This window comes from Mesoplodon densirostris, chromosome 1, assembly GCF_025265405.1.
Source record: "Mesoplodon densirostris isolate mMesDen1 chromosome 1, mMesDen1 primary haplotype, whole genome shotgun sequence".
In the NCBI taxonomy this organism is placed as follows: domain Eukaryota; kingdom Metazoa; phylum Chordata; class Mammalia; order Artiodactyla; family Ziphiidae; genus Mesoplodon; species Mesoplodon densirostris.
Window position 1 is genome coordinate 28,934,695 of NC_082661.1, and position 143,251 is coordinate 29,077,945.

Below are 143,251 nucleotides of genomic sequence, written 5' to 3' on the forward strand. Positions count from 1 at the left end.
TCCTGGTCTGGGGGGAGGCAGGGTCAAGAGAAGGTAAACTTATATGGAGGCTTGGACGGGTGGAGTGAGGGAAGGAGACGGCAGAGAGAGAGAGAGAAGAGAATAGTTGATGCAAAGTCATTATAAAGCATGGCTTATGGTTTGTAAAACATCTCTGCATCTTCCACAAAGTCTGTTGAGGACATTGTCCATTCTGTAGTCCTGTGTCCCTTTCACAGGGAACAATGGGAGAGGCAGTATGGTGTAGAGGTTTGGAGCACAGTCTCTGGGGTTTGCAGACCTAGTTTTGAGCCAAGGTTCAGCCACTTACTGGTTATGGGCACTTGGGCAACCTCTCTGGTCCTCGATTTCTTCACATACAAATTGGGAAAATAATATCTAATTTGCATGATTGCTATGTAAATTAGATGATGTACCAAATGGTTAGCCTTTCGCCTGGCATCAGGCCTATAGACCTAAGAAGGGGAAGTTATTACTATTACTTATGTATCATAAGGAGTTCAGTTGCAGGAAAGGGATTTAATACTGGGAATGTGGGAGCTCTAGGCTGATTCTCAGGAATGACTGGCTCCCAGGACCATGAAGCTTAAGTGGCCACCAGACCAGGGAAGTGGGAGAGACAAGAGCTTGTGTTTCCCTGACTGAGGCTGTCATGAGCTCTGGGTGCTGGAAATGCAAACTGGTGTCTATACTAAAGGAGAAAGCAAAAAGGTTAAAAGGCCATCTCGCTGCACTCCTTCTTCCTAGGAACAAGGAAGGAAGGAAAAACTTGGTAATGAAAAGATTCTGAAAGGGAGGCAAAGCCAGGGTGAAATAGCCAACAAGGAGGAGACAGCCCGCACCACCATCACTGAACAGGTGCTAAGAGAGGAAGTGCCAGGTTGTCACACATAGGGAAGCTCAGAAACAAAGTGGTAAGAATCTTGGAAATTTCCCTCAGAGTAGGTGGTGAGTGACGTACTGAAAGTTCCCTGACAGCGATCCGGAGGACCTTCTGGGGTTTGCATCTGAGGTCTGGCAGAACCCTGCCCAGACACGTACAGACTCCCAGATGGTTTCCATAGAACTTAGTGGTCCTAGGTAAAGACCCTAAAGAAATCTGGGTACCCTGAGCTGTGTGGGGAATGAGTTTTCATTTCTTCTGGCATTTGGAGCTCTGCTTCTGGAAGGAAGAATGAAGAAGAGATGTGAGCAGTGAGCTTACAGATGGCGTTAAAGACTAAAGAGTGGGATTTGCTCTGGGAGTGCTGTGCAGGGGTGTTTGGAAAGTTTGGGGAAGAGACTTGCTCCTTGATTAAAAGAGCCATAAACCGTAAGTTGATAATAAGCTGTCAGGAAAAGCAAAGTTGAGATAAATCTGTAGAGATGGATGCCACTGGAACTCATGAAAGGAGGAAGGTTCTGTGGTCAGGAAGACCTGGCTTTGAATTTTGCCTTAGTCATTTATTAGCTGCATGGTTGAAGGTGATTACCATTTCAGAGCCTCAGGTTTTCATCTGTAGAATGGGGTGAGTAATATCTACCCCCCTCAGCTGTTGTGAGGATTAAATACAATGACAGAGACAAAGCCTCCGGCTGAAGCTCTGCCCTGTGCCTGTGAGTGGGAGCCCACTCCTTTCCCCTCCCCACTTCTTTCCCCTCGCCCCCCCCGCCCCCCGCCCCTGTCTTCCTTAGACTGGAGACTGGGACTCTTAGGGAGAAAAAGAGGAAAGAGAGGAGAGTGTGAGGATTGTTATTTCTGCTCCAGGATAGCTCTGTACAGTTACCAGAGTCTGAGACGTCAATCCTGACTTTTTTTTTTTTAATTAGTTTCTGCTTTATAACAAAGTGAATCAGTCATACATATACATCTGTTCCCACATCCCTTCCCTCATGCATCTCTGACTTTTTTTAAAAAAGCTTTTTCCCCTCATTACATAAGTTATGAATGTTAATTGAAGTAAACCTAGACAATTCAGATATGCAAAATAAAACATCATCTGTCATCCTATCACCCAGATTACTACTGTTAACATTTTGGTGTATAACCTTCCGGACTTTATTTTTACACATATAATCAATTTTTTAAACAAAATGGTATTATATAATACTGTCTTGGGAACTTTTTTTCACTTAACAATACACATTCAGGGACTTCCCTGGTGGTACAGTGGTTAAGAATCCACCTGCCAATGCAGAGCACATGGGTTCGATCCCTGGTCCGGGAAGATCCCACACGCCCCGGAGCAACTAAGCCCATGCGCCACAACTACTGAGTCTGCGCTCTAGAGCCCACGAGCCACAACTACTGAGCCCATGTGCCACAACTACTGAAGCCCACCCGCCTAGAGCCCGTGCTCCGCAACAAGAGAAGCCACCACAATGAGAAGCCTGCACATTGCAAGGAAGAGTAGCCCCCGCTCGCTGCAACTAGAGAAAAGCCCGTGCACAGTGAAGAAGACCCAACACAACCAAAAATAAATTAATTAAATAAATAAAAATTTTAAAAAACCCAATACATATTCATGACAATAACTATAGTTCTATAATCTATACCAATGTCGTTAATGGTTGCATAGTAGTCTACTATAAAGGATAATAAAGGATAGCTTTATTGAATAATCTGTTATTGATGGACACTTGCATGCTTTCTGTTTTTATAAACAATAATGTAAGGAACATCCCTGAACATGTATCCAAGAGAGGTATGGGAGAATACAAATGTGACTGCCTGGGAAGGTATCTAATGAGGTCAGATTGATAAGGCCTTGCATACAGCATGGAAGGAAGGAAGAGTGACCAGGGAGAGGGACACCAGATTGGCAACACACTGTGAGAAGCACCCGAAAGGTTAGAGCTTGAAAAGAGCAGAGGTTGATAATAACCCCTTTGTACATCTATCCTGTAGATAATCACAGAGGGAGGCATTGCCAGGTACTGACACAGGGGCTCATCAGGTATATTTTTTGAATGAGAACAGCAAGTTACAGAACAAAATGTTTGTCATTTGTGTATATAAAGGCATCATACCTCTTTGTTTTTCAAGGAAAATAAAAAGTTTAAGAAGGTAAAAACAAGATTCTCCCTGAATTTCTCCATATGTTGCAGGACTCAATATAAATAAGAATCTTGGTGCTGAAAAGTTTTAAAAATATATACCTTTCCTCTTTTATTGTGGTAAAAATATGTATAACATAATTCACTATTTAACCATTTTAAAGTGTACAATTCAGTGGCATTAATTATATTCACAATGTTATGCAGCCATCACCACTATCTATTTTTAAGATTTTCTCATCGTCCCAAACAGAAACTCTGTACCTGTTAAACAATAACTCCATATTCCCCTCTCTCATAAGCTCCTGGTAACCTCTAGTCTACTTTCTTCTGCCTCTATGAATTTGCCTATATTTCATATAAAAGAAATAATACAATATTTGTCTTTTTGTATTTGGCTTCTTTCACTGAGTGTGATGTTTTCGAGATTCATCCACATTGTAGCATATATCAGAACTTCATTCCTTTCTATGACCGAGTGATATTCCATTGTATGGATATACCACATTTTGTTTATCTCTTTGCCTGTTGATGGACAGGCATTTTCCCTCTTAAATTAGAAATCCATTTATTCAAATCAAACATTCTTTGTGAAAATACTAACTAGGAGCCTGTTTTCCATTATTTAAAATGGGAAAAATTGTAAGAGGTTATGGGTCAACTTGAATCTCTCAACAGACTTCCTAAAATGTAACTAAGTCCCAGTAAATGCCTATATAGAATTAACATAGTATTACATTAGGATGTAAAATGCTCAGAATATTGCTTCCTGGTTACCAAACAACAAACGAGGCTGTAATGAACAGTTGCTTTGTTAGCAATAATAAGGCCTCTCAGCGTCAGCCACACTCCAGACTCACGTTCTCTTTGTTGACACTTTTCAAAACATCATGTGATTCTGACACCCTACCAATTCTATTTGAAATGTAATTTGGGATTTTTCCCATCCATCATTATGTTTAGAATGCCATATCGAGCTTTGGGGATGCAAATACTGTATATATTTTCCCTATATAGGCAACAACTGAGAAACATTATTGTGAGATACACGTGTTCTATAAAGTTTGGGTACTAAAAGCCTAGAGATATTCTGCCAGGAAAATGTTAATGGGGAATGTGTTCTACAGGATATGCCAACATAGCTAAACAAAAAAACCAAAGTATATGTTCTTTATGTACATATATGTGTGTAAATGCATAGAAGAATATACACCAAGCTAATAGCAATAAAGAATGGGCAGAGACCTAAAGAGACATTTCTCCAAAGAAGACATACAGATGGCCAAGAGGCACATGGAAAGATGTTTAACATTGCTAATTATTAGAGAAATGCAAATCAAAACTACAATGAGATATCACCTCACCCCAGTCAGATAGGCCATCATCAAAAAATCTGCAAACAGTAAATGCAAGAGAGGGTGTGGAGAAAAGGGAACTCTCCTACACTGTTGGTGGGAATGTAAACTGGTACAGCCACTATGGAGAACAGTATGGAGGTTCCTTAAAAAACTAAAAAGAGAGCTACCATATGATCCAGCAATCCCGCTTTTGGGCATATATCCGGAGAAAAACATGGTTTGAAAGGATACATGCACCCCAATGTTCATTGCAGCAATGTTTACAATAGCCAAGACATGGAAGAAACCTAAATGTCCATCAACAGATGAATGGATAAAGAAGATGTGGTACATATATACAATGGAATATTACTCAGCTGTTGAAAAGAATGAAAATAATGCCATTTGCAGCAACATGGATGGACTTGGAGATTATCATAGTAAGTAAGTCAGTCAGAGAAAGACAAATATCATATGATATTGCTTATATTCGGAATCTAAAAAGAAAGATACAAATGAACTTATTTACAGAACAGAAACAGACTCACAGACTTAGAGAACGAACTTATGATTACCAGGAGGGAAGGGTGGTGGGAGGGGATAGATTGGGAGTTTGGGATTGACATGTACACACTGCTATATTTAAAATAAAATGTCTTTCTCAAAATAAGAATAAAAATAGGGCCTCCCTGGTGGCGCAAGTGGTTGAGAGTCCGCCTGCCGATGCAGGGGATACGGGTTCGTGCCCCGGTCTGGGAGGATCCCATATGCCGTGGAGCGGCTGGGCCCGTGAGCCATGGCCGCTGAGCCTGCGCGTCCGGAGCCTGTGCTCCGCAACGGGGGAGGCCACAACAGTGAGAGGCCCGCATACCGAAAAAAAAAAAAAAAGAATAAAAATAAAATAAAAATGAGAAATATACAAAATGATTATAAAAAACAGAATGGACTAGAATTAGAAGGACTGATCAATGATAGTTTTAGCTTTATCTGTAATATTTGCATTTTAATAAGTATGTATTACTTGTGTGATTAAAAATAAATGAATGAATGGATGGATGGATGAATTAATGAATTAATAAATAAGTAAATAAATTTTTAAAAATGTGTTTAATATCCAGAACAACCTTTGGGGTCGAAGGTCATGTATGATGTTAACCAAATACAGAGAAAAGAGCTGCTACCTATCCTTTTTCCTTCTTTCTAGAGTGTTGAGAAAAATGACTTCAAATCAGAAATAGTAGGAAAAAATTTTGATAAAAAGATCTAGGTCCAGAAAGGCGTCAAAATCACATGTGATCAGGAATCTGCTTTCGGTGATCTTTGGGGAATCATGGAGGATCAGAGAGGTGCTATGGGATGGAAATGGACAAGTACTACCAATATACTCAGCGAGAAGTAGACAGTGGATTTGGAAATTAAAGATTGTCAAGATTGATACTGATTCTTGGCAAAATTCTAGAAATGATTATTATATATGGGGTGCAGCAATGCCTAACAAGGAAAACAGGTCTACCTTTTGGCAAGCCAGCATGAGTTCTTTAAGAACACATGCCAAAGAGCAGAATATCATGCTTCTTTTGTTGATAAGGACACTGAATGAGGAGTTTAGGGAAATGCTGAAGATACTGTTTTTTTGCTTTCAACAGGGCACGAAGCAGTTTGTCATATTATCCTTGTGGATTCAATGAAGAAATGTGAGCTGATGATGACCCTGCTTGGAGGATTCATTACTGGTGACTCACTGTACCCAAAGAGGTGTGATGAGGGTAGGGTTTATATCTTCCCAGTAGGAGGTCTTTGAATCTGTGACTCAGCCCTGGTCATGTGATGTTTCTATCAGTGGCTCAAATGAAGATGTAGGCATCCAGCTCATCACACTTCCAGATCACACAAAGAGGAGCAAGATCACTAATAGACTGGATGACAGAATTGTGATTAGAAATGAGCTTGACAGGTTGGAACAAGGATCCTACATGAACAAATGACATTTGGAGGAGGGTGGATATGGAGTCCTACAGGCAGGTTAAAAAGATCAGAGGCACAAATATAGGGCTGGGAGCCCTGGTTTAGAAATGAATCACTTGAAAAAGACATAGTTTATGTGACAGCTATGAGTAGAGTGACCATAAAATATTACCTAAACTGGGAAAAATTTGAGAGTAAAAGAAATCGTCATTGGGACTTCCCTGGTGGCGCAATGGTTAAGACTTCACGCTCCCTAATGCAGGGGGCCTGGGTTCGATCCCTGGTCAGGGAACTAGATCCCACATGCATGCCACAGCTAAGAGTTCACATGCCACAACTAAGGAGCCCGAGTGCCACAACTAAGACTGGGTGCAACCAAATAAATAAATATTTTTTAAAAAGGAAGTGTTATTAACAACTGCAATGTATAATAATTCTACTTTTGAGGCATCATTGGAAGAACTGGGACTTTTTGTACTAGAAAAGAAAAAAAAAGAATACTAATAGCCAAATCGTTGTCGTATGAGAAGGGGACTAGATTTCTATGGCCTATTCTTCTTTAAAATTATTACTTAAAAAGTAATATCTTCTCATTGAAAAAAATTCAAATATAGACAACTCTTTTCTGTCAAATGGGGACAATACTAGTATCCACCTCAGACTGTTATGAGGATTAAATGAACAGTGCATGGTGTAAGAATTTATAAGATAAAATTAAATATATAGCTGTTTAAGGGGCTTCCCTGGTGGCGCAGTGGTTGAGAGTCTGCCTGCCAATGCAGGGGACACGGGTTCGTGCCCCGGTCCGGGAAGATCCCACATGCCGCGGAGTGGCTGGGCCCGTGAGCCATGGCCGCTGAGCCTGCGCGTCCAGAGCCTGTGCTCCGCAACGGGAGAGGCCACAACAGTGAGAGGCCCACGTACCACACACACACACACACACACACAAATATATATATATATATATATATATATATATAACTGTTTAAAATTTTAAAAAGTTCTCCCTTTTCCCATTACCTTCCATCCCCTATGTCAGTCATGTGCCTCAGAGGTAGCCATATTATTAATTTGTTGTGTGTATTCTAAATATTTGTTAATTAAAAAAATTTAAACTAATATGCTTACATGAAGCAAGTGTAGCAAAATCTTGATATTGGCTAGCTCTGAGTGATTAGAATATGGGAATTCATTGTAGTATTCTATTTTCATGTATCTTTGAAATTTCCATGAAAGATAGTTATTTATGTAACTCAAAAATTATACTAATGCAAAGTTATAGCTTTCCCCTATTAGCTCCCCATAGGCTACCATTTTAAAATTGTTTAGCTACATCTTCTGATATTTGCTTCCCGATTTCTATTAAAATATCATGTTTATCTTGCTTTTTTGACTTTTCATTTTTTAGATACTTTTATTGACAGTCTATTATGGAAGATGAGAACTGGGCTCTCTTATACCACCATCTATATTCATTTTATCTTTGTTCATTCTCTCAATATACTTACATCACAATTTGGAGTAAAATCAATATTTTGTGTTCATGCATATAAATGTGTAAATATTTCTTTCCTTTCTTTTTTATAAACAGCTGAGTCATGTTGTGACTTTCATTACATTTTATATCTTGCATAAGTTTTTGTTTTTTCTGGAGTTAATAATAGCCTCGGGGGCTTCCCTGGTGGCACAGTGGTTGAGAGTCTGCCTGTCAATGCAGGGGACACGGGTTCGAGCCCTGGTCTGGGAAGATCCCACGTGCCACGGAGCAACTGGGCCCGTGAGCCACAACTACTGAGTCTGCGCGTCTGGAGCTTGTGCTCCACAACAAGAGAGGCCGCGACAGTGAGAGGCCCGCGCATCACAATGAAGAGTGGCCTCCACTCGCCGCAACTAGAGAAAGCCCTCCCACAGAAACGAAGACCCAACACAGCCAAAAATAAATAAATAAATAAATAAATAAATGAATAAATAAAAATAGCCTCAGGTCGTCCCCCACTGCCCCCACCAGTTGTTTGCTGTTTTCTAGTTACTTATTCCTAATTCATGTCCAAATTCCCAGCAGAAATATAAAACATTTAATTTTTGTCAAGCATATTTTGTAATCTATTGATACCATATTTTTATTAGTGGCATCCTTTTTGGACCTACAGTTTTTCCATTCAGAGCCATCACTTACACAAATGTCCCTTTCAAGTAAATTTTTTAAAAAGGCACCCCTTCTAGACAGATGGATTGTAAAAAGGAGCTTCCTGGGATGACAAATTACAGAATAGTGCTATCTTTGTGAAGATCAATTAGTAAGAGTGTGTTCTTCCTCTAGGTTTGATGCAGCCCTTCATCACGAATGTGGCTTGGCAAGCAGAGTGCAAGATGGACTTTGGTTCTCATTTATGGCCCCCAAATGAGACATCTTTTGTCAGTGAACAATTTACACAACTGTATGTGGTATACCTGTTCTAGTTCCTATCTGTACTGGTTACTCCGTGGATATGTTGTACACCTATCATTACAGATTTTTCCTTCTCCATCATTTTGGGAATTCCCCTCAATCTTCTCCTATGTTAGATCTTTTGCTTACTGAGTCCCGAGTATTCTTCTTTCTTGGTTTAGTCATTCATTTTTGATGAAGGACATTATCCAGTAATTTTTAAAGGAAGAATGCTTGGGAAACTTTGAAAAATACTTTATTTTAATCTCACAGTTGATTGATATTTTGGCTGAGTATAGAATTCTAAACTTGAAATCATTTTTTTCCTAAGAATTTTGAATAGTTCCATTGTTGCTGTTGAGAAGTTTGCTGCCAATGTTATTTCCAAATTGTTGTATTTCCCCTCTTTCTCTCATTCTGGAAGCTTCTCTTTATCCTTTGGTGTTCTAAAATTTTATGATTATGTGTTTTGATGTGGGAATTTGTAAATCCTTTGTGCTGGGTATTTGATAGTCCATTTCAATCTAGAAATTCATGCCCTTCAATTTGGGAACATTTATGGAATTATTTTTAAAATAATTTTCTCACCTTCCTTTTCTTTTCTTTTTTTTCTGGTCACGTCACCCAGCTTGTGGGATCTTAGTTCCCTGACCAGGGATTGAACCTGAGCCCTTGGCAGTGGAAGCACAGAGTTCTAACTGCTGGACCACCTTCATTTTCCTTGTCCTCTTTTTCTGAGACTTCCATTAGTCAGATATTTATACTTTATACTGTATCTGTACTGTATACTGTATCTATCCTCTTACTTTTCTTATTTTTTTCTTTTTTAATTTTATCTCTGAGGCTATTATTCATTCTACTTTGTGGATATTTTCTCAACTTTACCTTGAAAATCTTCTATTAAATATTTTTACTTTTGATATCATATTTATATCAATACATATACACATATTCATATATGCACATATACATATGTATTAGTTTCTAGGAGTTTAAAAATTATTATTATTCTCTGAATGTACCTTAAAAATACACTATCTTTGCTTCATAGATATGAGTTTCTTTTCCTATCTGAGGCTATTAATTATAGGTTTTTTGGGGCGGGATTGTTTTTAGTTTTCTTCTCTTCCCTGAATTGGCTGTGGTTCTTTCACGTTTTTTTTTCTTGTGGTAGTTAATTCTGTCCTTTATTTTTCATGTTAGAAGCTTATTTTAAACCATTAGTATCCTTTCCAGTCCATCAACACACAAAAGTAAAGCAGTAAAAGACTGGAAACTCTGAGTGCATGTTTGGGATCTGTTGATTAGTAGATGTCACTGAAAAGTGGTAAGGTGGGGACCCAGACTTTTGTGGAAGACCTAACTGCCAGAATCTGGAGGTATTTTCTTTTGGGCTGGTCACTGTCTCCTTCCTGGACAGCTAAGCAATTGAATTTCTGAAAGTCAAGGTGGGGGTGATGGCGATCCCCAAATTTAACTAGTTCATTTTAATATAACAATGGTTTAAATTTTTTATTGTTGAAAATTTCAAACATATATAAAAATATGCTACTATAACAAATCCAACTCTAACAATGATCAATTAATAGCCAGTCTTATTTTATATAGTTCCCAACCACTCCAACCCCCAGATTATTTTACAGCAAATCACAGACATCATATCATATAATCTATAAATATTTAAGTTTACATTTCTAAAATAAAATCACTTTTTTAAATGATCGTAATATCACTAGCACAGCTAAAATATTTCATAATGTGCAATTAGTGTGGTATTTACATTTCCTTGGTTACCTCATAACTTGTCTTCCTGCTCCTCCTCTTCTTTTAAACTACTTACAGGATTCAATTATATTGCAGTTAGTTGATGTGTTTCTTAAGTCTCTTTTAGTCTATCCATTTTTCCCCTTTGCAATTTCTTCATTGAAGAAGCTGATTATTTGCATTAAAGTTTCTCACAATCTGTGGAAACTATACAAGCAAGAGCTTGGATCAGATTGCATCCTTGTGGTTTCTTTGGTTTTTTTTTTTTTTCCTTCGGTACGCGGACCTCTCACTGCTGTGGTCTCTCCCGTTGCGGAGCACAGGCTCCGGACGCGCAGGCTCAGCGGCCATGGCTCACGGGCCCAGCCGCTCCGCGGCATGTGAGAATCCTCCCGGACCGGGGCACGAACCCGCGTCCCCTGCATCGGCAGGCGGACTCTCAACCACTGCGCCACCAGGGAAGCCCCGGTTTCTTTGTTTATAGTATTTTCTGTAAAATGGTAGTTACATCTAAAGGCTTGATCAAATTCAGGTTTGATTTTTTTTGGAAATGCTACTTTTAAGGATTTTTCGTTTTGTTTTTTGTTTCTTTGTATTTTCATCAAGAGACACATAGTTGTCTGTCGTTAGTCTTTTCGTGAAGTTAACAGCCATTGATGATCATTGCCCAGATCTATTATTCCATTAGGTGTTGCAAAATGGTGATATTCTAATTCTATCCATTCCTTATTCATTTATTAGTTGGAAGACTTCTATAAAGAGAAATGACCCTTCACCCACTATTTGATTTTCCTGAGTACAGTTCTTATAAGAAAGGCAGTAGAAATGCTTGATTCTTTTTATTTATCAGTTTTCCAAATAATGAGTTAGTTCCCTCCCTCCTCTAAAGAAGATCAAAAAGGTTTTTCTTTTAAGTATAATTATGTACTAATGATTTAGATATATTTGATGAGTTTCAATCAGTTGCAGCTATTATTCTCATTGATGCTCAATTATCTCATCATTAGTCAGTGGGAGCTTCTAATTGGCACCTAGGTCCTTTTGACGTGACCCTTGTAGTCTTTAATAGATTCCTTGCTTTCTGTTATGACAAGATTTCCAGGATCATCTTGTACATTTCCTGTTTCAAACTTGACATCTTCCATTTCCCCAAAGAGTCCTGGTTCCTTTTAGTGCAAAGTGGTATTTAAAGACCACAATCTGGGATCTAGAGGTGCTTACTGCTACCGAGTTGGTCAGTTTCTTGTCCTTTTCAGGGCACAGAGCCAGGAAATGCATTTTTTAAAAGGTAGAATGCATCAAGAGCTACTACAAATACATCCAATTAAATCCAGGACTATAGGGATTTTGCATCTCTTCCTTGATCTTCCATCTGGTTTTGTTTGTTTCTCCCACACCAAAAAAACTCCAAGAATATAAATATCATTACTTATTTGCTTTATCAGTGTATGCCCCACTAGGCAATGTATATATAGTCAGCTACTAGGTTTTAAATTACTTGGAATAATTTCTCTCTATGTGGTTATGATACCAGCTCAATAGAGAGTTAGGTTCATTTGTTTTTATTTTGCTTTTGCTTCTTTGGGGATTGCTTATTTATTTACTTAATTTTGTTGTGACATTATGTAAAATATTTACATGGTTCTAAAGTCAAATCTGCAATATGAGATATCAGTGATGTCAACCTTCTACCCTGTCCTCTCCATTTTGTTTCCTCCCTTCTTCAATAGATGAACTTAAAAAAAACCTTTTTTGTTTATCTTTCCATTTTGTAAAATATAAGTTAAAAGTATATGCATTCATATTCCTCCTTTCTTAGATAAATGTTTTCCTATTATACACATTTTTATCCACCTCAATATTGGTCTTTTAATAAAACATATGTCTAGGAATATGTTACATGTTTATGTTGTGACTCAGCCTGCTCCCTGTTTTGCTTCTTACCTAAGGGCATGCACTTCTTAAAGCAGATACCCAAAGTCAAGGTATGGATGTACTTTAAAAGGGAAATGGACCTGGGTTTGAATTCTACTTGTTACTTGCTGTGTGACTTTGGGTAAATATGTTAATATGTCTTGGTCTCATTATCTTTATCTGTAAAATAGAAATAATAAAACCTTCTTAATAGGGTTATTGTGTATAATGCAGGAAGAACACTGAGCTCAGTGCCTAGTCCATACTAAAGGTTGGATAAATGTGAGTTGTTTTCAATCATGCTATTATTAGCTCTGAGTTTTCTTTCTTATTTTTGTCAACTTGATGATTCCAAGAATCTTACAATTACTGAATGTGATTTACCATCCCTTTAGTTTCAGAAGAAGCAGATACCACTTGGGCCACGTGAGTACTCAGAGCACTGAATGCTGTCAGGGCTGCTCAGATACTACTCTGCAGTTAGGGGCTGACTCCTTCGGACCCCAGCCTGGGCCCCTGAATCCTGGCCAGCCTCAGAGAGCTGTGTCCTGGCCTGCAAACCCTGACAGGGGCCACTATTTCTTGCTTCCCCAACTTCCCTTCTTGACTCAGCTCTTTCTTGTCCCAGGCTGCATCATCCCTGCAGAAGCTGCTTCCAGACCTCTGCTGATTCCTAAGGAAGCTTCTTTTCAAACTTAGAAAGAGCTCTCTCCCTCCATTCTCAGGGCCTTGGGCTCAGGCTAAGTGTTCCTTCCTCTTCCCTTCCACTGTCCTTGAGGCTTTATTATTGTGTGACATCATCACCATTCTGACTGTCACTATATTAGTACACTGTTACTGAGTTAACATGATTACACTGTAAGTTTGTCATTTCATTGCTTGGTTGCATGGTTTTTACAGTCATTTCAGCCCTACGGTGTCCCTGATTACAGGGTTACCGCATTACCACAATATTGCTCCATTTGTTAACCAGTAAATCGACCCATCATTTCCTGGTTGAAATTAGTAAATTATTGTATGGTTATCCTGTTTCTGGATTACACCATTACAGCCCTATCCTATCACTTATACCTGGTTACACATCTTTACTGCATTATATTATTGTAGAACCACTTTGTTTCAGTATTATACTATTACTTTGTCACAAAATTACATTGGCTCATCCAAACTAAAATACAAATTTGGAGGATAGGAGAGTGGGAGCAGGAAAGTATATCTCCCAATTCCACATCCCAAAGCCGATTCGCTCCCTATAATTCTGTCTATTGGACATCATGCCCACGTATGTTGCTCAGACGCGTACACTCAGCATACAAAGTCATGCTCATTGTTTCTAGTCCCAAGGTGGCCTCTCTTCTTACCTCTGCTGATAGCCCAATCAGCCACCCAGCTTCTTGGATGCAGTCATCTTTGCCGTATCTCTCTTCCTCACCTTCAGGTCCAATTGGCAGCCAGGTCCAGATATGCCATCTCGGTGAAGCTGTCACTAGACCTTCTTGGGCTGCTTGATGGAGCCCACTCAGTTCACCTCATCCCCCTCTGTCTCTCACGGGAAACTTCTCCATCACAAACCTTCCTTCCACAGGTCAATCTCTCTTCCTCATTTCTCATAACTGCACCAGCCTCCTAAAGTTCTCCTTGCCTTAACCTTTCCCTTCAACCACTCTGTCTGGCATCCAGAATTACCTTTGCAAACAAAACTTTGCATCTGGCCATCTTAAGAAGCAACCAGTGACCCCCTTCCTCATCAAGGGCAGGAGAAAGGCCAAACTTAGCCTGGCATTCATTGCCCTTCACAAACTGGTCTCCCTTTCCTTCATCCTTTTCATCCAATCAGTATCTTCGTCCTGTCAATTCAAACTTAGGTAAATATGTCAAAATCAGTTTTGGAAAGTTCTCTCTCCAACCGTTTCTCCTTCTCCTCCACTGGTCAGCCCCATGTTTTGCATGCGCCCAACTCGCTGCACAGAGCATGCTTCTTCCAGATCCTGGGCTTTGCTCTTCTAGCAAGTCCTTCCGGTCATTCTCTCTACCATTCTAACCTCCAGCTGTCTGCAGCCTCATCTGAACCCACCCAGCACAGCTGGTTTAAGTCAGTCTGCTGGGCTCACAGGTTGACTGAGTGTTCTCTGAGGGTTTCTTATCTTCCCAGCCACCCCAGCATGTCTTGGGCTGCCAGGAGAGATCTGACTCTGGGGATCTTGACCCCAGAGTCAGGCCAGGGATAGAGCCAAGACAAGATTAGGCCTTTATTCATTCATTTATTTATTCACCAAGTATTTTCTGGTATCCATTAAGTTCCAGACTCTAAGGATAAAGACACGGACTCCATTCTTGTGAAACTTAACATTTGGTGGAAAGAGAGACAATGCACAAGTAGGGTGACATGTTGATGAATGGGGAAGTTTGGGAGCTGTAAAAGCACCTCATGGGTTCAGGGAAGGCTTCCTGGAGGGAGTGACATTTAATCTGAAATCTCAAGGATGAATAGGAGTTAGTCAAATGAGTGGTGGGGGTGGCAAGGTAGAATTTTTCAGGCTTCGAGAAGAACAGCGTGTGCAGAGGCAGGAGGGGAAGGTCAGTGAGGCTGGAGCAGAGAGAGCAGGGGAAGCGTGCTGGAGGCAAGGCTGGGCTAGTGGCAGAGGTCGGGGCTTTGTGGCTTGTGAATCAGGAGTTTGGACTTAACCCCCTGCAGGCCCATGGGGGTCCATCAAAGAGTGTTAAACTGGGAGTTAGTGTGTATGTGTATGAGTGTGGTGGGGTACATCAGTATATTATTTGTATTTTAAAAGATAACATTAGCTACAAGAAAGTGCATAAATCAGGAGAGCAGGCAGAGTCGTTGATAGTGGTGAGGGGGAGCTAGAAGCAGGTGGCCCAGATTTGCTATGTTTCCGGGAGGTTGAACTGACAGGACTTGGATTCTGATTGGCTGAGTGGGATGAGGGAGAGGGAGGGGTCAAAGACGACTTGTGGGATTCTGACTTAAGTAGTTGAGTGGGAAATGGTGCCATTCCCTCAGATTAGGATCAACGGTTGGGACAATCATGCCTTGGACTCTGCACAAAGAGTCACCCAAGATGGTTGAGGGTAATGATGGGGGGCACTGGGAGTTATGGGGCCTAACAGTCAAGGGGCCAAAGAAGCCTTCCTAATTAAGAGAGCTGATGGCAAGGCCTTGACTAAATGCGGCTGAGGGTCTAAGACATGAGGTTGGGCCTAGGGCTGGGATCTGAGGGCACCTGGAAGCTGAGGGAGCAGGATGCCTGGAGACTTGGAAGTGGACGTAGAGTGGCCAAGTCCTAGGTGACTCTAGCCTTGGTTGGTGACAGACGGCTGGGCTGGGCTGGGCTGCCCTCTCCTCCTCTGATAATTAATCCCGCACGGGGGCCGCGGGCGATGACAGGGCTGTCTAGCGTGCACTTAAGCATTAAATGACCAATTTCTGTCAGACTAACTTCCCCAGCCTCCCCGTCCCCTCCTCTGCCGCCCACCCCCCGCCTGCACCCCCTCCCTCTGCTCCCTGCACTGAGTTTTTCAGCAACTGATGGCTCCTGGTTCATTTCTGTGGAATTAATTGGTCCCTGAATGAATTCTGTTGACAGGGCAATTTATCATGTGTTTGGGCTGACAGTGCGGGCGTCGGGGGGTAGGGGGGTGGAGAGATGAATGGGGGGGCTGAGATGAAGGGGAGGAGGGGGTCTGGGCTGGGGTGAGTATTGACCATAGATAGGGACCTGAGAATTGCCAGCCCAAGGGTTTGGGGTGCCACAGAGCACCCCCAATCATGGCTGCATGCTTTGATGCACATCCTTTATCCCACAAGTTTGAGAGAAAACACTAAATTGGAGAGGACCCTCCAAACTTTGTCTGACTTCTTCCTGATCCTTCAATCATCTCAAATAGGGTATCTTCATTGGGGGAATTCAGCACCACCCTACATTAACCTTCTGAAGGCTGGAATGGGGCCTGGGACTCTGGGAGAAAATAAGGGAGTGTGTGTGTGTGTGTGTGTGTGTGTGTGTGTGTGTGTGTATGCATGTATGTGTGCATGTTCGTGCACTCAAGGAGCAAAGGGACTGATTAGTCTGGGGGGGTAAGGGGGCTGGTCCCCAGGGAGTTGGGCGCTCAGCCGGCCTGGCTAACAGGGGCCTAAGGGACTGGCTAATTAGGGTACTGGAATGGTTTGGGCAGGCGGGGGTGTTGGGAGGAGGCAGGAAATGTAGTTGGCCCCAAATAGCTGCTTCCTTTGTCTCCCTCCCATAGTCCCCTACCCTGCACCCTCAATGGTCCCCACCATTCTCCTAGAGATCTCTGGGCAGACACTGGGAAGAGAGATAGCAAAAGGAAGTACTGACTCCCAGGTGGGAGAGATGGCAACAAATTAATAAATCCATGCCTCCTTTTCTAGCTTAAAAAGTCCTCCGTCCCCTTCCCCATCTGAATGTATCCACCCCCCTTCCACAGAGCTTTCTTGAACTTCTCTGGGCCACAGAGATTGCCAGGCCACCTACCATATACAACTGCAGAAGCTTAGAATGTCAAAGTGGGAAGGAGTCCTAGAGGCTGGTTTTACCCACCATCTGGTTTTACACACGAGGAAACTGAGGCATGGATAGAGGGAGGGGCTTGTTGAAGGTCACACAGTGATCTTGTGAGCCAACTTCTGGGTCCCTTCTGCTTTCGGCTTGGAGATGCCTCCATACACACATGCTTTTTGCTCTGTTTCTAGGTTGCATCTGGAGGCTGAGAATTCCTTAGGGAGAGGGTGGCTCTTCTACAGGCCTCTTCTACCAGGAAATTGAGGCTGAGCCTGGGCACTTGGGGATGGACAGTCACAAAGATCAGACCATGGGAACGAGCCCAAGGTGCCGCTGGGGTTCAATCAAGTAGGGAGGCCACATGGAGGAGCGAGATGGGAGAGGGGAGAGCAGTGTAATGTTGGGCCCTGAACCCTGAGTCCTGAGAGGTGGAGTCAGCCAGGGTAAGGGGAGCCCTGGATCAAGGCAAGGGTCTACCACCCATGTGTGCTCTCCCTGCTGCAGCCTGGCAAAGTGCTCCTTCTGCCCTCACAGACTACCTTCTAAATCTCCCAGAAGGATTCTTCCAAAACTCTTTACCCTCCACAAGGCAGGGCCCAGCCCTGCTCCCCCCTCTCTCAGCAGATAGCAACTGTGTCTCCTGCACTCTGAGCAACGATAGGAGCTCCTAACCCCTCATGATCTGCCTCTCCCCGCAGAATTCTCGGTTCCTCTCCACCCCTCACCCCTATGCCTCCACCCCATTCTTTCAGGCCTCTTTCCACAAGCCCCACAGTCCATCTCTGAACAACCCCTCTTCCCCCGTCCAGTTTCTACCCTCTGCTCAGCCCGCAGGCCCACGTACATAGCCTTAGCCTGAAAGGACCTTCCCTTGAGCTCACTGACTGCAGCATCTCCTGACCCTTCTTGTGTTCCCTTCCCTTCCAAACTTTTCTAAAGGATTGTTTACACTCTGCCTGCATCTACTTCCCCAGTTCTCAGCCACCCCTCCCCCTGCAGCTCTCCCTCCCCCTTCAGAAAGCACTAGCTTTCTGGTCACCAGGTGGCCCCTCTTCACCAAATCCAATGGTCTTTCCCTCAGTCAAGCAACAAAAAAAGCAAAATCTAGCTTATTCATCAAACAGTTATGCTTATCTGTGTCAAGGAGCTGGTTGTCTCTTTACTTCTTTTTTTAATTTAAACTTTTTTAAAGTCAAAACTACATTAAGAAAGTGTACTCACAGAAATCTCACCCTTACCTAGTCCCCATCCACACTGTTCCCTGTTCAGAGATAACCATTTTTTATTAGATTATTAATCTTTTCAATGTTTATGTATATATAAGCAAATGTGTTAAAATCCTTATTTTCCCTCTTTCTCACACAATGTGTCCACTGTTCTGTATTTTTCTTCTTTTACTTAAAATTCTAACCTTGTTGTGTCTCCAAGTCAGTGTCCTCCCTGAGCTAATCCTTAGCATGGACCCCATCATCTCTTGCCTGGACCATTGTAGTGGGCTCGTACAGGTCTCCCCATACTCACTGTCTCTTCTTGCATCCCACTCCTCACATTGCAGACAGAGAGCTCCTCCAGAAATGCTGGTCTATTACGTCACTCTCTCTTGCTCAAAAACTTTCCATGACTCTCCTTGCCTATAGAAAAAAATTCAGAGTTCTTAAGAGGGCATCCATGCCCCCCAGAACTCTTTAAGTCAGAATTTTGGGCTTACAATTGGTAGACACTCAACACATTTGCTTAAGTGAAAAAAAAGGAGAAGGTACTGGCTAATGACCCTGGAAGTCCCAAAGTGGCCTTGCTTTAGGCCTAGCTGGCTCCAGAGGCTCGAATGATACCGCCAGAGCTCTCCTTCTGTCTCCCTTTCAGCTCTGCGTGTCCCTGCTTGACTCTGAATGTGACTGCACTGAGCTCGCAGGCAGGGACTCTCCACATGGTGGGGAGCTGTCCCTAGGGGTCCAAAGCCCTATCGTTGCAGCTCACAGACCAAAGGAAGAAGAAGCCCTCTCTCTTCCAGTCCCCAGTAAAAAGCCTTCTAAGAGGACTCTTCATAACTTGAAATCTATATGCTTTGAACCGGGATATGGGGTCCCCATTGGCCAGACATAGGTCTCAGGCCCACATCTATGGTCAGGAGCTGATGGGGCATTCTGATTGACAGTCCCATAAGAACTACACAGGATGGGGGAGGGACAGTTTCAAGTGGAAGAGGGGTGCGGAGATCTTAAGGGAAGTGGGGGAGCCAGTCATGGGGCTGCTAGGGGGAAAAGGCACATCAAGAGCAAACGTCTTGGGCATCCCTGGTGGTGCAGTTGTTAAGAATCCGCCTGCCAATGCAGGGAACACGTGTTCGAGCCCTGGTCTGGGAATATCCCACATGCCGCAGAGCAACCAAGCCCGTGCACCACAACTACTGAGCCTGCACACCACAGCTACTGAAGCCCACACGCCTAGAGCCCATGCTGCGCAACAAGAGAAGCCACTGCAATGAGAAGCCCGCGCACCACGATGAAGAGTAACCCCTGCTCGTCACAAGTAGAGAAAGCCCCCGCACAGCAACGAAGACCCAATGCAGCCAAAAATAAATAAATAAAATAAATAAATTTATTAAAAAATAAAAATATTGAATGCTCTTTCTTTTTTTTTGCGGTACGCGGGCCTGTCACCGCCGTGGCCTCTCCCGTTGTGGAGCACAGACTCTGGACGCGCAGACTCAGCGGCCATGGCTCACGGGCCTAGCCGCTCCGTGGCATGTGGGATCTTCCCGGACCGGGGCACGAACCCGTGTCCCCTGCATCGGCAGGTGGACTCTCAACCATTGCGCCACCAGGGAAGCCCTCCAGCCACATTTTGTTTGGTATATTTCCATGCCTTCATGTCTTGGCTCCTGCTGTTCCCTCAACCCAGAACAGTTTCTAACAGTCATACTTAGTGAACCTCAGCTGGGAACTCTGTGGGAGTAGGGTTGGGGGACAGGGCTAGCAGAGTCAGAATTAGGTGAATTCTGAGGAACAACACAGCTGGAGAATAGGCCCTGTTTGTGTTTGGGGTGGGTAAGTGGGACTGCAGTTAGAACAGGCAACTGGTCAAAGATTGTAGAACATGTTTTGGGGGCCCTCAGGCTGATTCCAAGCAGAAATCAGCACCCCAGGAGTGACACAGCATGAAAATCAGGCAGTGGTGGTTACTGTTGACAGCGGATCCTCACTGTCCAATTTGGTATGAAGGAGACCAGAAATAGAACAGAAGGTAAGAAGTTCTGGTGGGAACCAGGTAAGAGGCCCTGGCTCCCAATCTGATGAATTGAGCAGGCCAGGGCTCCCATTCTGGGGGCACCTGGAGGCAAAACCAGGCAGTGGGGGCCAGACAGCCTGCTCTACGTGATGAGCGCAGCATTGACTGGGCCAACCCAGTGCCCTGATGACCTCCAGGAATTCACTCACTGCGCACCAGGCAATAATCAGGAGTTCTGCCATGCTGGATTTCCATGGGTTCTGAGCAGGCTCTCTGAAGTGGGGTGCACATCTTCCAGGGCGAGCAAGATTATTTATGCATGAGAAGAGAACACTGGAATTTCTATGTATTCCAATCTCATCCTTTTTCTATTTTATGTCTTATAAGATTCATAATATGTTAGTCTAGTAGCATATTTATGGAATTTGTAAACAAGTAAATATACCTATATTGCAAGTACACATTGACTTCTTTTTACTGATAGGGTGTACGATCAAAGAAGTTTGAAGACCACTCTTCTAAGAGACTGGTGATTAAAAGGAGTAGCACTGGGCAGGATGGAAGGTGGGACTGTCATTTGCTAAGATGGGAATAGGGAGGAGACACAAGTGGGGAGGGAGAAGGAAGGGGATGGACTTGATTAAGGGCTTGCTGATTTGTTGGGGGTCCCGCAGTGTCATGATGTGAGTAGGCTTGGGGAAAGACAGGCCTGTTGGAATCATGATGGAAAGGAGGTGCCTGGGAGACACTGCCCACAGCCAGTGGGAAAGGTCACTCCTAGGTCTGCCTCTAGGCTCTGCTTGCAGCTGCCCAGCCACCCCTGGCAGCTCAGAGCTTCAAGAGGCTTTCAAGTGGGAGGAGACAGAGATGGAAGCTGAGCTGGGAAGGTTTCCCAGGGGCAGAGAAGGAAAGTATCCAAGGGCGGAGAACAGGTGGAGGCCGTGGCCTTTGTGGGAGGGCTGGAACTGGGAGGTTGCTGAAGGGATGGAGAGCAACCCCCTTCCAAGTATCTCAGAAGCAGCCTGGACAATCACTCCATTTCTCCCCCAAACATGAACAGAGAGACCCAGGGACAGACACTCATCCTTCACTGGACACCCGGGCACAAGAACAGTAAGGGTGTCTGAGAAAACCAACAGTTCTCCCACTTCCCCACCCTCAGACTCACACAGGGACATGTAGACCCACGCAGACCAACAGAAATGGGAGCCAGCGACAGACCAACCGACCCACAATATAGGCACCTGTACGCCCTCAAGATACACCCGGACCGCACCAATCCTAGCAGCTGCTCGCCCAGGCCGGGACTCCGCCAGAATCAGGGGGTGCGCGAGGTCGCTTGAGCCCCCTGGTTCTTCCTTGGTCTCTGCGGGGCTGGACGCTGTCCCGGCCCGGAAATAAATGAGCAGCGAGGAAACTGGTGGCAAGCATCTGTGGTATCTGTGCGGCCTGGGGGATAAAAATTGAGGCGCGGAGGAAGGAGACAGGACAGCAGACAACCCCCCACCCATGCGGAGAGGGCCTCCGACGTCGCGTTCTGAGAGTCTGCACCCTAAGTTTGGGTGTGGTTGGAGAGGTAGGGAGACCAAATCACTCACTCGAAGGTAGTCTCAAGTTTTACAAAGCGAAAACTCCTCGCCCCGAGGGCGGGGTGGGGGGGCAGGCAGACTCGTCTGGGCTATTGCCGGCTTTCGGCTGCCGAGGAGAGGGTCCGCAAAGGGGTGGGAGGAGGGTCTCAGCAAAGGGGTGGCAGGGGGGTCGCAATGGAAGTGCCCTTGGGAGGATTATTGAGGGTTTATTTGAGATCGACCAGTGTGAGGGAAGGCCTGTCCCAGAGACAGGTAGAGACAAACCTGGAGCCATGGGGAGTGACATACAAAATTTTATTATTATTATTTATTATTATTATTTATTTGTCATGTGCAAAAAAAAAAAAAAAAAAAAGGAAAAGAATCAAAACGAACCGACGCGCTGAAAGCGGCCAAGGAGAACAGAGCCATCGGGGGATCTTTCGAGGGTTCGGCTGGGTCCTGGGTCTGGGTCCCCTGTCGCGCCAGCCCCACAGGGACTGGAATGGGACGGGCCTCGGAGTTTGAACCTCGGCTCCCTCGCTGCCCGGCACGGGCCACCGGAGCCTGGCTGGGCACCGGCAGTTCCCTTAACTATTCTCTTCTCTCGTTTTCCTTTTCAAATAAAAAGGCTCGAAGGGGAGAGAGATCTGGGCGAGGACTCCAAGCCTTTTCGGATTTGTTCAAGGATATTTATTTATTTATTTATTTATTTATTCACTTTTATTGACTTTGTTTCTGTTATTTCGAGTCGTCACGATCCACGGGTGAGGAGACATGCAGGGCGCATCGCCGCTACCGAGAGAGCAACTACGGGGCAGGGCGGCCCGGCCGCCGGCGCCCCAGGGCGCGCGGGGCACGGCCTCGAGGGGCGAGCCTGGGGGCTGGAGCTGCCACCTCTGATCTAGTCTCAGGGGGCAAGGCAGCCAGGGCAGGGCTTGGGAGAGAGGCTGAGGGAGGGAGAGAGACAACAGAGACGAAGACTGAGAGAGACAGAGTCAGGGGGAGAGAAGCAGAGAAGAGAGATGGAGAGGGGAGAGATGCAGAGGAGAGAGATGAGGAGGAGAGAGCGAAAACAGGGAATCACAGAGAAATAGCCAACAAAACAGAGGCGAGAGGAGTCCACAGGACCATGTTCGTCATTTTGCATAGAGATTTTTTTTCGTAATTTTTTGTAACAGAAAAAAAAGCCCCCCTCCCCCAGGACGTGCTGTGCTTTAGTGGGCGTGTAGCTGTGTCCCCCCCTCCCCCCCCCAGCGAGCGGCGACTCTCACAGTACAGACAGCGGGGCGTATTTACAGGCAGGACGGGTGGGCAACTGGGACTCTACCCGGCGGGGCGGGGCGGGGTGGACGGGGCGGGGTTATATACATAGGGGTTCGCCTTCACACGACACACACCGTCTTTCTAGGAAGCAGCAGCCTGTTGGGTTTTTGTTTTTGTTTTCCTCTTTTGCAAAAACCATCATATTAAATAAATGTAGACTTTTTGCGGCCCTGTTCATTTCCTGCCAGAGGAGGAGGCTGGAGGTGGGTGGGAGGGGGTGGAGTGGACAGCCCCCCACCTTCCACCCCGAGCAGCTCACACGCCAGCTCAGACCCTGCTCCCACCACCTGCAGATTGAGAGTCTGTGTCGGGGGAGTGGGGGGGGGGCATCAAGCAACCGCTCGGGGAAGACCAGTGCCGCGGCCTGCGGAAACTGGTCCTGAGGCAGGCACGGAAGAGCCTTCGGCGGGGCAGCGAGTTAGGGAGGAGAAATGCAGAGCGTCGTGGGCTGGGAAAAGGACGGGCAGGAGGGGGAAGTGCGAGGTCGGCAGATGGAAGAGACGCTGAGGTAGGGGCAAGGCGGGGCTGAGAGTCTGGTCACTAGTAGGAGATGCCTGGGCCCTGGGGAACTGGGCAGTTCAGGTGGAGTAGGGAAGAGCCAAGAGTCGGGCTCCGTGGGTGCGGGCTGCTGGGGCCTGCGTGCCTTGGGTCACAACCTTGGATACCTGACAACCCAGCCGCCCCACCCCCCACGCCCCCGTCCCTAGAGCCCGGCCCTCATGCCCCCATTCCATTCCACCTTCCGGGCAGGGCACAGGTGGGGGCAGTCCGGTTGGCGCCGGCGTGCGGACTTTTTCCCGAGGGCTTGGCAGGAGGCTCTTCCCCCTTCTGCAGAACATCGTTTTGTTCTTAATTTCCTTTGCCCAGCCAAGCCTCCCGGCGCCGGAGCGTCCGAGGCGGGCTGCTCCGGGGCTGGGCCGCGCTGCAGTCCGCGCTGATTGTGTGTCACAGAAACGTGTCCCCCGCGCAGCGGCGGGCCCGGCCAGAGTCCGGCGGTGTGGCTGGTCGGCTCCCGGGTCGGCTCGGGCGAGACGGGGATGAGCTGGGTCGGGCCCTCCTCTCGCGATGCCGCGCAGTCCAGGCAGGCGGGGAGGGGCGGCGGGCGGGATTGGGGGCGGCGGGCCCGGGCCTGAGGGTCCCGCCCGCGGCTCCACCCGTCCTGTCCGGCCTTCGACGGGGTGAAGTGAAGGGCTGTAGGGGTCCTGGGATGGGGTGGGTCTGGGGCGGTGGCCGGGAGGCTTCTTGTCGCGTCGATCCTCCCTCCCTCCGGGGTGGGCGGTCAGACGGGGACGATGTGGAGGCCAAAGCTGTCGGCCTGAAGCTTGATGTGGTCCCCGCGGTAACTAGTGGCGGTCATAGGCAGCGGCAGCAGCGGCAGGGGCGGAGCCCCGGGGGGCGGCACTATAATAATAAGGGGAACCTGGAAGTTAACACAGGAGAAGAATGGGCTGGGTGAGAGGACAAACAGGAGAACAAAAAAGGAAAGAAAAGCAAAGCAAAGACCTCCCCGGGGTGGGGTCTAGCAGGGTCCGGGCAGGGAGGCATTGGCTGGGCCGCGGGGCTGGTTGCCCCCAGAAGAGCTGCATTCACCGGGTGGGAGAGGCACCCGATCGGTGTCGGGGTGTTGGCCGCCGCCCGACTGCGGACCTTCAGGGGGCCCGAGGGTGGGGGCGGCGCAGAGCCTTCCAGCGACGGGGAAGGGAGCGGAGGGGAGAGTTAGGAAGGGGCGGGAGGCGCGGGCGTCCTCTAGGGACCTCGGGGCCTCAGTGCTGCGCTAACGAGCCTGCCCGGCTGGGCACCCAAAGGGCGGGTCGCGGGGAGTCGGACCCGCGTCCGGAAGCAGCACTGCCGAGCTGGCCGGCGGGCGGACGGAAGCGCGGAGCCGCCGGCCAGCCAGGTGGCGTACTCACTTAGTAAGGCGGGGTTGCTGAATCTCCAAGCCTCGTTGTAGGCCGTGTACTGGGGATGGCTGTACGGGTTGCCGGAGAACTCGCTCCCTGCGGGAGGGCGAGGGAGTGGGGATCAGACACGCGCAACGCCAGAGCGGACACGACGTGCCCGGCCAGCGGCCTCTCCCGTCTCCGAGGTTCAGGTGCAGCGGGCAGGGTAATGCCCACTGCGGGCGGACGGCAGGGTAGAGGCGGAACAATCCACCTGGTCCAAATGGGGGGAGCCCACGGGGTGTGTGTGTGTGCGTGTGCGCGCAAAAGCACCGACCCGCCTCGCACACCGGCGTGGAGGTAACTGCGGGGCGGTGCCCGCCTGGGGCTCCCCCCGCGGAGGCGCTCCGGACCACCCAGGAAGGGTTTGTTCCGGGTCCAGGAGCGCCTACGCCGCTGCGTTGGGAGCCAGGGACTCTTTAGTGGAAACTCTGGTTCTAGGAGCCACAGCCCCACAGGGTGGAAGCGGGGGAGGGTGGCGAAGACAGGCCCTCGGGACACTTTGTCCCAGAAAGTCCTGAGAATGGCATCTCAGCATGGTGTCAGTACAAGGGGTGGGGGCTCTGCTGGGAAACACCCCCTCCCTCCTTTCCCTCTAGAGATTTGATAGGTGGGCCACGCAGCAGGGGAAGGAGGCGGCGGGAGGCAGGTGGACTGCCCGCTGGTTCTCAAGCGGTGAGCGGAGGGCCCCGTGGGCTGGGAGCCGTCGGAAGCTGCTTCCCTCCCTTCGCGGGAGAAAGGCCAGGCCTCCGGGTTTCCCCCTCGCCCTTTCTCCTGTGTGATGACCCCAGACTGTTTACAGTGATCCCTAACCGCGGGTTAAGTAGAGGAGAAGGGGCCCCTCTCGGAGAGGGAGCTGGGGTGGGGGTGGGGGATGCAGCCACTGGAAAGCCTGTTTATTGACGAGGAGGGAAAGCATGCGTGCAGCAGGATAATGAGCTTCTGAGCTCAACTGTGACCAAGAGGAACTGAGCTATCTCCTTCCCCATCGCTAATGAAACAAGTGTAATTTCCTCATCAGCACTAGATTCTGTTTAACGACTCCCCCCTTGCCACCATGAGCTCTCTGAGGCTCCCCTCATCCCCATTCCCTTGCAGACTCCCCCCTCTCTCACCCCCGCCTCTCTAAGACCTCCTCCAGCCTCCACCTGCTCACTGCTGGAACCTTCCCTGAAGAACCTCCTGGCACCCAACGCTTCCATTCGCCCTACCCCAAATCTGGGCAGGGATACCCTCACCCACACCAGCAGCTCTCCTTACCCAGTTCCTCCACCTCCCTTCAGCCCCTATTCTACAACACCCAGCAACAATCTCCCTCTTGGCCAGCCCCCTACATCCACCTCTGCTTACCCAGGGCTGTCCCTGAATGAACGGTCCAGGAATGGGGCCAGTCACCCTACTCTATCCTCCCCCTCCATGAGAGCTGAGCTTCAGGGAAGGGGCACACAGAGGGCAGCCAGCAGGACAGGAAGCAGGCCCAGTGAGTCTCATCCTCTTTAAGGCAAGAGTTTTTTGGTGCTTCTGTGAATAGGAACTTCAACTCTCTTTGGCTTCAGGCCCAGCTCCCAATCTGGGGTGAGGGGTTGGGGAGAGCACAACCTCCAGCTGCCATCACCAGACCCCAAATATGGCCTCTGTCTCTCTGATCCACACAGCCCAAACCCAGCTCCTGTCAGATGGGGACAGGTCAGAGCCCCCAGGAGCAATGAGGGCCCAGGGCTCCTCTCAGGAGATGTGGAGGTGCTCCAGCTTGTCTCTCTCTGAAGCCAGTCTCTCTGGTTCCTGCCACAGTCTGTCTTCTGTTCCTCTTTCCTTAGGGAATAACTCCCTTCTCTCCCTGGGGTGGGGTCGGCTCTCGACACTGGTCTTCCCTGTGGGTTGGTGTGGACCAGGGTGGCTTTGTCTGAGTGACAGACATGCCCCTGGAAATGGTTCTTGGCTCCAAGTTTCCATGGAGACCAGGGCAGACTCTTCCAAGCAGTGTCAGCTGGCTGGGGGTGGGCTGAGTGTGGAGCTGAGGCTGCGTGCTCCCGGGCACAGACTGGGGTGGGTGGGCACTGCGGAGGGACCAGGACATACAGAAGGGTGCACACACTACTGCAAGCACTTCTGCAAGTTCCCTCCCTGGATTACTCATGAGGGAGGATGAGGGACCCCGGCTGCAGCCTCTAGGGCGAGAGAGGGATAGAACAGCAGTGGCTTGCAGGGGTGGAGATGTTGGGTCTCCCCCAGCCCCAGCCTCAGACTACAGACCACTCAGCAGCTCACCCACAGTTTAGCTACTCCCACCTAAATTAGGCAGCTGCAGCATTGTCACCTACCAGGCACCATTCCTGCCAGGGTGGAGGTGGGGTAGCTTCCCTGGCCAGTGGGGGGCACGTGAGGGGGGTAACCAGGCAGAGTGGTGCTCGCCATGTCACGACCTGGAAAAACACAAAGGGGAAGGGGTGAGGCCTGGAAGAGAGGGGCCTGCCTCTGCTCACACAAGGGTACTCCATGGAAAAGAAAGCGCTGAGTGCAGACATGTAGGGGCACACCTGAATGAGAAGGTCCAGGTGTGCCCTTACATGTATCTAAGCTTACCTAAATGTCCTATGATCAGCTGTGTGTATGCACCTCTGCTCTGTGTAGCTCTTCGTGTGTCCCTCTGTGTGTGTGTGTATGTGTGTTTGCCTTTGCTTGTGTCTCTTTGTAGCCCAAACCCAGATGGAGAAGGGAGGGAGATGACCTGGTTTTACTCCTCCTTCCCGGTGAGATATTCAGCTGTGGTCTATCCAGTAGCCAAATGGACCTCTATCATCTTGCTCACCTCTCCCCTCTTTAACACCCCATCTTTCCTTCAGGCTTGGAGGACACCCCACCAGCACCTGTACAGGAGCTGATGGGTATTCCTTGTCCTCTCCAAGTGAAGCTGCAGGTGCTGGGCCTGGCAGGTGTGAAGAGTGGGGGGCCAGCCAGTGGGCTATTTTGCTGTCAGTGTTCATGGCATTTAAATGATAGAAAACCATCCTTGAAGCAAACCAGGAGCTTTGAGCTAACAGTGCAAATGGATCAGATCAAGTTCCAGTAAGCAAAGTCTGCTCTCCCCACTAGCTGCTAGACTTCTGTCCCTGGAGGTGTCTATTAGCTAGAGTGTGGAGAGTGGGAGGAAGGGCTTTCCTAGTATCCTGGAGTGAAGGCAAAGCGAGCCAATCTTACGGAGATACCCATGGTCCACAGATATCTCTGGAACACAGCTGTACCTGAACGGCCCCCCTTCCTTGCCTGCCCCCTCCATGGCCATGAAGCGGTCACCGCCTTCTTTGCAATTTAGCATGCTCCAATCTCTAATGACAATAAATATGTCCTCTCCCATACTTCCATGCCCTAGAGACTACTTCATCCTCTCCTGGGTCCTGGGTCCCCTTTCTCCTCTCCATATTTCCCTTACACTCCTCTACAGCCAGTGCCACTCTCCCACTCTAGTGCCTCTGTCCAACCCTGGGAAGAGGTGTGGCTGGAGGAAGGCACAGAACTAGGCATCTCTGGCCCACTTTCTTTTCGTCAGTTGCCCTAGACCTCATCCTCCCGATGGCTATTCCAAAGCGTTTCTCTCTCTCCTTGCCACTCTCCCCTTAAAGTCGACCTCACCTCCAACTTTCCCGAAATGTGTGAGTTTCCTCACCACTACCTTAACACATCTGAGTGATTCATCCTTCCCTAAGTAGACAGAGATGCAGCTCAGGCTTTTGCATTCCCAGCTGCCTGTGAACCTTTTCATTAGCTGTCCCACTGTCACCTCAACCCTGACAGGAATAAAAGAGATCACCTTCCCCCCAGTCAGTTCTACTGACCTACCTGAAGACCATCAGACCAAAACCTCTGGCGTCGTTCTTGACATAGCACGCCCAGCTTTGCAGTCAGTTGCTGGGTGTTGTCAATTCTCCTTAGCAATACCTGTTACATCTGTCCCACCTTCATTTCCTCCACCACCTCCACAGCTCAGCGCCTAAGCACCTGCCCTTGGTCTGCCACAACAGTTTTTTTGCTTGTATTCCCTGCCTTCACATTCTTCTCCTTCAGTCTATCCCTCACAAGGCTGCTTGGCTAGCCCTCATGAAACGCTGCTTTCATCACATCACTTCCCTTGTAAGAGCCATCATGGATTCTCTGTAGTCTACAGTTTGGGTGTCTCTCTGGCAGTCTACACTCTGCCAGGCGTTCAAAGCCTCCCAGGTACTCTTCCCCACCCAGTTTTCTCAGCTCTGATTCTCACCCCTTCTGGTTTAGTGTGACTGTTTTCACTGGCTTGGATGCTGTGAAATCTCTGCTTTTGCCACCTCATTTTCTTCTTCTTGCTATAGTTTCCCTTTCCTTCCCTTATAAGCTCAAGGCTTAAAACCCCTACTATTCTACCCATCGGAGAAGTTTCTCTCTTCTAAACTTCTATAGTGTCTGTGCTCCATGGTTTACCACGTCACTACAGTTCATGAGACATCAGCCCTGTTGTTTTCCTCCTCAAACAGATCATAATCAAACGGAGGGCAGGCCCTGTCTTCTGCTCTGTCATACAGTTGAGAATATGGTAGATGCTTAATAAAAACTTATTGATTAATTCTCTATCACTCTATTGGACTTAATAGCCAATTCCAGGTGGGTTATATTGTTTTCTGTTTCATATACGTTGGTGTGCTTTGAAGAGGTAAAAGCTGGGCAAAATGTAAATGTTTGAATCTGCTTTTTTTCTACAAATAATTTGAACAATGGATCATGAATTTTTATAAGATGATGAAAGATTTATACAGGATGATGAAAGTGAGGGACTCATACGATGTGACTCAACTTTATCATACAATAGAATGATTTTCTCTCTACTTATTAATATAGCTAATATCTTACATTTTAAAACTCAAGAACAAACAACAGAGTAGAACTGTCAAACAGGAGATCATTTTGAACTCCCAGAGAGATAGCAGAGAGAATCTGTGTTTGCTCTGTGTGGGTTTTCTTTCATTGACTTCTATTGTCAACTAAATGTACAATCCTCCTGACCATCTCTCAGTGGAGAGGACTTCAAGTGGACAAGTCAGCAACATCTATCAATTCCTAGAGAGATTAATAATATGGCATTTCGTTGTCAAAAAAGACCTAAGACAGAGGAGAGTTAGTGAGGATGTAGAGGTTTTGAATAGAAAAATAGAGAAATCCAATTCTTGGTCTTATGATCCTAATGTCCACAAAGCAGTCAGGAAGAGAAGGACGCTTCTTTCTCAATAAACAGGAATTTAAATGCATCTGAATTCTGATTTTCAGCTGCATAGCTCCCTCAGCTTTTCACACACAAATTCCTTGTACTCTAAGGTTGTGTTGCACAATCCCTTACTTAGCTTCAGGAGAGAAGAGGAAATGTGGGATGACTAGAAAGGTGTTGCCAGCTACCTGGAGGCACCCCTATTGCAGTGTTTATTTCCACTGGATCTTTCTCTTGCACATGGTCCAACTTCCAGCATACAGAAACTTTGGCCTGCTGAAAGTCAGCCACAAAACTGTTAATTGAGAGACACATTTCCAAATTCTATTTTAAAAACTGAATCTGGGAAGTGCTATTCAAGCATTTTTTTTAAGTGTGAGAGAAGAGACCCATGACGAGGAAAAAGCATGCAAGCATACGGCTGTGATTCTGCTGCTGTGGATTCTGTAACATCATTACAGTATCACTGGATTCTGTAACATCAGTACAGCATCACTACCAAGAGGTGCCCGTTCAGGACCCCTGAGGCAATAAAGGTATAAGCCACTGCATACAAAGCACCCTCAATGGCTTCATTAGCACACAGGTGACACCTGAAGAACAGGAACAAATTGACCAAACTCTTGCCAGAGCCATATATTCTTCTGGAACACCACTGTCAATAATGGACAACACACACTGCAGGAAGTTTTCAAATTACTAAGACTGTCATACCATTTGCCCAGCAGCATTCTGCGAGCAAACTTCTTTCAGTGAGTGAATATGAATGGGTAATGGAATCTGTGCAAGGAAGAATCGACAGAGTACTGGGCCTTGCATTACTACCGATGGGTAGACAAAGGGGAGCGGAGACAGACTCTAAAACTGTATGACAGCACAGCCACCTCCTGCAAACAGGCAAAAGTGCAGAAAGAGGAGAAAAATAGCTTCAGAGCAGAATACATCAGTTTTAAAATATGTGTCATCGACAGACAATAGGAAGCAGTAAAGCATTTGCTTTGCTCACTGACAATGCCAGGAACATGAAAGCAGCACCAAGAATTACACGTGGATAAAACCCCACATACTACAAGAGGATGGGCATTTCATGTTGGATAATTGCTTCCTAGGATTACAGAGTTTTAAAGAGGGAAGAGTCTTCGAGATGATCGGTCTCACTTCCTTGTTTTAAAGTTGAGAAAATGGGGGCACAGAGGGGCTTCGTGACTTTCCTATGGCTACAGAGCTAGTAACTGACAGAGCCAAAGTGTGAAGCTAGGTCTGTACCACACTGCCTTTTAATGATAACATGAAGTCAGATACTCCCCAAAAGAGCCAAAGAAAAGGAAAAAGAAGTCATCTGACAAGCAAAATCTCATATTGTCACTGCTGACATTAGGAGGAGGCAAGAAAAACAGGACACAAAGAATAAAATATTGACACTGAAAGTCTGTAGTAAAACCCCATGGGGTGGAGTATCAATCTCTTTGGAGAGTTTTCTGAAAAACAAAGAGGCTCTTCAAGAAACAGGGGTAGTTGAGAATCTAAAGCACCCAGAAGTGTTAGAAGCACTGTATTTGATGAGGATGTCTTCTCAGTTCAACTGCAGAAGTCCCTGAAGATTCTAAAGCCAATTTCTACAGCAATCACTACATCTGAATCAGACAGTGCCCTTTTGTCAGACATTCCTTACCAAATGGGCCAGATCAAATCAACTGTTTTGGAGAATCTAAGTGCAGTTCCTCTTACAAGTACAGAGAAAAGCAAAGTGAAAGACTTTATTAAGAAAATTTCAGTCACCGGATAATTTATGCTATTTTGTCAGGTCTTAAGATCCAAGGGCAGAGTTGTGTTTCTACTTGCACCTAGACTAGCTAGCATTCACTGAGCACCTACTATCATGCTAGGCACTGTCCTAAATATTTTCTATATATTATCTCACTTAATCCCCATATCAACCTATGATGTTGATCTGTTTTAAATCCCCATTTTATGGATGAGAAACTGAAACTCAGAGGGCTTAAGTACTATATCCAAGATTTCACAGCCAGTAGATGACAGGACCTGGACTACAGAACAAGCCGTATACTTGGGAATGGATTCTAGAATGACATTCTCAAATAATGTAGACCCAGAAAATAGGTATTTGGCCCAGGAAAGTAACCTGGGATTATGCTAAGCAAATCCTTCCTATAACAGAACATCTTGTTGCTTCTTGTTTCTTGCATGTTTCAGGTTCTTCCATTTTCTATAGCAAGTGTTTTAAACTGGGGTTCACCAATCTTGTAGGATGTCATGGATGTGCTTCAGGGAGTCCATATAAAGCTACACATGTGATGTTACAGATACATATATGTAATATCTAGATGGCTTTTTTATCATGTTCTCAAAAGTATTCATGACTCAAAGATTAATAAGCAGTGTTTATAAAAGACCAAAGAACCTTTGTTTTTTGGTGTAAGAAAGACACTGATTTGTTTGAAACTATTAGAATTGGACCAATAAACCAGATCATACAAAGAACAGTAAAATAACATGTGAAGGAGTAGGGAGGCTTATCTCAAGTAAGGCAAGTGTCAGCAACCAGAAGACCAAGGAAATAATAAAAAGGAAGCTGCCAAAGCAGCAGAGATGCTTTAGTTCAGTGATGGCAAGATAACAGACTTATTAGACACAGATTTATACAGTAAAAGTTATATTCAATCAGTTTAGAGATGCTTTCCCTCAGTATCTTTCTCTGAAAATGAGCACTTTTGCTATCCACTTGACACTATGGAGGACCCTAAGGCCAAAAAACATAACTCTTGTTTTACTATCCTAACCTCAAGTTGTGTCTGCTTCTCATAAGGTCGTGAAAATGAAGACATTAGATCGCTTCAAGGTTGGCGGTCTGTGCCTGAATTTGACACAAGCATTTATAATACTTCCAAGAATACAGTTATTAAATTTGTAATTACTGCCTAAATATACTGTATATTTACATGTATTATACCAATTATGATCACTTTATGACCAATCCAAGTTATACAGAATACACCAAAGTAACAAACTTTAAATCTGTAAAAGATGCTTTAAAAGGAGAGGAGAAGAGCTTTCTACATATTTCATTTTATCCCTTATTTCCCGGGTTTCCAAATTCTCCAGAAGTTTTCTCCTGGGGGGCAGAGGTGCCTGTAGGAGGGTCCCCGGCCCCAGGCTCTGTCTTGGCCCCATAGCTCTGCATCCCAAGGCTGGCCTGCCCTGGGCTCCAGCAGACAGGGCTGTGCTTGCACTCCCAGCCGATCTCACTTCCCACCCACAGCTGGACCTTTAGTCCCCGGTGTGTCCTAGGCAGGGATGCTGCCCAGATCTATGTGGGCTCAGTAAGGTCTACACCTCGACAGCCAACCAACTGGACACAACCAGTCATGCTATTCCTACCCCTGCTCCCAGCACGCAGCCCTTCATGGGCCATGGTAGCCTGCTGGCCTAGGGCCCCACGAGAGGCGCTCCTTCTAACTCAGCTGGACCATGGATGGAGCTGCAGCCTCAGGATCGTGGGATAAGGATAGGGAGTGTTGGGGAGAATCACATTCTCAGGGCTGAAAGGGAATTTGACTATCCTCTAGTCTACTCCCTCATTTTACAGAGGAGGAAACAGGCTCGGAGAGAGAGGAAGACATCCCAGCCCTCTCCATGGTTCACTTCCCCAGGCTACCCTCTCTGGCTCCACTAGAAAGTGGCAGAGGAAGACTGGAGTTGGGCAGGTGCTGGCACTCTGGAGGCTGGGCCCAGGCTCACCGATGGGCTCAGAGCCCCTCGTGCTGGGTGGGCAGAGGTTAAGCCTGTTTGCACAGTCTCCCGATACTCCAGGTCTCCCAGTTCCTCTCCGGCTTTATTTTGTTCTCTGAGAGCACTGAATTGTCAGCTCTAATCCTTCCGAAAGCGCAGCGTTTTTCAGGCGCTCTGTGTAAGTGAAACCCTAATCCCAAGGAAAACGGCCACTTAAGCTGCCTGAGCATCAGGCTACTCTCCGAGCCTGCCACAGGATTTCCTCTGCCCTGCCCGCCAGCTCAGCGGCCCCCCGAGAAGGAGAGGGGAGCATTCCAGGCTGAAGGCGTGCAAAGCCCTCTCTGAAGTAACAATAGTGGCAGGGCTTGCCTCCCAAAGCTCAGGGTTGAAAAAGTGCTGGCTTGTTTGTCCTGAGCAGGGGAAGGAAGGATTCTGATCACCCTGAGGAGGGTGGGAGGTCTTCCTGTCACCTTGTGGATGGCTGGCTCTCGGGGGGAAACAGGCTTTTAGGTCTTACCTAGGTGACTCTGAGGCCACCAGGACATTTCTGAGCCCTTGGTCCCAATACATACCTGTAACATTCACTGGGACACCCCTCTTTAGGGTTTCTGGTCATCCAGAAAAGGTTGGGTTGGCTGACTTCACTTTTACTTAGCCAACCTTTTCTTTTTAGAAAGTGCCGAATAATGGAGTAAACAGGCTTAGTACTGGGGGATGCCCCCCTTTGGAGAACTCTCCTTTGGGACACCCCAAGCGTCTCTAAATATCTACAGCAGCAGAAAGTTTCCCTATAACCCAGCTATCCATGAAAACAGTGCCCAGTGTTTTCTAATAGGCAACACTTTTTTGTAGTTGACTACTACATGCATTTGAAATAAAGCTCGTTGATTTCTCAAAAATATTTTGATTCAAATTCAAACTGTCCTCTCTCCTTGATCTCTAAATGAATTAGTGAGACCATGCCATGGGGGGCCAAGTACAGTCCATTTGGCGTGCTCAGCCTTTGGGTCTCATGGACAGAGGGAGGAAATGAAGGAAGGAGTCAAGAGGTAAGGTCCTAGGTAATGGGCCAAAGCTGAGCTCAGCTTAGAAGACCATAGAACTACATCTTTGCTAAGATGCCCGGGTACCCTTCATACCTTCCTCCTGCTCCTCATGCCTCTCCTTCCCTCTGTAGCTCCATTAGCAGCCTCACATGCTTCTGCCCAAGGCACCCTGCTGGGGAGGGAAGCCCGTCACTGCTGGGATGGCTGGTGGGCACAGACATGGGTGTGGAACTGGGGCTGGAGATTGTGGTGACACAGCTTTTGTTCTATTCAAATTTGACCTGACTCTCCCAGTCCTAGAGTAAATTAATGTCTTTTCTTTGCAAGATCTTTTCCCTCTAGGGGTGGACTGGATAAAGAAGGAAGGGAAAGAGCCCTGATCCAGTGACTCCCTAGGCTGCAGACCCAGGGCACCCACATTATCTGTCAATGTCTCATTGCTATGGAAATGCCCCTGTAATTAAATCAGAGCTGAGGTCTGGGGGCTGGAGGTCCTTGGGGATGTGGCTGGAGGCCTCAGGGATGTTTGGAGGAGGCTAGCCTCTTCCCAGTGGGCCTTCTCAGCTGAGGAGAAACCCTCTGGCTTGGTTTGGCCTCCACAGCGACAGGCTCTCCGACTTGCCGTGTGTCTGAAGTTGCCCTAGCCCTCTCCTTTCAAGGTTGGCGAGGAACTCTGATGTCTGTGCCCTAAATTCCTCAGCTAATCAGGGGCTTTGAGCTGACAGACAAGGCTAGGAGACTCCCAGCCTCCTTCAGAAACATTTCTCAGCCTTTATTGCCTTCTCCTCCCCCAAGGGGCTGGCCAAGGGCTAAGCTGTTTGTTTTATGGAGGGAAATGCAGTGCATTGGAAGGGGGTTGTTAACTACAGGAAAGAGGCACTTCCTAGAGGTCCTCAGGACTCCTAGAGCAGGAGGAGGAGGGTTTCCCAGGGTCCACACCTCTGTCTGCTAAAAGGCCACTTCACTAACCATCCTAGATGTGGGTAAGGAGTCTAAACTTCTAAGAGTCTGCAACCCTTTCTCAGAAGCCAAGCCCATACTACTCTCTCTAGGCCCCAGGGGCCAGCCCCTGCTTTTCTTTGAACTTTGCCTTACTGGCCTCCTCCACCTCTGCTCAAATTTGCCGGCTTCCAGGAGACCCCCATCTTCTGCTCTCTCTCCCCACCGTGGGCACTCCCCTTAAGGGACGCATCCACATCTCCTCCCGGATCTTAGCTACAGATTCTGGCAGAGCTGCAGTCTCCGGGCATCAAGAGAAGTTTCTCCCAAGCTCTTGAATAAAACCACCTTCTCCCCACCAGGATGCGGAAGCTGACAAGCCTTTTTTTTTTCCCCCATGAGGGAGCAATGGACTGTCCCTGTTACAGTGCTCCAGTGTTCAGACATTTTTCCAAAGAAAAGGGAAGACTCTCTGCTGAGACTTAGCAGTCTGGGAACCTGGATAAGCAGGGGAGAGGCTCTACTTTCAGGGCTGCCTGGGGCTCCTCTCTTTCCATGCCTCCGAGTCCCAGAACAATGCGCTATAGGTGCCTTCTTTGCCCTTTAAGATCTCCATTATCTGACAATTTGCTGAGCAGTGGTGGGGAAGGGAATGTGGGATCAAGATCTGTGATTAACACAAAACATACTTCTTGGGCTTCCCTGGTGGCGCAGTGGTTGAGAGTCCGCCTGCCGATGCAGGGGACACAGGTTCAAGCCCCGGTCCGGGAGGATCCCACATGCCGCAGAGCGGATGGGCCCGTGAGCCATGGCCACTGAACCTGCGCATCCGGAGCCTGTGCTCCGCAACGGGAAAGGCCACAACAGTGAGAGGCCCGCGTACCACAAAACAAAAACAAAAACAAAAACAAACTTCTTTTTTATCTTTTTTAGAATGTTAAACATGCTTACGTTATAGTTGTTTTTGGATTGTTCTATTATCTCTAGTTCTTAGGGGTATTAACTGTCCTGTATATTGATTCTGCTAACTCTCCCTCATGATAGTTTGTATTCATATGAGGTGTGTAATTTTTTATAGTGAGCTCATCTTTAGTGATGGATTTTTTTTTTTTTTTTCTGTGGGAGTCCCATGTGCCCTGGATTGTAGAATGTCTCTGTAAGGAAGGTTTGCCCTTGTTCCTGCTGGGGTTTCCGAGTGGGTTACTATCCTAGACAAATTTTTATGTAAGTTCTTAGCTGGGGGTTCCTGTCACATCCTCATGGTATAAATTTGGACTCAGGGTCAGGCTTGGGGGTCTCCATTTCTCATGGAGACGTTATTTTCCCTCCCTTGCTTTCCTGAGCCCCTGGGATGAGTTTGTGTGCTTCCCATGCATAGATAGCGTTGTCCTGCTCTGTCTCTGGTTTTACTCAGGGGAATGCTGACTTCTAGTTTCCTGCTTCTTTGGGGCCCAAGGTCATCTTTTCTGTCTGGTGTGTTACAACCCCAGCCTCCCCCAATTAGGGTCTGCCTCCAGTGTGATGCCAGCAGCCTCTCACGTTGCTCTGGCTTTGGGTCTCCCTCTATTTCTTGCACCAGAGGGTGAGGTTTGGTTGTGTGGTAGCAATTCTCATTGTTATATTTATCCAGCTGTGTTTTGGTGAGTTTAGCCTGCCTTGTTTCTAGATATCAATCTCATTCCTCTATAACCCCTCCGGGACTAAAATGAGGATGGCAAGGACTACACTTGCACAAAGCTCTCCCAGTGCTCGGCAGTGAGCCTCACCAGAGGCCAGTGAAGCCTGCTCACTTGGTGCAGCAGCTCTGGGGCCTGGTGCATCCCTCGGCTTCTAGAGTGAGCATGGAGAACCACTGTACCATCTCTGACCTCCTCCAGCGTTCCATTTGGGCTCCAGGGCAGGGAACCCGCTCTCATGATCAGGGTGGATTTTCGCCAGGTGCAGGGACTCTCAGAATTCTCAGAAGCATCTCCAAGTGACTTTGGGACTACTGAAACTAGTATTCATCTTATTCTCCCAGATCAACATCACTGCCAAGGTCCCCTCTATGGCTGCAGAGCTGGCCAGGCACAGGAAGGGAGGAGTCAAGGTGAGGAGGTTAAGAGGAAGGGGGGCTCTTTTCTACCAGTGACAGGCGACTTGAAGGCACCAGCACACAGTTGGAGTCAGAGTCCTCACTGAAGAGGCCCTGACCCAGAGGCCTGTGGGACCACTGAGGGCTTGATGGCAGCCCACTGTGGGGTCCTTTGGAAGGGTAAGAAGGAGGTAGAAGGTACCAGCCACAGCCAGACAACCTGAGGAAGCCTGGGGCCAGAGTGCCCCCCACCCACTCTCTCATCTAGTTGGTCCCTTTTTCCTTATCACTTAGGAGAGACTCGGCTCCGTTCCAGACCAGCAGCCTAGAGCAGTGGGCTGGAGAGAAGAGATGCTGCTGAGCTAGAGCAGCCCAGCGGCGGAAGGGAAAGTGGGTGATAAATTTGAATAACCAGCTTGACTTGGCAGCTTGCTGAGTTGTGATGCAGTGAAATTAAAATCTCGGCAGAACTTGCAAACACTACTCAGAAAAATCAGTCTCTCTCCTTGGTTCCATGAGAGAAGGTGGGGAGGGGAGGCTTTTGGGACGAGCCCCGGCCTCTGGCAGCCACCCTTGCCTGCAAAGTGATCAGCTGTGTCCTGGCCCACTGGGCCCCACTCTCCCCTCTACACAATAGTCCAGGCTCCTCTCTCCTCTCAGTCCTAGCCTTGTGGAACAGCTGCATCAAGTGGCTGGTGAAGTTTGAAATCAGCCTCCAGTGCCAGGAGGTGGCAGGAATATCAATAAGGTCGGATCTTCAGGTTGGGCTAGGGCTTCCTGGGCTGGTTTCCTCAGGACTCATTCCCAAAGGTTTGCAGCCTCAGCTGCCTGTCCCTGGGGAAGAAGATAAGCTGGGGGTTTAGGATGTGGGGGATGAAGAGGGCTCCTTGAACATCTTGGCACACTCAAGCCAGGCTGTGGCCACAGGATGCCCTCCTGCTCTCTCACCTGTAGCACATACCTGGCCAGAATCACCTGCCGGAAAGTGCCTCCCCTTTTCCTCTTCCACCAAAGCCCTTCATACTCTCCAACCAAATAAGCTCTTAAAGAATCTTGGAGGGGGCTTCCCTGGTGGCGCAGTGGTTGAGAGTCCGCCTGCCGATGCAGGGGACACGGGTTCGTGCCCCGTTCCGGGAAGATCCCACAGGCCGCGGAGCGGCTGGGCCTGTGAGCCATGGCCGCTGAGCCTGCGCATCCGGAGCCTGTGCTCCACAACGGGAGAGGCCACAACTCTGAGAGGCCCGCGTACCACGCAAAAAAAAAAAAAAAAAAAAAAGAATCTTGGAGGGCAATTTTTACAAATACACCAAAAGCCCCTCCCATATCCCAGCTATTCTTGGAGCCCAGTTCTAGATGTCAACATCTTTCTAGAAAAGCTCACCTGAAATCCACCTCTCTGGTCTGCTCTCTACATCACTGCTCACCGCTACCTGCAAACTCCTGGCCCGAAGGCTAATGTGCTGGACCCATTCCTGAGACGATCCATGAAGCCTCTGGGCACTGCCCTGTTTCTCACCTTGCCAGTACCTCCAGCAAATTCTGTTCATCCCCATAATAAACACATCATGAATCATTCATCTTTAATAGATTATGCAAATTAGGAGGACGTAAAATCAACAAAGATCAATAACTGCAGCCATTTAATTGCCAGCAAAAACATTTTAAGAATGAGCATAATCTGTAGCCCTTTCTCGGGTAATGGCACCATTAATCCAAACATTGGATCTTGGCCTAAGTGTAGAAAAATCATTCCCTCCCCCCTCCCCCCACCCCTCCCCCACTTCTCCACACACTTCTCTCTTTTTGGTAATTTCCAGTTTCTGAGCAAGTTTCCCTGTCATTACCACTGGTGAACAGCTCCGAATGTTAATGGTTCTGCTTTTGTTACTCCTGGCTTGATTGAAATGTCGCATACAGATTGAGATGTTAGTGCTAACTTGCCACCTGGGAACGTCAAGCTGGGTCTGAAATGAACTTTTCTCACACTTGGATCCAGATGGATCAGCCGGAGATGTTCCCAGGCTGAGCTGGGACCATTCCAGGGCCATGGGGGGGAGGCGGGCGGGGGATGCTCAAGGTGGAGGCACTTTTCTGCACCAGCCTGAGTTCTCCTGCTGCAGGAACCCTACCCCAAAGATCCTTCTCTCCACCCCAGGAAGCCTCTGCCTTCTAGACTGTGGCCCTGGGCCCAGGGAAGCACAGCTGGGGTTAGAGAAAAGTCTCCTGGGCTCTGTTTTGCTGCTGCCTGGGGTGGGCCACTTTTGGGAGGTGACCACTGTAACTCTCAGCAGATCAGGAGAAACGTGGCCAGGCCTGGACCATCACTCTTTCTTGGGTCAGAATACCTACAGCTCAGAGAGCTTCCGAACTGGGCTATGGAGGGTTCTTGATGAGGGCCAGTTGATCATAGGCTGTATCCTGACCCAGCTTATGTTGTCACTCCCAAAAGCCCATCTAGGTCTCCGACACTTCCAGAACTCAACCTCTGATTGCCTAGCCAAAGAGCTCGACTCTGTCCAGGCTGGAAACAGCTGTACCAGGACACCCCTTAGGGAGAATCTGGGAAAGCTAACAACAGGGCTCTCCCAAGACCCCCAGGTGGAGGCCAGGTGGCCACTCGCAGCCCATCTCAGACCTGAGCCGTGCTCAGAACAGCTCCAAGTCAGAACCAGTGCGCTGTCCTCCAGTGAGGCCATGCCCGCTCCCTGTCTTTGGTGACGCTGGCTGCTGCCAGGTCCCCAGGCCGTCCCCACTCGCCTTGTCGGCAGGTAACGCCTCAGTGTCTCCCAATCGCCACCAAGACCCTTCTCAATCATTCTGTCTCCCAAGGAACAAACGGCACATTGGCTTTAGTGTCTCCAGAATAATTAGGTGAATTTTAATAACACCTCAATGTGTGTCTCTCCCACTTGGGCACTTTCCTGGCCTGGAAACCCTTCTGCAGTGCCAGCCGCCTTCCACAGCCCTCAGCTCTGTAGCCTGGAGCTTCATCAGCTGGGCTCTACGCTGTGCTGCACCTCAGCCTTCTTCCCCTCTAGCTGCCTCTGCTGCTCCTCCCTCATCCATGCCAGCACCTGGATTGGGTGCCCCCTCCTCCTGCATTTTGACTGAGGGACAGGCCGGACCCTGCCTGGCCTTGAAATCAAGCCTTGGTCTTAGTGATTTCTCTGGGAAGCTGCAGAAGGGCTGAAATAATTGAGCTTACCTATAACCACATAGCCAGATGCCACACTCTGAAGCCCAAAGCCACAGCTTTGGCACACCAGGCTGAACAGAGGAGAGGAAAGCAAGTCCCCCAGGAGCCTTGGGGACACAGGAGTGTGGAGACTCGACACTGGGCACTCATGCTCCACTCTTGCCAGCCCGGCCTATTTGCCCTCATTCTCCTGCACACATCCTAACAAGAGGCTCATAATTCCGGCCACCTTGGTGGAGGCAAGAAAAAAGGCAAAGGAAGAGGCAACAGGATGGGCAGAAAGAACCAGCCGTAGCCCATCCTGGCTTTGACCTTTCCAGGCTGGAGCGTACAGAGACCCTGACCACGGTTTTTTCTCCCACATCTGCACACATCTGTTCAGGAAGCACCCTGGTTTTTTGGAGACTCACTCTCTCTACAGAGATCATGGCAGGGAGCCCACTTGTCACGCTGGGCCCCAGATGGCATGGGCTGAGGCGCCCCCCACTGAAAGCAGTTTCCCACCCTCCTGGAAGCCCCCTTACCGGTCACAACGGGGTATGTCTGCGTGCCCGACACGTTGTTGCCCAGCTCGGGGTTGGTGGATGCAGATAGACTCGACTTGACTTCATCAAGCCCAGGGGTCAGGGCTGGGAGGGAGTACTCGTTCCCCTGGGAGAAGAGAGAAAAGAGACAGCTCACTATTGACGTACACATGCGGAGAGAGGGCTTGGTGTGCAGATGGGGAGGAGGAACGGGGAGCCCTCCCAGATGGGGTGGAAGGAGATGGCCAGGCAGAGGGCGGGGAGTGTGGGAGGGACGGGCTCGATGGATGATGGAGAGTTGTGTGTGGGTGGGGGCAGACCTGACTCTGGGAAGCTGAGGTGCAGCCTGTACATTCTCGGCGGGTATCCCAGCACCCTTTACATCTCTGTAGCATCTCTTGTCTAAGAAGCCCCAAAGGCGGGGTTTAGCAGTGGGAATCCCCCTGCTGAGAGGCAAGCGGTGTTTTAAGCTCCCCCAGGGGTAGGGAATCTGGGGGAGGAGGGGCGAACCCTGACATGATGGCAGAGGCAGTAGCTGGGGGAAGGGCCTAGTGGGGCCTCGAGCCTGGCACTGCTGGGCTGGCTGACCGGGTGCTGGAGCCCCTTTTTAAAAAACAAACAAAGACTGCCTCACGGGCCCCTCGCTCTCTGCCTGTGCACTGGGGTATGAAATTGGGGAGGGGGAGAGTCCACATGGCTAACAGAAGGGTGGGAGGGGGCCAGTCATTGACTCTGAAAGGGTGTCCTGCCTGAAACACTCGGGTAATTGCCTTTTTATTGCAGCCACCGCCAAGCCAGACCCCAGAGCTGGGCTGACCAGGAGCCCGCACGAAGCAGGAAAAGTTGCTCTGATTAATATTACGTTAAATTAAAACTGATTTTCTGCTCTTTCGGGTCCGTTTTTTTTCCCTTCCGCTTCCTGGCCCCCCCAGAGGGCCCTCTCCCCTCCCTGGCTGGACAGGATTGCCTCGTCATTTCCAATTCCTTCTCGTATTGATCTTCCTGTAGAAATCAGTTTTGTAATTAGCTGCAAATTAGGCCTTCTACTGGGGGTGAAGCTGCCCCCTGATTTATCACCAGAGTAATTCGCTGTGATCGGAGAGAAATTAAAATGAACTCAATTAGGCTTCGGATTTGCTTTATGGGCCCTGCTCCGAGTTTCAGGGGGAAAAATGACTGTGCTGGTGTTTAATAGTCTAATGAAAGTAAATAAAGGTTATTCATTGTAATACAGCCGGGGACTCGGGGAGGGTGCACCAAGCCGCCCGCCTCCGCCGGCTCCTCCTTTGTTGGTTTATGGCTCAGGGCACCTTAAAAAGACTTTTGATTTTTGTTTTATGAAGACAAACAGCTTACGGGATAAAAGGACGGGCGGGGAGAAAGGTGAATGGCTGGGAGCTGTTGGAGTCCTAGAGTGGAACTGCGCTGTGCAGTCTGTGCAGATGCGCTGGTGCGTGTGCGTGCGGGTGTGTGCCCGAGTGTGCACACATGGCAGGCTGTGCTGTGCTGAGGCTGTGGGCCTGGCCTGGGCTGTAGTGTGGGGGGGATGGGTGTGTGCTCATGCGTCGGAGTGTGTGCACAGGGGGCTGTCCTGGTGTGCGCGTGGAGGCGGGCGTGGAAGTGCGCTGAGCTGGTGGTCTGTGGGGCGTGCACACCTACTGGCTGATGGGCTGTGCTATGAGTCCTGTGGGCTGGGCGGTGGGTGGGCAGCAAGCAGGTGGGTGGCGGTGGTCTGTGAACACGTGCACACAGGTGAATGGGAGCAGTTAGGAGGTGTGTTTCTATGCTGTGTAATGTGCTGGTGTGTTGTGGGCTGCATCCCATGCTGTGTGTTCTGGGTTGCTCTTCATCTGTGGGAAGTATTGGGTCTGAGGGGTAGGCTGTCAGGAGACAGGCACAGCGGGCTCACCTCCTGACGCCCCAGGCTTACTCAGACTTTCTGTAGGACCCTAGGGGCATTTAGGCAAGGGACGTTCCTGAGTACTCTATGCCAGAAGCACAGAATGGCAGGGCTGGAAACGACCTGTCAGATCATCTGTCCAAGCCCTTCATTCTACAGACAGGGAAACAGGATAGAACTGAAACTGAAAGGGGATTAAGATTTACCTACGGCCATACTCATGCCCAGAACTCACCCTTTCTAACTACCATATACTATGACGATTTTCTTAGCTCTGCTATAACGTCCCTGTGTGAACGTGTTCACACGGCGCACCCAAAGGCAGCCCACACGATGCTGGGTGTGCGTGGGGCTGACCCACGTGTGCACGTCCTCCAGAGGCCTTGCTCTGTTCCGTCCCTTTCCACTTCTGCGAGCAGAAAGCTCCTTCCTCACCTGCTCTGATTTGATGTGCTCTGATGCCTGGAAGACGTCAGGGTAGGAAGGACGCTCAAAGACCCGATCCAAAGCTTCCAGCTGCTGCTGGGTGAAGGTGTCGGCTCGCAAGTGCTTCCGCAAACTGTCCACGCCACTCTGGGAATCTCCATTGGGGACTGAGCCCTCAGACACATCTGGAGGACACAGGGACACTCGGGGCATGAGCGCAGGTCAGCAGAGGCACACAGTGGGCAAAGGTGATGGACACCTGGCTCGGCCCCCAGGGCTTTGCACCCCTGCTGGGACCCCTTACTCCCAGTTTTCAGGCTGAAGGGGCTGGCCCAGGGGCTGGCCATGCCTCAGAGACCTGGGTGAGAGAGCCAGAGCCCCTGAATGCCCTGGGAAGAGAAAGGGAAGCTGTCACAACTCGAGGGCGTGGGAAGGACTAGGCAGAGGCGGTGGAGCCAGAGGGATTCCCAGGGGCCATCTCCCCAGGGCACGTCTCCCCTGAGCCCCTTCTGTCCCCCGGCCTGGATCGGCCTGGGGAAGGAGCTGGGTGTCTTGGGCCAGCATTACCAAGCCTGTGGAGAATTGAACTCGGCTCTGAGATGAATTTCAGTTCCACTGACTCCAAGGGTGGAAAATCATCAAATCTCCGAGGCTGAGTGTAACATGGAGACCGGGTGAAGTAATTAACTTCACCACCGAGGGAGGAGGGACTCAGGGCCCAGCTGAGGCACTCTGCTTGCGTTGGGCCAGGCCTGAGACTGGAGCAGACATCAGGTGGCACGTGAGTCATGAAATGCAACTTGGGCAGAGACTGAAGACTGGGTCCCTGTAGATGCTGCTGTGCCCAAGCCACCCTCCTCAGCTCGTCCCTGACCTGGACTCTGGCTAGGCTCCGCCAGAGGCCAGCTCCTTGGCCGCCTGGTTCCTCCTGCAGTCTCTACAGGAAGCTGAGACTCGCCCCATGTATGAAAAGCCACGGTGGTGCCACAAAGTGCCTGCTCCCTGGGGCTGCAGGCCAGTCCTGTCTGTGTACTGCTCTCCCCAGGCCTCCCACCACTCTGCTACCCTTCCTTCCCTGGACCTGCCCTCTATCCCAGTCCACTGGGGTTTTCAGAGTTCACAGCGGGCCAAGTACCTGCTGTGTCTACGCTCCCTGACCCCCCACCCTGCAACTTCCCGGGCCCAAAGCTGGGTCCTCCCAGCCACAGCTTGGCCACTCCTTGGCTTCCCTAGCCCAAGACCAGCTGGGGAGCCTTGGGCCTGGGGCCAGCCCATGCTGTAGGCCCCAGGGTGTTCCTGTGGGACTGTTATATATATCAGTTTATAGGTGATTATACAGTATGATATAATCAATATTGCATTATATACAGTAACACCGTACAGTATCGTTCAGGAGAGCATAGAAAATATTATGTATTGATTAACCTCAACCTGCGGCCATCCTCTCTTGCTGGCCTCCCAGATGGAGCAAGGGGGTCTGCTTTCCTAATGGGACTTCCTGTCTTCACTAGATCCTGGAGGGGGTGGGAGAGCAAAGAAAGGGGGTGTGTGTGTGTGCGTGTGTGTGTGTGTGTGTGCATGTGTGTGTGTGTGTGTGAGAGAGAGAGAGAGAGAGAATGGAGACCAGCATCATGTCTGAGGTGGACAGACAGACACAGGGACAGCCTTGATGATATTTCTATGTTCCCTATGTTCCTAAGGCCACAAAACTTGTGTTTTTTCTGTGTAAGCTTCTGGAATGATTTTCTGTCTTAGAGGCAGTGTATGCATCTCTCTATATGAGTTAGGGTGTGACATATTTATTTTTCCCTTTTGTGTATTTTCTATATATATGCAGTTCTACGCGAATAAACATCCAGATAAATAAGTGTCTAGGAATGTGTAAGTGACAGTCCAAGAACCTTTCTGAAAAGGTGCATGTGTACGTGTGTGACTGCATGGGGAGTGTGAGCCTACGTCCCCCCATGTTTCTTCTGTGCCTGCTTCTCTCTCAACGATGTGCCATCATCTTAATGCTACCCCTTGGAGCTATTTGCACGTTTTATTGTGTCTAACTCTCTCTTGCTGGAGTCCCCCTACCTTTTGGGGAGGCACTTCTGTCAGAGCAGAGGGAGACAGCAAGTGTCTTTGTGTGTGGTTACCACAGTGTCACCAGTGAGTCCTGGGAAGTAAAGTGCATTTGTCTGTGAACATGGGCTCACATGTTATGTGCAGGGGTGTGTGCATATATGTGGTGAAACTCATACTATGCCTCTGTGTAAATTTGTGTATATGCCTGTGTGTGGCTTGGCCCAGCCCGTGTGTGTGTGTGTGTGTGTGTGTGTGTGTGTGTGTGTGTGTGTGTGTGTGTGTAGGGGCTGAACTGAAGCTTTGTCCTCAGGTCACTGGCTGGAGGAGTCTCTTTTCCTTCATTTATTCAGGGGCCCTTCAGATCTTGACAAATCTGTCACTCTAAATTTGCGAGAGATTATGGTGCTCTCTCCCCAGCCCGCAGAGAGGTGATATATGATATCTGCTGCCCCTATTGATTGCCTGATCTGGTGGCAGAGGCCGGCGAAATGAACTTGAAATGAACATCATGCCTCAACTCATTGTGCGTATAATACACTACTTAATCCCACATTTTTCAGCCGCTATGGAATTCAATTGATCAATCATGTTCCACTGATAGTACTGTTTTAGGGGTTATTGCTGCTCCTCCACTCACTGACCTTTTTATTTATTTATTTATTTTTGGTATACTCAGGCCCTGGTGATAAAACAGGTTACAGAGGCAGCGATGGAAAGGGGGAGGGAGGAAGGAAAGGCAAACGGATGGCTGCTACTGGAAGAGGTGGCCGAGGGTCCGGGGAAAGGGAGGATGAGGAGAGGGAAGGGGGGTGGGGCAAGGAAGAGACAGAAGGTGCTAGAGGAGCAGAAAAGCAAACTAGTCTGATGCAAGCAGGAGAGAACCTCCAAGGGAGGCTGCAGGAGGCTTGAGGAAACTCCTCAAAGGAGAAGGAAGGTGATAGGGAGGTGGGAAAGGCAGCAGTCATGATGAATGGCGAAGGAGCACAAAGAAAGTTCTGGGGAACAGGGAGGACAGCCACAGGGGTAGGGAGACGGCAGTGGCATTACTGGTGGGGGACAGGGAGGCAGTGTCCCCCAAGTCAGCCAGAGGGCACACAGGCTCTCCCAGGCTCGCCCCAGAGGGGGTAGTGCCCTTCCCTCAGCTAGAGAAGGAAGGGAGGAGTGAAGGCAAGGAGGAAGGGCGGGAAGGGAGTGAGGGAAGGAGGCCGGGAGAAGCCTGGGTTCAGAGGCCCAAGGAGGAGAAGCTCAGGGAAGAAGGAAGCCCAGAGGCAGAGGCAGGGCAGAAAGAGAGAGAGGAAGAAAGGGAAGAAGCTTCCTACATCAGACGCCTCAGGAAGCACAGGCTGGGCTGAGGGCCCCTGCTACAGGAATAACCCAGCTGGTTCTGCTTTCCCGGAAGCCTGTGTATCCAGTGAGGAGGGTAGCCCGGGGCCTGGATGGGGGTGGGGTTGGAGGGTAGAGGCTGGAGGAGGAGAGAAGAGAGTAGAGGAAGAGCAGAAAAGAAAAAAGAACATGGAAGAAGAGCATTGAAAAGGAAGAGAAAACAAAGCTGTTGTCAGTACCACCCACTTGCAGGGACCTCCTCAGGATATGGAGAGAGAGGGCTGGGTGGGGCTTCCCAAGGTAGAGTCTCAGCGGTGGCAGCAAGGGAGAGGGATGGAGCTGGGCTATGAGACACTGCCAGGCCCAGGCACTGAAAGGCTCTCTGGCAGAGCTGGGCTAACACGGAGGAAGAGGCAGAAGCAACTCCTGATCTGGGCTGCAGAGTGAGCAGCAAGGAAAGTAATTAGATAGCACCCACCCCCTCGTGCCAAGGAGCTAGGCTGGGAGTTCCCTGTGGGCAGGAACCATGACCGGTGCATCTCTGTAGATCCAGTGCCAGGCATGGAGCTGGACACAGACTTGATACTCAACGGATGAATGAGTGAATGAATGAATGAATGAACGAGGCTCTCCTGGGTAGCATTCAAAGCCAGACCCCTGGCAGAAGGCCGCTGGACCAGCCACCAGGACACCCAGTTACTTGTCAGGCAAGTCCCACACATCCTTAGCTGTCAGAGGATATGGGAAGACCCACGACAGGCCCCTGGGTAGACTCATGCCCCTTCTTCACCTGCCCAACTGCTTGTTAGCTTCCAACAGCATTGACTCTGGTCCACAGAGACCCTTCCCACTCTCACCAACACCTTCCTGCCCACCTATGGTACGTCTACCCAAGGACAGAGCACACCGTGTTCCCAGTTAAGAGTGAAACTTAACCTTGGAGCTCCAGAACTGCTATCCAAGGCAGCTGGCAGAGGCTGCTTGAGAACTGGGCCCAGAGATGGCCCCTATGTTGGACACACCACACCACGGCCCTGGTCGCAAAGAGTAGGATAAAGTGGGTCTATCTGCTCATTTTTAGTTCCAGGGAAGGTCTTTCTTAAATGGCAGAGCAGGCCCTCAGCCTTCACCTTGATGGGAAAACCAGCCCCTCCTTTGTCAGGGCTCCAAGAGGAGGGCTGGAGTATGATGCCGCATGTCTTGGACTTTCTGGAGCAGTTCTGATTTCCAATATTCTTTCCCACTCTCAGGCCACATTTTCAGATTGAGGTTGGAAAATGTGGCTGCAAAGGTTTATTAAGACCTCCCAGAGCAAGGAAGATACCCTGTGCTTGTTGGTCCCATATGTGGAGGATTCAGTACTGTTCTGCTGTCCCCTGCCCAGCCACCATCCATTAGCAGCTCACAGTACTGTGAGCTTGTTACATGCCATTTAATCCTCCCAACAACCCTGTGAGGTAGGTGCTGTGATACCTATTTTAAAGATAAGGAAACTGAGGCAAAGAGAGGTTAAGTAGCTTATCCAAGGTCATGCAGCTGGTAAATGACAGTTGGGATTTGAATTCCGGTCTGTTTGACTCCAGAGCCTGCTCCCCACATCATTTCACTCTGCTGCCCGGGTGCCAAACCCAGGGGACCCAGTTGAGGGCCACTTGGCCCCATCCAGGACACTGCATCCCTCCCAGCATCCCCCCTTTTCTACTTTGCACCCTCCCTACACTGAGGCTACCGCCTATGGCCCCTGAGCTGGCCGAGCCCAGACTGCGGAGAATGATGAGGGGACACCTGGTCCAAACTCCTCATTTTAAGGTAATGAAAACTAGCAGGGTGGGTGGTGAGGTGGGGGAGGGGAGGTGACCAGTCCAAGGTCACACAACTGAGTAGTAGGACCCTCAGAACTGGAGCCCATTCCAGGTGCTTTGTCCACTATGGCATGAGCTGTAGCGTCTCTAAAGGAGAGTGAGCTACCATAAGTCCTTTTCGGAATGAAGCAGGATATAAATACATTAATTAAGTTAAACAAACTGCTGAGTTAAAACTTTGACGTAGATTATTCTTTCAAAGGGAACAAAGGTTCATATTGTCTTCTCCTCCAACCACTTCATACTTGCTTACAGTTAACAAAAGCTTTCATAGACCTTATGTTATTTGGGCTTCCTAACTACTCTCCAAGGTAGCTAGGGATTATAATCCCCTTTTTACTGGTGAGGAAACTGAGGCTCAGAGTAAATGAAGTGCAGCATAAATGAAGGTAAGTGGCTAGGTCAAGGGCATATCTACCAGGGAGCCTGGCACAGGGAAGATGCCCGTGGACAGTTGCGGCCTGAGCCCCAATGAGGAGCAGCAGCTGCCTGCCCAGCCCATGTGCAGAGCCTGGGATCCAGCAGTGGGGCCCTGATCTCCGTGCAAAAGAAGAGAATCGTAAAACCAAAGATCACCTTGACTGGAAAGAGAGCCACCCACAGGGTAACAGTGATTACTCCCTGATCATGAGCAAATTCTTTTCTTCTCATCTAAGTTTTTCTATATGATCCAGGCTTTGTACAAGAAACACATATCACTTCTAGAATCATTAATAAAAATGGCTTTTACTCCTCAACAAAAAGATGTGATTTCCTCATTCACTTAACCTTGCCACTCCCCATCCATCCCTGGGTCACCCTGGAGCAGACCCCTACCTCCCACCCCTCTGACTCCAGGCCCTCTTGCTGGCCAATCATGAATAGGGCTGTCCGGTGAGGTCTCAGCAGCTTGGGGAGGGGGACAGGCACTGAACACCACGTATTAGGGATGAGGGCTAGAGACAAGGGACAAAACAGAAGTGTTCTGTCTTCCTTGTGTGTTGACACTGTGCCTGAATCTCCAAAGCACTCCCTGCAAGGGACAAGAGAAATTCTCGTGTGCTGACCACAAGGTAGGTGGGGGTGATGGTAATAGAGAGGATGAAATAATGCCACTTCCTTGGTCAGAAAGCACCAAGGCTCACCAAAGTCAAAGTGGAATGAATAGGGCTGCCCACCAAACCCCAAGAAGTAGGAATTAGGCATTTGAGAGAAATTCTTTTAAAGTATAGCAAAGAACTATATTAACTTCAGTTTTCCAAGCCCAAATACACACATTTACCCATCTATGGGGAAACTGGCAATATTAGGGCTTCCACATACACTCATTAAATCCATTCACTTTTACGAGGTATTTACTATCATTCTTATCTTTCAGATGAGAGGCAAAATTATTTGTTGAACATCATCCAACTAGAAAGTAGCCAAAGGCTGGATTTGAACTCAGGAACGTCTGATTCCAAAGCCCTCTCCACTCTATCAAATTTGCCTTCCCTGTCAAAGATCATCATCACTGTCATGTACTGAGCACTAACTATGTACCAGGCAGGCTCCAGGTTCTTTATTACACATTATCTCTAATTCCCACATAACACTTGCAGAAGAGCTACCATTAATCCAATGTTACAAAAGAAGAAACAAGCTGAGGGAGAGTGAAAAACATGTGTGTGCTTCACACTGCTAACAAGGAGCAATCCCAGGGAAAGTCAGTCTCACTTCACCTGTAGACCAAAAATGACCTGAAAAAGTGATACAGGAAGAAAAGAGAAATGCGTGGAGGAAGTGGGGACAGTAGGTGATGGACCTCAGCCTCTAGGGGGCTTCGGAGAGCAGGAGGGGTCGGGGCGCTGATCCGGGTGGGAGCTCTTTGCTGCATCCCAGTCTGACCAGTGGCCTCTGCCCCCTCTCCCTGTCTTAGCTCCTCTAACGCCACCTTCCTCCTCTGAGGGGTTCACTCCCAGGCCGCCCCCAGTCTCCCCAGCTGCCAGTTGTTGCAGTTTCAAACTCAATTGTTCTCAGTGCTGAGGCAAATGGAGTCATTAATTACCTTCTATCGGCTGGGCTGAGTTCAGAATGCGATCAATATCCCCGCTTGTCATTCAGGGCAGCCTGCCTGTGCCGCTCCGGCCCCACCCCCACGGTGGCGCAGGACCCCGAGGTCTGGGCTGCCACGCTGGCCTCCCATCTGATTGAGAATGGGGAGAGAGGTCGGGGATGCTGAGGAACAGGGCTGCTTTCCGGACTGGGAGAAGATCGAGGATTAACAAAACGGGGAGGGGAGGGGGCAGAGGGGAGCGGGAAGGAGAAAGGAAAAGGAAGGAGCGTGAGCGGGTGAGGAGAGAAGGGCAGGAGACAGGAGGAGGAGGAGGGAGGAGGAAATGGGGGAGCCATGAGCTGGGAAGAAGCTGATGCAAACACTGTCTATCCAAGGAGGTGGGATGACATTCCCCATGGTCTCCTGTCCTTATACCGGACGATCCGTGGGACTGCCCTGGCCAGTCACCCCAAGCCACGCTCAAGAGGAGGGCATGAAGAAGTCCTTGGAAACCTGGCCCAAAGCTTTGGCTCTGAGCAAGACCAGCTTCTGCCCAGCCTTCCAGCCCTGGAGAACCTGCTAACCCTGATCAAGCCCTGCTTCTAAACACTCCATGAGTTCACGATAGGGTGGAAGGCAGGGGCGTGGCTACCTGCCTGCCTGACCTCAGTCTTACTGGGCCCATTTACACCCATGTGCCTCTGGGGACACTAACTACATTAGCGGCCCTAATGTAATACTGAACTAGGAGTATCATCTCCTGGGTTGAAATCCTAGTTTTGTCCCTCACTTGCTATGTGACCTTGGCCAAGTCCCTTGAGCTTTTCTGGACTGAGTTTCCTCAGATGAACACCAGAGGGTTGCTAGCTCCTACCTCAGCAGTATTCACTTCTCTTTTCTCTGTGTTCCAGCAGACATCTATCCAAACCGCTATTGTAGAAATAATAACTAAAATCGATCCAGCTCCTATTATGGTACCGGACACTATGCCTAACATAATCCACTGATTCAATCCTTACAATAACAGCAGCTAACATTAAGTGCTTACTATATATTGGGCACTCATCTAAGAATTTTACATATATTAACTCGTTTAATTTTCACCAGAACTTAAGCAGGAAGCTCCTATTATTATCCCCATTTATTTTGTAGGCGAAGAAATGGAAGTGAAGAGGTTCAGGAACTTTCCTGAGGTTACAGAGCTAACACGTGATGGAGCAGTCAGAAGCAAAACCAGGCAATATGCCTCAGGCAGTTGAGCTCATAATCTGGAGAAACCAAGGGCTGGACAGGCTATGTAACTCGCCCCGAAGTACTTATTCCAGCCAGTAAGTGGCAAAGCCAAGTTTAGAATCTATATGTATTGTAGTTATTATTATCATTATTTTTTTGGCCACACGGCGCGGCTTGTGAGAGCACAGGGTCCTAACCACTGGACTGCCAGGGAATTCCCATGTCGTTATTTTTTATTTATTTATATATTTTTTTGCGGTACACGGGCCTCTCACTGTTGTGGCCTCTCCCATTGCGGAGCACAGGCTCTGGAAGCGCAGGCTCAGTGGCCATGGCTCACGGGCCTAGCCGCTCCGCGGCATGTGGGATCTTCCCGGACCAGGGCACGAACCCATGTCCCCTGCATCGGCAGGCGGACTCTCAACCACTGCGCCACCAGGGAAGCCCCATGTTGTTATTTTTTAATGTTTGTTTTCTTCACTAAACTGTGACTATTTTAAAGGCAGGGACCCATCTTTTTCATTTGTGTAAACTTAGCCCAGGGCCTGACACATAGTAGGTGGTAAAAGATGTTGGCTGATTTGTTGCATAGAATTCCAAAAGCAAAGATTGATCCATTCTTTACTTGCCTTGCAGTTTACCTTTTAGAAGGAAAAAGAAGCAGTGTAGGACATTGCCACTCTGGGTTCGGTGTTATCACATTTTATAGCTAGAAAGTGTCATGGAGATAATTTAATCCGTTCCCTCTTAGAGATTTAAAAAGAAAAAAGAGGCTCAGAAAGGTTGAGTCATTTCCCCATGTCACACAGCTAGTCACCATTAGGATACAGAGGTTTCTCAGACTCGTGCCCTTTTCCGCTACTCCAGGCTGCTTAATTCTGACCGAGGAAGAAACAACTGATAAAAGGGAAGCGCTGGGGGTCTGGGGAGAAAGCACCCATGTCTAGAGGCGACAGTAGCAAAAGGAGGGGGCGTTGCACAGACTCTGACTTGAGAAAAGCAAACTGCTATGCATTGAGGGAAAGAATGGTTGTGCGATCCCACGGCAGGAGATGCTAGAAGGGAATATAATTCCATGAGGACAGGATGCTCTAAAAATGAAATTCTTCTGCTACAAGCTCAAATAATCAACCTGACAAAGTAAAGGGAGTGGGACTGGGAGTAGGGGAAGGGTGGAAAGAGAGGGCATTTAAGGGAAATCTTTGCTGTTGCACATGAATAAACTTTAAAATATGATGAGCCTAGATTTTAAAAGGACATGTACATGGAACAGTGGAAGAGTATGCAGCCATTAAAAAATCATGTTTTCAAAGAATATTTAATGATATGTGAAAATGGTCCTGTATAATGTTAAGTGAAAAAAGCGAGACCCAAGCTGTATATACAGTATCATTCCGATTTTGATAAAAATTATATATATATATATAATTATGTATACACAGAGAAAAAAAAGGCTGTAAAGAATATGCCAAAATTCTAAATCTCATCACCAAAATTCTCTTGGTGATGAGATTATGGGTGATTTTTTTAAAAATTTACTGTATCTTCCAAATACTTTTACAATGAGCATACATTACACTTATTATCAGACAAAAGTTATTTTTTTTTCCTCTTATAAGGGACACACACAACAGATGGAAGGAGGGGACCATAACCAGGGATGGATATGAGAGTAGCAGGAGCCTGTCAGGAAGACAAAAGCTCAGAACAAGCTGAAACAACAAAAAAGGGCCTTGGTAACTACGTCTGGAGAAAGAACAAAAAGGAAGGCAAGCTTAAGCTCAGTGCTCAGGAAAGGATGCAATACTGAGAGAGAAGGCAGAACTTCTCAGCCCCTGGCTTGACTTGGTCTTCTCCATCAAAGAAAAGAATCTTCAAAATGGGACCAGGAGGAGTTGCCCAGGTCAGGAGGAGGCCAGGCAGGTAACTCTTAACCATTTCAATTGAGTTGCCTCTCCCAGGCCCAGATAATTCGTATATCAGAACTCAGGTGAGGCGGGGTGGTGGTTGGGGGGAGGTAGATAGCATCCTAAAGTTTTTGTTGATAATCCTTGAGTGGTCACAATGAAAGGGCAACACAGTGACAAAACCAATGCCATCGTGAAAAGGGGAGAAAGGTAAGCTTATGCAAACAACAGTCTAATACATTTAATATTAGGGTCTGGAAATCTTTTAGAAGAAATTATCATGCAGTTAATTTGTGGGCATTAGAAAAGAAAATGGTAATACTGTGGAGTCTGCATGCACTCCCCAAGAATAAGTGGTAGCACATTAACTAGTTATCAGCGCTTATGTCAAATGCCATCCCTACAAAGACTTCCTCAATTGCCCTGATGGGAAGCAACTGCCCCCCCTTCTTTACATTTATCATAGCACTTTATACCTTGATCATAGATCTATCACATTCTGCTTGTGTAATGGTGTGCACATCTATCATCTCCCTACTAGATTAGAAGCTTCTTGAGGTCAAGGACCGTGTCCTTCCTATTTACCTTTGTAAATCAGTCCTGCTATGCTTTATCCATAGCAGACATTCAATTTTCTCATCAACTTATATTGGATTTTTAAAATTGATTAAGGAAACACTGTGGGTATAGTGAATGGTAACAGAGAATTTCACAGAGAGTCTTCCTAACTTTATGGACAAGATGAAGAACAGTGAAATGGCTGATGGCTGTTGGGCTCAATGGCCCCTAAAGCACCCAGGAGGGACGTCTCCACTTGTGGGCCATGTGGCTTTCCTTTATTTTAAAGGAAAATAACTCTTTAAAAAAACTACTTGGGGGACTTCCCTGGTGGTCTGATGGTAAAGAATCCACCTTCCAATGCAGGGGACATGGGTTCGATCCCTAGTCGGGGAACTAAGATCCCTCATGCTGCAGGGCAACTAAGCCCGCGGGTCCCAACTACTGAGCCCGTGTGCCTCAACTACAGAGCCCACGTGCTCTGGAGTCTGTGTGCCACAACTAGAGAGAAGCCCATGCACCGCAACGAAGATCCCGCGCATGGAAATGAAAGATCCCCCATGCAACAAAGAAGATCCTGTGTGCTGCAACTAAGACCAATGCAGCCAAATATTAAAAATAAAAAATAAAGTAAAATAAATAAAAATAAATTAAAAAAACGAGTAGGAGATGTCGGACAAACAAGTAAAAAAAAAACTACTTGGATGATGACATAGAAGACATCCTTACAATCTTAATTGGGTGGAATTAAGAGCCCAAACCAACAAGATGAAATTCAACAGGGATAAATGGAATGCCCTATGTTTAGGTTTAAAAAAAATCAATTACACAAGTGCAGAATGGGGTAGACCTGGCTTGATAGCAATTGATGTGAAAAAGATCTCAAGGTTTTAGTTGACCACGAACTCAATATGAGTTTTGAGTCTGACACGGCTGCTAAAAAATCGAATGTAATCTTAGGCTACATTATGGATGTAGAATCTCCAGGTGGAGAATGGCAAGCGTTCTACTGTACTTGGCTTTGGCTAGACTGTCTCTAGAGTTTAGTGTTCATTTAAGAAGGACTTTAACTGTCAAGAATGAATTCAGAGATGGGTAACCAGGATGGTGAAGGGCCTTCCACAAGCATAGGGACCATACCATGTGAGAAACTGAAATCCACCCAGGGCTCAGCCCGGTGTTAGGTGCTCAGTAAATCAGGTGGAATGAATGGAAGGGAGGGAGGGAGAGAGAAAAGAGGGGCTGTTACATGGAGATCTTTACCACCACTCTATGTGGTAAATGTTGTTATCTTATTTTAAAGATGAGGAAACAGATTCGGAGAGATTATGTAATCAGCCAAAGGTCCCAGAGCAAGCAAGGAGAGGAGATGGAGCCCAATCCAGCCATATGGATTCCAAGTCCCATCTTCTTCCCTCAACACCACACTGACTCAGTACAAAGGCAGTGCTGCTAACAATGATAACTGTCCATCTATGTCCTATGTCCAGGCAGGGGCTGTGACCTGTCAAATGGAACTGCTAGAGGGGAGAGTTCCACGTGAGTGGCAGATAAAACCAGATGACCTTTAAGAATCTGACTCTGTCTTGTCACCACTCTTAGCCCAGCCACTGGCCTCCCTCCATGGGGAGATAGCCCTGGAGACAGTCTCTCCAAATCTCAGCCATTTCCAGCTTCAAGTCCCATTTCCTGCCTGCTCTTCTAGCCACTTCCCTGGATTCCTACTGAACACTCAGCCACATGGTTCAGCGTTCAATTAACAGGTTATTGTCTGGTTTGGGATAGCCTTGCCTCTCCATAGACTGTATGTTCCATGAGATCCACAACCTGGTTATTTGCTCCTCTTACACATCCTAACACAGTGGGAACTTGGGCCCACAAAGGTCCCCAGAGAGGTCAGTGTAAGTTTTCTCAATATCCCACCTGTTTACACGCTGAAGCAAAACCACGGACTCTCAGCTCTCTGAAATGGTTTATGGGAAATCAGCCCAAGGACAGAGAGATGGCCTGAATGATCATTTAGGGCCCTCATATTTTCTAACCAACCAGGGGAGAAGAGGGATATATGGGGGAGACCTAGAACCCCAGAGAATTATATCCATACTGTCACTACACCCGTTTTGAATAAGTTAGCCCCCAGTTACCTGTAGAAAAGTGGGCCATGGGCACCCACTGCCAACATGCTGCCAGCGTGGTGGTTGTGACCCCTATGTGAAGAAGTAGAAGGACGGTGAGCGGGGACAGATGGGGGAAGGGGAGCAAACAGGTAGTGGGCAGAGAGGACCGCTGCACAGAGGAAGGGGCGGGGTGAGCATTGGGTGGGTTTGGGTGAATTCCCCAGGGTGATCAACCTTCCTGGCTGAGAGCATACGCTGAGCCTTCCTGCTGGCCTGCAGGCAGAGGCTGGGGCTCTGGGCACACTGGCCGCTGGCGGGGAAGGAGGGCTGGCTGAGGGTCTGTCTGAGGGGGACCTGAGTCCTCCTTCAGCCCTGTCTGGGCTCTCAGGAGGGGCTGGGGCCTTCTGCCTGGGGCCGGGCCCGAACGAGTTAGAAGCCTCTCTGGAGCCAGAAGGGAAGGGGCCTTTGTTAGCTCAAAGGACACAAGCAAGGCGAAAAATTACATACCAGGCCGCTCTAAGTATGCTTGTTTAGAGAAACTGCTTGCATTTATGAAGTCTTTGGTGCGGAAAGCAGGGTTGCAAATGACTGCATCAGAGCGACAGTAAAGGCCATTAATTTCCTGTTATGTTTTCCTGTGTTGGGGGCTTTATTAATTTAATTTTACACTGTCGAACAACAGCGAGAGCTGACACTGCCACACCAACACGGCTGGGGTTTTCTTTTTGTGTGTGTAGCAAAGCTTTGCCTGACATGCAAATCAACGCTATTACTGGAACCAATAAAGATGTGTGGAGGGAAGAGGGGAGGGATGAGGAGGGGGAGGGAGGGAAGGAGGGAGGGAGGAAGAGAGAAAAGAGGAGAGAAAGGGCAAAAGCCATCCCTGGGCAGTTTCTGCCTCCCTCCATGCCTTGTGTCTCCTGGCTTCCCAGAGCATCCTCCACAATCAATTTCCAGCCATCCTTCCCCTTCCCTTGTACCCTCTCCTGCTTGACTCTCTGCCTTCAGGTGACTCTACCTCTGTTTTCCTCCTCTGTCCCAGCTCCTGGAAGAACCTGAATAGGGACACGGAGTTCTCAGGAAAAGGTGGGACGTAGGCTTCTCCCCACTGCCTGTCCCCAGCTCAGGCGTGTCATGGAAGCCCCGGGGCAGGAGATGGATGTTGCCACCTTGCCCTGGGCAGAGAGAAGGCTTTCCAGTCATCTTTCTTCACACCCTCCTTTTGTCTGAAGTCAAGGATTCTGGCCCACTTACATATTCTTAGTGAACACACACATGAACCCATGTGCTTGTGCACATGCAGAAGAGTCTAGAAAGGCAGTTACTCCGCCTTGCTTATAAGTCCGTCTGAGAGCTCCCATATCCTAACCTGGTCAACTATTTAGTTCCTCTGAATTCCCAGAAAAAATACTGTCTCTGATTGTTTTTCCTTAAGAGACTCCTTAAATTTCTTCTTAAGGACTGTCTTCAGTAGCTGTGTCGTACCTGATTGGTCTAGACCGAGGTGCCAGAGAAAAATGGATCCCCATCCTCAGAAAAAAGGCAGGTTCTTGGGAGACCACATTCTGGTCCCTTTTCCTTCCTAGACCTCAAGACCACCTGCACTCCCCTTTTCCCAGAGCAGCTTCCACAAGCTGGTTGCCCCAGTGGCCCACACTGCAAAGGAGATGGGGGTGGGGGTGGGGAGGTAAGAGGGAAGGGAAGCTCCTTTGGTAGAAGCTCCCTTCTACCAAACACTCATCTGCATCCCTCCATCCCAGGCTTTGCAGGCTGTTGGGGCCTAGGGAGATCTGTGTGAGCCAGTGACAGAGAGAGAGAGACAGAGAGACTGTGTGTGTATGTGTGTGTCCGTGCATCTCTCCCTCTGCCACCGGCTTGCTCGCACTCCTGCCCGCACTTTCTGCTTCAGGAGCTGTCTGGCAGGCTCCAAGAGGCTGTTGGATGGACTCCAGCTCTCCCCAGGAGGAAAGCATCAACTTCATAAACTGCATTTACTTTAATGCAGGTTCCTGGGGCTGCTTTCCTCCTGCTTTTCTTCCCTCCCCTTGTCTGCTCTGTCTAGATCACATTTTATCCCTGCCCTTGTGTGCACCTGGACACCACACACACACACACACACACAAACACACACACACACAGACACACACACACACACTATAGCTCTTGAAAAAGATGAAGCCTGGGCAGGAGGAGGATGGGTGGGCAAGGTGTAAAAGCTCTGTCTGAAGGAGGAAGCCTCAGCCCAGCCCTGGAAAGACCCCCGTGAGATGTCCACACGCTTGTCTCCAGCGGAGATGAGCACAAAGGGTGCTTTGAGGCAGGCCGGCGGGCACCTCAGGGAGGGAGGGATGCTGACATGTCGCTCGGATGGCCAAATGAGGAGCCACCTGGAGGCTGGGATATGGGCTCCAAGGAAGGGAGGGAGAGAAGGCGAGGCCTCCATGCAGGTTGAGGTCTGTGAGGCCTCCCTTGTCTGGTGCTGTCAAGGTCAGCAGGTTTGAGTTCACCGAAGGGTCAGGATGGTTTGAATTACTGGCTGTGCTGCAACTACTCGGCTCTGAGGCTCGTGATCCGTCTCTCAGCCCTCCCCCAACCCTCCTGGCCTTTCCACCCCCACGGGGGAGAATGGGGAGGGTCCCCCCTCCCGGCCACCGGGGCCCTGAGGAAGGCAAGCAAGGGAGGGGCCCTTCCCTGGGCTCCGGGGCCACTCTTGTGCAGCCAGCAATGGTCCGGAGGCTGCTAGGACCCATTCCCCTGGCAGGCGGCATTCCTGGGTCTCCCCAGCTTACCTTCTCCCCGACCCTTTTTCTGAGGGGTCCTCCAGGCCCCTGCCCGGATTTCTCTCTTGGTTCCCTTGCCTGTGGGGGAAGGAGGACGATACCTACCTGCAGGGCTGGAAGGTAGTTGCCAAGTGGAAGACAAGGGGTTGAAGATGTGTTCTGACACAGTGGGTGTGCATACACGTGCACAGGAGCGCACAGATGCGGGGGTGGGGAGGACCCGAGGCCTCTGCTGAGAAAGTTATTGCTATTCCCACCCCGATTTCCAGTGGTGGAGGGTCACACACAGCCCCTCCACTGCAAGTCTGTACCTCCTCTCCTGGGGAGTGGGGTCAACCCATCCATTCTTACTTTTTGGCATTTTACGAAAAAAATATACTCTTTTGTGCTAAATCTCAACATCCTTCCTCAGACAACTAGATATAACTCCTTACCCACAACAGCATGAACTGGCTGGGAAACTAAGGTGGTTAATGACGTGGCTGCAGTCTCTGATATAAACGCAGGGATTTAGGTACAAATTCACACACCTATGTCAGCTACACACAGCCATGGCTAAACCCTGCTATCTCTCTACAGAAAAAAGTAAGTCCGAGTGTGCACAGGGCGCAAGGTAAAGGTCTCAATAAAACCTTTAAACCTAACTCTGTATAATGACATGGTTGGTGTTCTACAGGCTCGTAGCCAACATTACCCTGAGAGTTAGGCTAAAATATGCGATCCAACTAAGATAGAAAAATTCCCCCCTCAGGTATGAACGGTCTAATTTCCCATGTTACTAGGAAGATATACTCATAACAATGAATGTGTGTTCAGCAGTGGATTTTGGGGGGGGGTGTCTTAGCAAATGCTGACCTTTGAAACTTAGTTCGCTCTTGGGCTGGAGTGGACAGTAGCCAGGGTTTGACTATTTGTTGGAAAATGAACATAGGCTGAGCTCTGTTAATACAGTTAAAGTTGGGTGCTTGTCTAGACAGATGACTACCTCCATGCAGATTTTGTTTCTGGACTTTCATAGAACCTGCCTCCTTAGGTTCAGAGTCTGTGACCTATGCTTGGTAGTATGTAGTGTGTGTGAAATCATATAATTCTAGCAATAACCCACAGAGGTACTTTCCTTACAGAAACTCAAACTCTGCTTGGCTTCCCTCTGCTAATATACTGTCTTCATGCAGTGCCTGGCCGGGTCCTGGAGGAGAGTAAAAGCAAAAAAGGCTCTGCGACATCCTGCCCACGATGTAAGCTCACTCCGGAGGTCTGAGAGCACAGCACCCCGGGTCCACTTTCCTGGATGGGTCTTCTCTAAGAAAGGAGTTGGATGGCTGGGAGTGTGTGTGTGTAGGGACTGAGTGGCAAACAGACATAACTGCGCCCAAGTGCTGGGTTTCGGTTAAGGAATCAGCGCAAAACCTCCTTTTGTTTACCCGACATAGTGCAACCTCACCTTGCCTTCTGGGCCCTCCTCTGCACCCCTCCCAGCTCCTTCAGGCTGCATCCTGTCCCACTAAAATGATGTGGACTCAGCGAAACTTCCCTAAGCTCTTCCCATGCAGGGAGCGCTCAGATCCCTCTCTGCTTCTGCCAGCCCCCGGCCCCTGGACCAAAAGGCCACAGAGAACAGGCGCTGTGGGCCCCAGAGAGTCAGGCTCTGGCTCCTGCCTCTGCCTCTAAGTGTCCACCCATGCAAACCTGCCAAGGAGCGCTCACCTGCAGACTCCCCCCAGCAGCCTCCTCCAGGACCGAAGGCCCGGGCCTTGAGCACCCAGAGTCCCAGGGCCTGGCAGCTGGCCAGCAGCGGCCTCTCCTCTTTCCCAGGGTCCTCCTTGCCTGCCTTTTCTGACACCAGCACTCCTCCCACTGCCCCTCCAGACAGAGAGTAGGGAAGAGAGCCCGGTGACCAGGGCATGCCTGGTTTACATTAATGAGATACACCGAGTGTAATCCAGCCATGGAGGCAGCCTACAAAAGGAGGTGATCTTGGGCGGCCAGTAGCAGAGCTGCTCAGGTAATTGGTTTATCTATCTGGAAGCAGGGGGAGCAATCTCAGCACAGACAGACTAGCAGTAAAGTCTCTTCCTTAAGGCTATTTCCTTTGTCTTTTCAATTGCTTGCACATCCATGTGAGAGAGGGAGAGAGTGTTAAAGAGAGAGGGAGAGGGAGAAATGTTAATTTGTGAATTAATGGCTTTTCTCAGCGGAATTGTAAATTCAAATGTCACCTCACACGGTGACACCACGGCTGGTCTGCTGAAGAAGCAATGATAAGATCCCCCACCTCCCTCGGTGCCCCTCCCTCCCCAAAGATAGCTGCGGAGTGGAACATGCTACTTTTAATTTGCAATAACAACACAACAGAGGTATGCAGTAATGACTGCCTTCTTCTCCCCTCCTCCTGGCTTCCTTCCCCCCAGTCCAGTTGGCTCCCCACTTCCTCCCTCCCACCCCTCTGCTCTTCTGAAGCAACACCTCACCTCACCCTGGCTGCTCCCCACCCCACCCCAACCGGGGCCTGATCACATGGGGGGGTGCCTTTGGAATTGATGCTGCAACCCTCTCTTCTCCTTCAATAATCAGGGAATTAATGACCCTGAAGTTAAAGTGAGGCTGATACCGAGGCCCTGCCCAGCGTTGGGAAAAAGCCTTCATTGTTTTCAAGCAGGAGGCGGGCAGCAGTGAGGGAGATTCATGGATGGAGATTGAATATGCAATTTTCTTTCACCTTGCCAAGAGCTGCCCCTGGGCTGTGCCTGGCCTAAATTTTTCCTTTTACCATCTCTGCCTTATCCGGCCCTCCCACCTCCCTTCCATTCTTTCCAGAAAATTACCTTCAAAATTGATTTCCACTTTTACAAACAAATATAATGGGAACACGGGAAAAAACTTGGGCCGTGATGAATTAGGGCTGTCAGGTGTTTCCAGGTCTCCTTTGCTTTTGTTTTACTACCCGATCTGCTCTTTGTTTTTCCAAGGGCTGGAAAAAGTGTCCCCCATCCACTGAGGGCCTGACCCTCCAGGCCACGGGGCCTCAGCCCCCAAACCCAGCAGTAGCCCAAGGCGGAAGTGAGCCAGGCCCTGACACTCTGTTAGCCTCTTGGTTTCCCAGTGGAATCCTGGGCCACCTCCTCCTATTCTGCTCTCTGGCCCTTAGGAACCCACTCTCTGAAGACTCTCTAACGGCCACCCCCGGCTCTTTCCCCTGGTCCCCGCACCATGTTCCCTCTGGCCCCCATACCTCTTAAAGTCCAGACCAGATGCAAACCTCCACCTCCTCTAATGTGGGCAGGATCAGTGTATACCTCGACTAGAGCAAATAAGAGACAGACACAGAGATCGCGTGAAAGACAGGCAGGTTGAAGACCAGGGAGGGGGGAAAAACCCTGAGGTTGGGAGACCAGGTTCCTCTGTAAGGGTTCCCAGTCTCAGTCTCCTTTGCCTTGGGGGCCAGTCCATCCCTGGAGGCAGGATCAGGACAGCCCATCCTTTTGCCAACAGGGTGATGCCCTCAGGGCCCTTTGGGCAAAATTCCATACGCGAACCTATGCCTCAAGACCATGCAGCCTTAGCACACCCAGACCTGGCTTAGAGCTCTCCCAGCTCCCTGGAGCTGCTGACAGGGACATGGACATGCACCTGCTCACATTTGAACATCTCTTCGAGCGCATACACTACCCAGAAAACTGCATGCCTGCCCAATGCAGTTCTGCATCCCCTTTCACCCAACGATCTCAGAAAGGTAGAGAACACACAATACCCACATTTGCATAACCCATGTAAAAAAGCACATGTGGCCACAAAACAAACATACATTTCCCAAGGTAAATAAATAAATTTGCATGTGGGAGCAGAAATACACAGCAATGGATAGAGGAAGGGATGCCTCCCTGTTCGAGAAGAAGGGGTCCCGTATTTATTTACCCACATCTAAAATGCCTGTGGAGGCTAATAAGAGATGACATGCGGCCCAGGTGGATATAACCACAGAGCGGATGAGCAAGCAGAGATGGACAGAGGTCCTCCCGGTCACACAGGGGAGGCTCATCTCTTTCCCCCACTGCCCTGGTCCCGTCTAGGTCGGTTTATCCCAGCATCAGCTTCCCTAGGCTTCCCTACTTAAAAGGAGCTGCACCAAGATGAGAGAGGCTGTACCCCAAAAAGTTTCTTTCTGACACAACTTCATTTCCCCTTGAAACATAAACCTGCCAATTATGCCTTCCTCCCCAGACACACAGCGAGCCACCTTCCGAGATGGAGTCGGCTCAACTCCATCGCCATGATCTCGTGTAGTGCTCCCCACATCCCTGTGAAGTAAGTACCATCACCATCTCCATTTCACAGAGGAGAAGACTGAGCTGATGAAGGTTAAGTGACTTGCCCAAGGCACTAGGACTCAAACCCGGCTGCGCCTCCCTCCAGACCCCTTCCCCACTGAGCCACACTGCCCATCCCTGCTGTGCTCCCGGGACTGCCTGTTGGCCTCCACCCCGAATCCTTCTTCTGTATGGGGGTCTTTGCAGCCTTCTCTTGCCTGCAGCCCAGGCTCCTAGACAGAGCAGATGTTGCTCCTTCCCACAGCCTAATCCCCTCATTTGCTCCAAGTCCAATCTGAGCAACCCACTGGGGGACTTTTGGGGGGAAACTAACTAAGGAAATAAACCACTTCTTGAAGTTACGGCTTCATCCAAAGCAGAAGGGAGCTATTAAAGGCAGTGACAGGTCTCGGTTGTTTGCAGCCACAGAGGCTGCCCTGCCCGCAAACGTACAACTGCACCGGGCTGGCACCACTCAACTGCACAATTCATTGTGCACCTAATTAATGGAAGGCAGAATCACGGCCCCCTGCAATCCCACACATCAAAGGATGATACCAACACACCTCCCCTCACACAGATCAGAAGACTCATACATATGACTTCATTCAGATTTTTGGACAAGTTATGTAATTGCTCTGGCCTTCAACAACACTGATGGATGGCAATGCTTTAGGCCACAGCCAAAAGCAACTGGGTGAAGGTAAAGGACTTAGGTCTTTCAGCCTAAGAAAATACAAAAGTCCCTATCCTGCAGCCACATAAGCCAGGGCACGCAACATTCAGGGAAACAGTGTTCCTTCAAAGGACCCTAATATACTCACCCATAATTGCAGCCAAGAAGAGGGAAAGATTTTAGCAGGGTACTGAACGGGGATTTACCTTCTCAGGCGGATGGACAGCCTGTCTGCCGGGTGCTTTGTGACATAACTTCCTCATCTGTCCCTGGTCTGTCTACCTATCTCATTCTGGGACCTCCTGGACTCTTGGGGGGAGGGGAGGTCAAAGCTTCTTGACTAGCATATTTCTTAAAGGCAAGTCTGGGGATTTTTCCATTCTTCCAAAGTCCAAAGCATGAGAGGGCGTCTCAAGCAGGCTCACAGCCACTGTCAGTTTCCTTTTTCCCCAGAGTCACAGCTGATCGGCCCTTCACTAATGTCCCCACAGATCTGATTGCTGCATATACTAATAACGCTCTCCATATTCTGAGTACCAATGCCAATAACGCTCTGGGTATTATCACTGTGAACACCAATAACTACTGCTGAGATTGTCTCCAATAATGCCAGCACACGCTGCAGTGATTGTCCTCACTAATGCCCACCACCGTTACATTGTTAGTGCTGAAGAATAGGCCGAACTGTACCCACAGGCAGGAGCGGGAGTGGCTTCCTTGAGGACAGAGAGGCTCACAGCTCACCCCTGGGCTATGACACTTCTAGGGAGATGCCCCAGTGGGTGGGGCCAAAATCCAGCCAGCCTGGCAGGGGTACAGGGTCCACCTGGAAAGAGACCTGCCCCTCCACTCCCTCGAGGTCTAGTCCCTTGACATGTATCCCCATGCCCATCCCAGCGTCCCTCATCACCCGAGTCAGCTCTCTCTTTTGCCTGTGGTGCTGGCCCAGTAGCTGAAGGGTACACCTGGGTGTCTGTGCAGCCCATGCCTGAGGCTGCCTCCTACGACCGGCCTGCCAGCTGCTGTGCTACCTTGGCCTGACTGCAGAGTTGGGCTACATCATTTTGACACATAATTATCTCCCCTATTCTTAATCATCTGAGCTGCTCCCTAATGCAAACTGGGCCTGGCTGCTTGGAGGCACCCAGAATGGGGGAAGGGGGGAATGGGCTCTGAAAGGTCTGCCTTTGCTCTAGCCTTTCCTTTCCCCTCCCTTTCCACCTGGGTCCGATGGATCAAGTGTGTGTGTGGTGTTTGGGGTAGGGGGCTGGTCACGGAATACTGGCCTCCCTAATAGGCTCTGGCCGCCACCCGGGGAAGGACAGCTCCATCTGGCCTGGGGTTGGTCAGAAGGGGTGAGTCAAGGCAAAAGAACCCTCTCCCCAAAAAAAGAAGCAGGGTCTCTGATCCTTCTTGCCAACTGGCTAGGCCTGTGGGTAAGTATTTAAGCAGCAAGAGTAAACTTAGAGGCTGCCATTATCCCTCACCCAGAATTCAACTGCTTCCTGAGATGTCTCCCCACTGCCATCACCACCACTCTCCTGGAGGAGGGTCTTCCCCAGCCCAGCCCTGCTCTTGTCCCTTCCTGCCCAGACACTTGCAGTGGCTTCTCACGTCTGCGGGAAAAAGTCCAAACTCCTTATAGGGTCCCGTCTTGGTCTCCTCTCCTGTGAGCCTAACCCCTCCGCTCAGCCTTACTGCCACGACTTCCCCTCAGGCCCTTTCATCCCAGCCAAAGCACCCCTGTGTTTTCAGCACAGTGTCTTCTGGTCACAAAGCTCAGTCTGTCCGATAGAATTTCAACTACCGTTGTCTTTGAACCGTGCCCCTTGTCCATCCCTCAGGCCCCTCCTCAAAGAGCAGCCCTTCCTGGAGGTTCACTCCCTCCCCACTTTGAGTTCCCATGGCCTGCAGCCCAGACCTCCATCACAACACAGATATCTAGATCTCTGATGGGCCTTTCTGCTCTCTGGACTCACGTGTTTTACATGCCCCACTAGACTGTAAGCTCCTTAAGGACAAGAATCATATCTTGTTCTGCTCTGGGATCCTACAGCAGCACCAAGCCTTTCTTGTGACTGATGCCCAGGAAAGGGTGACTGAATTGAATTGACTTGAAACAATGAATGTGATCAATTGCTCAGAGAGGAGAGTACTCTGTTCTGGGCCAGCCGGGCCCGACCTGCAGTGGCCGCAGCCTCAGGCCAGTGACTCTCTAACCCCAGCTCCTTTCACGGCCCACAGGAGCCCAGGAAGCAGAGGACACCCTTGGCCCCAACCTCAGACAAATAGGGGAGAGGACAAAGGGGGTCCTGTGGCCTCTCCGGGCCCCCTGGTCATCTCACAGGTGCTGGTGGTTAAAGGAGAAATCCTCAGGTTCTGAGGCAGAATCTTCCAGATCACTCAGAGTGCCAGGGAGCTTGGCGAAGGCCTGAGTGTGGGAAACCCCCCGAGAGAACTGAAACTTAGGCCCTTTCATGCAGCCACCCCTCTGCCCATCAGTGGCTGCCGCCAAAACAACCACAATGAAATTTAGTGAGTGGCAAAGGCCGTGGCAGCCAAATGGATTTGGATATTTTGGAAGAAGGAGAAATAGAGCCAGACAAGCTGTTTTCCTGTGAAACGAGGCCATTAGGGCTTCTGGAAGGAGGCCAGCCCCAGGTCATCACTGTCTTGCCAGGCCCAGGCCTCTCCTACATGCTGTCCTTTCTGCTGGAGGCCGGGGCTCTCACACTCTCTTTTCCCTCAGCCTGGGTCAAGGGAATCTCAGCTTTGTCTCTCTTCTCTGTTCCTTACCCTCTAGAGCTGCCCCAATCAAGGGCTTGTCTGTGCTTGGGATGACAACATGATTTACTGTCCAAACAGGATAGTTTTGAGAGAAAAAGGAGATGCTGACTGGCCAAGGCGTAGAGACAAAGGCATAAATTGGGACTGTCTGGACTAATGGGATATTTGGTCACCCCCCATGTTCATATTTAGAGGGTTCTGTCTATTTCATGGGAGATACCCTTAAAATCATATGCCCTTCCTAGACCAGGAAGTTACTGCCTCCCCAGCAGGGACCATAAGATCAGGGAAGGAAGCAGGCTCCAGACACTGGTGTTTCCCTTTGTCTGGGCCTGCCAGCCCTGCGCCCTGGCCTCATGCATCAAAAGAGAACCAGATGGTCACCAAGGGACCCTTAATGTCATAATATTTGAAAAACACCTTCTTTCAAGTTCATCTCCACCACTCTCTCCTCTGATTTCCTTTCCCTGCTCCTCCTCTTCATCTCCTCACCCTTTAACTCCTTGCCTAATAGCTAGCTGTACCCGAGGAGTTACAGGGAATGAGGGGAAGGGCCAGAACAGAGCCTGGCGGGGTGTCTCCTCCCATAGAGAAGAGCAGAGAGGGTCCATGCCCAGCTCCCCAAGTGGTCTGAATGGGCCCAGGGTCCACGTGTTACAGAGAAAGGACACTAGGGTCAGCTGCACATGACAACACTCCCCCATCTTCTGATGGGTTGAGATCAGAGGAGGACAAGTCAGGTTGGCTTTTCATCCCCAGGTCAGAGACCAGCTGTCCCCCAACCTCCAAAACCTTCCCATGGTCCGTGGCTCATGCTTTCCCTCCTGGCATCCCACCGGGATGTTCGGGATGAATCCCAGCGGAAGGTGAGGCAGTCGGGGCTGCTGAGCAGATGGTGAAACTGATGGCCCCACCAGCAGCCTGCCTCCCTCTCTCCAGGAGCCAGCAGGGTAGTGGGGGGACCCAGGCTTTGCTACTAAAACTGATCTCACAGCAGAGCAGCTGCGAGGCTAGGCCGAAACCGGAGCTCTGAGTCCAAGGACAAAGCATGCACAGGGGAAGCCAAGCCTCTTCCCTCCTCCCTACCTTCATCACGTTTCCTCTTCTCGCCATTGGAGCGAGGGATCCCCAGGATCCCATTGATGGAGTAGGATCCCACTGGATCATTGGAGGTGCTGGAAACAGGAGGGGAGGCCGTACTGGGAACTGGACGAGAGTAAGGAGGAAATGCCATCAGGATAGCAGTTGTGATCGCAGGCCAAAGCCCCAAGGCTGGGGGCAGAGAGAAGCAGAGCAAATGAGGAGGGATGGGGAGCCCATAGTCCCCTCCTTCCTCTGAGGTTTAAGGGGGAACGTGTTGCCTCATACAGTTTAGGCTATTCACTGCTGTCCACCCTGGATTGAGTGGGGACCAGTCAACCCCAGGCCTTCTCTGCAGACCTAGAGATTTCACTCACTCCTTGAGTATGTGGGCTCAGCAAACAGCAAAAGCTGACTCAACCTAGAAAGCAAGCGACTCAGCGGTCGTGCAGAGAACACAGCTCCTAGGATGCCTCCTTGCACAGCTCATCCTATCTTATCCCCAGCCCGACAAATCATTCTAAACAAACCCCAGGCCATTGTTTCTAGTCTCCTGGGTGGAGTCTTTCCCAGCCCTGATTTAGAGTGTGGCTTTCTAAGGTCTATCTGAGTCTCTTAGAGACACAAGAATGGTCCTGATATTCCCCGGGAGTGTGGAGCTCCTCTCCCCCAGTTGCTTCTGGTCTTGAAATCACTTGAGAAGTTCCTAATTTCTCCTTCAGGGCACAGAATAGTGAACACATTCACTCCGCAGTGATCAGCTCAGGTACAGCCTGGCCCAACCCTCCCTCCCAGCACATGCTGTAACACAGGCCTAGTAAACAGCACTCCTGCCAACTCCAGGGGGGCTGGGACCAGCGCTTTCTACTTCCCGCTGGTCAAGAGAGAGGGGACAGCTGCCAAGAGGGGCAGCAGGAGAAGTTTAACCACATCCCAGCCCTTAAAGTCCCAGACCTCATCTATGGCTTCAGCAGCACCAAGCGCCCTTGGGCCAAAGGGAAGATAGTGTGGGGGGGGGATGGGGGCTGTTAGCAGGTGTTCTGGTGGACCTGGGTCATGTCTCTGTGAGGCTGTGAGCGAGGGTCAATAAACGAGGAGGTTGGAGAGGGGCAGACAATTACTGAGCGGATGAGACAGACAAACAGATCAAGAGAGACAGGTCAAAAGGAGAGAAGCCATGAGGAGGGAGGGAGAGAGACAGAGGAACAGGTCCAGGGCCATACGGACAGAGAGGAGAGGAAGGAAGAGGAGAGAAGAAGGCAGAGGAGGGGAGAAGAGAGGAGGAGAATCTCAAAAAATGGAGTAAGCAAGTAGATATGACAGAGGAACAGGGAACAAAAGATGGAGAAGGAGGATGGGAAAGAGAAGGAAAGTTAGAGGGAATGGAGGGAGAGAGACAGACACACAGACTGATAAAGGCAAGGCAGCTCTGAGGAGATGCTCACAGGAGGCAGAGAGCAGTCCTCGTGAGCTAGTCTCCCAGGAAGATCCCGAGCCTCTAGGAGCCCAGGGAGAGCACAGGCCTTGGACCTCAGACAGGTGGGCATTTCCCACGGGCAGGGCTGCTTTTCCCAGCTCTCAGGGGGCTCAGCTTCTCCCCTTCCCTGAGCCCTCTTACCGATGGTGTGGCCAGGGGCAGTCACTCCAGTCCCAGCTCCATCCGGCGTTGGGTGGAAAGGCTGCTGAACTTTGGTCCGGATGATCCTGCAACAGCATGACACATCACATGCCCTCTCCTGCCCTGGTCACCTGCAGCCCAGTCCTGCAGAGGCACTGCCCTGAGCTCAGCTCCCTCCTCACCCATCTGCTCCCTGCACCCCTGCCCTCTCTGACTGCTGCAAGGCAGGAGCTTGCCCTCCTGTTGGCTCTGTGATCCAGCCTAGTACAGCCCTGGGCAGAGACAGTCTGCATTCTGTCCTGCTGTGTGATTCGTGAATTGCAGCTTGATGTTCGGTAGCAAGGATCGGGCAGCAGAGCGAGTAGAACACAGCATCCTTCCCGTTTCTGGGAGTGGGGGCTGCCCTGGTGACTTGCTGTCCATCCTTCCCTCCTCAACCACACACATCTCCTTCCGAGAGGAGTCTGATCATTTTGGAGCTGGCTTTCCTATTGGGACTGTATCACAGTCCTCCAGAGCCGAGGGAGGGGGTGAGATTTCCCCATTTCCTGAGCTAAAGAGAAGTAGCCAGGGAAAGGGCTGGGTCACAGGTAATCCTTTCAGCTCCAGGATTCCAACACAGTACTGGTCCCTCTGCCAGGTGTCAGGCCCTGAGCAGCTCCTTGAGCCCGCTTAGGGCTCTCAAACCTGTCAAAGCCCTGTCCCTGCCCAGCTCGCTGGCCCGCTGGCCTCCTTCTCAGAGGCCTTACTTGGATCACACCTTCTTTACCAGACTAGGTGAAAAGGCTAGTACCTTCCCTATGCACTCCGTTGGGGTGGAATGGGGGGAATCCAGATCAAACATCCCAGGGCTGGGGATTGTTAGTGATCCAAGGACGCAGGGCTCAGCAACACAAAAGACCAACCCTAGGGCCAGGACCAAGGAACACTCTCCTCCACCCACTGGTCAGTCAGGTGCCCTTGGAAGCCACTTTTCTGAAGGCGCTGCTCTCCCTGCAGAGAGGAGTGTGAGACAACCAGCCAGGTGAGTCACAAGCCGTGCGGGGACTAGAACACCTACGTGCAGGCAACGGAGACAAGGCCCCTGCCTCCCAGGGCCAGGAATGAAGTTGGGCAGGGAAGACACATCCCCCGAGAAAGCTAAGTAACCCCGAGGGGGCCAGGCAGTAAGTGCCAGGAGGATGTGGGGGAGACGTCATCCCCCTTGCAGGTGGGGGAAATGGGAAAGAAGTCACTGAGGAGGTGGAACTTGATCCTCAAAGCAGAGTAAGGCTGAATATATATACACACACATGTATAGGAGCCAGAGGCACAGAGGATGGTGGAAAAGTCACTGGGCTTCATGGCTGAGGCCCCGAGTCTTCCATTAAGTGGCCACATAGCCTTGGCCTCATCGTTCTCCTTTTCTGGGCCTCAGTTTCTTCAGCTATAAAGTAAAGAGGTTAGACTACAGAATCTCTAAGGTCTCTTTCTCCAGTAAAAAAAAAAACAATATGATTCTAAGATGAACAAAGAAGTGGAGAAGAGGGCATTAGAAGCAGATGCTGGAGGAGGGTAGAAGCAAAGCACAGGAGCCGAGTGGTCACGCTGGGTTAGGGGCTAATGCCTAGGCCAGGAACGGTGGAGGGATGTAAGGGAGTAAGAGGAAATAAGGCTGAAAACTTGGAAGTAATGATGATACTAGCGAGTTTCCACTTATCGAGCATCTATTATATGCCAACATTATATGCAATTTATATTACAGTATATATATACTATTGTTAATTCTCACAACAACCTCCAAAGCAATACTATTATCCTTGTTTTGCAGACTGAAAACCAAAGCTGACAGAGGTTAAAGAGCTTACTCAAGATCACATTGCCAGCTAGGGCAGAGTTGGAATTCAGTATTTAAAATGTGTGCTTTTTGTTACTTTGTCAGACTTCCCCCAGTATATAGGAACCAGGTTTACAGAATCTCAAGCCATGAGTGATTTTTTTTTTTTTTTTTTTTTTTTTGCAGTACGCGGGCCTCTCACTGTTGTGGCCTCTCCCATTGCGGAGCACAGGCTCCGGATGCACAGGCTCAGCGGCCATGGCTCACGGGCCCAGCCGCTCCACGGCATGTGGGATCTTCCCAGACCAGGGCACGAACCCGTGTCCCCTGCTTCAGCAGGCGGACTCTCAACCACTGTGCCACTAGGGAAGCCCAACCATGAGTGATTTTTAAACTAAAGGAGACATGTGCAAACCAATGCAGGTAAAGCAAGACAGGCACAAGGCCATAGGTAGCTGGCCTCAGAAAAGAGGAGGAAGAAAAAAAAAAAGGGAATTCCCTGACAGTCCAGTGGGTAGGACTCCATGCTTTCACTGCCAAGGACCCAGGTTCGATCCCTGCTCGGGGAACTAACATCCAACAAGCCTCGTGTCGTGGCCAAAAGAACAAAAAAAAAAAAAAAAAAAAAAAAGAGAGAGAAGGTGGATTTGGCAACTAAATGGAGTCAACCATGGCTCTAAAACCCCAGTTCTGTGTAACTGGAAGGCTGGTGGTTTGCCCCACTGTCAGGAAGAGGGATGCAGGGAGGTGATGGGTTGGTCCGCGACATGAACATTTGAGGAGGTAGGTGAGTGTCCAGGTGGATGGCCGTGTACCAGCTGGCAGAGTAGATATGGATTTAGGAGATTATCAAGGAAGGAAGTGTTGGTTGGGATGAGAGGACTAAAGAGCAGACCCTGGAGAACATCTACTATCAGAGGCTGAGGAAAAGAACCTGACCTTACACAAGGGTCAGAGTTGGTCACACAGGAAACAGCAGAACCAGGATCAGGCAGTTTTAGCTAAGTCAACAGAGAAGAACATTTCCAGAAGGAGAACATAATCCACAGCATCCATGGTGACATAAAGATTGAAGGGAACTGGGAATAAGAAGAGGCACGGATTTGGGAATTTTGGTAACCACTAGTGACCTTGGGAGAGTGGCCTCAACAAAGCAACTGAGGCAGGAGCCAGATAAAAAGAGGTTAGGGAGTGGACAGCAGGAGAGGGAGGCAGTGAACATAGACTATTGCTTCAGAAGTGTGTAGAAAAGGAGAGAAAAGTGTGGAAGCTGAGGATGGAAGTGGCAGCTAAGTGGAGGCAAGGCTGTTTAGGGGAGGAAGGACCTGGATAAGTCTGTAGGTGGAGGAGAAAGAACTGGTGAAGAGGGAGAGGATGGAGTTGCCTGAGAGAATGTGGACGATTGCCAGACAAGGCAGAACAAGGGGAGAACGGAATGGCGGCCACAGGGACGAGGCAGCAAGAGATGGCACGTGGTGAGGTGGCCCAAAGCTTCTGGGTCCGGAGCATGATCACAATGGGAAAGACCTGACAGTCGCTAAGGGCAGTGTAGACTGGTCTACACGAAAAGTCTAGAAGGAGGCTGAGCAGCTCAGAGCAGCTGCTCCTAATTCATTGCAGCAAAAGGCTTCTGGGATCTCAGTGGGCCTGTGGGTGGCTCTGACATGAGGGCTGGTGGACTCTGGGCTCTGGACTGAGGGAACCCCAAGACTGAGGCTGGGTGAGACAGACAACTGGATGGCCTTGTGGAGCTGCTGTCTTTGTTACCCACAGCCTCTGACCCCTGGGGCACTGGTGCAGTTTTAGCTGAGGCAGCAAGTGATGGAAAATCACTACTCCCTGACAGCAGCTTGGTGGTGCATGGGAGAGGAGCTGGGCAGGGTGCCTGCTGTGAGTTACTAATGCTCTTGGTGCCCGTCCATGCCCCCCAGGAGGTGGACACTCACCAGTCCCCAACGGTGATCTCGGGGAATTTAAGAACCGGGATTGTGGAAATGTTATGGTCATCCATTGCCCTCCTGTGTCCCACACACAAACCCAATGACTAACAGGAATATCACTAAGGGTTAAAAGGATAAAGAGGTTGCTTTGTGTGACTGCCTGATTCTATTGGCCCCTGTTCCTCCTCCTCTTTCTCTAATTCGTTTTCATTCTTGGCCCCAAAAGACAGCCAGACACATCTGTGGCCACCATGGCCCCCAACAGGTTTGGCCTGGAGAGTCAAGTTCCCACACATGCATCCTTGCGGGGCTACAGTCAGGAGCCCTGGGCCCATTTACCGGGGGTTGGGAGGCGCCATTTCCCATTTCCACAGAAAGACTGCCCTGCGAGCGTGCCTGCTCCCCACTTCTCCTTCCAGCGTGCTTTCCTTGACAGGGATGCTCTTTCTCCCCCTCACCTTTCCAGAGAAACTCCTAGGCTTTGCCTTGCAGGCACTTAGAATCTCACACTCATAGGAGTATGAGAAGAGCAAAGGGAAAAAGGGGATGGGCTCTGGGCTCAGCCTGCCTGAGTCTGAGCCCCAGCTCTGATACTTTTTTTTAACGTCTTTATTGGAGTATAATTGCTTTACAATGGTGTGTTAGTTTCTGCTTTATAACAAAGTGAATAAGTTATACATATACATATATCCCCATATCCCCTCCCTCTTGCGTCTCCCTCCCACCCTCCCTATCCCACTCCTCCAGGTGGTCACAGAACACCGAGCTGATCTCCCTGTGCTGTGCGGCTGCTTCCCACTAGCTATTTTACATTTGGTAGTGTATATATGTCCATGCCACTCTCTCACTTTGTCCCAGTTTACCCTTCCCCCTCCCCCTATCCTCAAGTCCATTCTCTAGTAGGTCTGCATCTTTATTCCTGTCTTGCCCCTAGGTTCTTCATGACCAATTTTTTTTTTGTAGGACTGCTGTGAGGATTAAATAGGATAATTCATGTAAAATGATTAGTATGATGCTTGGCTCAATAAATGCTAGCTATAATAATAACTACTAGTATTATTATTCCTATGGGTGATCCCCAGGACTGGCTGCATTCTATGGAGGGGCTGTGCTAGGTGCAGACAAGGAGGCCTCTCAGGCCAATATGCCCCGGCCTGGTCAATGCAGCTGCTTCAGGGACCCTGGGAAGAGCACTGAGAAGACAGGAAACAGCAGCAGCAGGTGTCATAACCTGACCCCAAAAGAGATGCATCAGAGACTCTTGGGAAGACAGACTGGGGATCTCTGCCTGGGGGCACTGGGAAGGATCCATAGACAGTATGAGCAGCAGCTCCCTCAGGACCCCAGAGATGCCAGGGGGCTGTGGCAGAGCTTTAGAGTAAAGGATGACAAGGCAGGTGAAGTCACTCCCTCTTTGGTTAAATTCCCCGGAGGTCTCCACTCCCCACCATGTTGGAGATCAAAACAGTCTCATCAGCTCTGTGAGTTAGCATGAAAGCATGTAATGAGTCTCCTATTAACAATTTGTTAAACTCATGAAGAAACTGAGACTCTCTCAATTCTAAGAAAGCGCTGGGGTGAGTCTTCACTCCTCTTCTGGTTTCCCCCCCTCCCACCCCCCTCCTCTCCTTTCTCCTCCTCTTCCTCTCATCCTTCCTCTGTGTTTCATTCTCTCTCTCCCCTTCCTGTCTGTCTCTGCCCCTCTCCCGGTCTCCCTTCCCTTTGTCTGTCTGTCTCTTTGCACCCTGAAGTCCCACTGTGGCTGTGTGAGCTTATTGATTCCTGGGAGCTGGGGGAAAGTGGGAGGCAGGGCTGGGGTGCAGGCTCGGGGATGGAAATAGAAGGCTATAAATTATTTGTGACAGGAAAGCAATAGTGGCAGAGTGCTGAGCACACGTCCTGTGTCACTATTAGATTCCTTTTAGCCTGATGACACTGTAAAAAAGGTTAAGTGTCTGCTGGAATCGTACACCTGGGGGGCCGGGGCAGCCTGGGAGCAGAACAAGCCACTGAGAGCAGGTATATCAATTCTCCAGGCCAATAATATTCCTCTCATTGATCGCCACGCAAAGTTCAAAAATCTCATTACAGCCAGGCAGACCGGGAACTTTTTACAAATCAATAGAATGATATAATGTATGTATACTTAGTACAAATGTATCTATTCATCTATCCATCCATCCACTGTCCGCCTCAGGGTTTCCAGGTTAACCTACCCATCATATTATGTTATGTTATGTATGATATTATATTGCACTATATTATATGATAATAAATGGTGTGCAAAAACTCCCCCTGAGGTGGAGACAAGAAGAGGTCCTATGAGCATTGAGGTGACCTCAGACAGCTCGCCTTGGAGGGAGTCAGGTGGCAGCATTTCCAGGCCTAGGCTGGTCAGGATTTCTAGAAGCAGTGCTTCCTTAGCGGAGGCTCCAGTAATAAAAAACTATTGTCTACTGAGTACTTACTATGAGCTAGGCGATGTCCTAAGCGCTTCAAGTAGTTCATTTAATCCTCCCAATGACACATTTTGCAGATAAGACATATGATAAATTGCCTAAAGTCACCCATTTAAGAAACGGACAATCTGGGGTTTGAATTCAGGCAGACTAATCCTAGGGCCCATACCCTTAACCAGGAAACCACACTGCCTCCAGGAGAGAGATACCCAAAAGCCCAGAATCCAAACTCCAAGATTCTATGGTTCTATTCTCTTGCTCTGTTGTGTTCTGAGAAACAAAGGATAAGGGGCTCCCTGGGCTTCAGCATTCCCCTCTATAAAATGGGAGTATACCACCTGCTGGAACCAGCTGCTGACAGTGTGATATCCACATGGGATCTCCAAGCATGTCCCCATGAAATCCTGTCCAGCTGCCTAGAACAGACTGCCTTCTCCACTTTGGAATTACTTCCTAGCAGGCTGGCCTCAGGCCCAGTCATATCACTGGTTTGCTCAAAGAGTCTTTGGGGCAAGAAGTCAAGTATTAACATACATGTGTTGTATACATGTATAAATCAGTTTAAATTGCCTACTTCTAGAGTCTTTGCAGAAAATACTTAATCTCTGGTATGGGGAAAGTTTTTTTTTTTTAATTTATTTACTTTTGGCTGCATTGGGTCTTCATTGCTGCACAAGGGCTTTCTCTAGTTGAGGCGAGCGGGGGGCTACTCTTCATTGCGGTGCTTGGGCTTCACATTGCGGTGGCTTCTTGTTGCGGATGGAGCACGGGTTCTAGGGACACGGCCTTCAGTAGTTGTGGTGCACAGGTTTAGTTGCTCCGAGGCATGTGGGATCTTCCCGGGCCAGGGCTCAAACCCGTGTCCCCTGCATTGGCAGGCGGATTCTTAACCACTGCGCCACTGGGGAAGTCCAGGAAAGTCTTTCTTGATTGAGAAAATCAAAGGAACTCCAAGGTGAAGAATGTTTCAGACTAGCTGGCCCCACTGCCCATTGAACAAGATGATGGTGGGAGGGGCCTCTGCCAGTGACTTCAGGCTGCCTGGGTATTATAGGCTGGATCATTCAAGAGAACAAAATGATATTTGCCTCAGCAAAGGATATTTTACACAAGAATGCAGGTAATTGCTTTAACTCAGGCCTCTGAGAGCTGCCTAGTCAGGCACGTGTCCCTGGCTCTGCCCTGAGGCAAATCAGAGCTACAAAAACAGCTGGAGACTTTTCATGGCAGAACCTCAAGTGAGATCTCATAGATTATTCAGGAAAATTTTCCTTCTTCCCAAAATGGTTCCTACCTCTCCCTACTCCTGAGAACTCTAAGGAACTGAAATCTCCCCTCTGTACATCCCAAGGACTGAAGAACAGAAATTTATCACCTCCTCCTCACAGGAACCAAAAGGAAGCAACAGCCACCCAGCCTTCCCCGCTGGCAGCCCGGAAGTGATTCACATGCACTCTGTTTTCCTAGGCCCCGGCTCTACGTTTTGTGCAGAGTTTAGAGTTGTTTGCCCACACCCACTCACGGGTTTCAGTTTGGACAACTGACCATATGGCAGGCAGGGCTCTGTGCATGAGAATGGCTGCCGATGAGGGGAGGCTATGGGCAGGACCTTCCATTCTGGCTGTAGCAGGATATAACTGGAATACACAGGTTCCGAGGTTACCAGGGTTCCCCTCAAACATGTCAAGAGTTTCTGTCTCTTTTGTTGCTTCTCAGAGGTCATAACTGAGCTCTAAGAGATGACAGTCCTACCTAAAAGTTTACAGAAAGGTGTCCTCAAACTACTGTCCTTGAGTCACTTGCATTAGAATCCCCTGGGGTGCATGCTAACATGCAAAGCCCTGGAGCCCCCTTCAGACCTTCTACATTAGAGTTTTTAATGGTGGTGGGGCCCAGGAATCTGTAGTTAAGCAAACTCTACAGATTACTCTTAAACTCTCTAATATTTGAGAAAACTAGCTTAAGCCAGGGGGTAAGAAAACCATCCTTGAGAGAGTTGGGAGAATGTCTTGGTGAGTTACAGAAGGTTCCTTCCTCATATTCTATCAACCCACACCCCCGGTCTGCTAATCCTGACTCCATCGGACACAGTTACCAAAATTCAAGAGGCTCTCAGTTCCTCTGTGGAAACTAAACTATAAGCCACAAATAAAAATAATTTCAAAATAGTTTTTGGTAGCTTCCAGGCTGACAGATTTCCAGTGGGTTCCTTAGATACCAGGAATACTTTCTGCATCAATTTCGCCTTCTAAGACTGGCACTGAGGATGATAATCCTTCTACCACGTGTCCCTGGGAGCCCAGGCCAGATACAATTTACCAGGCTAGATGGGCCATGGGGCTGGCCCAAGGGGGCAATAGCGATGGTTTATATGATGAATGGTAAGCATATGGATTGATTTAAATTCAAGATATGCATAGGTTTAAAAATTAAGGGGCAATGTGTTTAACTAACCATTTGGAAACCAGTCTGCGGTGCATGCCAAGCCCAGAGCGTGACCGGACTAGCTCCTCTCTCCACCAGCCCTGCCCTCATCTGTCAGGGCTTCTGGGCTAGAGCTGGGGTCTACCAGCTGTCCACCCCATGGTCCAGGGGCTAGAAGACTGCCTAAGATGATGGGGAAAGGGGTACTGCTATAGACTCATTGCTGGGACAAGTCGTCCCTGTCCATTCTCCCCTTCCCTCCACAGGCACATCTCCCTCTGCAAGCAGAAGGGAGCCTAGAGGGAAGGGGTCCTCAGCAGCAGCCAAGCTGGGGCCTGCTAGCGGCTGCCTGGCCTCCCTGCCTCTGGCCCCTCCCACCTCCCACCTTCTTGCTCCAGTATTCAAAAACAATCCATTCGTCTCTGTGTGTCTGTTCCTGAAAGAATGCGATGTGGCTAAAGCCTACAATTGCTTCCTATTACCTACAGGATAAATTCAAAATTCCTCAGCCTGGCCTTCAGAACCTTTCTCAATCTGGCTCCGCCCTGGTTTTCCAATCTATTTCTCTCTGTTCCCCTCTTCCACTTACAGTCCAGCACAGAGCTGAAACCTGTTTTCTTGCTTACTCAATTCACAGTGAGTCCTCCCCTGGACTCTGAGCTCTGCAAGTGCACATGTCATGGTTATTTTTCTCACCATTGTATTTCCTGCACCTAGCAACAGTGCCTGGCATAATATAAGTACTTAAAAACAATTTGTTGAATAGCAAATCAATGTTATTACTATTAATAATAACAATAACAATCTTAAGGGACATAGTGAACTAATATATGTTCACTATGTGCCAAGGCACTCTGCAAAGTACTTTACATGGATTATTTATTTTTCACAACTTCTTATGAAGACTATTATCCCTGTTCTACAGAAGTGGAAGCTGAGGCTCAGAGAAGTTGAGTAACTTGCCTAAGGTCACACGGCTGTTAAGTATCAGAACCAGGATTTAAACCTAGGAGCTTGACTCAAGAACCCATGTTGCTAACCACTGGGTAGAATAAGTCAGTCGTAACAAGAACAGATGGTAGAATCTATGAGAAACTGGGTCTGAATAGAAGAGTTGCATGTAAAAATAGTAAGAGTAATAACTATCATTTATTTCATATTCATTCTATGACAGGTGTTATAATAAATGCATTTTCTCACCCAAATCCTAACTACAACTCTATCAGATAGGGGTGTTCTCTATTTTACTAAGGAGAAAACAGAGAGGCTAAGCAACTTGTCCAAGGTCATGTGCTTAATAGCACTGGAGCCAGACTTTGGGTCTGTGACTCCAATGTCTGTAGGCTGAACCATGTTACCTCTTCTGGAAATTTCTATATTAATATTTCTTTGTGTTATTAACTATTTGGGCATAAACATTTTTTTTTCAGTCTTTTCACATCCATGATCTGGACAACTGTGCAAATATATATGTAGACAATGAACAGAGATTGCATGTAGCTGTGACTCTAAACATGCCTGCCCTCTCCTGTGCACGTGCCGTAGCTGTATTGGATAAGGATCATGTCTGTGTTAACCTCAATTTTAGGTTAAGGGACTAAGGTTTCACTGTATTTTATATACATTGGTAGGTTTGGGGGATAGATTTTCTAAATTCTCTATATATCTATCTATCTACTTTCCAAATCGTGTACATGATTGTGTGGCAATACTGAATACAGATGTGTTTCTCAGTTTCTAGAAACTATTGCTATGACTAGTGTATCTTTATATTCATGTCTGCTCTAATGCATTGATTCAAGATTTATAATACTGGATATATTTATCAAAAGTTTCCTCATGAATTTCTGCCCAGTTATGCCTTTCAAATCTGTAAGCCACAGTCATACATGACTCCACACTCATCACTGTTCCCTTCCCAAGGTGTTTCAGACGCTCACATCACAACTGCATTTCTATATTGGTCCGTGCACCAATATTGATGAACATAAATGTGCATTTGTGTACCTGTGTATCTTTCTGTCTATGGCCAGGATGGGGTGGGGGTGGGGGGCTGTGGAAATGAGAGAATTATTAAATGCCAAGTAGATGTGCGATAAATTCCATTGATTTTATAAACTCCAACTTGTCTTCAGTCTCCTTCCATTCTTTATCCTGGGGGCATTGCAACAAAAACCTATTTTAAATACCTTTACTCCCCCTCCCCAAAAAAGTGTCAATATTTTATTTGGATTTTTAACTTCGCTCCATAACAGTTGTTTGACCTCCTGACTCGTGCGAGTCACATAAATTCTGGGACTTTATTCAGGAGCCATGTTCCTGCTATTGAATAAGCAATTTGGGAGGGTGAATTAATGACTTGTGCTGTTGCTGGAAAGTCCCTGAAGAAATATTAAAATTGCTTGCAGACTGAATCGATACTCAGTGAACACCCAGCAAGAGGGCTTCAGCTCTGGAATGGCCACAGACGGCAGTGCTTGGTGGAGGAAGGGGAATTCCTGCACCCAGCTTGGTGAGCCCCCTCCCAGGCCACCCCAGCCCCCCTTGCCCTCCATCCCTGGAGCACTGTCGTTTTCAGTAATGGCGAAGTCTTACTAAACCCCAAGCAGGAAAGGGCTGATTTGTCCTGTCTCAGGAAGCAGGCTCAGGGGACAGTTTACTCTCTTACTAGCACCGAGAGCCCACAGGCTTTATTGGAGGTGATGGTCTGGACACATCCACCTGCTGGAGAGATGGGATGGCGCTGCTGCTTTCTGGCAGGCTGCACTGTGCTGGGGGCCAGGAGAGCACTGGGTCTGGGGAGGCTGTGGCAGTGATCCTTTTCTGCTGGGTATGCAGGAGGGCTGGGTGTTGCACTGCTGGCTCCATCCCTGTGGATGCCTGACCAGTGTTTACTCTCGCTCAGGAGGCCCCATGATTTCAGCCTTTGGGCATGGGTGTGCCTGTGGGATGGAGCACTTGAATTGTGTTGTGTGGTACCACGTATTGCTGACACATTCCAGCAGCTGGCTTAAGGTCTGTTACCTGGTGTTTTGTGGTATTGTATCAAGGTGACTGCACTTTGTGTAACACTGAGTTGGAGGAATTTGAGTATTGTTTGGTGGCAATGTCTGTGTTTCTGCTTTGAATTATTGTGTTCGTTGATCATATCAGCATCTTTCTTTTTCGTAATGTATGTCTCAGAGATTAGGTTAATGGGTGTCTCCTTGGTGATGTGGGTTGAGTAATGATGTTGGATCTGGGTGGTGGTGTATGATTCGGTAATTGCTTTCTTGATGTGGCTGTGTGTGAGAAGACCCATCCTTTAGTGTTTTTAGCTTGCTCTGGCTTGGTCGTTTGCACTGCTTCTTCCCAGAAGGAGGATTCTAGAGATGGAGGACCAATCTCTTCTTGATGACCATTCGCACAGTTCTATTGTTCTTGGAAGCAAGCTGCCCCTGCTCTTCGGAACAGATCTGACCTTACCACAGTGACACAGGTTCTGGTGCCACCCTCCCTATATCTGCCTAATTTGGAGAGTTAAGCCTCAGGGCCAAACCCAATCCTGTTAAAAGTCTAGCTCCCTGGTGGGACTACGGGAGGATGGATGGGGCTAAACTCCCCAATCCCAATGGGAATAACATCAACTCTAGTTCTGAGAATCCCCAGTTAACTCTACTCTGTGGCTCTGGCCATCGGCACCTTCTTCCTTCCCAGCATCCCCAGATGATGTGGCTCAGCTGTGGCTTGTACTCACAGGGCCACACACACGCACCAGGAAGAGTACGGAAGCTTGTACTAGGCATGACTTTCTACTAGGTGCAGTGTCTCAGTTCTGAGCTTGTAAGTACACGTATAAATACGTGTACTCCCTGGCATGAGACTTCAAAATATACAAAGTTGCTCAAGAGATCACACATGCCTGCACTTCCTTTGATCCAAAGTTGACATGAAGTATGGAGTAGTGGAAAAGCACATGAGTTTTAGAGCCAGTACTGCAGGAGTTCAAATCCTAGTTGTGCTACTTCGCCTGTGACCTGAATGAGTTATCCAACTCCTCGGTACTCCAGTTACCTTATCTATAAGCAATCCTATAAAGCCCTATGGGGTTGTTTATGAGGCTTAAATCAATTAATATACTTAACATGCTTATAACAGTTCCTACTGCAGTAAGCACTTGTTAGCTATTATTGTTATGAACATAAGGACTTGCCAAGTAAAGTGGCCATAAGATTGGCCTATGTGTGTGTATAACCACATGTGTTAATGTGAATAAAATCTAAGATGAATCAAGTTGTGTGTGTGTATGTGTGTGATTTAAGCAGAGAAGTGCAAAAATTGCAGTCAGGTAGCATGAAGGCGGGGGGTAGTTTTCTCCTTGGGCTTCTTTCTGTCCATGTGGACAGTGTTGGGGGGGGGTTGGGGGTTGATAAGAATCCACCACTACCCATCTCCATACAGAGGGCTATACCCAGCACTGTGGTAATGAATAGGCAGAAAGAAACATGGTGGCCCTTATACATTTGCAATTATAAAAAAATATTTAAGGATGATTGAGCTGTCAGGATTCAAATTTAACTCATTAAAATCATTTACTTTCTAATTTTAAAAATCAGGACCTTTACCAGCTAATAGGTGTCAATGAGAAGTAAAAGAATCTAGGCATTAAACTGAGAACTAAGGAAGAGATAAGAAAGGAATAGGAGTGAATGTTAAGGCATTTGGTGTGGACCTTACAGAAGTCCATTGGGCTGGACTTGGTTACATTAACTAGGCCCAAGGGGCAGGGAGAACTTGGGGCCTCAGCCTTATTCCACAAGCTTTCCCATAAAGATGGTGAACCAGAATATATTGTCAGTTTAGGAAACATCCATTTTCATCTTTGCTCATGGGCACAGATTAAATAGGAGAATTCACAGAGCTCAGTTACTTTGAGCCATTACACTGAAGAAGTGAATTTTTCTCCTGAATTTTAAAAAAAAATCTTTTATCCTTTAGCAATGGAATAACTGCAATGACGATCAATCTCCCATGCTTCCCTGGAATATCCAGATATGCGGGGCCACAGTAGACAGATCTGGTTTGAATCTGTCAAATATTTGCTCACTTGCTCCTCTCCTCTTTCTTCATCCTTTACCCTATCTCCATTTTCTCTCCTCTTTTCCCCTCCTCTTTCTGTTTACCTCCCTGTCCTCTCCCCTCTATGACATTTAAGCATCAGAGGAACCCTTCAAACCCATCAAATAAGGATTTTTTTTCCCATTACCATTTCATTTTATCTTTTTAAAAAACCACAAAATGCAAAGCACCACAACGCATGAAAATGCCATGAAGCCCAGAAAATGCCAACCTTCAACTCCTCAAGCAATCATAGCCTTGTCCCAGAGAAGGAGTGTGCAGTCATAAGAAGTATACATGCACACACGCACACACACACACACACAGAGGCTGGGCTCTCAAAAAGAGTGGACAGGGGGCTTCCCTGGTGGCGCAGTGGTTGAGAGTCCACCTGCCGATGCAGGGGACCCGGGTTCGTGCCCGGGTCCGGGAAGATCCCACATGCCGTGGAGTGGCTGGGCCTGTGAGCCATGGCCGCTGAGCCTGCGCGTCTGGAGCCTGTGCTCCGCAACGGGAGAGGCCACAACAGTGAGAGGCCCACGTACCGCAACAAAAAAAAAAAAAAAAAAAAAAGTGGACAAAGGGGGCAATTATCTAATTCTGTTCAATGGTCATATAACTGAGTCATAAAGGTTCCTTTTTTTTTTTTTCTGGAAGTACAAAGAGCAGGCGCCCTTCCTAAAACCAGCTGGACTCACAGTGGACCATAATTCTCACTGGCATTCATGATACACAGTTCTGTTCACAGAGTATCCTTTTGGCTCCTCGAGCTTTCTTATTTAAAAGATTTCAGTGTTTATGCACGCACAAGCCAGAACTCACGTACACTGGCAGACACATAACTTGATTATTACTACTGCCATAATGATAACATTTATTGAGCACTTGATATCTGCCAGGTTTATGCGGCATAACTCATTCAACCTTCATGAGAACCTATGACAGAGCTCTAGCTACATGATTATCCCCATATTAGATCAGAATAAGGAGACTGAGGTCCAGAGAAGATATGAGATTTACCCACAACCACATAGCCAGTGAGTGGGGAAGCTAGATTCAAACTCCGGCAATCACTTCCCAGAGCCCACTTTCTTATGTTTTCTATGCCACACAGGTTTATGTCTGGCACATAGTAGGTGCTCAGCAAAGGTTTTCTGAATGGATGAATGGAAGAATAAATGAAGGACAGACCATATCTATTAAGAACACTGATACTTCCTTAAGATAGCAAAGTGGGTTCCCTTATGAAGCCAGGCCTATCGGATAGCTTAAGCTTTCTTTGGACAAAGTGATTTGCCCTCCCAACCAACTTTCCGGGGAAAGAGTCTATCAGCCATGCTTGCTCAGATACTAAGTGCTCCCAACCACCAGCTCTCCATTTGACTTTCAGGCCAAGCCCAGCCTCCCTTTAAACCAGAAATGAGACCCAAATACATCAAAGATGCTTCCTAACCACAACATTTTGTTTCCTAGGATATTTCCCTCTGAAAACGGGTGTCTCCCAATGAAATGAAACACCAATGAAATGAAAACAGGAGTTGGTTTTGTGCCTGGATAAAAACTAAGAAATTCAATCAATAATGTGGACATCTCTAAATCCCCAGATATTTGGCATCATATTGATAATCTTTAGAGATGACTGACTGAAGGTTTGGGTTTTCATCCAGATGTTTGGGAGTTGCCACAGTCATTAACCTGTTTGTCAGCAAGTGCTCATGCATTTCCAAGAGACCTAAGTGAACACTAAAGAGGAAAAGAATAACCCAGAATAAAACAGACTAAAGAGGACAGGGGTAGCAGCTATTCGACAAAACTAGTCAAGCAGACTCCGTTCTGGGAATGGGTTGCTGCCTTGGAGATTCATTAGAACGTGGATCCAGCTCACAAGAGACTCGTGTGCTCAAAGACCTTTAAAAATCGCATAAGGCTGTATCCTTGGCTGTCTACAGAACCCTACCCCATCAGATCGCAGTGTGGAGGAGTTGATGTATCAGTCCCAGCACCCGGCACAGACAGCTCACATGGTGGTCAATCCACCCTCATACCCACATGGCCTTATCCACTCTCCAGATGCCTCACGCCTGTGTGCGTAGTATGTCTACGCATTGTCAGTCCAAGCCGTAGATTTTGCAAAGCTTGACATAAATCTGGTTTGTGACTTTGCCCATGTACCCGTTTGTGATTTAGTGCTCTGCCTTTTATCATCTCTCCTACCTCCATTTTCTTTCCCTCTCTACTTTTTAATGCTATTTACAACTTCCCTAGCCATAGGACAGCACAGCGATCTTTCAGTTCCTCTACTGATAAACCCAAATGATTTTTCTTGCCCAGGTTTTCTCTCCACTCAGCTTAATTTACGTTTTGGTAAATAGGAACTTTAGATCGTTCCATTCAATAGCATTTAGAGTTCCCACTTTTATCAGAGGGATCAGGGCACTAAAGGACTCCCTGCAAGGGACATTTGTTTATTCTCATGAGCGATTGGCTCTCTCTACGTTCGAGAAGGCTGCGTGCATGCGGGCGTGCATGCACAGCGTCCTCAGTTTGAGCACCTATGCTCCACTGCCCTGCGTCAATGCTGCTTGGCACTGGCAGGAAGAGCCCAGTGAAGCCATTATGTGGACAGCAGCCGACCCTCAAACTGCTGGAGATAAATCCAGGCCCTGGGTCCTCTGTGCTGATGACCACTAGGTTCTTTGAGGAGCAAGCCCACATATGCCTGGCAGGGCTGCTTCTCCCAACTCTCCCTCCCACATCCACCCTTCTTCCCTGAACTGCAGGGGAGGCTTGTGATGACATTACTCACAAGCAAGGTCTGGGGTCCCTTCTCCTAGAGGTGGGAGTTGGCGGAGGAGGGTAGGAAGTCAGGACAATGCCTCTCTCTCTATTTCTGGGCCAGCTATTGTCTTTTTCTACTTCTTTTCAATTCTTTCCACACCTTCTCCTCTATTTCTAACTCTATTTGACCTTGAACTCTGGCCTCTCCTTTCACACCAGAATGTGTCCCAAGGGGGACAGAACCTCCAAAGAAGCAGTTACCTGGCCTGACAGGCCTGGAGACCAGTAGCCAGGGGGCCAGCCCATCACTCCACTCCTGGAAATAAATCCCATTGTATTTGCATTTTAATTTTCCACATAAACAAAGGCCCAGAGTACTCGCTTGGGCAGCATCACTGGACGAATTTAATTAGAAATGAAAAGTTTATAGGGCCCTCTTTAATGCGATTAATGCTCAGTTAACATTTATCACATTCGTATGCTGGAATCGCCTTTTTAAAGCAGCCACTGGCCATGAAATGAATTTCTCTCAACTTTTTCTGTACCCAACCTGGGAGGTCATCTCCTGAGGAGTCTGCACTGCCCTCCAAGCTGCCTTCCTGAGGCCTCTTCCCCCACCCTCACTTCCCTTTAACTTGGCTTTGAAGAGACAAATGTGTGCTGGGATGGGAGGTCAGAGGGTGTGAGAGTGAGGGCGGACACGATTTCTAGGAGGGCTGTACCCTCTGCAAAGAGCTGAGTGGTCAGCCCAGCAGACTGGCTAAAAGGCTTTAGAGCCTCTTCCCTAAAGAAAAAAAAGAAAAAGACACCCCTCCCCCCACCTTCCCAACACACACAGCCAGTCCATTTCTGTGGCCAAAACCAGGCTTTAGCTGGGGCTGGCTGGTGTCACACAGCTGGCTCTTGCTTCTCACCTTCTGTCTTTGGCCATCTCTTTTCTACCCTTTTTTCTCCTTCATCCTGGGCTCTCTTAGACTTTCCTTCCCAGGCCCGTGGTGACCAGGGAAAGGAGCCCAAGTCTCAAGTCTGGAGATACCTCCTTTTCTCTGGCTCTCCCAGTCCCAGCCTGTGGGAAGGCCACCTGTCCTGGTGTCAGCTCCTCAGGGAATCAGAGCAGAGTGGGGGGAACACAATACTTCTTTTGGTCCCTAGAGGAAGGATGGCCTTCCTTATGTTAAATTCTCTTCACTCTTCCTTAATTGGCCTCCTAACCCAAACCAGCTAACCTGAGTAATGATGAAGAGGAGAGAGAGAATAGAAAGGATAAGGATGTGGGGAGGGAGGAGAGGTATGCACTCTGCAGATGATAAGAGGAGAAAATAGCTTGACATTTGTCCCTACCTAAATGCACACTCCCTATGAGGACCTCAGCAGACACAAGCCAAGCAGCTGCTGCCAGTTTTCCTAGCAGCATGTCACACACATGCACCACCCCAGCACTGCACACAGCTCTACACCCTCACCTCTAGCAGAGCAAGTGCACGTGTGCCTGCACACAGACTAAACGAATTGGGACCCTCTGTGCACCCGACAGGACCCCCACTCATCCACCCATTGGGACACTGACCATCCATTCAACCCCAGGCTTTCCAGATAACATTTGCTAGCACCCCAAACAGGCGGGCCATCCCAGTGACGGCAGAGGCTTTCATCCTGGGACCAAAAGATGCCTTCAGCCCTCTGAATGGCCAACTACCAGTTTGCCGTTGTTCGCTGGACAAGACGGACGACTTTTAAAAGCTCCCTGTAGTGCCAGGGCCGTTTAGACAGCTTCCTAGGACCTGAATGCCAGGCTCAGCCAGATACCATGAGCCCACACACTCTTCCCAAAACAGAGCCACACAGAGGCTCCCAACACAGAGGCACCAACCCCTCTCGGTACCACACATAAGGGGCGGGCACCATCTTGTCCTCTAGAATTACAACAAAAGGTCACAGGATAAAGGGCAGAATGGGGTCTCCTCCCTGACCATCTCTGTGACCTGTCAGGCTAGATGCCGTCCACGAGGCTCCTGGTTGCCTTTGGCTTCCTTCACCAGCCCAGCAAATACCTTGGGGCCACAAGGGAGCATGTGGACCAGGGGCGGCCGCCCCAGTGCTCACTCCCATTTGTTCAAGCTCCAGGGCCCCTGCTGCTCTCCCTTCTCGCCCTCCTGCCCTCTCCAAGTCCTCTGAGTCCTTCTATTTCCTGACCTGACTGTGCCTACAAAGTGGGTACAATTCCTCTTGCAGCCTGCTGCCCTGTCTCACAGCCCTTTCTCCTCCTCCTGCCAGGAGCTGCCAGGAGCCACCCGGCACGTCCTCTGGCTTCCTCTGTTTCTGGATGGCTGCAGAGGGAGCTCACTGCAGAGGAGTGCATGGCAGGCTGAAGGCAGGCAGAGGAGGAAGTCCAGAGCAAAGTGGCCAGAGGCTCCTGGGTGGAGGGGGCTCTAACCTGGAACACCCAGGAAGCGGGGCCCTCCCTCCCTTCCTCTTGGCCTCTCTCCCACTCTCCCTTCTGCCGGGCACCAGGCTTGAGCGACTGCACTGCAGCAGCACCACATCCACTGCCGGCCTGCCTCGCGGTGCTCTGCCTGGTATGGGTGACCGTGGGCTGCAGGTCTTGCGACTTGACCTCTCATGCCACTTCCTTTGCTCTGCCACCTGCCTCCTCCCTGGCTGGCCTCCCCTCTTCTCCTTAATAACCTTCCGAGAGGCAGCCCCGCCAGCCTGCTGCACCAGCCGCCCAGAGCTCTGGTTCCCTGCAACCTTTTCACGTGCTCCGTTCCCAGGCAACCCGTTCCAGCTCCCAGGACTCTGCCTTTCACCTCTCAGCCTCGTCACCTCCTTCCTCACTCTTCCTCCTCATCCTTACTTTTGTCCTTCCCTTTCCACGTGCATCTCCCCCTCCCCTCCTCTAGCTGTGGGGAGTTACACCTCACCCCCACTTCCCTTCCTCGGGGGCTTCTGGACTCAGGGGCTCCGGAAATGTCACATCCCCTGTACCTGCACTGAGATTACTGCTCTGGTCTGAAGCAGAGAGATAAGTTATGGGCAGTTACACAGACCAGGGGCTGCAGACCGCTGGCCCGTGAACTGAATCAGGCCTGGAGATGTGTTTTATTTAACCAGCACAGAGTTTTAAAAAACGAAATCTCAATGCCTCTAGGCTGGGCCTACACACTCCAGCTCCTGTTTGTTCAGTTCTCACCACCTCTGTCTCAGCATTGTAGGTTCTCCTGCTAACCTTCCCCGCCGGGGTCCTGGAGGCTTCTGTGCTCACGACCCCCTGCAGCCACACGGCAGCTCCACTAACACATTCTCGCCAGTCTGGACTTTGGGGCACTACTTTCCTCCCCTTACAGCCTACAACAAACCCGAACCTCTCCAGAATGCCAACGACCCTGCCTCTCTCTCTCTCACATGAAAAACACAAAATATCTTCTTATCATATTATCTCTCAAAAACTGAAAGAAAGAGTCCAGTTATTTTTGTGGTTGGTGAGGATGAGCTACAAGAGGAGCCTGGCTCCATGGCCTCTCCCGTCTCCCTCCTACATGACCTCCCCTCCTACCTGAGAGTTCCCAGGTCTACACAGGGCCTTGTTTCTTCTTTTCCAGTCCCAGGTCATCCTCTTCTGGTTTCCTACACCCTCAACAGCTCCCCTATGCCCAGCCCTCCCCAGGAGATCGCAGGCATCTATCTGCCTCTGCCATCATGCTCTACTTGGTCTGGTGTCCAAGCCTTCTCTAGTTCCCAGTTATGTGTTCCTTGCACTCAGCTTCTTCCTTATTTCCCTGGCATCTGGATTATTGGGGAAGGATTTGGAGGCTGAGCCTGGGGCCTGGCCTTTGGGAGAGCTCTGACAATGACCGTGTCCCAGTGCTGCTGACATGCGTCCTGCTGGGGGACCCGCAGGTCACTTGGTGGGCCACTGCACCGTAACTCTGCAGGAAGGGGGTGCACCAGGAAGGGCATCTTCTTGGCTTCTTATGCAGTTGGTCCCTAACTAGTTCTGCCAACGGGGCTGGGACTCAACTGTTGAACTGAAGATGGACAGTGGATCACACAGCTCTCTATCACAAAGGCAGCATCGCTGCAGCAAAGCCCCTCTAACTGGGGCCTAACTAGACTATGGAGTGTTCCAGTGCAAATAAAAATTGAAGAAAAATTTGGCCCCAATTTTCCCAAATTATGAAATGAGAAATCTTCAACCCAGCCTTATTATTGCTGCCCAAGGGCCCAATGACTGCCTCACTGATTGACTGGATGGTCCCAAGGACAAGGTGTCCAGCCTTTGTCTGTGACTGCAGGTCTTCCTCTTTTTCCTCCTCTTGGCCTCAGAGCCCATTTACCTAAGAGCAGACACAGGTAGGCACAAACACACACAAATCCACACACCCTGAAGATATCAATCTCTATGCCCACAAACCATCATGAATACATTCAAGCTGCACCTTTAGAGTACCAAAACAAATAACTTGCTAACAGGAGAGAAACATTTCAACCCAGTAGTTTAGCGGTAGACAGATAAACCCACAGCGATTTAATTTTCCACCCATTTAATATTTTACTTGTCGTTAGGGCATTGGTTGTGAGACACTGTTGCCCACTCCTCAGATTTATCAGGGCCCCTTCTCTCTTCTCTAGGCTCACCCACGTGGCTGGGTGAGCAGCACTGGGCATAGCTTCCCCTGCATGAATCTGAACTCTGAAAGCAAGAAACTTGCCCTTCGAGAATCTGACCTGGGGGTGGGGGTGCTGAGATGAAACAGCAGGGATTCAGAGAAGTGGCAGGCCATGGTCACACCCTTTACTGCATTCTTTTAAAGAACAGGAAGTGAGAAAGGAATTCTTTCCAGCATACAGTTTCCTCTTAATATAAGAATTCCAACTCCAGGCGGCAACAAGGAAGGGCCAAGGACGGACCTGAACTTTAAGAGGCAAAGTTGCAGAGTAGCTGGAGCTGAAGATCTAGGGAGCTGGGGGCAGACAATGGAGCCCTGGTTTAAGGCGCTCCTTTGTGGGCTCAGAGGGAGCCCCCTTTTCAGCTTGCAGGCTCTGGTGTAGGGGGGTTTGGTTCATCTTCTGCACCAGTTACTACTATCGCTATTCTTTCTGTGGAGGCATAATATTCTTGTCCACAACACACACCATCACACATACAACCACACTATCCCATGCGTACTGGAACAAGCCCACTTCCCAACTGCTCCTTACCACCCCAACTTCCAACGGTGCCTCTGGTCCCCTGAATCTACTTTGCACAAGAATCCCCACCTTGTGCCAATATGCACACAAAGCCAGGGCCCCATCTCCCCCCTCCCCAATATTCTCTTCTCCAGGCACCCCGTTTCCCTTCTCTAGGGGCTGCTCCTGCCTGGTCCCATCTCCACTTGGTTAATTCCCCCCGTGGCCCCTGTATTGAACTGTTGTGTTGTCCATTTCCCTGTGACAAGGGCTCTGGTTACAGAGTTATTGATTGGTTTTCATGCAGACAAATGGGCCCTTCCCGAGCTCCCATCGAAATCCCTGGCTGTATGGGCTGATTGTTGCCTCTCGGGGTGTAGGATTGCACTGAAGACCACCCTCTACGCAACCTCCTTTGCCCAGACTGTGGACGGTAATAAATGGAGGCAGCCTGAGCGATAAGAAAAGCAATTGAGTAGGTTACCTGTGCAGATACAAGATTTATGCCTCTTCATATTTGATGTGATTTTTTTATTGAGTTCTCAGAATAGTTGGTCACACTTTATTTATTTATTTAGGGTTTTCCCCTCTTGTTTCCTCTTTGCATCACCCTCGAAAACCCACCTGGAGCTTTCATTAGGGACAACCCCTCCTGCCTTCCTCTTTCCTAGAGTTGCTAGTGGAGGTAAGAACTCAGGGCAACCAGCCATTGCTCTCACCTGAAAGCCATTTTGTGGCCTGCCCACCCACTCGGAGCCTGCCCGCAGGGGAACAGACCGATAAAATTGCTGGCCAAGAAGTCTAAAATAACTAAGGGAACAAAAATGGCTTTTCAGGGGGACAACTCCAGCTCATTTTAAGAAATAAGAAGGCCAGCCGTCATGACTATTTCACACATTGTTCTAACGACGGGCAGCCTCAGCAGCAGGAGATGCTCTCTGGGGAAGGACAGGTGAGCAAGGCTTTTCAGACAGAAACTGGCATGTCTGTCCACTATAGGTGGCCTGATCCAGTAGGCCCAGGGCCACAGAAAGCAAGTTCTCTATCCTTACTTTTCCCTTTCCTCTGTGGGGAGAAGCCTTCTTCTTAACCTACCAACTTGCCTTGGCTCTTTGCCACGAGACCAACAGCCCTGACCACCAAACAACTGCAAAAGGCTATGGAGATGGGCAAGGAGTGCTGCCTCTCTGGCCCAGCTCTGTGCCCAGCCAGGTCCAAGAGTCAAATGTGCAATGTTCTAGAACCTGTGTCTGAGAAAGGGACACAGCCCCCCGCCGTGAACATGTCGTCAGCATTCCCTTGGCTGGGATGAGTGGCTCCCAGCTTACTTGGAAAGGCCTTTGAATGAACAGCTAGGCCACTGTCACCCCAGGGCCAGATTTCCAACGAAGACCTGCAGGTGACACGAGACGCAACTGTTTGACAGCCTTGGGGCTGGCGCCTTCTTGAAGCCAGTGCTGCCGCTGCTAGGAGAGTAAATATGCTCACTTAGAGCCCAACAGGCTAAGAGAGAGTGTGGGTAGCAGGTGATCGGGGGGAAATTGACTCTGCGAGGGTCCACTCCAAGGATCGAGGAGCAGAGAGTGCCTTGATCCCAAAGAGTATAGGGCAGGCTGAAAAAGTTAAGAGAGCGAGGGCCTCCTTGTCAGCTCAGTCCAAGACAGTGCCCTCAGGGGATCTTCAGTAACCCTAGACTGTATCTGGAGTTTGCGCCTGTGCCTTCAAAGAAGCTATATTCCCTGCCCAGAGCAAGAGCCAAACCTGAAGACTCTGGCACATAATCAGGAAAATCCTTCCTGCCCAGCCAATTGCTCAGCAACGTAACTAGGTGGCTGTTTCCCTTTCAGCAGCTTGGATCTCCCTCCATCTCCTCCCCACTCCGGGCCATTTCCCACACCAGGTTTCAATCTCAAGTCACCTGTTTATAAACACCCGCCCTCTACAGCAGTGGTGTACAAGCTGAAGAGCTGGCAACTCCACGCTCAGCGATCAGTAACCCAATATCGAGAGTCATTCAAATAAATTCCACATGCTAAGCAATCTAGTCAACCCTCCGGATTTTTGACGGTGGTCTCTGGGGGTGAGGGTGAGGTTGGGAGGCCTCTTTGACCTACTCCATTGGCTCAGAGAGGTATTTCTATGAGGATTTGCCAGTGGAGAATGGGGGCTGGATGTCCAAGCCTTTATCGCGACAGGATCAGAAAAAACCCAAACCATTTTTAAAGCATGAAAAGCGATTTAGTTTAGAACCATAACAGTATATTTCAAGTGTGGCAACAGCATCTGTTTTGGGGAGGAGAAGATGAAAACCCTCATGATTTGGCTCAGGTGGATAAGCATGTGTGGATTTCCTTTCTTGCCAACGGCCAGCACGGGCACATTCTTACCGTGAGGGTTATAAAGTACCCAACACAAGTGGGCACCTAACCAACAGTAAAGCGCTAAACTCAAGAACCACCCGGTCCCCAATGCGTCACACTTTCTACACAGAGGAAAATCTGTAGGCTCTTCCTTACAGCAAGTGAGATTTCACGAAGTGCCTGGCATCAGCAGCGCCAGCAGAAATCCCGCTTTTAGCAGGTTTTGGGTTGAAGCAACGCATCTCAGATAAACCCTCCCTTTCAGAGCAAAGCACCTCGAGGGATGACACTAAGGCCGTGGGCCCCCAGGTGCATGCCTCCAGTCCTGACTCGGCAGCACACTGGGAAGCCCCCAGAATGCTTTCCAAAGTATGAGTCACGGTAGGATTCTGTCCCAAAGCAAAAGCAAGAATACCCTGACTGTGCCTTGTTGACAAAGCAAGCCAGGAAGCCTAGCTGCAGACCCAGGGCTGGCTGCCCACGCTGCCGGTGGCTTCCCCGTTCTTCTCCTCCCACTCCCTTGCCATCTCCAGCAACACCTGTCCACAGATGGCTGTTTTCCCACACCCAAAGGTAGCCTCCGTGCCCCTCAGGTGATAGGGCTCCGTGTTGAGCAAATCCTGCCGCTGTCAGAGCCGTCAAGCTGAAGCCGTTCCTTCTCCCACTCTCATCCCACTAGCAGCTCACTCTTCTACTTTCTCTCAGTTCTGGTGAGAGCACCTCAAGGCCTCTGGAGCTTGATCCTGGGGTCATATGTCCCCTGCTCTCTGTGGCTTTTCAGGATGAGAGTATTCCCAAACTTTTGTATAAGCCAGCTGCCCAAAACATCTCGGCCAGTGAGGGGTATATGTTGGGGAGAGGGGGGAGAAGGGGTGCTAGACAGAGTGCTAGGCAAGGGGTGCTGTCACCACACCTGCCTTGATTGCTCCAATCCTCCACACATCAAGAGAAGCACATTGCCTTGACCAAACCTATCCTGGGTTCCTCCACCGGCTTGCAGATCCTATCACAACAACAAGATTTCTACCAAATGTTCTCCAGAACACCAGCACCCAGTCCCAGCAACATTGCCCCTCAGCAGGGCTGCTCTCCTCCCAAGACCTCGGTTCCAACTCACTCCCAAGACCAGCAGCCAGCCTAGAGGCTGAGAGGAGACAACGCTTTGGCCCCTTCCCATCTCTCACCGCCACTCCTGCCCCAGCCCCAAAGCTTCCCCAGCTTCCTCCTCTGGCTTTGAAATGCAAAAGACTCATTCCTCTCCCGAACCACCAGGAGAATTTCTCCAGCTCCTTTGGAAGGTATCTGAATGTCAAACCACTATGCTCTCAATACCTAGCTGAGCCAGGCCCAGGGAGCTAGAGAATTTTCGGAGGGTGTATAATTAGCTGATCAGTATTATGTTACCCTGTTCATAACTGAATAACCATTTTAATACAGATGGCACACACTGGGATAATTTCCGGGGTCGCCTCACAGTACGTTACAGCACAAGTGTGGCAGAGGGAATCTTCTTTAGCCAAGGTACATTCTACCAGCTAATTTTACCTGCTGTTTTCAGGATGATTTGGGATAATTCCATTTCATTTGCAAAATATTTTTTTAAAAAACCCTTGATACGTGATGCCAGTTTCAGAAAAAGGCACCAGCTGAATTATTAGTTGTCCTGATAATGAGCCTATGAAGAGTGTAAAGAAAAACAAGGGTATGAAACCCTCAGCCTTCTTCTCATCTGGGGTGTTGCCCTACAATGCGCGGGGCGGGGGTAGAAAAGCTGGCCAAGGCTGTCTGGAATTCGCACAGGGTCTCCGCTGACATCGGGTTGTACAGTTCTGTGATGGGAAAGCCATCCTGGGTTCCCATGTCCAGTGTTCTTGTGATGTGCTGTACCTGCCACATGTGTACACTGGCCGGGGGCGGGGGGTACATACATGGAGTGTGCACGGGTCCCAGAGGGCACACTGGAGTGGCTCAGAGATTGGGAGACTGACTATCTTGTGCTACTGTATGTCGAGCTGAATCCAGCCTGAGTTGTCCCCCTGTGCCTGAGCCTGTCATCAGCACAGGCTTAGGCCTGGACACAGGTACTCTAGGTGGTTGGAGGCATCTCCTAAGGCTCAGTCTCAGGGTCCAGAGTCTCCCTCCTGACCCGGCATCCCACTCCTGGTCTAGCTCCTCTCCTCCCTGCCAGTGGCTGGCTGATGGTTGGCGTTTGCTCTGCAGGCCTGGATACGGGTGGTAATAGGCCGGAAATTTGTGAGGAGCTGGCTAGCAAGGCCTGGGCTCCCGGGAGGCCAGCTTTGTGGGAGTCAGCAGGGATGGCGGGGGAGCCAGGACAGGCGGCTGCCCCTGCGGAAGGGAGCATGCCTTTAGAAAGGGAAGTCTGTTTGGAGGCGATGAATAGACACTGGTCATTTTAAAGGCTTCGGCTGTGGGCTGTGATTGTCTCTAGATACCGAGGCGCGTAATCTTGGAGTCTTAATTACCACAAACACTTGGATTCATTTCCAGGACGCCAGCGGGAGAAGCCTGGCAGGGAATACCCAGCCCTGAGCTGGAGACAGCCTTGTCTGTCTGTCTATCTCTCTGCCTTCCAGGTCCCCTCTCCCTGCCCAAAGGACCTGGGAGCTGGGAGCAGGAGCAAGGGCAGGCAGAGGCCGAAGAAAGAACGGAGACCGGTGCTGGGGAAAGCCCTGGTGGGTAGGAGCTGGGATCTGGAGCCCCACCCTGCAGCCCGCCGTGGCTTGCTCACCTGTTGATGGAAGAGACGCTGGGCACTGTGTCGTTGTCACAGATGCCCTCCGCCAGGAGCCGGTCCCGGATCTCCCAGGCGAACATAGTCGGGTTCTGTCGCTTGTATTCGGCAATCTTGTCCACAACTTTGGGTGTTGCCACTTTGGGCTTGGAGCCGCCGATCACTCCGGGCTTGATGCTGCCGGTCTCGTAGTACCTGCGCCGGGAAGACCGGCGGGGTCAGCGAGAAGCCGGTGGTGGCAGGGACAGGGCGCTGCAGGCGCCGGAGCCGCTGAGCCACTCTCCCGCCTGAGGCAGTGGCACGGAGGGAAAAGGCCCAGAGTGTCTGAACCGGCTTCCAGAGTCCACTTGGCTAGGGCAGGGACGCAGTGGAGGATGAGGGGAGGGACACCAGGGACGCTCCCTCCCTGGAGGTGGCCATACCAAAGGCTGCACGCACAGCAGCTGGAATCAATGCCCCTGGGAGTGGAAGCCCGGCCCCTCATTTGGGAAGAGCGGGAGGAACAGCACTTGGAGGCCTCCAGACCTATCCCACAGAGCACAGGGACCCTATGGGAACCAGGGCCAACCTTCTACCTCCCCAAGCTGATTTTTCTCTTCTCAGGGACCCATTTTTACCTTCCACCCTATTCCTCCAACCCTCCCTTCCAAAGGGAAGAGCTGTCCTTCCGTTTCTGAAGACTGGAATCAGGCTATCTCCCAGTGAGGTCCCTGGAGCGGGGCAGGTGCTGGATGGCCCTGCTCCACCCTCTCTTCTGGGGCCACAGTCACTACCTGAGTGCCCTCTCCAAAAGGAGCAGCTCTCCAGATAGCCCCAGTCAGGGGCCTCCCTCTCCCACTGGCGACCTCGACTTTTAGCCAAGCCCTCGGCTGGAGACCCAGGGCTATCCAAACAGGAAAGGAGACAGGGCATCTCCCAGGGGCAGCTCCGAGGCCCTCACCTGCCCAGGATTTTGCTGACACAGCCGTGGCTGACCCGCAGCTGCCGGGAGATGTCGCAGGGCCGCACACCCTGGTGGGCCAGCTCCACGATGCGCTGCCTCACCACGTCGGGCAGGGGCCTGCCATTCACAAACACCCCCCCAAGCTGGTTCACACCCCCGTGCCCTGCTGGGGAGAGACAAGAAAAAAAAAACAACACCCCACACACAGCAGGGACCGGCCATTAGTCAGGGTCCGCGACCCAGGACGTGCAAAGGGAGCAGGCAGGGCGGAAGGGCATGTTCCCAGACTCGCGGGAGAACGAAGGCCGCCGACCACAATGCAGAGGATTAGGGACTGGAATCTGCGGAGCTGCAGAAACGCGGAAGCGCAGATGCTGGGCGGAGGGCTGGGAAAGAACGCGGCTCTAAGACCGGTGCGACGCCAGGGAGAAAGTGACGGAAGGAATGGGGAAGCGGGGCGAGAGGGAAAAAAAGGGAAGAGGGGGAGAAAAACAGCACAGTGGGAATTAATGCCAGCAGGAGAGAATGTAGGGAAGAGAGGACAGGAAGGGCCGGGCGGAGGAAGGAACCGGAGCGGTGCGGAATCCCGCCTGAGCCGCAGGCAAGAGGGAGTTGTTGGAGCCTGCTTGGAGGCGGATGATTCTGGGGTGTTTGGGTCCGGTTGACTCTGTGCATAAGGACTCCAAGCACAGAGAGGGCCTAAGTCCCTGACATCCCCCCTTTTGCTCCCTACCTCTTTTCTTGTATTTATTTTTAATTGGAGTTAGAGTTTTCCTGCCTCTTTCCCTGTGTTTTTTGTTTTGTTTTACTTTCTGATGGGGAGCTTTTCTTTCCTTTATGTTTTCTATCTTTAGATATTTGGGGAGCCATATTTCCCCTTCGCCTCTGTAGTGTTTAAAGTTCAAAGAAAGCCAAGTGGAGGAGGGAAGGCTGAAGAGGCAGGGGCCCAGAATCTGCTGCGCTCGGAGACGGGGAGGCAGTGGAGAGCGGCAAGGTGCCGGGGTAGCAGCCACAGAACGCAGACTGCTTGGGTTCGTCCGCCTGCCGCGCTGCGCTAGGCTTGGGGCCCACGGCCTCGCTCAGGACGCATGGTACAGGTAGCCCAGGCGGGCTGAAGGCACACGGGGCACCCTGTGCAGCCAGCCCGAGCCAGCTCGTGTCCATCTGACCTTTTAGACCTCCGCAGCCACTCAGGAAACCGGGCAGCAACGGCGTTTGCTCTCCTGGGCAAGAGGAGGGTGCTGGGTCTCCAACCAGACCCCAGCGCAGGCTCCCAACCTCGGAGCCGAGGTGGTCGCCGGATGCCAGGCCTGAGGACGCTGCCTGGCGCCCCATTCTCCCTGGCTGACAGCAGTCTAGAAATCCTGCACCCAAAGCCATCAACCTGCAGCCGCAGTTACTGAGCAATCCAACCGCAGAGAGTTCTAGCGGCAGAGTCCGACCTGACCAGGCCAGCAACCTGCAGTCCCTGTCCTGCTAGCCTCCGGCGACTTTCGGAGAAAGCGGGGACATTTGCACCCGACTCGCTTCTCTCCCGTTCCCTTCTGGGGGACCGAGAATAGGGGCCGGCGAAACCCCTGGGGAGAGGCCTCTGATCTAGAGGCGGGGGGGAGGCCGGAGCCTCTTATTCTACCCCTCATCCATGCTAGGCTCCCTACCTCTAGCCCCGCTCCTCACCCCTCCCCTCCCTCCAAACCCGACCATCAATAATTTAGGCCCCGGGAGAACTCGCGTTACCGGTATGAAAAGGCGGCAGCTGCGGGCAGATTAAAGATGAATGATTCAGCCTCCCCGGGCTCCGGGCCCAGCCCCTCGACCCCAATCTAAGGGGTGGGTAAAGGAAGGGGGCACGGCGGGGGTCCAGGGCTGGGGCCGAGAACCTGCGCTGAGTCGGGCCTGGAATGCGCCACTGCCGCCGGCGCCGACTCGGGCTGCCGCTGCTGGCCGGCCAGCCCGCCCGCGCCGCGATCTCTCCCTTCCTCCGACCGCCTTCGGCTCGCCTTGCTACCCTTTCGGTTTCAAAGTGGCACCCAGTGGGCGGCCAGGACTCGGCAGATCCCCCGCGGAATCGGCAAAAGAGGAGAGGCAGCGGGGCCACGAGGCCGGCGGGCTGGGCGAAGACGGCGTGGTACCCCGTTCCACTCCCTCCGAAAAGGAGTCAGGATTTCAGTCTCGGCTCCCAGAAACCCGCGGCAGCCGGAGGCCCCTGGCTCGGATTTCCTGTGCTTGGAAATTATTTAGGGAAATATATTTTGTCACAGGAGTATTTTTTAAAGCATATATATATATGTATATATATATATATATACGCTAAATATATGCTTAGAGAAAAATACAGCTCTCCCTCCTAGGCTCTCTTGTCCCAAGCACAGATCCAAGCCAGGTCTAAAAAGTTTCCCTGTGAAAAGTTAGAAATCATCCTTGATTATTAACCTACAGAGGAGGGAAAGTTTTCTATTCAGAATCTATTTATCTTTAAAAAAAGAAGGCGACAAAACAAAACAAAACAAACAAAAAATACCTCTGAATTGTTTTCCAAGCTAAAGACATATGACAAGAATTAGATAAATTCAAATTTCATTAAAATAATTCTCTTTTCCTAGTTTTAAATGTCTTTTCTCCCCTTCTCCTTTTTCCTGTAACATTTTTTTCTGTTTTCTGGCTCTTCTTTCCTCCCCCTTGTTTTGATTTCTCTCTCCTTTCTCCCCAGCTTTGGCATTTGCCTTCCTTTTGTTCTTCCCCCCTCCTTTTCTCCCTCTTTTCCTATCCCCTGGCCAGGTTACTGGCTGGCCCATCCTTACCAGGGAGTGGGAGCCCAGCAAGGAGCCTCCAGAACTAGAAGCTAAGCTTTGCTCTACCCAGGGATCGCCTGGAAGGCTCTTCTACATGATCTCCCACAGACTTCGATTTCTCCTTGGAATCCCTCTTTGTTTTTAGAGCATCTCCCAGGGAGAGGCAGAGAAAGATGACCACCACGTCCTGCCAATCTCAGACTCCCAACTCCAGGACAAGAGGGGAAGGAGTAGGATGGAAGATAGGGAAAAAAAGAAGAGGAAGGAAGTATTTCAAACCAGCCCACAAGAAGCCTTGGCTGGGCTGGCAGGGCCAGGAGGTGCTGGGAGCTGAGGGTCAGAAGGGGGCACCCCACCCCCACACTCTTCAGCCCGATTGTCCTGACACTGAGGCTGCCCTTGCTGGGAGTCTCCTCCTGGACCACCACACTCTAAGTTCCAGAAAGGTAGAGATGAGGGGAGGGAGGAGGGGGAGGCCAAGAGAGAGAAAGAGAGAAGATAAAGAAAACACAACACAACACAAAACCCTGAAAACTGCCTGTCCATTAGTCCCCCAGCTCCAGTCAAGAGGGTGGCCAGGGAGTAGAGTGGTTGGAGCCAGGGTCAGGGGCTGTGGATCCACTACCTAAGAAAAAGCAGGTGGAAGGAAGGAGGGTGATGGGCACCAGGGAGGTAGGAAGGCAGGTAGAAGAAGTATGAGCGACAAGGCAGAAGCGAGAGAAACTGGGGGCTTTAGAAACACCGGAAAATGAGGAAGAACGAAAGGGGTGACCAGAAGAAGCCAGGGTGGCCTCCAAGATGGGACCTGAGCGCGTGGGGAGCCAGGGCCGCGCAGGACGGGGCCGGGTGGGACGGGGAGCCCCGAGCTGGGGCAGGAGCCGGGCGCCGGTACTCACGGTGCATCGCGGAGAAGGGGTCTGCTTTGCAGTGCATATCCATGGGGAGACAGAGGAGCGGGAGCAGCGCGGCCGCCGCCGCCGTGTCGCCTCTCAAACTCAACTTCAGGACTTGAGGAAAAAAGGGAGGGACGGTGGGGGCGGGGGGTGAGCTCCCGGCTGCGGCGGAGCGCTCGGGGGCGGGGGGGGGGCGCCGCGCTGCGCTCCCCGCGGGGACTCCTCCCGGGCCTGCCGGAGCTTGCAACCGCAGCGCCCGGAACTTCCCACCGTCGGGGCGCGGGGCTGGGCGGTCAGCAGAACGGCCCCGGGGTGGCAAGCCGGGCCGGAGGGACCTGGGGGCGCATGGCGCGCGCGGCAGCTGCGGCCAGGGCTGAGGCTGGGCGGGGGAGACGGCTCGCTCAGCTCCCCTGGAACCCGTTCATCCAGAGGCGGCGGTCGGAGTAGCCGAGGAGCAGGGGCGGCCCGAGGGCGCCGGGCGGGGAGCCGGGCCGCTCCAAGTGCCGGTGAGTTGGCGAAGTTGGCAAAGAAGTAGCAATCCTCGGGATGTCCGAGCGGGCGCCTTCGGGAGGGGAGAGCGCGAGCCGGGCCCCCGCCCCCGGAAAAGGCTGGCGCGCTCCGCCGCGGCCGAAGAGCCGGGAGGGAGGGAAGAAAGGAGGGAGCCGAGGGACGCCGGCAGCACTGGACTGGCCCCAGGTGGGTTGCGTTTGCGAGAAGACTCGGCCGGAGACTGGAGCCTCGGCTCCCGGTGTATGTCTCTCTAAAAGCTGCAAAGCCCCCTCCAGACCCCCTCCCTCTCCCCGCGCTGGGAGATGGATGACTTGTCAGACAAAGGCAATAGATTCCACCACTCTGTGATTCGCCAGCGCCGGAGCCCCGAGCTTCGGCGAGGAGGGCCCCGCGCCTGTCACTCCGGTGCCGGCGAGGGGAGGGCAGGGGAGGGGGAAACGAGAGGGAGGGAGGGAGGGAGGGAGGAAAGGGTGAAGGGGGAGGGGGAGGGAGGGGGAGGGCAGGGGAGCGGCCCGGGGGGGGAGGGGAGCCTGGGATTAAAACTACATTGAGAAACGAAACTCGCCGATAAGATAAACGTTAGATAAGGATAAAGAGCGGCCAGTCTAATGAATATTCAGGCAACGACTGAGGGTCGCAGAACGCGCCACGCTCGGAAGCCGGCTCGAAGTCCCAACTCACCCAGCCCTGCCATCCACTGGCCAGTGCCCGCATGAGCCACGGGGCCCCGAGCTCGGTCCGCAACCCTACTCCTATCTCCCCTACTCTCAGCTCTCAGTTCCCTTCCGTTCCTCCTGGTTCTTCCTTCCTCTCTCTGGTCCTTCCCTTTCGCCTGTCCCTCCTGAGGTAACTCCCCACCCACATATCCCCAATTCTCATTCCGGGGCAAAGTGTCCGGCAGTTTTTCCTCTCTCGTCCCACGCACGGCTGCGCGCAGGGCTTCCCTCGTCCCCTTGCCTAACGGGGTCTGGACAGCCCAGAACGCTCGGTTTAGAATCGAGCTGGAGACCTCCGGCGGGAACCCACCTGCCTCAGTGGGACCCAACGGACGGTGCGAGAGCCCGGGGACTTGGCTCCTGGACCCTCGGGTGGCCGGGGAGGGGGCTTGGGGAGACAGTGCAGAACGACTAGTCGCTGACGGCTGAGGACGCGGGAGACCGAGGCTCGGCTCGCTCTCCCCGGCTGGGGAGAAGAGGCTGTGAACGAGGCTGAGCGCCGCCCGCTGCCAGCTCGGCGGATCCAGAGCAAGCGCAGGAGGCGCAGCGCGCTCGGCCCGGACCCGCTCCTGCCGGAGCAGCTGGTCCAGCCTCCGCAGCCCTCCTCCGCACTCGCTCCCTCTCTCGCTCAGGTCCGCTCGCACGCACCAGGCAGGAGAAGCCCTTTGTCTCCTAACTGGTTAAGTACAGAATATCCGGAGATCTTTATGAAATATTTTCCCTCGTCTCATAAATCATCTTGGCACTTCAGCTGATGTTTTAACTCTCCCTCCTTCGCTCCCTCCCTCCTCCCCTTTCTGGGTCTGCGAAAGGGCGGCTCAGGGAAGCCGGCGCTGCGCTCTTGCAGCCGGTACTCGAGGCGACTCTAGCCCCTGCCTGCCGACCCTGGCACCCGCAGAAACGCCGCGGACTCGCGCCGCTGTCCCTCTGGCCGGCGCCCAGGCGGCAGCTAGGTTGGGGGCCGAACCCGCCCAACTCAGGCAGGAGGAAACTCCTACAAGGCCTCTTGCACCTGGGTTTTCAGAGCGCCCTTCATCCTCGGGCGGGGTTCGGGCCAGGTTCAGCCCGACCGGGTTCCGAGCTTCCCACTCTTTAGGAGGCCGGATCCGCTGGGATCCTGTCATTTGCTCTCCTTCCTGGATCCTCCAGAGCCCAATCCGCTTAATCCACCTGCGAAGTAACTTCTGGGAGGAAAAATCCCCTCCCCCCTGCCCCCTCCCTTCCAGCCCTCACCCCCACTTCCTTTGGGCGGCCAAGCTGGTTCCCTCGGGCTCCTGGAGGTGGAAGGCGCAGGGTCCAGCCCCAAAGGTCAGTCTCTTCCTCTCGAGACCTGCAGATGGCGCTGCCGGGTTTGCTTTGGCCTCACAACCCCACGAACACGCACTAACTTGGTGTGGGGAGCGAAAAAGGAAAACAGTTCCGGACAGCCTAAAGGAAAAGGCTCCCGGGCCTGGGAGCAAAGGGCTCTCAGGTGTTATTAGCTGGTACAGCCTTGGGCTTCTTTCAGGGAGGTAATTAACCCAGAATTAGGATGAGGGGGCCACTTCGAGGAAGGGTCCTTACTGAGAGGAGCTCAGAACGGAAGGAGCCCTTTGCCGCAGGTCTCCCTATGTTGGTCTAGGAAGTTGTCTTAGGGAGTCTGAACTCTTGGAAAAACTGGACTGTGGGCAGGACCCCTCTCCACACACAGACAGATTTTTCTAGAATCAGCTAGACATGTCCCTAGGTTACACATACTACGAAGAAGTGTGGGTGCAGACAACAGGCATTTTTACATACTAAGCAAGAGGGATTTTCATGTTTTGTAAAGAAGAGGACTTAGTGCACAAAGTGTGCTGGAAGTTGCACTCACACACCTATACTACACATGTACCCCATGAGGAGTGAAGACACTTCTATGATAGTCCAATTCCCAGGTAGCCCGTGAGATTCCAGAACCCCACTCCCCCTGCTCCTGGGAAACTTTCCTCAGCACTGCATTAGCTGGACATCCACCCTCCCACAAAGCCAGCCCCTGACAGCTTCCTCCTTGGCTCCAGCCTGTTCGAGTGTCTAGAAAATCAAAGAGCAATACTCCCCGATGATTAGAAACCCTTTTAGCCAAGACTCAGCCTTCTCCCAGGGCTCCAGGCTGAAGGGCTGGCCTACAGATTTCTCTCCAGAGGTGCTGGCCTCTCCCTCTGATGCTCCCTTTCCTGTTCTTCCCTTTTTTCTCCTATAGTCTTAGTAGAGAAGAAAAAAGCCAGAAAGGAAAAAAGGAAAGAAGAAAGAAGAGGAAAGAGGAAAAGAAAGAGAAAGAAAGAAAACAACCCAACCCCAAACACAACCCGGGCTCCAACCTGTCAGGGTTGGTTGCTTTTCCCGTCTGCTTCTAAATGAACCTTTTCTCTCTGGTGTTTTCAAAGCAGCCCTTCCACCCCCCAACCTAGGGGCATTTACACTTCAAACAAGGCGCCCGCCTCGCTGCGGAAATTTAAAGGCAAATAAACTTTTGGGGAGTTGCTCTGATACCCATCTCGGGATTTGCTTCATTAGCTGCCTCTGTGCATCTGATCTGCCCAATAAATCTTCCTTGTGGATCTCCGCTCCTTCACCTTCTCCGCTCCCTTCCCTGCCAGGCTTGCCTGGCGCCGGACACCCCCGCCCTTGCCTCCTTCCTCTCTGACGATCTCCGGCCACCAGGCTCTCCAGTTGTCTCCCGTCTGCTTTGTCGGGTGTAGGTGTCCGGGAGGCCTTGGTCGCCATTGAGCTTCTCTCTCCTCCCCCACAGTATACACACGCAAAGGCACCCCAAGCAAGCCAACAGCGACTAGCACCCTGAGCTCCCAAATGCATTTCTGGGCAGACTGTGCATGAAGTGCTTGGTAAACCCTTTCCGGTGCCCCCGATTGCACCCTCTCCCTGCCCGACCCTTCTGCTCCTTTCCCGTTTTCCCATTCCCTGGCCCAGTGCTTTCTACCCTGGCGAGGAAAAGCTGAGGCTTGGCTGCCTACCCTCTGCAGGCAGGGCCCTGACCTGGGGCCCCAGGCGCCTGCCCTGGAGCAGTTGAGGAAGGCGGCTGGGCCGCGAAGGGGTGGGCGCGGGGGGGCGCCTGGTGGGGGCCCGGGGAGCATCCCAGCCAAGCCCCTCCCTGGTGGCCTGGGCCAGCCTTCCCCCTTGCACTCCTTCCACCTCCCAGGGAGCGGCAAGGGGAGCCAGGGCCGGGGCTCTGAGGGAGGGGATTAGAAATTCCGAAATTAAATGTATCTCCCTAGGAAATGCTCCCCACAGTGCGGACCAAATTAAACGCATTAAAGTTCAGGGCGGGGAAAGCTGTTTAGAACCAAGGGGGGAAAAACAAGTCCAAAGGGAAGAAAAGCAGAAACGGAGGAAGGAGGAGCTGAGGGTAGAGCGGAGCAGCGGCTCCATAGCCAAGGTTTTTTTCAGAATTATTCCCAGTTTTGGAAGTCACCACCACCAGAAAAAAAGAAAAAGAAAAAAAAGTTTGTCTGACAATCCAAGTCCGGGACAGCTGCGGCCCACTCGCCCCAGGGTCCCAGCGTGCACCCCGGGGCGCATTCTCTCGGCGACCAGGTCCCAAGCAGCCGGCGCACGCACGCTGGCCCCTCTCCAGCTCGCCCTGACCAGCTCCAGCCCGGCCGGCCCTTTCCCCTCCTCCTCCCCATTCTCTCCCCGCCCCTCCCCCTTCCTAGCCCTCTGGTCACGTTGGAGGATGGTTTTTTTTTTTTTTTTTGGAAGAGCTTCTGGTACAATATGGAGCACCATGGGCTGCAATTTCACACTCCACGGCACATTCCCCCTAAAGCTACTTTCTTTTTTTTTCATCTAAGACCCCCTAATTTCTGCTTCCTCGCTCCCTCCCTCGCTCCCTCCCGCTCTCACTCTTCTTTTCCCGCTTTTGTTCCCAATATTTGGGCTCCCTGCGTGAAGCCCGGGGGGCCTAACTCCCGGCTGGCCCCGCCCGCTCTGTCTGTTGGTCCTGAGGAGGCCGGGCGCACGTGCTGCGCCTTCATTTCCCCCGGCCCCTCCTCCTTTAACCCGGCTTCTCCTCACATGAGGTCCTAGCGACCTGCCGGCCCTTCACAGCTCCTTTGAGGGGAAACGACAATGCAAGCCACTTGGCCACCAAAGCGGCCTCTTAGCCGCACGGGCCTGCCAGGTGGCTGCCACCGGTGGGCCACCCGACTGGGGAGCAGAAAAAAATGGTCAAGCCAGGAGAAACTGGGCCAGCAATCTATAGGGTAGGAGTGGACGGCTCTGTCCAACAGAGAAAAAGCTAGAAGGAGGTGAGGGGGGCGCAAGAGGCCCGGTGACGCTCTGGTACTCCTGGACACAGCCTCCCCCCACGCACACTTATGGACCTCTGCACAGCTAAAGGGGCCACTCACTCCAAAGCCCAGGGAAGGAGAAATAGCCCCCACATGCACAGTCCCTTTGCCTCTCTGAGCTTCAATTTTCTTACCTGTGAAATAGTGATAATTACACCTGTCTTGCCTCTCCGTGCAGCTAGCCAATAGGAAAGCATTTTAAAAACCAAACATTTCTATAGTAGATAAAGGAATAAGTGCCTAACTTTCTGAACCCCTAACCATCCACAAAGAGGGAAGGGAGGGATTTGGGCACTTAGGCGGGGCAGGGGGTGGTTTTTTCCATTCAACTTCTACCCTATAAAGGTAACTAGAGGGTTCCTCACTGCCTTCCTTTCTGTGTTCCTCCCTTTCAGACTTCTTTTCTTTCCACCGTCGATACCACACCCTGTCCATGTTCATCACTCTGCTCTCTGTCTCTTTCCTGCCACTCTTCCACTCCCACTTCTTGCACCCCTTGTCCCACTGCACCACCGCAACTGCTAGAGAATCAGTTAAATACCACCCCGCCCCCTGCGACACCCGGGTTAATTGTGGCCTCAGGCGCGGTCGCCTTTGGGCCAGTAGGCCAAAACCGTTGGGAGGAGCTGGCCCGCTGGTGGAAACTTGGGGAAGGAAATCCCATCCAGTTCGGCTCCAAACAAAGAAAGTTGGTCCTCCCAGGACCTGCAGTCAACCTGCCAAAGCCAGAGCGCAGATGAGACGGCGGGGAGAGGCCTGACCAAGGGGAGGTGTGGAAGAGGGGAGAGAGGAGGAAAAGAAAGGGATGTGAAAGGCGCTGCGGGACCGGAGAAGGCACTTGTCTCTGGAAGGACCAAAGAGGCTGGTTTAGGCCAAGCCGAGGTCCCCACCTGGCTAACTGCCCCCTCCCTTCCTCCCCAAGGGTGAGAGAGTCCCAGTGAGGCTGAGGGTCCGTGCAAGTAATGATTAACCCTCTTCTCAGCCAGGCCCTGAGCCCTGACTGAGCCTGACCTGGCCGGTGAAGGGAGACAGTGCCGGCGGGCCTTCAACGTCCCCAGCTCTACCCTCCACCGCCACCGCGAAGAAGGGGGCTGTGGAGGAAGGGGGCAGACGGTAGCACGGGGCAGCCCGAAACGGAACGAAGTGCAGGGCAGAGGGAGCGCAACTTCAGATGCTGGGCAGACCAGGGGAAGCGAAATAGCCACCGTCAATGTACAAGGAAAGGAAAGGGCCAAACGCGGGAGAGGGCGCGCGGCTCTGCGTCGCTGAGGAATAGTTGTAGGGGGCGGGCTGAGTTTTCCCGGAGTTGCGAGCAAGCACCAAATCTACTCTCTCGGATCCGTCCGCGGCGCGCCCGCCCTCCCTGCCTCCTCTCCCAGCTGCTGTGCGGACGTGAGGAGCAGGCGGAGAACGCGCCAGAGCCGGGAGCGGGTAAGGAAGGCAGGGGGAGCCCCGCCAGCCAAACAGGGAAGCGAGGGGCAGGGCCGCCCAGGCGGGGGCCAGGCTGTTCGGCGCCGCGAATTGGCCGGAGACAAAGGACCGGAGCGGAGGGGAGAGGGGATCACGGGGGGGAGGGGAGAGGGGCTGATGAGACAGGGAGAGAACCAAGGAAGAGGGGTCTCTCTGGGGAGCGGCCGAGGTTCGTCTACTCCTGCCGCCTCCGCCCACCTCGGCCTGGAGCCGGGAGGTCCCGGGGGCTCACTATCGCTTGGGTTGCTGGCCGGAGGGTCTGTGGCCTGAGATCCGGGCAGAGGGGTGTTGCTGTGGCTCTGGGGCCGTGTGTGTCTGTGTGTGCGCGCGCGCGCGACAAGGTTTAGGGAAGAGGGGGAGGGGAGGGGAGGGGAGGGGAGGGCATTCGCTTTTGGGTTAGACCCCTGCCCCACGCTGCTGCAAGCCTCCGCCCTCCACTTTCCTCGGTCCAGAGCCGTCCATCCCCCGAACTTGAAACAAAAGGGCTTAACCTAATCTCTCAGGAGTCAGGGCACGGGCTCTTTCTGGAAAAAAATGCTTTGGTTTGAGACTTTAAGGGTTACCCGCATCCAGGATTATTTTTTAACTTTCTGCAACTGTTCCTGGGGTGGGGGGGGGGAGATGCAAAGTAAATCTCGGACAGAGAAAAAGCTCAGGTCCCAGTAGGTCGCTCTGCTCTCTCTGAGCAGGCCGGTCGTGAGGTCTAGACCCGCGGATAACGAATATAGTGAAGAGAATGAACGATGGAGGGAGGAAGCCTCTTTCAATTTCTAAATCGATCAAGGAGAATTTCTGATGTGTCTCCTTGGGGGCTGAACGCCGCTTGGTGAAGGGATCGTGTGAGTGTGTGAGTGTTGTGAGGGTGTGTAAAGGTGTGTGTGAGCGGGGTGGAGTGAGTGTCTAGGCTGTGTCCCAGGCGGGGCTGAGATAGGAGTTCAGGACCTATATCCACACCTCCCCCTCCCCTCTCCGCCCTCAGCCGAAGCTGCACCGAGGCCAAGGCCTCCACAGCCTCTTCCAGCGGGGCCACCAATCAATCCTGCAGGTCAACACAGCAATTAATAACGGGGTGAGGAGGCCTGGCAAAAGAGGGAGGGGAGGCGTAGGGCTGTGTCTCCCCCAGGCCCTGAGGACCCGGCGGCAAGACAAGGGAATAGGGAGGGGTCTCTGAGGGCATAAAGATCCCTGGGAACTCAGTGTGGGCCCAGGACCCCAGGAGGGAGAGGCAGGGGACCGGCGACAGGGAAGCAGAGAGCCAGCTGGGACAGGCCAGTGGAGTAAAAGGAAGGTCATCAAATAAAGGGCTTATTTTTATGGTGCTGGGAGTAGAGGCGTCGATGGCCAAAGACCATAACTGACCTGGTAGCCGATTCTCTTCTCTTACCCTTTCCCTCGCCTTTTCCTGGTCTTCGCTGTTCCCGAACGGGCTCAGCGAGACTAAATAAAACCCGCATCCTTCGCAAACCCGGCTGCGGAAGTTGCACCAGGGCGTCCGCGAGGCACGCACGCTCGCTCGCGCGTGCGTGTCATTGTCATTTTGAACCAGCTGGATGGGTATAAAAGGGGCGCGGGGGCCCTCTGGGGCACGCAGGGTCCCCGGGGGAGCTGTGCCCCGGCCAGAAGTGTGTAAGAAAGAGGTGAGGGCCGAGGGGCCGGAGGGGGGCCGTGAAAAAAAGATAGAAGGCGGCTTGGAAGGGAACGGAGGTTTCCTTCTCTCAGACCCAGCCCTGCCCAGCTCCACAGCTCCTCCCCACACTTCCCCAAGCCCCGGCTGGGCTAGCGGGCGTTTGATCCCCGCAAAAGCGGGGAAAAGAGGGAAAGGAAACGGACTGGGGTACGCAGCTGCTCTTCCCGGCCGCCCGGCCAAGAGCGCCGGGAGAGCAGCTCCCCGGGCAGACGCAGGTAGGCGCAGGCGCCCCTGGGTAAGCGCCCTCGTCCCTTGTGGAGTATCCCGAGCGCCAGGAAACTTGGGATGAGAGCCCGGACAGGTGCTCAAGGATGCCCCCATCGCTCTTCCTTCTCTTTCCCGAGGCGCTGGGGAGAGGGCCTGGCTGCGTCTTCCGGGAGATTTGCAGAGACTGGGAACAATGTTCACACACCTCAGCCCTGCGAAGCAGTGAGAGCCGCCTTCCAAGAGGGAAAATGGCAAAGTGGGAGTGTCAGGAGCCTGAGCAGACAGGACGGGGAAGGAAGGAGGGGTGGGGTCAGGAGGCGGCAGGAGTCAAAATAAATAGATCCAGGCAGAGTGAGGGAGAGAGAAGCCCTGTGCAGGAGAGGAAGAAAGGGGGAAAGAGGTTCCCAGGAAGGCCCAGCCATTAGGTCTGTCCTTGGGCTGCATATTTATACGGTCGAGGGGGTGCACAGATGGGCTCTCAATTGAATTCCATCTTCAACACCATCAGAGATTGATTTTGTACTCGCTTTTAATTTTGCCATAATTAATTAGATCATTACAACTGTTTGCTATTGATCTCCGTACTTAAACCTCTGATGCGGAGGGGTGGCCCAGATCCCTAAAAGCCCAGGAGGTGACAGTTGACACTCCTGGAGGCCCAGATTCCCCAGTGAGGACAAGGCCCCCAAGGGGGAATGGAGGCAGCCGAGGGACTAGGCCAAGAAGCTACAGGAAGGGCAGTGCTGAGGGTGGAAACTGGATTATCAGTGGAAAGAACTAGAGCCTGAGCTGGTAGGGGATGGGGGGAGGAGGGAGAGGAGGAAGGCTATTTGGAGAAGGAGAGGAGTGAGGCAAAAGGGGCCTGGAGTTAGTCCTTGACCTCTGTGGTATTATTTGAAAAACTCTTGGAAACCTGATCCGACCCTCTCCCTCCCCAGCAATCCAAAACTAAACTTGGGTCTCTGGCTTCCCACCCCTGTGCTACACCAGGACACCTAGTGGGCAGATGGAGTGGAGTTGGCAGGCCTGAGGGAGGGGTGAAGGGGAAAAAAAGAGAGAGAGAGGAGCCCTCCACTCCCTTAGCAGCTTCAAATTCTCCTCCCCACTCGGGTCCCCTGGGGCCTGCCATCCCTCCTCTTGCCCCAGGCCTCCCTTGAGTCGTTTATTTGGGGAGCAGCCTTCTCTCCACTTTCATTATCTACATCAGTGCTTACACTTTGGTTCATACTCAAATACACAAGGCCGTCACACATATGGACACAGACTTGTGCACACAGCCTGTCCCCACCCACTGGCACACATGCACACTCATCCATACTCCATCCTCACTAGAAACTAAGGCCTTCCCAATGCTCCCAGCTTGGAGGAAGTCAGGCAAAATATTTTTACACTGAAGGAAAGTGGAAAGATAAAGTCCTAAACGCACAACAGAGAGCAAAGCCCAGGTTCTGCAAAGTGACCAAGAGAAGTTGTAAAACTCACGTTTTCTGGGTGGAAAGTTTTTAGTTGATTCAGAGGACACTGGGACGGAAGGCCCGGAGGCCTCAGCGGTGAGAAGAGGCCATAGCGCCCCAGTCCCCCGCCCCGCCGCCAGGCAAGCACAGAAAGAAAGAGGAGTGGGGTCCCTCGACTTGGCCGCTCCCATGCCTCTCGGTCACCCGCACCCCCCTTGCCTGTGGCGCCGACGGGTCCTCCTCTCTCTTACCTGCCCGGCCCGAGAGCTGTTCCATGCTTTACTCCCCGCCGCTGCCGTCTGGGCCTGGGTTTCGCTTCTCGGCTCCTCCGCGGCCCGACAGCGCGTCTCGCCTTTGCCGCCGCCGCCTCGAGATCTGGGCGCAGTCACCCAAGACCGAGCGGCTCAGATAACCCGGGCTGTCCGCCGCCTCGGCTGTGCGTTCCGCTCGCGCCCGCGCTCACCCAGCCGGCAGCGCTGAGGCACAGCCACGCGTCCAGGAGCCCCGGGCTCTCCGCCCCGCGCACACGCGCGCACACGCACCCCGGCCCCGAGCCCGCCGCAGGCAAGCCGCCGCCGCGCTGCCGCAGGCACCCAGAGACCGAATCCCCAGCCTAGACGCCGGCGCACCCTCTCACCCCACCCCCTCTTCCTCACTGTCACTCTCTCCCTTCAGTCGACAGCTTCACAAGCAGGGGCGTCTTCACTCTCATGCTCTCCCCAACTTTGTGCGTTCCCCTTCCCCACGACTCTCAGCGCTCGCCCCCTGCTACTTTCTCCACCAGCACTTGCTCCACAGCCTGACACACACGCCCGGATCTCAGCCCATGTTTTCAAGATTCCTACAGACGCACCCCAACTTTCTTGGGCAACATAGGCATTCCCTGTCGCCAATACATTGTGGAACTGCTCACTAAACCCCTCACAAGCCTCTGCTGCTCCAAATTCTTTCCTTTTCTTTTCTCTTCCTTCCCTTCCTCCCTCCCTCCCTCCCTCCCTTCCTTCCTTCCTTTTTTAAGAATTCAGAATAAAAGAAAAAGTCCTGGCTTCCTTGCCTTAAGGAGATGACACAGGCCCTGAGGAAAGGGAGAATTACCAGACCCCTCCCCGGCTCTGGCCATGCTGAGAGGCCCACCCATTTGAACCACACCATTCCACAATATTCTGGTCCTCTCACTCCAAGTCTCTTGGACCCTTAGATTCACACCTCCCCCAAGCACACTCACGCTTTCATCCCTGATCAAAGCCAAAGGCTCACTTGAGCTTTGTCCCCCATCGTGCTCTCCCAATCTGGAATTTACACCTCTCACCTTTGTCACAAGTTCTCCCTCAAACCTCTCATGCACCACTTTGCTCATACCCACCTTCTTGTACTACTCCTTCTTACACACTCACACACCTCTCAAGCACAACTGCTCCCACTTCTACCCACCCCCCCACGTACCCCTTTCTCAGCTGCCCCACTTTACACTCCCACTCACTTGCTTTGAGCCTCCCACTCTCATGCAGCCTTGCTCCCACATGCTGAGTAACACTGAGAGGCCCTCAAGGAAAGTACTGGGTAAGCCCCAGTGTGCAGGCAGGGGTCTGTGGCTGGCCCCATCTCCTGCACATACACCTCTAGGCCTCAGGCAGAAAGGCACCAAAGCAAGGGTCAATGCCCAGGTCCACAGGGCCTACTGAGCTAGCTTAGGTTAGGAATGGAAGCTCTTCACTGGGAGTCTCAGACACTTCAGCTGAAGTTCCTTCAGATAAATTGTGCAACTCAGGACTGGAGAGGCACAGGCACCCAGAGGCAAAACCCTTATCATGGTTCCCCAACTTAAATTATTTCTTTTTGGCCACGTGCATCTTGCAGGATCTTAGTTTTCCCGACCAGGGATTGAACCAGGGCCCTCGGCAGTGAAAGCTTGGAGTCCTAACCACTGGACTTCCAGGAAATTCCCTTCCCCAACTTAAATTTTTAAAATCTTCCCACAGGAACATGAATCTCTACTCTTTCAGGGAAATCATGGCCAAATTACTGTCTTACCAGTATGTGATTTAAAACATCAGACTTTGCTCGTGTTTCTTTGCTTTTTTACTTCTTTTTAAAAATCAAACAATGATTTTCCAATGTAAGAGTACGGAAACTTAAAAGTAAAAACAAAAAGTTTTTGCATTTTGTTATACACAGAACACCATTCCCAAGGACAAGGATGGGAGAGCAATGTGCATAAATGAAACTCTAGTCACACACACACACACATACACACACCACATTCTCATGTGGTTATTCCATTACATACACCACGTGAGATGTTCACACACATAGTTAGCTTCTCTGTCACCTACTCAGAACCACACACATGGGCCATGACCTGCTGAGTCACACCTCCACTGCAGGGCTCTTTGTGCCTTTGTTACCACTGCTCTAAAATAGTGGTTATAATCCTTGCCCTTCTCACAGGTTTCTCTTGAGAAATTTGGGTGGAAGTGATTGATAAAATGTGAAGTGCGACCACAGACATATTCATTGCTCTTGTTCCTGTTTTCAGAAACAGGAGTTGAGACCCAGCATTCCCCCACACACACACAGCAGGGAGGCACCCACTGGGGAACCAGGTGTTTTGAACTGGGGACACTCACAGACTCAGCTCAGTGTCCCTGCTGCTCCTGAGCCAGCTTGTCACAGTTACCTGAACACAGGGCCCAGGGTTGGGGCAGTGCCAGGGCTGGGGCCTAGGCCCGGGGGAAGGCAGCTGAGGCCATTGTGCTAAGCAGCCTGTCCAATACCAGTGGGACCAAGAGGAGGAAGGAGCTTTCTTAGCTCTTGGCTCTGATACTTTTGGATCCTTGGGGACTCTGGAAACCTGCAAAGTGATGCCAGTCAAAGGGCAGGCCCTGCACCTCAGCCTCCCTCCAGCCTCCTCCCTTAGTCTGTGCTTCTCTTTGTCTCCCAGCCCTCACCCTTGTCCCACACTGCCTCTCAGGGCCCTTCTGCTCATTGCCCACCCCATTGATTGAAAGTCTCTCTCAGGTTCTCCAAGGAGTCCCAGGAAAAATGATCCGCCAGCCTATTGATTCTTCATTAGAATTACATTTTCACGTGTGCTAAATTGGTTTTAAAAGGTTTTTCTGTTGTTATTGTCTTGTCAGACCCTGCGGTCCAGGGCAAACCAAGTTAAAACGTTGTGGCTTCCTAGGGAAAAAAAAATCACTGGGGCCAGGTCTGTGATTACTCGCTTTCCTGCCGTATTGTTGTCATGATGACAATTGTGATTTTGTTTAAGTATCTTTAGGAAAAGGGCTCTGCAGGAGGCCACTCAGGTCAGGCTGGGGCTGGCTGGCAAGGTGGATGTGCGTGAAGAGGGCTCTGAAGCCCCTGGAGGAAGGACACCAGAGTAGTTTTTCTTTCCTTGAAAATTAAATTTAGCACTTGAACCTGTATTAATTGCTTCTGGGACAAGAGGAGAGGTGAAAGTTTTAAAAATCACTTTTATTTTCTCCATCCCCTTCCAGATTGAATAGAGGAGAAATAGGAAACACAACCTCACTTATTCTAGCTCCCTCCCCTTTCCCCTAAATAACTGGGGAGGGGGTTTCAGTCTTTCACAAAGTGCTGAGGGAGAGGTTGCAGCCTCCTGCTTTGTAGCAGGTCAGAAGCCCAGTCACAAGGATGCTTTTAGTCATTACACTTTGTGCTGCGGGAGGAATGAATGCAAATGAGGGTGGAGAAGTGGGAAGAGAGAGGTAGGGACTCCCATAGAGAAAGAGGAGTTGGGGGGCCAGACTATCAGAGACAGAGAGAGACAGACAGACAGACAGACACACACACACAACGTGGAGTCAGTCTGATGGGCTGTTCTTTGCAGAGAAGCAGAGGACAGAGAAGAATGCAAGGGAGAAAGAAGGAAGAAGAAAGAAAGAAGGGGAAAAAGAAGAGGGACTGAGAAAAAGAAATGTACAGAGTAAGGGAAAGAGAAAGAAAGAGAGAAAGAGCGCAAGGTAGGCAGAGGAGCAAGCCCCCGGGAGCTGGCAGCCCCTCAAGCCCCCGCCCTCCTCCTGGCCTGGCAGCTGGCGGGCAGTGCTGGGGAGTGGGCACAGGGCAGCTGCGGAGCCCAGGCAGGAGAGCTGAATGTCTCCGTGATGTGTTTATCCCCTAATCAGTTCATTAGTTATAAACAACATGACATTAGAAGTTAGGAGGCAGTTGATATTAATTTTTATTTAACTAGTTGATGTTTAATCCGTCACGCCAGGCTGGGTAGCAGCGAGAAAGATCTTCCTGACACAAAACCAGTTAGAACTTCATAAGGCGCAATCAGTGTCCCCGCGATGAAACAAACAAGAGAGACAGAGACAGAGAGATAGGGAGAGACAGAGGCAGCCTGGCCAGAGATGGAGCCGGCAAGGCGGGCGGGGGAGAGAGCTAACCCGGGGCGAGAGCTGGAGGGAAGTAAGCTAGAAAGGCTGAGAGTGCAGAGGACGGCTCGGCGAGCGGCAGGCGGCACTGAACCGGGGCCTCCAAAACCAGCGCGGCCCGCAGTAGTGAGGGGCCGGGCCCGGAGCCCCGGAAGGCCCGGCCCGGGCAGCGGCGGGGCTATCTGCCAGGGCCCTGCCAAGCCTCGCGAAGCCTGGCCGCGGCAATCACCAGCCTTCCGCCGTGGAGCGCTTTGGGTGTCCGGCGGCCTGGCGGGCGGTCAGGGGCTAAAGTCCCATCCAGGCGAGGCACGGACTTTCCCAAACTGTCCTCGCCCAAGTCCGGAGGCCCAGAAATTCCTCCTGTCCTGCTTCAAGAAGAGCCGGGCTGGCAAGAGGAAAGGAGGAAAAGGCGAGGACTCTGTGCCCAGCGGCTCAAGTTTGACAAAGTTTGCAGCGATCACAAGCCAGAGCAGGGTGTGTGTGTGTGTGTTGGGGGTTCTCGGCAGTGGCAAAGGGGGAGGAACTGAGGGAGAGTCTAGAAGTTCTGCAGGCGGGAAAGGGCTTTTCCCCGAGTTTGCCAAACCCTCCAAGGGCGTCCCCGCGTGCTGGGCTCCGAGTAGGGGCCAGGCTGTGTTGGTCGCGGGATCCTCGGGTGGCCGTGCCCAGTTAAGCTCCCCCCTCAACCCCGCCCCCAAGAACGAGCCGCTCGGCTTTTTCCACCTTCACCCCGGGCACCGGCCGGGCAGTGGCTCGGTCACGGCTTCGTGCCCAGGTACGGGCTGGGGAGTGGGGTGGCTCCGCTGTAGTTTTCCGCCGTCGCGAAGGACACTGCTTGGAGGGGCAGAGGCATCCTCACCCGCGCGCAGACTCAAGCCGAGCATCTCACCATTTGCATGTTAATCTGCCTCCACCGCGAAAAGGAAATCGCTGAAATTCCGAAGAAAATTGCCTCTCGCCGGCGGTTAATAGTTAACTCAGACGGGAAAGTTCCCAGGGAAAGGCGAATGCTGGGACAAGAGGCGCAGGGGAGGCGGCCTGGGAGGGCTGCGGCCGGGCCCCGGCCTCTCCCCTCGCCCGGCGCGCTGGGCCCTGAGCGCCTCCCCTCCTCGGGCGGCGCGTCCCCCACCCCGTAATTAGCATCGTTTAGTTCACAAAACCCTTCCTGGGAGAAATCTGTTCCCTCGTTACGGGGCGCAGTTCAGCACCTGATTCCGCCGGGTGAGGCGAATAAATCACTGCGGCGGCGGCGGGGGAGCCGGACCCGAGCCCGCCAGACTGGGGCCGCCGGGAGAAAGAAAAAGTGAGAAAGAGGCGGCCGAGTCAGGAAAAATGATGCAGGAAGATGGCGCAACCCTAGCGCAGGGGCAGCGAAGGGCCCGGGAAGGGAGATCCAAAGAAAGACAGGGACTCAGTGGCAGAGAGAGGGCCAGAATAGAAGCAGGAGATACAGAAAAAGACGGAGAGAAGCGGGTCAGAGACAGTGAGGAAAAAAAAGCGAACGAAAAGAAAGGGAAAAGGGAAGTTAGGGAAGAAAGAAGAGCAAGGAGGGAGACTAAGAAGGAGGGGACAAAAGAATAAAGAAAATAAAAGGAACTCAAAAGAGCAAACTCTTTTGTTGATCTACAAAAACTCCCCTGCGAGGCTCAGCAGTGGAAGCGCGCCCCGCGGCGGCCGGGGCTCACGCTCAAGGGCGGAAGACCCGGGAGGCCCGGGCGAGGAGCGCAGTCTGCGCACTCCGCGCTCTAGGCCGTGTCGGCGCAGAACCAGACTCCAAGTTGAACTTCCAGGGCGCGAAGCGCACAGGAGTATCTGCCCCTGGAAGCAATGGACTTTTTGTGTGGGATGTCATCCTGGATCCATGGCGGGGAGGGGATGGGTAAATAAAAGGCGCACGGCTCTTTCTTGGGCGCGCACTGGGCCGCTGGAACTTCCTGCCCCAGCGCGAAGGGAGGCAAGAACCCGGGGAGGACAGGCTTTGGCTGATTAGCGCAGAGCCCTCAGCTTTCCGGTAGCTAGAACCACCACCACCACCCCCGCCCCCCCTTCAGCAGGGTCTCGGAGAACATCCCTCGCTTACAGATTCCTAGCGCCCAGGCGGGCGCGCTGGGGACCAGCTGCGAGAAAAAAGTAACTCAGCGAGAACCGCGACCCGACGCCAGCGGAGGGCGCATTTCCTGAACCGCCTCCCCGCGGCGACTGAGAGGCGAGGCGCAGGTTCGGCTCGCTCTAGGGTCCAGGCGCGGCACTGGACTGCGCAGGCCAGAGGGTGGGGAGGAGGAAAGGGAAAAAGATGAAGAAGCGGGGGAGGGAACAGGAGCCGTGCAGAAGAGAAGCAGAGAGAAATGAAAAGTGGAGATGCGGACTGGAGGGAAAGGCAGAGCAAGGGTGTTAAGGAGCATCACCCCTTGGTTCTGACGAGGTCTCTGTGTGGACAAAGGTGGGAGCGCTCCCTCCCAGGTCTCACTTATTTCAAGCCCCCGTGCTCTGGCGCACCTAGGATGCTGGGCTGGAGACTGAGACCCCAAAAGGCCTCTGTGCCCGTGGGACCAAGGTTGAGGAGAGGAAGGCTTTCCTGCCCGCCAGGCAGACCCTGGGATGACAAGCGCCTGGAAAATTTCCAACCTTTGGGACTTCTGGGTCAATGTGGTCCAACCCACTTTGTTCTTCCTCCCGGCTTCTACCCCTCCCTCCTGCCTTATTTGTCTGGCCTGGTCAGCCACAGAGCTGGACTAGAGGAGTGGGGGGTAAAATACCTACAGGAAGAAAAGGGGCAACCCAGGCAATTCCTACTTTTGCGCAGAGACAGGAGAAACTGATACCTAGACCAGAATCCTTTGGGCTGTGGAAGGCAGGGAGGCAGTGACCAGGCTGGCTCAGGTGGGAGGGCACTGGTCAGTCAGTCAGTACGCCTGGGCCTGCTCTGTGACGGACGCTGGGGTTTTGTTACCTAACCAAAGTTCACGGGCCCAACACGCAGCGAGGCCAAACAATACCGAACCGTCAGAGTTTGGAGCAGAGAAAGGTTTATTGCAGGGCCATGCAAGGAGAAAGGGTGACTCATACCTCCCCCAAGCCCCCAACTCCCCAAAGTGTTTCAGCAAAGCATTTTTAAAGGCCAGGCGAGGGAGGGGCGTGGCTGGTTGTTGCAAATTTCTTGGTGTTGCAATCCTTTGTTCTTGCAACTCTCCATGTAGGTCAGTTCCCTGTAAGCCTCCAACAAGAAAGGCGTTATTCTCTGTTCTGCAACTTTTTAAATCTCCATATGAATGGAAAAGTGTTATACTCTTAAAGAGCAGAGCCTTGAGAATGGGCTATCCTGTATATTTCAGGCTATAGGCAACATTCTTAACTCAAAGCAAAAGCAGTAGAATACAAAGGTTGAAGTAAAAGAAACAGATCTAATATGGAGTCAGATTTGTTCTTCCCTATTACAGTTATAGAGGTATATCTGACACTGGCCCCACTTTTAAGGAGGATATTACCTGGTGGCAAAGAGAAAGCTTTGCCAAGAAACTCCAGAAAGTGTCAAGATATGGACTGGAAGGGTGATTGAGAGCCAGGGAGTGTCAGAGAATGCTTCATAAAGAGGATGAGGTCTTGAAAGATGATGAAATGTACACTAGATGCAGGGATACCTGGGCGAAATACTCCCAGGCAGAAGGAGATCAGGAGCAAAGGCAAGGGGAGGGGGCAGCAACCCATCTAGTTGGGAAACTGCAAAGGATTCTGTGAGGCCAATATGGATGTGAGAGTTGAGGCAAGGGGAATAATGTTGGGAGGTAGGCAGGGCCTAGATCAAGGAGCACTTTTGCTAAGGAGTTTTGATTTTCTCCTTTAGGCCATGGGATGTCATTGGAGGATTTTAAGCAAGGAAGAGAAAAGATCTGATCTGGAGGGGAAAGACCACTCTGCAAGTGTAGACGGTGAGCTGGAGGTAGAGGGAGCAGCAGAAACTGGGAAAACAGTCTCAGCAAGAGAAGAGAAGAGGTCTCGGAAGAAAAACATCTAGGAGAGATAGAGAAGAGAGGGTAGATGTGAGAAATGGAGGCAGGATGGTCAGGATTCAGGCACAGATTGGAGGTGTGTGTGTGTGTGTGTGTGTGTGTGTGCGCGCACACTGTGGGGTGAGATGATAAATTGAGGTCTGTTTAGATCTCTGGGTAACTTCAGTCTCAACTCTGACCCCTCCCCTCCCCTTGCAAACTCTTCCCCATTAGCGATTACAGAAGTGGAAACCCATGTATCATGTCTGGAGGCATCTTTTTTCTCTTCATCTCATGCACCCTTACCAGGCAGCCTCATGCACACTACAGAAGAGGAAAATTTCTCACTAACCCCAAGACAAAGAAGGCAGCACCCAAGAGTAAAAAATGGAGCCAGGTGGTCCTGAGGTAGACCCACCCCCCTTTCTCTGTTCCAAAACATACCGGTTTTGTGATCTTGGGCACATCCCTTGGACTCCCTGTGCCTAAGTGTCCACATGTATAAAACAAGGATAAGAATTTTGCCTTATGGAATTACTGAGTGGTATTAAATATGGAGTATAGTAACCACTGATACATAGATGCCTACCCCAGGCCCAGATGTCTCTGCATGCACTGATTGAGCATTGTCTCCTGCAGAGTCACAGGGTGTCAAGGATAGAAAGAGCAGTAATATAAAGACACTCCAGGGAAGTTATTGATCCATAGGGAAGGCCAGGTGCCCCATTGGAGCAAGGTTAATAATAAAAACATCTAACATGTCTGAGGGCTTACTGCATGTCAGGCATTGTTTTACATGCTTCACATATATTAATTTCATTCATTCTGCCTACTATTTATTACTAACCCCATTTTAAAGATGAGGAAACTGAGGCACAGAGTTTTAGTCACGTGTCCACAATCACACAGCGAGTGGGTGGCAAAGGTAGGATCTGTACCCAGATACTGCCTCCATAACCTACACTCCTAAGCACATGCTATGCTGAATATTCCTAGTGCCCAGAGGGGAGTCAGAGGGAAAAGAGACACCAGCTGTGGCTCGGAGGTTGAATGGGTCTGAGAGGATTCCTTCAGGGCAGCCAGCTGGTGAAACCCAGAAGCCTTTCTCCCCTTTCTCTTCCAGATCCTCACACCAGTCCCCTTTCACCATCTCTACGCTCTTCCTTCTTCTCTGCTCAGGGTCTCTGAATCTGGGAACTTACATTTGGCTTCTGTGACCAGGCCAGCCAATTCTGTGAGGCTGCAAGTTCACCAACCCTCAACCAGCCTTGCAGAAAACTGGGAGCCCCACCTTAAGAGTTTTCCGACCAGGCCTTGTCCCTTCCCATGGGCCCTCAGGCTTTTCCAACTTTCAGGCCTACAGCCTCAATATGGGGTGTGGGGCTCCCCTCCATGCCTCACCCCAGCTGGGCGCAGCCTCTGATTGGGCCTCTGTGGATCCTGATCCTCAACACCAGCCACAGACAAGAATTCCCTGGACTGAACCTGATGCCCTCCCCTCACAGGCCTGACTTGGGTTGTCCCATATGGCTCCCCATCCAGGTGCCCTGAGAACTACAGAGGAGTATGGAGGGTCCTACTCATGAGCCCATCCTCTCTACTGGCTCCTCTGGGTCCACACAACAGGCCCTGTGACAGGCACCTCAGAATTGACCTCACTGTGGCCAGAGAACCACCCTCTCCTATGTGCTGGAACCACCCTACAGTCTCTCCTTTCCCTAGGCCCACAGAGGTCTGTCTTTTCCCTCTTAGGGCAGGAGTTACCTTTGCCAAAAGACAAAAGTTGAAGAAGCTCCGGAATGATTCAGGTATGTGGAAACTATCTTTAACCCATCTAGGAAGAGTGAGGCAGAAATGAATGTTGTGTGTATGGGGAGGAGGGGTCTGGGCCTTTTGTTTGGAGGGGTCTCATTTTTTACTGTAATTTAACCAATTCCCCACCTAATACACCAAATGGCCTCTTCTAAATGACCTGTGAGTTCTTTAAAATAGTCACGGTGGCCAGGCAGATATTATTCCCAATGTGCCAGCACCCATGGAGCAAAACCATTTATAGACAGACTCCTTTTAGGTGTCTGCCTTCCCAGTTTGCAGCCTAGTCTTTTGAACATCTTCCTCCAAGATGGACAATGTATTAGGCAATATGCCAAATCACTTAGAGCAGACACTGGGGATGAAGGTGACTGGACGGATGTGAATTAGAGAGAGGAACTTTCTCTCTTGCTGCCGCCTTCCTCCCCCGCCACCCTTGGTCTAGGGAAGTTGTCTGGGGAGGGAAGGAGTGCAAGGACAAATTACTCTCTAAGTCTTAGTTTCCTCCTCTGAGAAGTAGGGAGACTCATCCATTCTGCACGGGGAAATTAAAGCATTAAAGCACCCAGCACAGCTCCTGGCACACGTAGGGTCTCCCATAAATGCTATTGTTATCGTATGTCTTTAAAGGAGCCCTCACTGCGTCAGCCACAGGCACTCCTCGACACCTGTGGGAGCTGGGAGCCGGGAGGGTGCGCTTCCTGCGGCAGAGCCGCGCCTCGTGGGCCTGGGGCGGCGGACCCACTTGTCTCCCCGGCGGAGAGCCAGACGCTCGGCTGCGCAGGCGCACGGGCCAGAGCTAGAAGTTGGACCGCTGGTCGGATTGGGGGTGGAGATGAGCGGTGCGGTCTGCGCTCAGAGTCCTCTGAAGCCCCAGCCGGTGTGCGAGGTGGGCCTGGCCGCCGCCGCCGCGGAGCCCTCCGGGCTTGGAGCTGCCCCGGGAACGGCCCGTCCTCCGCTTTCAGAGCGCGCTCGCCCGCGGCCCGCCCCGCCCCGCCCGCCGAGAGCCGGCACTCGATTAATAATCATAAACCCCCTGCTCACCCTCCTCTTAAAATTAATAACTCTGTAATTAGAGTCATTTCAGAAGCCTCCTGAGCCGCCGAGGCCGGCCGGGCCGCCGGCCGCCCCGCGCCTGAGCAGGAGGGAGGAGGAGGCCGAGCGCGGTGGCCGCGGCATCTGCAGGTAGAGAATGAGAATTAAAATCGCTCTCAACAATCCAATACACTTTTTATCAGCCATCTATCTGAGAGCCGGACCCATTCATCATCCGAGGCATTCTCCCTGAAAACAAGACCCATTCAGATTTTATACAAATTATCATATTTATCATCGTCTCCAACTCCGGAGTAACATCTCCGCCAAGTGTCTGCCGTCTCCCCGGGGAGCCATGCGGCTCACAGCGCCCGAGCGCCCTCCCGGCAATTCCCCCGCCAGGCCCCCTCCCCTCGCCCCTTCTTCCCCCCACCCCCCACCCACAAAGCGGGCCCGGTCTCTGGCCTTTGATCCACTGTCTCTGCTTTCCCCCACCGCTCTTTTCTCCCCACTCCGCATCAATCTCTCTTTCTCTCATCCCTCTCTCGCTCTCTTCTCCCTCTCATCTCTCCCTCTGGCCTTTGACCACCGTCTCTCTGCTTTTCCCCTCCCCCCAGCCCACTTACGCTCTCCCTGCCCCCCCCCATCCACCCCGTGTCTCCCACCGGGTCTCCGGGGACTGGTCAGGTCTTCCTTCTTTTCCTATCTTTCTCTCTGTCTCCACTTCTGTCTGTTTCTCTGGGTCTTTGCTTTCTCCCCACCCAGCATCCCCATCGCCCTGAACCAAGAGGCAGGAAAGGCCGTTTGTGACAACAGCTGGAGCCTCCCCTCATGGATAGAGGAGGTGTTTCGCAGTGGGGCTCCCCAGGTTGATTCCAGGGGTCAACTCAGGCCCACATCCAGGAGCGTGAGGAAGCGAAGCAGAGACATGCCCATGCCCATCACACAGTACAAATACCCACACAACCCACAACACATACACAGCCACACACACTACACACACCACACACATGCACACACATAACCCTCCCAATAAACACAGCCCCCTCACACCACACACACGGCCCCCAATACACTCATCCCTCCACCACATACACACCACATATACACCCCCTAATACACGCAAGGCCCCTACCACACACCACAAACAGCCCCCAACACATAGCCCTCAATACACACTCCACACACAGCCTCCTAACCATACTCATGTAGCCGATCTCTCTGTACATAAAGCCCCCCTCATACCACACACAGCCCCCCAATACATACACAGCTCCCTACCACACACATGGCTCCCAATACATACAGACACACATAAGTGAAGGAATTCACACACATTCTAAACACACAGGTGTACACATTGTCCTCTCCTGTACTCTTACCCAGGTTCTCAGCCCCTGTGTTCTCTCTCCTCTCTCTCAGCACATATGTACACTGGAGGTTTAGGCAGGAACAGATCAGGCACCACAGCCCCTGGAGCACCTTCTGACTTGGGTAGGGGAGGACTCAGCTGCCTCATCTAGCTCCTGGAAGCGCTCTGCCCTGACCCCCAGGCGTTCATGAGATCTCCCCAGTTCAGGCCCACAGACACTGGGGCATTTCAGAAGGGGCTTTTAGTTAGATTCTAAGGATGGAGACCTCACCAAAAGTGACAGCAGGAATGTTTAGAACACAGGTTTCTGACTCAAATAACCACCCATGGGTGACTGCTTTCTTTCTAGGCCTCAGTCCTGGGGGTGACCCTGCTGGCCTACCTGGGAACAGCCAGACTCCAGCATTACATTGAGGTCCCCTGTGACCTAGAGCATCCTCAGTTTCCCCTCAAAAACCTGCCTCAGTGGGGTGCTGTGGAGGAGCCTGTGGCTGTATCCCCTGTGGGCCATTGGTTGGTTGATTCATTCATTCCTCAGTCATTAATTCAACAACCATTACTGAGTGCCTTCTCTGTGTCAGCTCTGAGCTTGGCATGGGATCACAATTGTGGACAAGAGATACTCAGCCCCTGCCTCCATGGAGATTACAGTCTAGAGCAGTGCTGTCCAACAGAACTTTCTGTGATAGTGCAAATGTTCTATATCTGCACTTCAAGATGGTGGCCACTAGCCACATGTGGTAGTTGAACATTTGAAGTGTGGCAAATGTGACTGAGGAGCTGATTTTAAATTTCATTTATTTATTTAGGAAATTCCCTGGTGGTCCAGTAGTTAGGACTCCGCACTTTCACGGCAGAGGGCCCTGGTTCGATCCCTGGTTGGGGAACTAAGATCCCACAAGCCACAAGGCGCAGCCAAAAAAACCCCACAAAATTCACTTTCATTTTATTTAATTATTTAATTTAAATGTGGCGAATGGCTACTGTACTGGCCAGCACAGGTCTCACAGGCAGGTTAGTCTCCATTTTGTTAAATGGAACAGGATCTATGTGAAGGAACTTCCTCCCTCCTTCCAGAGCTGAGGAAGGCCGGTGGGTGTGAGCAAGGAGCCTCTGAGCATGGCTCCTCTTCCTGTTAGGACCACCAGTTCCCCACATGCAACAAGAAGGCCACCCACCCACACATGTGTGAATGTAAGAACCTGTGCTCCTAAGACAGGCCCATTCAAAAAAACTATAGAGGAGTAATTCCCCATGAAAGAATAACAATAGCATTTCTCGGCTACCAGACACTATTTCCATACGCCGTATCATGAGTCTTAGCAGGGATTCCTAAACACAGATGCCTGTGGGGCAGAAATGGCTGGGAAGACAGCAGGGAGGGGGGTTCTGGGGCAACTGGAGAGGGCAAAGTTCTCTCTAAAGGATAGGATTGTCATGCAAAAGTGGGGGCCAGTGATGGCTAGTTGAGTGATGGCTGAGTTTTTAAGAGTAATGAGGAATCTTGTTTTTTCTTTGAAATTCATTGGAAACTATCTAAAATTTTTTTTTAAAAGCACATGACCAGGCAGATGACCAAATGATGGATGTGTAAGGATAGTCATTGCAGTTTTGTTTGCAGGTTAGAAGTAATCTAAATGTCCACTATTAGGAGCCTGGTTAAATGACATATGGTACATCTGTTCAATGGAATACTATGCAGCCTTAACCAAGAATGAAGTGAGTCTTCATATATAGATAAGGAGAGCTCTCCAAGGTGAACCAAATAAAAAAGTAAGGCATGGAACAAGGTATAAGTTACCATTTATTGAAAGAAAAAGAGGCACACATATATACATGCACACATTGTTCCTGTACAGACTAGCTCTGGAAAGATATGCAAAAACTGGAAATAGTAGTTGCCTCAAGGAAGAGGGCAGGGGTGGAAGGAAGACTTATTTTTCCCTGTATACCCTTTGGCATGTTTTCACTTTTTCATTAACTGCATGAGCTATGTATTTACAGTGTAGGCCAAGCAAACCTAGCTAAAGGCCAGCTATGGCTTTTGGGCCACATATTTATAAACTCTGATCCTCATGGGGTGTCCCTTTGAGGTAGATATTACTGACCCTATTATACAGATGAAGAAGCTGAGGCTTAAAGTTGCACAGCTGGTGACGTTTATATAAATGGTTAGCAGTGGAGTTTCGATTGTAACCAGGTCCCTCTGGCTCACAGGCCACAACACCACACCACCTCCTCCAAGAAGAGGGGAGGAATGATGATGCCAATAACATCATTGCTGTCAACAACAGTGTTTATTGGGAACTTGTTTTTTTTTTTTTGCGGTACGCAGGCCTCTCACTGCTGTGGCCTCTCCCACTGCGGAGCACAGGCTCCGGACGCGCAGACTCAGCGGCCATGGCTCACAGGCCCAGCTGCTCCGCGGCACGTGGGATCTTCCCAGACCGGGGCACGAACCTGCGTCCCCTGCATCAGCAGGCGGACCCTCGACCACTGCGCCACCAGGGAAGCCCCTGGGAACTTGTTATATGCCAGGCACTGTGATAAATATTTCATGTCTCATTTAATCCTCACAACAACCTTATGAATTAGACATCGTGAGGAAGCAGAGGCAGTGAGGTTAACTAAGCTCCCAGAGTTACACTGGCCAGAAGTGGTGGAGCTGAGCTCCCTGCCTGAGTATTCTAACTCCAGAGTTCTGTGCTTAACCATCTCAGTGCACAAAGAGAATTCCTCATCCTATTTTTGTACCCCAGGTGGGCTCATCCCCAGAAAGCTCTGTCACACCTCCCTAGGGCCTGCCATGAGTGTACACTGACCCCTACAGTGTGGACCTATGGACACATTTGTTTGCTTAAACACATCTGCACAGCCCTGAAGCAGGTGTCCTCGGGGGACAGACTTCCTCTGTTATCTTCTGTGGTGAGAAGATATGGATATCTAACTGCTAGCAATGGTCCTTCAGATTCCTTGTGACTTGCCCTTCCCACTTATACCTTGGCACTGCCCCGTGCCCAAGAGTGGCTGGAGTTGTCTCTTTTCTCCAGGAAAATGTCTCCAGGGCCCAGGTGCTGACAATACCAAGTGATTGTAGAGCATGTTCTCTTTCAAGTCTCTTAACATCCAGTGAGGAAGGCAGGAAAGGATTACTATTCCCTTTGTGTGGATGAGGAAACTGAGGGTCACACGTCACAGATACACACACACATGCACATACTTGTAAGAATGAAAAATATATTGTGGTACAAATTAATCCACTTATTCCATTATCTCATGGCAATGTCTCGAAAGTCCCTGTGCCTATCTGGGAACCATGAGAGGATCATTCCCCAGGGGCCCCAAGCTGGAGGTGGAGGAAGACAGCAAAAGAAGCAGAGAGCTAAAGGAAGAGCCATGTCCTTTGAGCAAGAACTCCCCCCATTGGTGGCTTGAGTTGTATGGCTAAAATTGTGGCCAAGTGTGACCAGCGATCTAGTGTAGCTCTCTGTGCACAAGACCATGTATATACTCCACTGGCTCTTCAGACACCGACTTCCCACACAAGTTTCCCTTCCCCCACAGCAACCCTGTCCTACCGAGATTGGTCCAAAGAGCAAGTGAATGGGAAGGTCTGAAGATTCTCAACCTGTCCCCTGAATCCCCTCAGCCACAGGCTTAAATGCATGTACTAGCTCCACCCACAATGCATGATAAAGGAAGAAGAAGCAGGCAGGTATTGAAGGAGAGTTCCCTCTACCTCCCAAGTTGTGTCCATGGTTATGATGGCAAAACACAGGCTCTGGCAGGATCCAGAATCTTGGAGGGTCCAGGGTAGCCAGAGGCAGCCTTAGATGTGGATGGCAAATCTGGCGACTGAGAAACTAGGCCTTGCCTAGGGCCTCAAGCATTGCCTCCAAGGAATTTATTTAACAAATACTTATAACATACGTGCTATGTACTTGGCACTTTTGTACATACTTTTACAAGTGTGTTAGTTTCCTAATGCTGCTGTAACAAATTACCACAGATTTAGTGGCTTAACACAACACATTTATTAGCTTACATTTCTTGAGTTCAAAGTCTAAAATGGATCAGCAGGCTGTGTTCCTTCTGGAGGCTCTAGGGGAGAAATAGTTTCCCTACCTTTTCCAGTTTCTAGAAGTCACCCACATTCCTTAGCTCATGGCCACATCACTCTGATCTCGCCTTCTGTCCTCACATCTTCTTTTTTTTTTTTTTTTTCTTTTTGCGGTATGTGGGCCTCTCACTGTTGTGGCCTCTCCCGTTGCGGAGCACAGGCTCCGGATGCGCAGGCCCAGCGGCCATGGCTCACGGGCCCAGCCGCTCCGCGGCATATGGGATCCTCCCAGACCGGGGCACGAACCCGTATCCCCTGCATCGGCAGGCGGACTCTTAACCACTTGCGCCACCAGGGAGGCCCCTCACATCTTCTTTGACTGATACTCCTGCTTCCCTCTTATAAGGACCCTTGTGATGACACTGGGCATACTCCAATAATCCAGGATCATCTTCTCATGTCAAGATCCTCTACATGATCACATCTTCAAAATCTCTTTTGCCATGTAAGGTAACATAATCATAAGTTTGGGGGATTAGAATTGGGGGCAGCCATTATTCTGCCCACAGCGAGTATTAACTCATCTAATCCCAGTAACAACTCTGTGAAGTAGGTGATATCACTATTACCATTCTGCAGATGGGGAAGCTAAGGCAACTGGAAGTTAAGTTTGCCCAAGGTCGTATACTTAGTACATGACAAAGCCATAATTCAGTCCCAAACAGCCTGTCTCCAAAGCCTGTGTTCTTAACCACCACACTACAAGTATTTGGGGGCCGAATAGAAGCAGATGCTCTGTGACATCCACAGACACTTCACATACTCAGACATCTCACATAATGTCTATGTATTTTCACACACATGTAACATACATATACACATGCCCTTCACATATATATACTCTGCTCACATACATACACTCTATAGATACTTGAATATACAAAAAATACCTGGACACACACATTTGCAGACATCCCCTCTGCTCACATGCACTCATACTGCACACATATACACATGCCCTAAACACATACATGCACATTTATGCATACTATCCCATACAGAGCCTACTTGCTATGCTATTTGCACACACAAACATCCTGTGTTCACAACCACATAATGCCCTGTGATATATATACCTTGCATATGCATGCCCACCGAACCAAGCAAACATATATCTTCTTTAAAACACATCTTGCAAAAAGACACATTATGTGCCTGTGATAGCATACATATCCCATACATGAATACACCATGCACTCACATATACTCAGGAAATACCTCTCCTGTCTAGACACATATCTTACCTGCACATAGATTCTATGCATACAAACCCTACACAGAGTCTCACTAGGCATATACACGTATTATGAACACACACACTCTGAACCCCAAAGCTCTATGCTCTGCATACCCTACCTACATACACATTTACATACCATGCATATATTATCTACAGAGGCCCTGGGTACACACATCCTGCACATGCACACATAGCCCACCCGGAATGTATACATTCACGCACGCGTACAATCCTTTCTTAATGCATTTTATATGCACATCTTGCAGTTACAGAAATGTATGTCCTATTCAGCATGACTAAATCCACAGTGAATTGTCTGCTTTAATTAGCACTTCACACACAAAAATAACCTCAAAAGTGTACAGCCCCATCAGACGTTTTGAGGTGCTTCCTTAGGCACTCCCCAACACTTGATGGGGGCTGTTATCCCCATTTTCCGGGGGAGGAGGCGAAGGCTGGGAAAGGGCGTGGCTATCCCAAGGCCGCCCCGCCCCCTCCCGCGGCTGCCGAGGTGTGATCAGCCCCCGGCTCGATTGCATCAGCCCCCCGTTCCTGTGCCTCAGCCCCAACAGAAAAGTAGTCCCAATACCATGTTTGTTAACTAGGTTATCTAGGCTGTGGAAGATTTTAATGTTGAATTTTATAGCTTTACCACGCTCTGCCGTCCTTGTGAATATTGTAATATTGCATTTTTTACAAGTTACTCTTCTGTTAATGTTCCAGCTAGTAACTTTTATAATCCTCCTCAATGAAATTTTTTTGTATTCTTCCGCACCGTTAACTCCAATGGCGGCGCCTCGGCCCCTGGCAGGAGGCGGATACGAGATGAATTCCTCTTTAATCAGAAATAATAATAATAAAAACACACATGCGGCTCGGCTGCCTCTCACTCCGGCTTCCCTCGCCGCCGCCTCTCAGGGCCGCCCGCCTGTGGGCCCTGCGGCCTAGGCCCGGGGCGGCTCCGACAGGCGGCCCCCGGCTAGGGCAGGACCGGGCTCGCGGCGGTTCGCCCCATCCTAGACCCTCGCCCCTTGGTGTCTCCCTCCCCGACGCTGCTGCTCTGGCTCCCGGAGTCCGAGTCTCCACTCTTCAGGCCCCAGTGCACCCTCCCTCTTTTCTATCCCTCTTTCTGTCTGTCCGTCTGGGCCTCTTTGGCTGCTTCTGCCAATCACTGTTTCTGCCTCTTCTGTCTTTACCCTGCCTCTGTCCTCTGTTTCTAAGGCGCTCTTCTTCCGTTCTCTGTGCCCTTCTCTGCCCCTCTTCTAACAGTCGTCTAGGTTTCCTCGCAGGCTTTTCTCTTTTCCACCTCTTTGTCCTCTGCATTTCCAGTCTCCACATCCTTCCCTTTTTTCTTCTCAGAAGACCAGAAGCCATTTGGGATGGAGAGTGGGGAGATTCGGTGATGGGATGGACCGTGCTTAGTGAAACGGGGCTTTGGAGTAGGTTGGGGCTGTGTTGGGATTGGGGGTATGTTTGGAACCACTAGGGAACAGGAATATCAGAGAGGGTTACGGTGTCTGTGGTCATGCAGACAGAAGGGGTCAGCTGGGGGCAGGGAGAGGATGTCCAAGAGTCACGGGAAGGCTAAGTCAGAGGGTCCTAGCTTCTGGGGCCTGGGGAGAGAAGGCAGCTGGCCAAAGAAGCCCTAGCTTAGTGTCAGACATATCTTGCCCTGGGGTCCTCTTCTATCTAATGGGAAAGACACGCCATGGAGGTAGGGGAAAAAATGGGCTGTTTTCTAGAAAGACAAGGCCTGCAGTTTGGGAGGAGTCTCCATAGAGGGGGATTGTGTGTGCATGCTTAGGAGCATGGGGTGAAGGGCCTGTCTTCAATGATAATGGCAAAAGAAAATATTATCCAAGACTACAGCAGACCACATGAATGCCTTCATTCAGTCAGCAAATATTTATTGAGCATCCACCGTGAGCACCTACTGAGGCCCAGTACTAGACCAAGGGAACACAATAAGTAAAAACACAGTCCTTGGCCTCATGGAACTTATGGGCCACTGAAAGTCACAGATATTAATCAAATAATCGCACAACTTGCAAACTGGGGTCACTGCTAAGGATTTCTGAGCTGGAGGCAGAGTAACATTCCTGTGGCTTTCGGTGATTCTTTAGAAGCTGGCGGGAGCGAATTGGCCTCGGGGCTTGATAAGGACTCTAGAGCTTCTCATCTTCCTCCTCCTGCTCAAGATCCCAAGAAGCGGGAGAGACTCCTACTCCCATTTGACAGAGGGCACTACTCCCCCAACTGATATGAGGTTTTTTCAGCTGGTCTTCAAGAAGCCACCTTGTCAGATTTCCCTAGGGACTCCCAGATCGGACCACGAGGTAGTCTCCTTCCTCATCATGCAGAGGGGAGCACGGTCCCCACACGTGAAAACAGAGATGCCCAACATCTGGAAATAGCCCCAGCGCAGCCGAACATCTGGAGCGCCAATCGCAGGAGCCGCGAGCGGCCCCGGAGGTGGGGTTGGGGAATGGGACTGGAGGTGGGACAGCTCAGCCAGCAGGGCACTCGATGCCCCGCTCCTCGCGCCCCCAATTTGGACCTGGTGGGGAATTCGCCTCAACGCAATACTGAAGGCCGCCCCCTCCCCGCCAGTGCCCCTGCGTCACCAGCGGAGCCCCAGCTCCTCTAGCAAGGGTTAACGGCCTTGCACCCCGTTCCCAGCTCCACCTCAGACCAGGAGCATGCAGGTGAGGGAATATCTTTTAACCACGATCTGGGGGGTAGGGGGAGGGGAAGAGGGACCGGAGGGGGAGGGGTGTGAGCTGGCAAGGCGAAGAGGGGCGGGGGCGCCCCGCGCGCCTGTGCGGAGCGCGGAAGCTGAGAGCGCCGGCGACAGTAAAACATCTGTAATGTGCCATTCGCCGCTGCTCGCTGATTGCTCATGGATTAAAGATTAAAATCTCGGCTTTGGCAGATGGGGAGAGAGAGGAAACTCTTACGAGCACGTTTTGCATCTGCATTTCATTCTGCTCGGTTCCCTGCGCCACGCCTGGTGGCGCCCGCCCTACCCCGCCCACTCCGCTCCCGGGTCCCCAGGGGCGGACCGCCTGGGCCGGACCTCTCGGACCTTCGGTCTTCTTCCCACCCTTCCTGTAGCTCCGAACCCTGGGCAGCTGGCCCCCCTCGTCTCATTCTCATCTGAGGTTCTTGCCTCTGATCCAGTGTTGGTTCCCCGGCTCCCACCCAGACTCCAGGCAGGGCAGAATGAACCTCCCTGAAAAGGGGTACGCTCCCTACCACGGGCTGGGGGCACCGCCCACACCCCCACCGTACCTGGCTGCCTACCCCTGGGAGGTAGGCAGGCCGAGGAGGGCTGGGGCGCCGAAGGTGGATCCAGTGGTGGTACTCCTGGCCCTTGGAGACGGTGAAGAGTAATTATGAAGAGTAATTGCTCAGCTGGGTGGATGTGCCCTCTCTGTTTTTCACACTGAGATGCTATGGAGGCTGGGAGTGAGACAGAAGAGACTGGGACGGGAAGACTCTTAGCAGCTCTTAGGGCCGGGAGGGCTACTTCTGGAACAGATCTGTTTTGGCTTTTGGATAATCCCTGTAAATCAGCCTGGTCCTGGACCACCAGGGATTTGAAACGTGTGCTCATGTGCTGAGGCACCTGGGGCAGATCCACTGACTTCCTCGTTTTCCTCTCTCTGGCTTCCTCATTTCCCTCTCTCTCCCAGAATGTGTCCCTGGCATTAAACTTTGTTGAGGAGGGACATCCAGGCAGAGAGAACTAGAGACAAAGGGCTGTCAGAAAGACAGACAGGTATTAGAGAAATAGAAAAAGGAACAAAAGCTGCAGAGTAGGAGGGCAGATGTGAGCACCTGCATCTGGTGGTGGGGGGAGAAGGCTGGGGAGATGGTGGGAGGGGCCCTGCCTGGGTTCTCAGGCCCCAGCTGGGAGGAGGAGTTTGGTTCAGGGTGAGCAGAAGAAAAGCTGAAGAAGGATGAACGAGAGGAGTGTCGGTGTGGCAGATGTAATTAATTACTGCATATTAAAATGTTTGTTTACAGAGATGAACAGCGGCCGGAGGTCTGATGGTAATTAATTCACAGCATTTTCCAGCCTTCTTTCAACCCAAACCCCTCTGGGGGCCTGGGGGTGGACCAGGGTGGGTAAGATGCTGGCTGGTTCTTGCCCTCCTGTCCCCAGGGACTGGAGCCCGGATTGCGGACACTGCAGGGGACCCGAGACAGCACCTACACAAGCCCCACCCCGCTCCACACAACTGGGGAAACCCAAGCCAGAGTAAAGTTCTGACTAGAGATTTGCTCAAGGCCACAAGCTAGTCAGTGATGGGACCAAGACTGTCGTCCTTGTTTTCTTGCTCCTGGAAATGTGTTCAAGGAACACTGAGGAGATGGTTATCTTGGGCAGAGATTATATAACAGAGAGGGCAGAAAGGGGAATTAGGACCGAAGAAAGGGCTTGGGAAGAAGGAGATAGACTTAGCGCCCATGGTGGAGAGGGGACCAGAGGCCCCCTCATTCTGGAGAGGTTGGGTGGGGCATCATGGTTATCAGAAAGCAGCTCCAGCCCCTGCCACTGCACTAGCCTGGGCCGTGAGGAAGGAGGTAGGCACAGCTAGTATCCTTGGCCTTACAGTCTGCCACTCCCAGCCTTGTGACCTTTCAGAAATAATGTAACCTCTCTGAGCCTCTGATTCTTTATAAAATGGACACCTCCCAGGTAGGGTGGTTGGCAGGAGTGCAGTGGTTGTTCGTACTTGAGCAGAGGGATCAGGCAGTGGCACTTACCCCATGTAGCTGCCTCTGCTCCCACCTCCTCTTCATTCACACACAGTCACACTCAACACCAAGACAAGCCATGTTCACCAACATCCTTTAACTCATTCATTCGTTCATCAAGGAATACGGTTGAGGGACTGCTAGGCAGGTGTGTGGGGTAAGGGGAATGCAAGATGAAGTCAGGATCTGCCCCTGTTTTGTAGGAGCTCACAGGATTCACAACCATGAAGAGAGAATCAAAGGTGAAGGCGCAAAAGGAATGTCACCTGAGTGAGGGGTAAAGTCAGGGGATAGGAGTCCCAGGGGGAGCCAGTCTTCAGGAGGGGAGGCTTCCGGGGAATCTGGGCCCCAGGCTAGGCCACAAAGGATGGGTAGGAGTGAGGTGGGGGGAGTAGGAGTGGAGGAGGAGGAAGGCTCTGTGGTGGGGCTGGGCAGGTCATCATTTCATAGGTGGAAGGCAGGAGGGGCCTTGCAGCTCAGCACCAAGAAGTAAGAGCTTAGGCGAAGGGAGAGGAGAGCCCGATGGTGGGGAGAAGGTTGGGTTGAGGTAAGCAGCAAAACAGCTGGAGAAGGATGAATGAGGGCGTTTGAAGTGAACGAGGCCTTCACTCCCTGAAGGGTCTGAGCTGGAGAAAGGATGTGGGCAGGAGGCCATGACTGGGTTGTGTTTGGCGGGGGGCTGTGAGGGGCAGGCTGAGTGTGTGAGTACAGCAGGGCCACAGGTGCTCCGGTGAGCGCCTACCTGTCCATGAGTGCATTCTTGGGTGTGTGGCCATGACTGCAAGGATATGTTTATACATGTGTGAATGCATGTGTGAGTGTGTGTGGGTGTGTGCCAGCATGTCAGCGTACCCCTGAGTGTCCCTGAGTGTCCATGTGTGAGGAAATGCTGAGAGACTACTTTTGTACATCTGGGCCTGTCTCTCGCAGCCAGCGCCCCTCCCCACATACCCTCAGCCTCTGCAGGGAAAGTGGGAGGAGGGGCAGGATCCCCCAGTGAGGGGTCATTCACCCACAGTCCTTCCAGAATGCACTAGCCTCCCTCCCTGTGGCTGAATCAGTGCCAGGGCCTGGGGTCTGGGACAGAGCTTCCCTCCAACAACCCCTCTGCCCTGGTGTGGCTGTTATACCCCTGGGGGGAGAGTGTCACACATGATATATTTATTGCAAACACACACAGACAAAGACAAAGGAAACTCAGGAGATATAGATAAGGAAAAAGAAAGGAAAACCCACCTGTCAATTTACACCCAGGGAGACCCCCTCTGCAAGTTGGTATATTTCTTTCCAGTCTTTATGTGAACATGGTGAAAGCAGAAGTGGGGTCGTGCAATGCAAACTGTTCGGCTGCCTGCTTGGCCCCTGCCATATGCCTCTCCCGGGCCCCTCTGGTCCCCATTCCCCTCACCCCGGGTCTGAGGCCGCAGCGAGGGAGACGCTGCTCCTCCTCCCTTTTCCCCACCCCAGGACGCACGGGAGGCCTGTGTGACGACTTGTCTGGCTGGGGTGAGGGGGGGCCCGGGGGCACCTGCTGGGCTCCCCGCCGGACAGTGCTGGGCCCGCAGCGGGCGGGTGAGCGAGGCGCAGGGGAGGAGCCGCGGGAGGGAAGGGAGCGGAGGGAGGCGGGGCCGGGCTGTCGCTTCCCATCAGGCGGAGGATTGTTCCCGACACGCGCAGGCCCCGAGGCGTTTCTGTGTCAGGGAGTTTTGCCGGCGCCGTGACCCATGCGAGGGGGGTCGGGCTGCGCGCGGGGAGCGGCCAAGAGTGACCAGCGCGGCCGGCCGCATCATCACCACCTGGCCGGGTCACTGCTTCCCTCCCCTGCCGGGAGCGCTGTAGAGCGGGGACGGGGCTGGAGGATGGGGAGGGGACGGATTTCTCGAGTGTCACTGCCCCTCCCTCCCCCTTGGGGAAGGTCGAGTGGGGGAAGCATTTCCCACGTGGAGGGAGAAGGGAGAGAAGTCACCACCCAGGGCCTCGGTTTCTTCCCTTTGGAATGGAGAGAGGTCTTTACTGGTGCGTTGAATTAAGGATGTCATGTTCCCTGATAAGTGGATGAGGCCACTGGCTAGCGAACGCAGTGCCTGAGGGTGGGTGAGTCCCCCAAAGAGGATCGGGGAGGCTCAGCCAGGCCCAGGTTGGCCCCAGAGCCAGAGCTGCTCAAAAAGGACTGGAACCTGGACTCTCAATGGAGTAAGACCCGGGACCTGGCAGGCTGGGGGTGGGGTGTCTATGCAAATAAGATGATAATGGGGGTGTGGGTGGCTGAGTTTCCAAAGCAGGGATGGAGGGTGGAGGAGGGGCTGCAGGGAGGGAGGGGCAGGCTCCTGACCTCTTTCCCCCCACTCACTGGTCCCATCTGAAGTCTGGGGCTCCCATCTTCGGCACTTAATGATTTTGACGGGCCCCACCCGCGCACCATCGGGTGCTTTGTGTCTGCCAGACCAATGGCCCCTCTCCTGGGCCCAGCCATCAGTCACCCAGAGCTCCAGCTGTTCCCAGCCTTTGGAGCAACCTCGGCCGTCACCACTACAAATTGGCTCTCAACAGCGCTTGGAGACCCCTACTCTGCCATTGTCTCAGGACAAATGGTCCTTCCTCTGCACACCGCCCCCCAGGCCCAGCCCAGGCTGCCTGCTGCTTCTGGGAAGGGGAGGGAGAGCCCACGGAGCTATTCCAGGAAGCCTTCCTCCTTCTCTAACCCCACCAATCTAGCCAGGCTGGGCCAGCAGACAGTCCCCATTGCCCAGTTCTGGCCTAGATGCCCTGTGGCCTTTCCTCAGTCGGATCTGGGCTTCATGAGGCCGGGGACTGAAACTCCTCCTTCTGTTTCTCTCACAGCCCCGAGAGCTGGAGAAGTCTCAGTAGGACTTGTTGACTGAGGCTGAAGGGAGGGGTGAAAGGGAAGGGAGGGAAGGACTGGCGGAGGAGGGCACAGGAACTGGGAACCAGGGTCCCCAGGAGCTACCATAGCGAAACACAGAGCCAAGACAATTACATGCCTAGTTTTGCTGATTGCATTAAAATCATTAGAATGAGGGATCTGAAAATTGTACATTAAGGAGTAGAATTAGAAAGGGCTTTAGAGACTGGCGCAGGCATCCCCAAAGTGAATCTGGTACCATTAGCTCAAATTGTGTTACACAAACCACATACAATTTCAGTGACCTTCTCATGACACCACCCCAAACTCCCTTCCCTTCTTCCTTTCTGTCCCACTTGCAGGACCTCTGCTCAAACTCTTTCTGCTTACTCCTCGCTTTTTGCTTTCTTCCTCTCTCACACTACACCTTGCTCCTCCAGCTGCCCGGGTTGTATTGCATTGTAATGAGTAGATGATACAGTGGGTGGAGTCTTTGGCTTTGGGGGTGGGAGACAGACAGACCAAGACATCCTCTATGGAGCTTGCCCTTAGTCAAAATGCCCATCCTAGCATCTGTCCCAGCGTCTGTGCCAGGGTAGCAGGAGAGCTAAAATGGCCTGGGGTGGGGTGGGGTGGGGAGGGGGTGGGCTTGTCTGCTGGTGTCTGTGTGAGAGGTGGCCTGAATGTCAGAGTCTGGATGAGATTGAGTCTATGGCTGCCTTTGTGAGGGTATCAGTGTGTGTGTGTGTGTGTGTGTGTGTGTGTGTGTGTGTGTGTGTCCTGGCTGTGCCTTAATCCGGTTGGTAGCTAGCCTTCCTCCAATGGAGGGGTGTCAGAGTTCTGGGGAAGGGAGCCAGAGTGCCTCTCTTCTGATTACATGGAGCAGCCGGCTAGGGGCTGGGCTGCCACCGCCTGGGCTCAGGCCTGGCTAGACTGGGCTGCTATGGGGAGAGTCTGTTGTAGCACTGGTGAATGGGCCTATATGGCTAGGGGAATGGTGGAGAAAGGATGGGGCGTGAGTGGGGGTGGAAAATGGAATTGCCAGCCTGGAATGAATGGATGGTGGAGTTTCTCTTTTGTAACCGGGAATAATTAAGATAGATGTGCGGATGGATTAGCTGTCCTGCAAGGTCAGGAGCGCATTGCCGGATCACTCTATTATTTCGCTACGCCACAGCTAGCCGACTAACGCCTTTTTCATGATATTTTGAACATCCGCACAGAAAAAAAACCAAGTGAGTGCACGAGAGATACAAATGGATCGTTTGGTGGAGAAATCCGTCTTCGTCACTGCAGCCAGGCTGGGATTAATGCGATGGAAGGCTCCTCCAGGCTCCGCCAGGGAGACGGGCTCAGAAAAGCAAGAGAAATTGGTTTGTACCCCTGGGAGCACGATTGATGGGCCGGGCCTGTCCGGCTGGGCTGGGCCACCTCATTCTCAGGCTGAGCTGGGGGCAGGGGAAGGGTCTGGGCCCTTGCCTTGGCCTAGGTGGGGCCCTGCCCTGGAGGATAGGTCTAAACAGGCTGGATCCTACAGTAGTTTGTTCCTACAGGAGGCTGTGGATGTGCTGGTGGGGAAGAGCTCAGGCTCTGATGCCCTTGGTGGGTGGAGAGGCTTTAGGGGAAGGATGGCAATGGGGTGGGCTGATCCCCATTGACACCCCTCTTCCTGGAGTGGCTGGGAAAGCTTCTAAAGTCTTATCAGGACGTAGGATCATGGCGGGGGGGTGGGGGGAGGGTCTGGACAAGGGCAATGTCCATTTACTCTCAGAGCAAATATTTACTGAGCCCCAAGCCATGTGGCAGGCACTGTGCTAGGTGTGATAAGCACAGCATGGTTCCTGTCCTCAGGGAGCTTGTGCTCTGAGAAGGGAAACACTGAACAAGTCATGCTGACCAAGTGTGATGGGGCTTGTGACAATGTTTAATCTCCTTGACTAAGAGATTAGGGAGGTTTTCCTCTAGGGGTGATATGAAAGCTGAGTCTTGAAGGATGGGTAGGAGCTACCGAGACAGGGGAGGGAGCAGTATTTTATAGGCAGAAGGGACAGACTGTTTGAAAATCTGGAAGTTAGGGGGCTGATGGAGAACACGTCACCTGGCTGATAGAGGAGCCAGAACTTACCCTTGGAGAGGTCCAGTGACTTGTCCAAGGTTACACAGCTAGTGAATGGCAGAGCCAGGGCTAGAATGAAAGTCCTTGGCCTTCAAGTGACTGCAGATTCCTGCTCTTCTGGTGGAAGAGACAAGGTCTTCCATCTCTGAAAATGGTCCATGTGTGAGCCTCATTTGGGAGGTCCCCCTCAGAAGAGGGGAGCAGGGCACACCTGTGTCTCCAGGAGGTACACACACACCTTCACATAATAGAGTGAAGATGGGCTCGGGGGATGATCAGAAAAAGTCTGGAAAATTTTGTTTTTGTTTTTGTTTTTTTACTTACTAAAGGCATGGGTATGGTAAAAAGATAAACATTATATGTGGATATAAGGCGAAAATTATGTCCCTTCTTACCTTTCAATTCCTATATTCTCCTTTCCAGAAGTAACTACTGGTGTCGTTTTTGTGTGTGGAAATATTGTACATACACATTGTTGAAATATTTTCTACATTCGCAAATGATAGCAAACTATACACATTGTTCCACATCTTAGTTTTTTAATTTAAAAAATTATTTTAGAGATTATTCCAGAGTAATACATGAAGATCTCCCCTGTTCTTCAGAACAACAGCATAGTGTCCCATTGTGAAGATATACTGTTACTTGTTAAACCAGTATTGATGTTCATTTAGTTTGTTACTGGTCTTCTACCACTGTACAAAGTGACTATCCTTCAAGTGGAATTGCTGGATTAAAGGGACGGTGTCAGAGGGAGTTTGGCTTTGGGTTTCAAGGGAGTAAGCTCTGATATAAGAGGAATAGGAGGAGATGGAGAGGGAGACAGGCTGGGAGGGATGGTGAGAGCAAGGGGAGGCTGGAGGCTGGTCTCCTCATCTTGGTTCTGTTTTTACCATTTCTGTGGGATCTTGAGCAAGTTTTTGAACTTGTCTGAACTTTTTTTAAAAAAATGAGATTGATTTGTGTGAGGTTTAAACATTTACCATGATTATGTATGGGAAAAGAATAGACATACTCTATAATAAAAGTAGCAATTATCATGGGGAGTGGTATTTGAAATGTTTTTAGTTTTTTCTTTTATATTTTCTGCATTATCTACATTATCTAAAAGGTCTACAATGTGCACACATTATTTTCACAATCAGAAAGAAGTCATACCAACTTAGATGCTTGTGGTGGGGCAGGGGGAGGAATGGAGGTGGAAGCCACTGCAGGCTCACATGTTGGGCAAGATTAGTTGGCAGAGTCTGCCAGGGGTGGGTTGAATTTATAGAAAACAGAGTTGGCAAGAAAGCATGTCAAGTGTAGTGACATGAGTGAACAGAGGCATGGAGACGAGAAAGGCATCTGTGGGAAAAGCAATCCAGTTGAGCAGATTGTACTCGTTTCTTTCATTCATTCCTTTAACATGCATTTACAGAGGCCAGATTCTGGACTGGGCACTCTGCTCTGCTCTTTGGACATGGTGGTGATCAGAAACAGAAACAGCCCGAGTCCTTGTGGCGTGGAAATAAGTACAGTGAAGAGCTATGTTACCTTTTTTTTTTTTTTTTTTTAATGAGAAGGTCTACAAAAGAGCAGACCTTTGCAGCTTCTACTAGAGAGGTTTGGACTCACCAGAGAGGTCAGGGAAGGCTTTGTAGAGGAAATTCCCACTGACCTGTGGATTGGAAGGACAAATAGGTGTCAACTAGGCAAAGAGGGAAGAGAAGAGTGTTCCAGGAAGAGGGAAGAGCAAGAGGTGGGTGGCCCAGGGTTAGCAGGAGCCTGGTGAGTATGAGGGATAGGTACAGAAAGCAAGGGAAGGGACCTGGAGATGTTGGCAGGCCAGGCTGTCCAGGGCCTTCCCAGTTGTGGGAAGAATTTTAGACTTTATATTGAGAGCAATGAGGAGCCATGGAAGGATTTAAACCTACAAGTGAAATAGTCAGGCTTGTGTTTTCAGCAGTGCCTGCTGACTGCAGAGAATGGAGGTCTGTGAATATGAGGAGACCACTCAGAATAGAAGGTGATAATGTGATGAAGGGGAGTGGTGATGAAGATGGAGGGGAAAGTATGGGACTAACAGAAGAGGAGTGGGAGAAAAGGCTGGAGAGATTGTGTGTGTGTGTGTGTGTAACCTATGGGGTGTGAATGTAAGGCCAAGATGAAAAGTTTAATCGGTTGGCCACCTGGAGTCTTTGATAGTCTTTGATTCATAGAGTGGAGTGCCTACTTTTGCTGGGCCATGCATAACTATTTTTCGCATGCATATCTCATTTAATCCTTGCAACTACCCTGTGAGGATGGTGCCCTCACTCCCAAGTTGTGGATGAAGTTAAGCAATTTGATCTGGATTACCTGCTACTTAGAGGCAGAGCTGGGCTTTATACCCTGCATTCTGGTTTTCAGAGTGTAACCAACAAGCTACACTGTCGTGGAAGCTTTTTGAGCAAAAGAAGGATGTGATCAGGGTTGTGACTTTGGAATCCGTTGGCAGTGAGTTGGATGGATGGGTTGGGGAGAGAGGCCCAGAGATTAACATTTCAGTCGGGCAGCAGTGAGGTCAGAGAGTCTGAGCCATAGTGGGACCAAAGTAATGGGAAGGAAGGGATGACAACAAAGACTGCCTTTGAATAGACGGGATTTCAGATAGGTATTAGTTCTCTATTGCTGCTGTAGCAATTTACTGCAAACTTAGTGGCTTAAAAGACAACCATTTTAAGATCTCATAGTTCTATTGGTCAAAGTCTGAGTGGGCTGGATTGGTTTCCTTTTTGAGCTCTGACAAGGCTAGTCAGCTAGTCTGGGCTCTTATCTGGAGGCTCTGGGAAAGAATCTACTTCCATGCTCATTCATGTTGTCAGATTTCAGTTCCTTGTGGTTGTAGGACTTAGGTTCCTATTTTCTTACTGGCTGTTAGCTGGGACTCACTCTTAGTTCCTAAAACACTCACCAGTCCTTGCATGTATCCCCTCCATCTTCAAAGGCAACAATAGTGCATCGTTCTTGTGCTTTGAATAGCTCTGACTTCCTCTTCTGCCAGTAGCCAGAGAAAGTTCCCTGAGTTTAAAGAGCTCTGTGATTAGATTAGCATCCCCCACACACTTAATCTCCCTTTTGCCCTATAATGTAAACACAGGAGTAACACCAGTGGGTGAAAGTCATGGGGGCATCTTAAAATTCTGTATAACCATGGGACCACTTGTGTTTATGTGTCTTGGAAAGCTGGGTGAGGCAGAATAGAAGAAGGGGTGGTGTGGGGACGAGATGGCTCTGAGGTTTGGAAACTAAATAATTGGAAG

At 50.9% G+C, this 143,251-nt stretch overlaps 1 protein-coding gene across 1 annotated transcript; it reads right to left on the minus strand.

Moving 5' to 3' along the window:
- Window positions 1–24,364: 24,364 nt before the first annotated feature.
- On the minus strand, window positions 24,365–103,158 carry PAX2 (paired box 2). Its single transcript, XM_060108021.1, is given in 12 exon segments — window positions 24,365–24,485; window positions 24,487–24,527; window positions 25,018–25,104; window positions 27,369–27,470; window positions 41,807–41,933; window positions 44,142–44,317; window positions 68,853–68,972; window positions 70,465–70,550; window positions 97,257–97,454; window positions 98,200–98,368; window positions 101,891–102,001; window positions 103,079–103,158. Coding segments are annotated over 12 exon segments (1,329 nt in total). The 5' UTR covers window positions 103,092–103,158; the 3' UTR covers window positions 24,365–24,386.
- Between the last annotated feature and the right edge of the window lie 40,093 nt (window positions 103,159–143,251).